Genomic DNA, 144,179 nt, shown 5'->3' with positions numbered 1-144,179 from the left:
AACTGATGAGACATTTGAACACTTTCTTTTAACATGTGAAAGTCATTCTACACATGGACAGATCTTAATGAAAGGAACAGAATACTCAACAATAAGGAGTTGAACTTATATCAAGATTTTAAACAAGGGAAAGAACTATGTTTATTTATAGGAGATAATACGAAACACTACAATGAGTCTATAAGTAAATAAATAGATAAACTTGTCAAACCAATAACAGAAAAGATTTTGTTAAAACTAATATAGAATAGTTTAGCCGTTAGATTTTCTGACAACTAAAATTTGAAGCATACATTTTTATTTTTATTTTATCAATATTCTTACCCCACTTTGGTTTATTTTGTTGTTTGTTCCTGTAAATGTTTTTACTCCTCTTTTTAGTAGTATGTGTATTTTAATTTTTTTTCTTAGTGCTGCTCTTAACAATCTTAGTGAGTCCCTGATACAAAAGGGATGCAATAAATAGATAAATAAATAGATAATTAAATAAATAAATAAACCACGACAGAAATGTTTTTTCCATGAGTGTTTCAAGGCTACTTCTTATTTTTTTGTTTATTAGTAATACTCATTTTAAGTTCGAATAGACACTTTAGTGAGTGACAAAGTCTTATTATGACAACTAATCGTAGTATTGCTATGTATTATAACAATACGTGATGATATTTTTGACTGAGTGAAAAACATGTTTATTTATACAAACTTCACAGATTAACAATGTTTAAGTTTGTTTATTTATTTATTTATTTATTTATTTATTTATTTATTTATTTATTTATTTATTTATTTGTTTGTTTGTTTGTTTGTTTGTTTGTTTGTTTGTTTGTTTGTTTATTTGTTTATTTATTTATTTATTTATTTATGTGTGTTTGTTTGTTTGTTTGTTTGTTTTTGTTCTTCTCAGAGCTAACTAACTAATTAGCCTGAATGCCCTGTGGTATAATGAAAATTACTAAGTACCAATATGCTAACAATCGACTTCAAGTTTGGAGGGGGGGGGGAGCTCCGGAGATAAAATACCGTAGCTATTTTGAACGTTTTAGTTATAAATAATGGTAAAGAATTAGATGACTATTCTATACATGCTGTTAAGTCGTAATTACACTTCACTGTTACTTCATTCATAGATTATACTGGGTTGCCACGTGGCAATTAATTCATTTACATGAATTATGATGAAGTGGTCAATAAAACACACACATATAGCACTGGGATATCGATACATGAGTTCCTAAAAAGTTTAATTAATATACCGTTTTGAACAAATAAGCAAATCTCTTCAGAATTGTTGAGAATGCCATCGATTTTAGCCGTCGCCGTGAAACTAGGAAATGGCAATTTGTCAAATCTTGTAACTGATGATACTGTGGCTTTAAACTGCGTTGTGTTGCTTCCGAATAGCACTCCTAGTGACCAAACTGTAGATTCTTTTGTTTTTTAATAGCTCGAAAAATATTGATATCGTGATTCCAGAGGTGATTAAAAGAATGTCATTTACATTTTTACCGAACCCTCCCCCTCCCCCCTATTTTAGACCCAAAATATCAGAGAAAGTTCCACACCCCTTATATATGTCTCTATCTCGGCAGGAAATAAAAACTGTTGGTTCAATTGTGACCCAATTTTTATGATTAGATTCATAATCTCAAAATACCTCTATTTTAGATGGGTTTATGAGAGACAGAGAAAATGACGTTAAAGACATTAATGGTGGTGGTGGTGGTGGTGGTGGTGGTGGTGGTGATGGTGGTGGTGGTGGTGGTGGCGGCGGCGGCTGCAGTGGTGGTGGTGGTGGTGGTGGTGGTGGTGGTGGTGGTGGTGGTGGTGGTGGTGGTGGTGGTGATGGTGGTGGTGGTGGTGGTGGTGATGGTGGTGGTGGTGGTGGTGGCGGCGGCGGCTGCAGTGGTGGTGGTGGTGGTGGTGGTGGTGGTGGTGGTGGTGGTGGTGGCGGCGGCGGCTGCAGTGGTGGTGGTGGTGGTGGTGGTGGTGGTGGTGGTGGTGGTGGCGGCGGCGGCGGCTGCAGTGGTGGTGGTGGTGGTGGTGGTGGTGGTGGTGGTGGTGGTGATGGTGGTGGTGGTGGTGGTGGTGGTGGTGGTGGTGGTGGTGGTGGTGGTGATGGTGGTGGTGGTGGTGGTGGTGGTGGTGGTGGTGGTGGTGGTGGTGGTGGTGGTGGTGGTGGTGGTGGTGGTGATGATGGTGGTGGTGGTGGTGGTGGTGGCGGCGGCGGCTGCAGTGGTGGTGGTGGTGGTGGTGGTGGTGATGGTGGTGGTGGTGGTGATAAGAGTATTTCATGGATGTGGGAGAGGGGTAAGCCTTCGGTCCAGCAATAATGTGTACACAACAGTCACGTTTGAAATTAACTCTTTCTTTCTCCCCAAAAGACTGTTCTGTTTTTATTAGATAGCCATGTTTATGAAACATTTACACATACTTATGGCACTGACAACTTTTATAACATAAAATCAGTGTGTATCAACAGGAAAGACTATACAGGACATATTATACATTACATCTAACCTAAAGTGTACAATTTCGTATAAACCTTATTTTTTTAACTGTTATTACTTACGAAAGCCAGTAAGGGACATTTTGTAAAACAAAAAATAAAAAATTCAAGATAGTAAGTCGTGCGCACAAGATATTATGTCGTGCCCACGAGATTATTTTTTATTTTTTATTTTACAAAATGCCCCTTACTGGCTTTCATAATTACTCTAGTTTATATATTTACTAGTTTATATTATTAGCACCAAGCAGCAAAAGATTATATTGCATTCATTATAGCGCCCTCTGTGGTATGACACGTGACCAGGGGTTTCCCCTGACTGTCCCCGTACTATACTCATTGCAGCGGCTGTGTATTTCCTTGTACAGTACTGGCTGTCGATCTCCCGGAAACTAATCGAAACAACCAGGTAACTTTTTTTTCTAACCAACTTGAAAGTCACCACATGTTTGCTTTCAACAAATGCCAAAGGTACAGCCCAATTCTACATCGTTGATTCATTGTTAGCCGAGAATCACTGATGGACATGTGTGCACTGTTGCCGACTGAGCATGCACCGAACGTGTTTTCAGAGGTTCGCTAGTTCCAAGAAACTTATTCCATATTTCGGCATTGTACTGTCGTTTTTGGTATAACTAACCATAATTTTAGCAGTAATAATGTCGGTTCAATACATGGTAGCCATATTGCAAGAGAATGTAATTGTGCCTTGAAATATCGTGTATGACTAAGCAGGAAGTAACATAAAATATATACCTTGACTTTGAGTCGATCAGTCACAACGTATCAGTAGCCAAGAGGTCAAAGGTTATAGAGTCGCCCTTGTAATGTAATGGGCACATAAACAACAACGAAGAAAAGTTGTGGTTGAGTTATCATAAAATGTTAAATGAGAGAGAGGAGCCAGTTTTAATACTTTACCCATTACTTTCAATACTATTTATGGCTGTGAAAACACAGTTTTCGTTGCTGAAGAATTGCACATCAAACTGTCACTGTTACAAAGTACACCATTGACCAAGTCTGTGTGCCTACAGGCCCGGCTATAGGTACATATAGCCTCAGTTGTGTAGTAGGTTCACTTATTCCATCTGTTTACATTTTTACATCAGATAAAGCAAGGAGTTGATATTTCTTCAACCCATTTCTTTATTAGCACTTGTAGATGTAAAGTCATCTGAGGGGTTGGAGGGCTGGAATTTGTTTGTGAATGTAAACTATAATGTAAAGTGGCCACAAAACTGTTCTTATACAGTGGTGGAGTGTAGTACAAGTCTCTGCTGTTCCAACATGCTATGCCAAGTGTTATTAATCCAATACATTTGTTTATTTTCCCTGTTTGTAACAGGTTCTGTTCGTCCATGGTCTGATGTAGTAGTTAATGTATAAATATAATTCAACGATGTAATCTTTTTGGACTATAAGTAAATTCAAATGCACAATACAGTCTAAGTTGTTGAAGAGCTAAAAGTTAAAGCCCCTGTAATTATAGACTGTAAGATACGTCGTGACGTTCCACCCTCACCACCCTCCGCTCTTGGAGGGGTTGGCCGATGTGTGAGGGTGCCCTGTCATGGCATACCTTACAGACTACTATACTTACTGTTTACAAGTTGTAGTATGTGTTATTACTCTGGTACTTGAGCCATCATTTACTGTTAAGATAGACACAAACTAAAATGCTAAAAGTAAAACTAGTGTCCCGCTAATGTGAAACATTAAATCTTACCTATGAATCTGTATATTCAGATGACTTTTTAACATAGTTATTAACAGTAAGGTACTGGTCCAATAGACCAGACAAGGTAAAATTTGTGTGGTCCGCCCAAAAAAATTGCTAGTCCCAGACCCAGGACCAGTGGATTTGTTTACCCCTACAGCAGTGTGCAGTAGAGTGTTGACTGGTATCTGTGGTGAAGCTGAATCTGTTGTACACAAATATAATCTTAACCAATATGCTTGACAGTATATCAGTTAGTTCAGTTGCAGACAGGAAGATTTCAAACTTTGGAAATGCTGAAAATAAGATTATTAAATTTTGTTCATTTATATTTGCAGGAGTGGATGTGTATGATGTAGACATAGCTAACAGTTTATTGTAAGTATATCTCAACTTTGGTACACTTCAACCAGATCAGAGCGTTCTTGGCATTTTACCTCAACTAGCAGTGAGCCAAGAGAGGCTATAGGGATATCTTTAATGTGTCCATCCATGTGTCTTCTTTCTCTGTCCATGCCAATATTTCTTTCTCTGTCCATGCCAATATATCTTTCTCTGTCCATGCCAATATATCTTCTCTGTCCATGCCAATATATCTATCTCTGACCATGCCAATATATCTATCTCTGTCCATGCCAATATATCTATCTCTGTCCATGCCAATATATCTTTCTCTACCATGCCAATATATCTTCTCTGTCCATGCCAATATGTCTATCTCTGTCCATGCCAATATATCTTTCTCTACCATGCCAATATATCTATCTCTGTCCATGCCAATATGTCTATCTCTGTCCATGCCAATATACCTTTCTCTACCATGCCAATATATCTTCTCTGTCCATGCCAATATGTCTATCTCTGTCCATGCCAATATATCTTCTCTGTCCATGCCAATATGTCTATCTCTGTCCATGCCAATATATCTTTCTCTACTATGCCAATATATCTTCTCTGTCCATGCCAATATGTCTATCTCTGTCCATGCCAATATATCTTCTCTGTCCATGCCAATATATCTATCTCTGACCATGCCAATATATCTTCTCTGTCCATGCCAATATGTCTTTCTCTACCATGCCAATATATCTTCTCTGTCCATGCCAACATGTTTATCTCTGTCCATGGTTCTTCCTTTGTCCATGCCAATATATCTTCTCTGTCCATGCCAATAATATCTTCTCTGTCCATGCCAATATAGCTTTCTTTAATTGTCAATGCTAATATATCTTTCTTTGTCAATGCCAATATATCTTTCTTTGTCAATGCCAATATTTCTTTCGGGGAGTAAGTCTTTTACAGAGACATGTACATTATTTTTAGATTTGCATACCTTTGTCAATGCTGTTCTTCACTTTGTATATTCGATATCAATACTTTTATTTCAAATGTTTTCTGTCTGTTTTCTTCCAGGTTATTAGTTTTTCTTATTCAAGGTAAACAATGTGTGACAGACTAGATTCTGGAATGCCAACAGGGCCTGGACCGCCTGTTACTATGGAAGCACAGTTCCGATCTCAGCTGTCTCTAGAGGAACCCATTCAGGGATATGATATAGAATTTCTTCCCTCTCTGGAAGCCAAGTATGAGTGTCCAATATGTTTGATGGCATTACGTGATCCAACACAAACTGAATGTGGTCATCGTTTTTGCCGGGCGTGTATTCGTAGATCAATAAGGTATTTACTATAAAAAATAATAATCTTGTGTATGTAGCATTCTTCTAGTTAAGGGCCTCAATGGAAAGAAGTGTTTCATTTACTTTAGTACTGTAATACTTATTTGAACTCCTGAATAGATATATTTTATCTCAATTGGCTGCCATTTTGTAATTGGCAGCCATTTTGCAAGATTCGCTTCATTTAAAGGATCCCAGATTAGGAGAAAAAATGATGGCGTAAATGTTAGTTTTTGCAGCAACAAAATGGAGAAAATGCAAAACTATTTGAGCTGGCTTATAGCCATATAGATATTTGTTTGAATACACTAGGAAAACACACTAGGAAAACACAGTTTTCATTATATGCTCCTGTACGTAAGTGTTCTGGCATACATGACTTCCAAATAGAGCTGAGCTCCTCGTGACCAAACAATACACATGTACAAGCTTTTGTCTTTTTGATCATTTGTTTATCGTAAATTACACATTTGTTTTCAGAAAAGTAATAATTACAGGAACTCATTCATGAATTCTACTAGATTTCCTCCAATCTGTTACCACATACATTAACCTTAACATTAAGACAAAATAAACAACAACAAGAACACAAGATAAACAACAACAAAAACAAGATATACAAGATCACAAAATAAACAACAACAACACAAATAAACAACAATAAGAAACTGTTATTACAGTATAATTTATCAAGTTTTTCCTTCTCTCTTACCAGATTCTTTATTCTGAGCGAAATAGTGAATATATAGGAATCTAAAAACAGTAACTTGATACTAAATAATAACAGTATCAGTACACTGGGTGACCTTTATCTTTTGTGTCTTTATTTCCACAGAGATGCTGGTCCTAAATGTCCTGTAGATAATGTACCACTTACAGAAGACAAAGTCTTTCCAGATAATTTTGCCAAGCGTGAAATACTAAGTTTAATTGTACTGTGTCCTAACCATGGTTGTCAGCAAACGTTTGAACTCAGAATGCTAGAGGTATGGAACACTTATTCTACATATGTAAAGTCTGAAAGAACATACACTTCAATCCTGCCAGCATTGATGTAAATCAAACATTTATATAGCTGCAGTGTGTATTTGTTTTCATTCATTTGGTTACTATAGTAACATATTTAGTGTTCTCTCACTTTGTACTAAAAGTGTAAATAAGTATAACTACTTTCTGGCATGGACCTATAATGGCACAGTGACCCTTCATAGTTCCTGAAACTCCCAGTGGAGCATAGAAATCCTTACTGTATCTGCAATCATACAGCATTCAAATAGCAATCACTATCCTACCAGGTCCCTAATTATACAGCTTGGTTGACTTGGGTACACATAGGAGAAGGTCCTTCACATTATAACCCCTATCCTACCAGGTCCCTAATTATACAGCTGGGTTACAGTCATTCTAATAAGTTAACAATGATAAATTGTTTATGACAGAGTCATCAGCAGGACTGTCCATATCTATGCCAGCCATGTCCCAATAACTGTGGCCAACACGTTAAGAGGAATTCCATAGAAATCCATTTACAGAAGGAATGTATAAGGAGATACGTACCTTGTCCATACTGCTTTCAACAATACCGATATCATGAATTTCATGTAAGTAGAATCTGTTCATATCGTCTACATACTGCTTTCAACATACAATACCACAATACCGATATCATAAATTACTAGCATTAGTGATTTTATACTGGCAAAATTTGCAAACTTTGACCCCGTGGATTAGACACAAACATTGGAGCTAATGTGTTATTGTCAATTTGGTACTGGGCGGTAACATTGCACTTCCAGAAAAAAATCTACTGTATAGACAGTTTTAAGCTTGTGGGTTGAAAAGGAAATGTTACTCATCATGCATGGTATCTTTTTGTGGCCAGTATATATGTTTCTGAAATAGTACAAGACTTTTACTGAGAAGTACCCGAGAAACCACTTTTTGATGTAAACTAAATATGCATTTTGAAATTCCTATATTTCTGTTATCTAGATTCATGACAAAGATTGTCCTGAGTATCCAGTAAAGTGTCAATATTGTGAAATTGGACTAAAAAGACGACAGTTACCTCATCATCTGGAGAACGAATGTCTGCGTGCTTTAGTAGAATGTCCTTACCAAGTTGTTGGATGCCAACAGAAGGTAAGAGCCATGTACCACATACTAGAATGTCTGTACCAAGTTGTTGGATGCCAACAGAAGGTAAGAGCCATGTACCACATACTAGAATGTCCTTATCAAGTTATCAGGTGCCAACAGAAGGTAAGGGCCATGTATCACATACTAGAATGACCTTATCAAGTTATCAGGTGCCAACAGAAGGTAAGAGCCATGTATCACATACTAGAATGACCTTATCAAGTTATCAGGTGCCATAAGAAGGTAAGAGCCATGTATCACATACTAGAATGTCCTTATCAAGTTATCAGGTGCCAACAGAAGGTAAGGGCCATGTATCACATACTAGAATGACCTTATCAAGTTATCAGGTGCCAACAGAAGGTAAGAGCCATGTATCACATACTAGAATGACCTTATCAAGTTATCAGGTGCCATAAGAAGGTAAGAGCCATGTATCACATTACTAGAATGACCTTATCAAGTTATCAGGTGCCAACAGAAGGTAAGAGCCATGTATCACATACTAGAATGACCTTATCAAGTTATCAGGTGCCATAAGAAGGTAAGAGCCATGTATCACATTACTAGAATGACCTTATCAAGTTATCAGGTGCCATAAGAAGGTAAGAGCCATGTATCACATACTAGAATGTCCTTATCAAGTTATCAGGTGCCATAAGAAGGTAAGGGCCATGTATCACATACTAGAATGACCTTATCAAGTTATCAGGTGCCAACAGAAGGTAAGAGCCATGTACCACATTACTAGAATGTCTGTACCAAGTTGTTGGATGCCAACAGAAGGTAAGAGCCATGTATCACATACTAGAATGACCTTATCAAGTTATCAGGTGCCATAAGAAGGTAAGAGCCATGTATCACATACTAGAATGTCCTTATCAAGTTATCAGGTGCCATAAGAAGGTAAGAGCCATGTATCACATACTAGAATGACCTTATCAAGTTATCAGGTGCCATAAGAAGGTAAGAGCCATGTATCACATACTAGAATGACCTTATCAAGTTATCAGGTGCCATAAGAAGGTAAGAGCCATGTATCACATTACTAGAATGACCTTATGAAGTTATCAGGTGCCAACAGAAGGTAAGACCCATGTATCACATACTAGAATGACCTTATCAAGTTATCAGGTGCCATAAGAAGGTAAGAGCCATATATCACATACTAGAATGACCTTATCAAGTTATCAGGTGCCAACAGAAGGTAAGAGCCATGTACCACATTACTAGAATGTCCTTATCAAGTTATCAGGTGCCATAAGAAGGTAAGAGCCATATATCACATACTAGAATGACCTTATCAAGTTATCAGGTGCCATAAGAAGGTAAGAGCCATATATCGCATACTAGAATGACCTTATCAAGTTATCAGGTGCCATAAGAAGGTAAGAGCCATATGTCACATTAGTAGAATGACCTTATCAAGTTATCAGGTGCCATAAGAAGGTAAGGGCCATATGTCACATTAGTAGAATGACCTTATCAAGTTATCAGGTGCCATAAGAAGGTAAGGGCCATGTATCACATACTAGAATGACCTTATCAAGTTATCAGGTGCCATAAGAAGGTAAGAGCCATGTATCACATACTAGAATGACCTTATCAAGTTATCAGGTGCCATAAGAAGGTAAGAGCCATATGTCACATTACTAGAATGACCTTATCAAGTTATCAGGTGCCATAAGAAGGTAAGGGCCATGTATCACATTACTAGAATGACCTTATCAAGTTATCAGGTGCCATAAGAAGGTAAGAGCCATGTATCACATACTAGAATGACCTTATCAAGTTATCAGGTGCCATAAGAAGGTAAGAGCCATATATCACATACTAGAATGACCTTATCAAGTTATCAGGTGCCAACAGAAGGTAAGGGCCATATGTCACATTAGTAGAATGTTCTTACCAAGTTGCTGGATGCCAGAATTTGCAAGTCCAGCATGCTAAGCTGGAACTGCATATTCTAAAAGAGGTCTAATATTATGTAGTATTATGTCGTGGTATGGGAGTTTTATCCTAAACTAGTACAATGGTGACTTAGTGTAGGAGTTTTATCCAAACCTAGCACAAAGGTGACTTAGTGTAGGAGTTTTATCCTAACCTAGCACAATGGTTACATAGTGTAGGAGTTTTATCCTAACCTAGCACAAAGGTGGCATAGTGTAGGAGTTTTATCCTAACCTAGCACAAAGGTGATATAGTGTAGGAGTTTTATCCTAACCTAACACAAAGGTGACATAGTGTAGGAGTTTTATCCTAACCTAGCACAAAGGTGACATAGTGTAGGAGTTTTATCCTAACCTAGCACAAAGGTGACATAGTGTAGGAGTTTTATCCAAACCTAGCACAAAGGTGACATAGTGTAGGAGTTTTATCCTAACCTAGCACAAAGGTGACATAGTGTAGGAGTTTTATCCTAACCTAGCACAAAGGTGATATAGTGTAGGAGTTTTATCCTAACCTAGCACAAAGGTGACATAGTGTAGGAGTTTTATCCTAACCTAGCAGAAAGGTGACATAGTGTAGGAGTTTTATCCTAACCTAGCACAAAGGTGACATAGTGTAGGAGTTTTATCCTAACCTAACACAAAGGTGACATAGTGTAGGAGTTTTATCCAAACCTAACACAAAGGTGACATAGTGTAGGAGTTTTATCCTAACCTAGCACAAAGGTGACATAGTGTAGGAGTTTTATCCTAACCTAGCACAAAGGTGATATAGTGTAGGAGTTTTATCCTAACCTAACACAAAGGTGACATAGTGTAGGAGTTTTATCCTAACCTAGCACAAAGGTGACATAGTGTAGGAGTTTTATCCAAACCTAGCACAAAGGTGACATAGTGTAGGAGTTTTATCCTAACCTAGCACAAAGGTGATATAGTGTAGGAGTTTTATCACAGAAAGGTGATATAGTGTAGGAGTTTTATCCTAATCTAGCACATAGGTTACATAGTGTTGGATCATATGTACATCATTAGCATTTTTTTTTTTGGCTTGATTCATCAATGTTTATATCACAGATGAGATTCTCTTAGACTTATATGTTTATTTTTACAGATGGAACGTAGGGATTTGATGGTTCACCAACATGAAAACATAGAGCGTCACCTAAAACTTGTGATGGATGTTGTTAGAGATCTGAGAGGTGGCATGGGTGGCGATCCCAACCTTCCACCACAGTCATGGCAGTATTCATCGTGGCCTGCCAGTTCCAAAAAACAAGTATTACACAAACCACCTGGCACCTATGTACCTCCTCCATCTGCTTATTCTACATTTAGTTCAGGAAACACTGGTGCATATGCTATGGATGTTCCAAGAAGTGATGGTCAAAGGTCAAATGAATTCATGGAAAGTCCACCATCTACCATGGCATCCTATTCAGCTGAGTCAGCAGCTCTCAGTCTAGAAATACAAACATTACGTGAAAAATTACGCAACCAGAACGGGGAAAGTGTAATCCAGGAACAGAAAATACGTGAACTCCAAGGAAAGGTGGCAAATAAAGATCGGGATATTCGGGAATTGAATAATAGGATTCAAAGACTAGAAAGTGTAATGAGTCAAGGTGTATATTACTGGAAATTAGACAATTACTCGGATATGCAACGTAAAGCCAAATGTGGGGAAACAAATGTTATACACAGTCCTGGTTTTTATACAGGTTACTATGGATACAAACTATGTTTGCGTATCAATTTAAACGGAATGGGATCACCTCATGGGCCGTATGTTTCACTGTTTGTGCACTTTATGCAGGGTGAATGGGATGACCTATTAGAATGGCCATTTTCTGGCAAAATAACGCTCTCTATTCTTGACCAGAGTGATAACCCAGACACCAGACTTCATATGAGTGAAACGCTGGTTGCTAAGCCATCCCTGGCAGCATTTCATCGACCAACGTCAAACAGAAACCATAAAGGATTTGGGTATATGGAATTTGCTCCATTGGTCAAACTGGAAAGCAGAACATACCTCAAGAACAACAGTCTTATTATCAAAACCACTGTCTATCCAACATCATCCAGTGATGGTCAACAGTAGTCACAGGTTCACTGATCCACAAATGAAAGACAAGGCCCAGCTGGCTCAGGACATACAATGTATTTCATTTTGCTCCCTTCGAGACTTCTTCTTCCAACTCACATCAAGTACTATGTAGATTTGAAAGCAGCATATTGTCTGTGATAAGATCAAAGTCACATCAAGTACAAAGTTCTAATGTAGATCTGACAGCAACCTATCAATGGTGATGAAGATCAACATATTTTGAAAATTGTCAGGTAATTTTTTGGCATATTGCCAAAGAAATGTTGGCATGTTGCCAAATAAAGTATTTGTTGGCAAACCGCCAACTGCTATTTGCATGTATTTATTTCAAGTCATGCACAAGTATCTCTCTTTACTTTACCCTTGTAATTTCTCTAACAATAACTAAGGGTGTTCTAAATTCATTCTTTGTCATGGTTACCACAATTTGGTCACAAGTTGGACATTGACACACTCCTTTATTCCTTATTTGGATAAAAAAGAACCAAGTTATTGAGCAGGTTAGGAACACTTTCTTGTAGCATAGTGTAACATGGTGTAGTAATATTTGTAGTTAGTATAACAAAAGGTAATGAGTACTATTGACAAGTAGTCAGACATTAAAATAAGTAACCTGAAAAAGTCAAGTTGTTTTGACATACACTATACGAAAAGTCATATTTGACCATGTCTTTCCACCAGGGTAAACCTTTTCTGTTAGGTATGTCGTGACGGGGTGCCCTCACACATTGGCCAACCCCTAGAGGTGAGGGTGAAATGTCACGACATATCTTACAGTCCAGGGTAAGCCTTGAGCAGAGAATGTGTAAGTATGGCGAGTATGAGATGAAGTTCCACTTTTGACTTAATTTACCCACGGTGATCTCTCCCCTGGAGGGCTGTAGACAGTCAAAAGTGGTACTGCATCTCGTACTACCCCTGGACAGAGATGGTGGTTAGGTTGGTCACAGATTGGATAAATTAGACTTTTCGTGTAGTCATACACACTTCTAAAAACTACAATTTCTTGTGAAGTGATTTTATGAAACATTAATTTCAGTTACCTAATCTTCACTGACTGTGCTGAAAGTGTTCAAAGTATAACTTACTATTAATGAAATATTGAAGACTTTTTGCTGTTATACAACTCTGTTTTTTTCTCATTTTGTAAATCATATTGACTGTAGAGTTAGCAAGGAAAGTAGAGTTCAGTACAAACACTATACAAATATGAATTAGTGTGTCAAATAATAACTGACTTGATGTTTCTACTTAATGGCAATGACACCGGTGCTATATTGATGGTGCAGTGTCTGTGTGTGTTGGTGGAATGTGTGTGTGTGTGTGTGTGTGTGCGTGCGTGTGTGCGTGCGTGCATGCGTACGTGTACATATGTGCGTGTTTGTGTGTGTGTGGCATTGTGGTTTTTAATGTATATGTGAGTTTGTATGTAGGGGTTTAAATGTATGAGTATGTGTGTGGGTGGGTGGGTGGGTGGGTGGGGAGGGGGGTAAATGTATAAGTGTGTGTGGGGGAGGGGGTTAAATGTATGAGTGTGTGGGGGAAGGGATTAAATGTATATGTGCAATCATCTTTTATATGAGTGTACTTTTGGGCTGTTTTTGATCTAAGAAGAAAATTTGGCAGATTTATCACTTTGTGTTGCATAGTAAATTGTACAGTCAGTCTTGTTCACTCATGATAGAGGGCGCTGTTTACGATCATGTCACAATTTAAGGTGATGTAATCACGGGGAATATGCTCCCGTAGATCTTAGGGAGGGAGTACCGTGGTAACTATCAAGTCACGTCATGTCACACCAAACTTTAGATGGTCCAATAGAAAGGACCATGTGTTGTAAACATGACAACTGTCAATTTGGACAAATTGTGTACGGAATAATACAAGAAATTGAAAAATTAATTGTATTATATCAAGAACATAACACCAGCCCACAAAGTACACCATTAGTGAAATAAGACTTTCCTGTGAAACATTGCACCAAAGTACACCATATTTTACTTTTTCTATGTACATTTTAGTCAACATTCAGGTTTTTTTGTTTATAATTTGCTTTTAACATAAATAATGGGAAAAGTATAGAAATAAATGTCTACAGACAAATATTAACATTAAGACATAGTATGGCGGTTATAAGTCAAAATGTAATTATACAAGATATTGTAGTTGTTATTGCAATGCATTATGGGGGATATTGTAGATGTTATTGCAATGTATTATGGGGGATATTGTAGATGTTATTGCAGTGCATTATGGGGGATATTGTAGATGTTATTGCAATGTATTATGGGGGATATTGTAGATGTTATTGCAATGCATTATTGGGGATATTGTAGATGTAATTGCAATGCATTATGGGGGATATTGTATGTTTCTAATAAATAGTCTGTTTTGCATATGTTGTGAATTAGTCAAACTTCCCTCCATTAGCTTGTACCTAAATCTTGTTCAGGTCAAATTAATGTAAACGATAATAACGATGACAGGAGTAGGTTGTAAATCCTGCCACCACTATTATATTTTACATTAACTTTTAATGTTGACCCTAAGTCTACTGCTATTTTACACTGGTATGACATTATAGGAAATAATCATTCTTAAAAGTACTCCCACAGCAGCTCAACATTATGTTTTTCAAGAAATGTGAAGCTGCTAACTCTTTATATTTCCCATAATGCCTCTCCCCAGAGTATAGCAGGCATGCTCTTAGCTGAATTTGCTCAGAGATGTGAAGCTGCTAACTCTTTTCATTTCCCATAATGCCTCTCCCTAGTTTATAGCAGGCATCTTCTTAGCTGAATTTGTAATCTTTAAAACCCTTATTGTAAAGAGGTTGCACGATGCAGGATTGGTGAAACTGCAGTTAACAGCCTCTGAATACCTTGAATTGTTACCTTTAAATGTTTCCTTTTGTTAAATTGATGATGCCAAGACAAAAATATAAGTTATCTTTGCCCGTTAAAAATGTCACGTGGTAACTTGCGTAAATGTTACATCCTATTTTACCCATTCTATGCCAGGTGTTCCTGGTTTATAACTCTGTACTAAGGCTTGGATGGCACTAACTAATATAGGGTGGTTCTCACCACCACCACCATCATCATCACCACCACCACCACTACCACCACCACCACCACCACCATCATCATCACCACCACCACCACCACCACCACCACCACCACCACCACCATCATCATCACCACCACCACCACCACCACCACCACCACCAGATGTCTTAAATTTGATTTGTTTCATGTTTCCTGTTTTCATATCAAATTTAAGATTCTTAAAGTGGCCATATGGATGAAGATTGGGTATTTTTTTTTGGATTTTTAATTTGTTAAACAATTTTATCATGGCCTCCTACTTGAAAAGTCAACATGAAGCAACATTGACAAAGTCAATATTTGTAACTCAATACATTGCAAAATGCTTAAAAAAATCTGTAAAAAGTTAACATGTAAAACGTACAAAATGCTTTAGTATATAATATATTCACTTTGCATGGAGGAGTGTTATGCTATACTATTCCTTGCATCAAACAGCAATGGCATGCCACTATTCCTTGCATGGATACCAAACAGCAATGGCATGCCACTAGTCCTTGACACCACAAGAGTAGTACGCTCCTTCCATGACCCTTGACCCTTGACCCTAGAATAATTACAATATTGAAAACAGAATGTGTTGACTTGTGTGAATTCAGCCAGATTTAAATGTGTGTTACTTTCATTGATGTATTAGTCAAAATAACGATATAAAGCTTGGAATTACTATTCAAATGATGACATTATCATTATTCTGTTTTATCCAGCAACGATATTATTCAATTATATTAAAGATCACATAATGCATGCGTTTGGTATATATATACATATACTCTAAAAACATAAATATAATAAAAAATAAATATTTTTTCAATGGAAATATTGTAACTACTTTTAGTAGTAACACAGTAAGGGGATATGTAGTTAAGTAACCCTCATATATAGCTGCATGCTATCCCTCATACAAATGACTCATTTAGTCAATTTTGTTTTACCAAGTACGGTGACTAAGTTTTTAAGTGCAACAGATGTTTTTGAGACATGTCTAGCCTGCTTTATCTTTGTAATGTGACACTTTTTAAACCTCTGACTGATTTGCATATTAACATCACTTATACAGATGTTTTCAAGCCTCTCTGACTGATTTGTATATACACATTATTGAAACAGATGTTATCTGTCCTTTTTATAGTGTTCTTTCTGTAGGGTTTGATAGGTCAATCTTGCTGTATTTACATATTAACTTGTACTAGGCGTTTTCAGGTAGTTTGTGGAACAAAAGTCTTTATGAGTTTTGTACCTTATGTTCTCACCTAAAATAAGTTTTCAGATTTTGCATGTTAACTTGTGGCTTTGTACAGTATACTAATGCTAACTATCAGCTGTCCATTACTGGACGACAACCAAATGTCTGTTTCCTTTCTTGCAATACTTACACTAGCTGTTAGAGACATCATTACTGGACCACCTCAGTTCAGTGACCTATGACCTCTGTCATACTTACACTCGTTGTTAGAGACAACATTACTGGACCACATCAGTTCAGTGACCTATGACCTCTGTCATACTTACATTAGCAGTTAGAGACAACATTACTGGACCATGTCAGTTCAATGACCTATGACCTGTGTCATACTTACACTAGTCGTTAGAGACAACATGACTGGACCAGGTCAGTTCAGTGACCTATGACCTCTGTCATACTTACACAAGCTGTTAGAGACAACATTACTGGACCATGTCAGTTCAGTGACCTATGACCTCTGTCATACTTACACTAGTTGTTAGAGACAATATTACTGGACCATGTCAGTTCAGTGACCTATGACCTCTGTCATACTTACACTGTCAGTGATATCAAATCTAACTATATAACTGCCACACCCATATATATCAACATAACCATGTATACTTTTTAAATTTACTTTTGTTTTGTGTTATTTTGTTTTCTAATAGTTGGGTAGACCAAGTAATAGACTGTGTACTGTAGGAATAGTGTAACATAGCTCTATCAAGCTTAATATAATTATCATAGTAGATTTATGGTATAATTTACATACTGGTACTTTCTTGAAACCAAGGGGTTGTACTAGTGGTTTACTGTTACATAAATATTTTGTATTAATATAGTTTTAAAGCATTCATACTCATTTAGGCATTGCCATACACACATACATACACACATACATACATACATACATACGTACGTACACACACACACACACACACACACACACACACACACACACACACACATACATACATACATACATACATACATACAAAACTTATAACCAAGGCCATTTATCCCAATACTAGTAAGTATAAAAAAACTTAAAACTTACTGTTAATGCCGACATTCTATGGAGCCTGATCTTTGTATGATTGTATATTGATATAACGTTATTAATCACACAAGGTCTAGTTCCCTATGTGGGGGGGTGGGGGTATTTAGAGTTTCTACAAACCAAGGACTTTATAGGGTTAAATGCAATAAATAAATAAATAACAACAATTTCTTCTGATGAATTGAGGAATCAAATAATGTTTCTCGATAATCTTGAGATGCTACAAGAGATATTATGTATGGTGGGTGATACTGTGAGATGCTACAAGAGATATTATGTATGGTGGGTGATACTGTGAGATGCTACAAGAGATATTATGTATGGTGGGTGATACTGTGAGATGCTACAAGAGATATTATGTATGGTGGGTGATACTGTGAGATGCTACAAGAGATATTATGTATGGTGGGTGATACTGTGAGATGCTACAAGAGATATTATGTATGGTGGGTGATACTGTGAGATGCTACAAGAGATATTATGTATGGTGGGTGATACTGTGAGATGCTACAAGAGATATTATGTATGATGGGTGATACTGTGAGATACTACAAGAGATATTGTGTATGGTGGGTGATACTGTGAGATGCTACAAGAGATATTATGTATGATGGGTGATACTGTGAGATGCTACAAGAGATATTGTGTATGGTGGGTGATACTGTGAGATGCTACAAGAGATATTGTGTATGGTGGGTGATACTGTGAGATGCTACAAGAGATATTGTGTATGGTGGGTGATACTGTGAGATGCTACAAGAGATATCATGTATGGTGGGTGATACTGTGAGATACTACAAGAGATATTATGTATGGTGGGTGATACTGTGAGATACTACAAGAGATATTATGTATGGTGGGTGATACTGTGAGATACTACAAGAGATATCATGTATGGTGGGTGATACTGTGAGATACTACAAGAGATATTATGTATGGTGGGCGATACTGTGAGATACTACAAGAGATATCATGTATGGGTGATACTGTGAGATGCTACAAGAGATATTATGTATGGTGGGTGATACTGTGAGGTACTACAAGAGATATTGTGTATGGTGGGTGATACTGTGAGATACTACAAGAGATATCATGTATGGGTGATACTGTGAGATGCTACAAGAGATATCATGTATGGTGGGTGATATTGTGAGATGCTACAAGAGATATCATGTATGGTGGGTGATATTGTGAGATGCTACAAGCGATATCATGTATGGTGGGTGATACTGTGAGATGCTACAAGAGATATCATGTATGGGTGATACTGTGAGATGCTACAAGATATATTGTGTATGGTTGGTGATACTGTGAGATGCTATAATAGATATTATGTATGGTGGGTGATACTGTGAGATACTACAAGAGATATTATGTATGGTGGGTGATACTGTGAGATACTACAAGAGATATCATGTATGGTGGGTGATATTGTGAGATGCTACAAGGATATCATGTATGGTGGGTGATACTGTGAGATGCTACAAGAGATATCATGTATGGGTGATACTGTGAGATGCTACAAGAGATATTGTGTATGGTGGGTAATACTGTGAGATGCTACAAGCGATATCATGTATGGTGGGTGATACTGTGAGATGCTACAAGAGATATCATGTATGGTGGGTGATACTGTGAGATGCTACAAGAAATATTGTGTATGGTGGGTAATATTGTGAGATGCTACAAGATATATCATGTATGGTGGGTAATACTGTGAGATGCTACAAGATATATCATGTATGGTGGGTGATACTGTGAGATGCTACGAGAGATATCATGTATGGTGGGTGATACTGTGAGATGCTACAAGAGATATGTATGGTGGGTGATACTGTGAGATGCTACAAGAGATATCATGTATGGTGGGTGATACTGTGAGATACTACAAGAGATATTATGTATGGTGGGCGATACTGTGAGATACTACAAGAGATATCATGTATGGGTGATACTGTGAGATGCTACAAGAGATATTATGTATGGTGGGTGATACTGTGAGATACTACAAGAGATATTATGTATGGTGGGTGATATTGTGAGATGCTACAAGAGATATCATGTATGGTGGGTGATATTGTGAGATGCTACAAGCGATATCATGTATGGTGGGTGATACTGTGAGATGCTACAAGAGATATCATGTATGGGTGATACTGTGAGATGCTACAAGAGATATTGTGTATGGTGGGTGATACTGTGAGATGCTATAATAGATATTATGTATGGTGGGTGATACTGTGAGATACTACAAGAGATATTATGTATGGTGGGTGATACTGTGAGATACTACAAGAGATATCATGTATGGTGGGTGATATTGTGAGATGCTACAAGGATATCATGTATGGTGGGTGATACTGTGAGATGCTACAAGAGATATCATGTATGGGTGATACTGTGAGATGCTACAAGAGATATTGTGTATGGTGGGTAATACTGTGAGATGCTACAAGCGACATCATGTATGGTGGGTGATACTGTGAGATGCTACAAGAGATATCATGTATGGTGGGTGATACTGTGAGATGCTACAAGAAATATTGTGTATGGTGGGTAATACTGTGAGATGCTACAAGATATATCATGTATGGTGGGTAATACTGTGAGATGCTACAAGATATATCATGTATGGTGGGTAATACTGTGAGATGCTACAAGAGATATGTATGATGGGTGATACTGTGAGATGCTCCTTGTTCAGCCAAGAAAAATATGAGTGACCTAAAATGTCTTTGTCCCTACAAGTCACTAGATGAGTAGTGACAACCCTTAGGTCACAAGTATTTTCCGGCTGAATGACAAAAATCATTGGGGAAATAATATACTTATACCATTGCCATTAAAGATTTTTTAAGCATTTTGACTCATATTTTGAACACAACAGAACCAGTGATGTAGACACATGTTGTCATGACATAGACACGTGTTGTTGTGACATAGACACGTGTTGTTGTGACATAGACGCGTGTTGTCATGACATAGAACAACCAAAGCATATATTCCAATAGATCATATTTTTTGTTCAGCTTGGCTTGTGCATGGTATAATCGTAATTCTGTGCTGTGTAGACTATAATATTACAGCATGTCACTCTCTCCTAATCACACTGTACTACTCTACAAATCTGCATTGTAAAGATGAAAACATTTAGGTCCTGTTGTGAATTAGTGATATATTACAAGTTCAAATAGAGGTCATTATGTAGATTAGAAATCACTCTTAGACTAATAAATAGGTAATTGCTCCTTATGGGTGATGAGAATGTTTGTTGTCATGGTGATAATGTCAACTACTTTTACTTGAAGACTTTGGCAAGAACTTGTTATATATTTATGATGTAATGATAAGGTGGATAGCCAATGGGATTGGTACAAATCACCATTTAAAGGGTGGCATCATGGTCATTTTACTATATTTTATCACATACATGTAACTATATTTGATTGCAGTGTGATTGAAATTACCGCAACACATAACATCTTAAGACTATTTTGAACGTTGTTTTTATTAGTGACTAGAGTATGGAGAAAATAGATTGGACTCTTGTAATTGTAGTAGTTAATGTAGATTATTTATAAATGTAATCAATGTCATACAATACTGAAATAAAATGGTTGCTATAGTGATTGAATAATTATGATGTGTCTGTGATCATTGCTAACACCATTCTTTTAACTTAAGGTAAAGTGACACACAGTATAACGGTCTGAGATTTGTTAGTCTCTGACAAAGTGACACACAGTATAACGATCTATAAGACTTGTTAATAGTCACTGAAGGTGAGACTACTACAATGGGCTATGTCCGTCCGTTCATCTATCTATCTATCTATCTGTCTGTCTGTCTGTCTGTCCGTAATACATCATATCTCAGACATGCAATATCTGATTTTTCCACAAAGCCGAGTCATTTCATATTTATAGCATATGTTTATTTATCACCTTCGTTATTTATTTGAATACACACAAACATATTACTTTGATTTTGTTTATTCTTTCACAGTGTTTACAATTGTACAATGCCACTGCTCCGCATTAACTCTAAACAGATACAGTTCTACAAAATATCCACCAATCACATGCACATTGCCACACCAAAGTTTTACTCAAATACCGTCAATCCACTGTGAAAATAAAAAGTTATAGAATGACTAAATACAATTCATTAAATGTAAAATATTATGAAAAGAAGTTCATATCTGAAATGCAAGATCTATTGGTAAAGTTCACATAATACTAGTAATATAACTGTGTAGACTAACTTTTGCTATGGTTGTGACGCTGATTACAGTAGCATTGTGAGACTCGTAAGTGGTGAAATGTGCATTATTTGAAATATACTGTACAGTATACAGAACAAGGAGCATTCATTCATAGGAAATACTACATTCCAGAGTGTAATTGCTTTTGTTTCAGTCCCTGCATATTATGCTATTTGTTTAATTGGAAATAAAGTCTAAATTGTTGATGAGCACATCTGACACAGAGACATGGTTTGGTGTTACTATTCGTGGTAATAAAGCAACAGATACCACATTGTGATCCTGTACTGCAAACAGGAAATTGAGAATACAGCACCGTCACTCAAATTGGGGGTATCATCACCTCATAGTATCAATTCTTAAGAGCTTTGTTCCTTGTATTCTGTAGAAGTGTAAATCAGGGATGTATTTTTCTTATTGTTCACACAAGGAAAGCAGCAGCAGCAGTGCTCTATGATTAACCGAGTAACCTATACCATGTATAACCCAAGGTACACACAGACAGAAAGTAGAGCACCACCATGGCAAATTGTGGAAAGGCCTATTGTATATAACTAATTGTGTTAACAATGCAAGGAGTAAAACAAAAAGTAAGATCTAGCACTGCTTCCTAAATATTAGTCCCTAGCCAAGTACCTGTTATAGTCACAAACCTACATCCCTCAAATGGTTTATAGTACAGCAAATTATAGAAATAACTGTCAGGATAAGGAAGGACTTCACATTAGCGTACTTCCAATTAAATCAAAAGACTTGTAAGGGGTATAAGAGTTTTGAAAGAATACAATCAAAGTACTGACACAACACATGTCTTCACAGTTCTTGACTACAACTAAAGTACCACTAAGTCTATGACAGAATGAGACTGAAGAAGAGGTGCAAGAAAACCCACTTCACCCAGATACTCCTATAATACCTTACTAATCATGCAATATACAGCTTATAATAGTAGACAGGATATCCTTAAAAAAACATTCATTAATTTTTTGGTTAATAATAATACATAAGATTTTGGTAATAGAGTTTGCTGTATGAGAGCATATTACTTACATTAGACCTGTGTTGATATTGTGTTGGTGTGTGTGTTGTTGTTTTTTTACATGATCTATGAGTCCACTGTAACAGTCACATCTCCAAGTATAGCAAAACAAAAGAAAACCAGTCTTCTTTCCTGGCATTTATATAATCTAAAATCTACCCAATCTCAAATCTTTGCTGGACTTACTCCAATCTTTTGTAATGTTGTATAATATAAACTTTATACATCAACTACACATTAATTCAGATTTATATTGCTCAGCTTCTTTTGGTCACTTGTTATGATTAACATTCACATTTCCATCTGTATTTACTTTGTTCAAAGGGTCGTCATAGTTTGGGAATCTATAATATCCAAAACCCAAGCTTAATTTCTACTACTAGGCTCTCTCTCTACTAATTCTACAAACAGACTTTGTACACTTAACATCACCATACGTACAGCATTTAACTTACATTTGCCAAGTATTAAAATTGACCAAGTATGCAATAAGTCATTGTGTATGCACATGCATTCTCATTTTATGACTGTGTGAATTAGATACCCAGTGTGAATTTCACTATACACCATATGGATGTCATTTTAAAGCAATCTGGCTATTGCTTCACCCTCATAAAACTGTTTGATTTCATTGTGAACTTATGTGGAAATCATAGTGTACTATGTGGATGTCACTGCATACCCATGTGGACATTGCTATGTACCATGTGAATGTCACAACATATGGTAATACCCATGTGAACTTCACAATGTACCATGTGGATGCCACCATATACCCATGTGAACTTCACAATGTACCATGTGGATACCACCATATACCCATGTGAATTTCATAATATACCACATGGATATCACTATATACCCATGTGAATTTCACAATGCACCATGTGGATACCACACTATTACATATTTCTACAAAAATAGTCTTTTTACTTAGATTCATTCATTTCAAAGTGAATGGTAGTGTATTGCCATGGATTGGGTAGACTTGAATTAAGGAGGTCTTTCAAATAAAACACAGCTATTGGGTAAGGTATACTACCCACATATTACTGCGATAATCTCTACATAAATCTCAATGTCTACATAATAAAATAAAATAAAATTGTTTTCTGATTTTGTTTTGAGAGAACTTACACTTTTCTTATATTTTTCTATCAAGAAACTGAAACAAAACTTGAAATGAAATGGAATGAGAGGTTAGAGGAGGGAGGAGAGGAGAAAGGGAGAATGGGAAGGGGAGGAAGGAGAGGGTTAATGAGTTGGTGAGTGATCCATGTTGATACACTGGGTAGATTATTTGGTACGGGTAAAGAAGACAATGTCAAGCAGAGCTGAATACAAGCAAGTATTACATTGCAACAATGTAAATAACTAATAATCCACAAGTCTACAAAATCTAATTTTGATCAGAGATACTCAGATTTTCCTAATCATGGCTTAATCTACAATAGTAATTCATACAATCTAGGATGAAATGAGAGGGTACTTGACAATGTGATGCTAAATTCTTGGACTTGATGACATTAAAAAGACTTAAAATTGAGTAGACATAAGTTCACAAAGTTTGTTGGACACTGCCTCTCTGCTTGTCCTCAATGTAAGTCGGTACATCTGTATAATGAAAAAGAAATGAGGATTCCAGTCAATAACTATGCTAACACTTACAATGTGCTCACCCTGGCTGCAATGACCCAACAAAATTTCAGTCATTTTTAACCAAGAATCATATTTTTTGACAAAAATCATTGATCACCTGTGCTGCGATCCTTTTCATTTCAACTTTTAGTAAAATCCCCATCAAGAAAAAAAGACCACATTTTATTAGTCTTATTTTTAGCACTAATTGCATTAATAGGTTGTGTAAATGAACATTGCCCCATAATTATATAACATTATAACACATCCTACACGCACAAATTTGAAGGAAGAACACTTTCTTGGACATAACTTCATTTGAATAATTTTTTATCTACACACCCTAAATGAAGTCCCACCAGATACCAAGAAAATCAATCTGATGACATCCACATCCACACGCACGCACGCACGCACGCACGCACGCACGCACGCGCGCGCGTGCGCGCACACACACACACACACACACACACACACACACACACACACACACACACACACACACACACACACACACACACACACACACACACACACACACACACACACACACACACACACACACACACACACACACTTCTCCATACCTATAGCATTACTGAACTTTCTTAGTTCAGCTGTGCTAAAAGTAAAAAGTGTCATTTGTATTTGGGTAAAACACTTGACCAGACAAGAAAGTTTGTATCCGGATAAATGACAAGCATAAGTATTTCCACATATTTACAAAGACTGAAGTCTTTTTTACCCTGTGAGATGCTTTGATTGAGGTTTAAACTAGTCCTGACCAATATTACAGCTACATTAGCAATATCTCTGAATTGATATTTAAGTTATATGGAAGACTCACCTGTGCTTGGAGGTTTGGTTCAAGGCGCATAAGACACCCTATCTGTCCAGATTTTGCGTGAATAATTCCAGCACCTACATAGTTATCAGGATTAGGATCAACTCCTTCTAATAAACTCAGCCCAAAGCCAGTTATCTAAAAGACAGAGAGACAAGTGAAAAACAGATAATGCTAAGGGGTATTAACCTAAGGCTATTGCTATCCCTCACATAAACACAATTGTAACTCCCTAGCTTGAATACACAAGTGTATGTCTCCTCGTAACTCCCTAGCTTGACTACAAATGTATATGTATGTGTACATGTAACTTTACTACAATTTCTATTGCAGTCAGTCCACTCTTCTGCTTTGTTCCCTTTCATACCCTAGTAGGTATACATGCTAGGGAGTCTCATTTGAGTTTCACAAACCCACTACAAATTTCATAGTACATAATATTATACATGTGACTATAAAACATTACTATTATACTATTTCTATCCTCACTCCTTGGGTTGAAAAGAACTATGTATGACCTAATACTCAACACCTGTATATCCACCTAATACCCAAGACTTGTAGATACATGTAACACTCAGGATTTGTACATACATGTAACACTCAAGACTTGTAAATACACGTAACACTCAAGACTTGTAGATACATGTAACACTCACGATTTGTAGATACACGTAACACCCAAGACTTGTACATACATGTAACACTCAGGATTTGTACATACATGTAACACTCACGATTTGTACATACACGTAACACTCACGATTTGTACATACACGTAACACTCACGATTTGTACATACACGTAACACTCACGATTTGTACATACATGTAACACTCACGATTTGTACATACACGTAACACTCATGATTTGTACATACATGTAACACTCACGATTTGTACATACATGTAACACTCACGATTTGTACATACACGTAACACTCAAGACAGATGCCGATATATTTACCTTGGGTTTATTAATTTCTCTATCAATGCCAAGCTGGGCTTTAAAGATCTTCTGAGATTCCTGACTGGGGCTGAGTGGATGATGAAGACAAAGACACATTATTTTTAAATCTTTTACAATATGACACATATCAAAAGTTCTAAATATTAACTTCTCCAGATTTTCATAATTCTAGCATTTATTGTATAACCCCATAGGTCCAGTAACCCTTAGAATACCATGTACTGATCATTTTATTACATACTGTTTTCATACAGCCTTCAGTGATTGGCTTAGATTACATCACATGGTATGGACTAGTGACCTTATGACCTCAGTAGTACGTTGTGCTGAATAAAAGACTTGTGAGGCCGTATGTCATTTACCATCATAAAAGAGCATAGCATACTAAGGGTTATCACTTCATTAATAACGTTGTTTCTACTATACAACCACTTGTTTTTTTCTGATATATATTTAGAGTAGATCCAATTCTACTTACTTGCTGAGTTGCTTCCATCTTGAAAAGAAATCTTGTGCATTCATTTCTGTCGGCGCAAAGAATTTGTTGACTATGATTGGCAGCTTCAACTGGATGCTTTGTGGTATGCTACAATACCTACAAATATAATAGAAACCAAAATTTATTTATTTAAGTTGATGCTTTGGAACACTTGGGTACTAGAACACTTTGGTACTGCACAGTAGTGAATATATTGTCAGCACTAGAACACTTGAGTTATGATTCATCATACAAACAAACAATTCCACGGACAGTTTCTTGAGTGCAAATAACTTGAACAAGTTGTTTAACTCAAAGTAAAAAGTCAGTATGAGAAGGAAGTACTTACGTAAAATTCAAGGCGAGAATGGGTGTCTCTTCAAATGTATCAATACATTCTACATTGATAACTTGTTGTACTTGGGCACCAGCCTCTACTACATTAGTTACTGGTTGACTTTGAAGCATAAGTCGTACTTGGTGGTTAAGGAGAATATATCTAGTGTTTTCAACAAGGTTTTGGAGCCCAAGCAAGAGAGGAGGGAAGATTTGCATAGGTGGGGGAAATCTGGTAAAACAAATGGAAAACTCACACCTACTTACTGCTATTGTAAAAGACCCTGAGAATGTGAAAGGGTGATAGTAATAATAGTATGCTACAAATTGATGATTTATCATTGATATGGTACAGTTGGTATGCTGCAATTGTACCAGCAATTCAACTTTATGAGTAGTTGGTATTTACTGCAACGCTACCAGCATTTAGTACACTGCAACTTAACAGCAGTTGAACACTGCAACTCTACCAGCAGCAGAACAAGTCAATAGACAGTTTAGTATTAAAAGATCTATGTCAGGTTACTAAACAGTAGTGTAAAATATAGCTGTCTGCCATGGCATACAGCTATAGGAAAAGTTTTTAAAAATTAGTGTAAAATATAGCTGTCTGCCAAAGATATAGAAAACGTTTGTTCTCATATGGCTACACTTTTAAGATACACTTATGTGAGAACCTGGGATTGAAACATGGGCCTTTAAATCATGATCATCAGAGGTGGTGAGTTGTTACTGACTGGTGATGTTACAGTAATATATGGTCTTGCTATCAAAACTGAAAACTAAACTACAAACTATATCACTGTTTATACTCAATGAAAACTATAAAAAGGATATCAGTGCCTTCTGACGTGACTGATGGTACAAAATTCATAAACTGATAACTTGTTTTATTGCCATAAAATAAAGCAACTCTTCCCAAACTCATTCGGAATTCTGATTTGACACCGATTTGGAGCAGCTCATTCTCAAACAATACTCCATTGTTCTTTGTAATAAACCTGTCACAAAGATGATGGAAGATGTTAGCAAAGTATCTCAGTAATTATTATCATATAAAACATGCACACTTGGACTTGTAATAAAACAAATGTACATGTCAGTTCATTGGTTGAGGGCAAAACTACACGTCAGTTCATTGGTTGAGGGCAAAAGTACATGTCAGCCCATTGGTTGAGATCAAAAGTACATGTCAGCCCATTGGTTGAGGGCAAAAGTACATGTCAGTTCATTGGTTGAGGGCAAAAGTACATGTCAGTTCATTGGTTGAGGGCAAAAGTACATGCCAGCTCATTGGTTGAGGACATGTCTGCTCATTGGTTGAGAAGAGAAGTACATGTCAGCTGAGCTCATGGGTTGATGAGGGCAAAAGTATACAATGTCTGTCAGCTCATTGGTTGAGGGCAAAAGTGCTTGTTAGTTCATTGGTTGAGGCTGAAGTTCTCATTGTAGTTTCTACTATAATGTTGGTAATTTCATTTTTGTTATGCTAAACAACGCAGGTTGATAGGTTTAGACAGTAGTTTCTACTATAATGTTAGTACCTCACCTATTATAGTTGTCTTCATTACTAGGCAAATCACCACTCGGCTCTGTCTGATTAGACACAGCAGATACATTACCAGTTTCAAACACATCAACCAAGAAACTGCCTGCACTTGCTGGTGCTGGTGCAGTAGCTGGTGATGGTCCTGTATCAATTCCCAATAAGTCAGCTGATACTGGCGCTTGTACTGATGCTATAGCATTCTGGGAAAGCAATTCGTGAAAGAATCTTATAAGTTTATGAACATTGGCAATAGTACGGTGTGCATTCGTAACAAGTTCTGGATTTTTATGGATGTTACAACAAGGTGAAGAATAGTTTTTTAGTTACTTATTTATTAATCTTTCATATACAGACACCATTTCAGTGCATTAACACTGTTCTCCCAATGGAACATGTTGGAATAGTAACATCAAGTGTCAAAAGAAATTGTCATGTATCAGTGACATGTTAAACTAATTTACAACAGAATAGGTTTACTAGATCTATCAGTGTTCTCCCTAAGATAGATTACAAGGATTGCAGCTAATTTGCATATTAATTTACATATAAATAACATGGTAATTTGCATATTGGCATGCAAAGTGATCAGCATATGATATGCATTTCTTAAACACTGGAACAAACTCAGACATGTTTATTTTAACACACACACAAATGTACATTGAGGATCATCCATTTCTCTTCATGTGAAAGTATTATTATGATTTTGTCATTCAAAGATTACTACAGCTCAAGGATGGTAGAACACCTTTGAAGCAGGGTAAAAACCTGCCAAGCATGGCAGCTTAAGGATTGTGTTTGCACCATGTTTTCTCTATAGTAGGGAGAACACTGTCTGTAAATCACATTTAAAATAAAACAAAACTCACTGGTTCTGCAGCCATCAGATTTGTTGGAACATCTGAACTAGTTTCTCCAACTGTATTCATTATTGTAAGTTTAGTTGGTTTAGATTCTTTTTCTTCACCCTCAGCTCCAGCAATCGTGCCCTTTTTCTTTTTTAATTTAGCTAGGATTGATGATTCCCTTTCAGGAAATGGTGGCATTTCTTCCAAAACAGTGGCCTAGAAAAGGAATTAAACATACAATTGGGTTATCCAAATTTGAAGTTATGATATTATAAGTGTCAATGTGGTTGCTGGGTAACGGAGTTAGCAGTCTCTTCTCTGAGTGCAAGATGTATTATATAATATACATCTGGTATGGTACATAGATTTGTAAGGTCTCTGGAAACAATGTATAAATATGGCTGAAGGAGGAAGATATCACTTGCCAACTCAGATGTTAGTGACTTTTTTGGCATTATGTGTTACAAAGATTACTGCAAGTATAATATGGACACTTGTAACGAGAGCAATATTTATTCTGCAAAGTTACAGTATAATAGTAATGTACATATGCAGAGATATAACAAATAACCCAGCACACACACACATACACACATGCACATACAGACACATGCACACACTCAGACACAATACAGAGACAGACAGACAGACAGACAGACAGACAGACAGACAGACACACACACACACACACACACACACACACACACACACACACACACACACACACACACACACACAGACAGACAAGATAAACAGAGTCTTACCAGAACATCAGGAGATGCAAGAGAACTCAACTGGAGATATTCTACAGCTCTTTGCTGCAATTCAGCATCGGCATTTCGTAGCTGGTTGTCATTTTTGAGAACCTAGATTTAAGGAGAAATGGAGACATTGAGAGACAAGATTAAAAAATTATCCTGTATTGAAAAGACAAGCTCTACTAAACCTAAGAAGTTCAAACTCTACTGAATCTAAGAAGTTCAGTTGTGCTACAAGATGTTATCAAATTGAGAAATGGAACAATTTCAATATAGTAAATGCATGTGACCTAGCAACTAAAAGAATTTTTTTTTTCACCCTATATTGAACTATTTATCATGCCCCTAACACCACTATGTTAACAAAAATTGGTGTTATTGTATTTAACTTACTTCTTGTATGACTGCCTTCATTTCTGGAAACAAGTTGATAAATTTGATGTATGATGACAGCAAGAGTCCCCGTGTTGTTACACTGCACAGATGAAACTTGGAATGTAGCAGATCAAACTGTATGTGAGGACTGCAAAATAACAATACAGTACTGTATTGACATTTGATGAGAACACATTATCTATTTAATCTAATCCAAAATAATTGGTAGTGCATTGACTCCAGAACCACAGAAATGTTTATAGCACCAATGCAAGACTTCAGGTCCATAGTATTGTTTACAGAGTCACTAATAAATAATTAATAAATAATAAAAAAATATAATAATAAATAACATAATAATATAATACTAATAATATAATAATATAATAATAAATAATATAATAAATAGTCATTCTATTTTCCTATCACGTGACTGATTCTAGCGAATCATGGCACAGCATTATCACTAGGTATATTATAATATTGTTTATAGCACCAATGCCAGACTCCAGAACTATAGTACTGTTTATAGCACTAATGCAGGACTCCAGACCTACATGTATATGGCACTAATAGTAATAAACCTTGGGGGAATCAATACTGAATCCTTGTTTGAACATATGAAAGTAATCAGATTAATGACACTTGTATGTAAGTTTATATATTCAGAGACAAATGCATATGCACATATATATACATACACACACACTAGTCATTCCTATCTTCAAGACACTGACACACACACACACATCATTTAAGACACTAACAAATAGATACAGAAAAATATGCACACAAATATACACATCCACACCTACAACATTCATATACATTTGTTAAGAAAAACATGCATGTACACAGGTAGCTAGACAGACAGAGATAGATAGATAGATAGATAGATAGATAGATAGATAGATAGATAGATAGATAGATAGATAGATAGATAGATAGATAGATAGATAGATAGATAGATAGACATTCATACTCATGGGGTATATAGACAGTGACAGACACAGACAGACAGACAGACAGACAGACAGACAGACAGACAGACAGACAGACAGACACATGGATATAGACACTGAGACAGACAGACAGACAGACAGACAGACAGACAGACAGACAGACCACCCACCTTGATCTTGGATCACCAGCTATCAGATTACCAAACTCTCCCATAATATAACCACCAACTTTTACCATGTTTTCATGACAAGCTGGAGCTTGTAAAGCCTACAAGGAGAAAACAAATATATGGTGTTTACAGAACAGAAAAAAAAACTTTAAACATCTTCAAATAGACATTGTATGTTCAAAATGAATACTATATCTAGATGCATAACTATGTTATCTAAATGACAGAGTATGCAAATAACAAGTACAGTTTAAATCCATACATTGGTGCTAAAATCAATAATTTACTTGTTTTAGTATACATACAGTATTCTGTTTACAGTCCCTTGCCAAGTACTAAGACAGTACCAGTTAGTTGGATAGCTTAAATTAAGTCATCCCGTGCCCTGAACTTAGTCAGAACCAGTTTGTTGGTTATCTCAAAGTATTACGCTTTTCTTTTCACAATGTTATTGCTTGGCATTCATATTGCTTTGCGGATTTCAAATACCAAGGAGGTACATGATGAAAGCTCATCTGTACAAAAGTTTAGTCTAAGTTAATGGGTTTAACTTCGTATTGCACCAATTGTTTGAAGTCACGCATGCGTCATGACGAAGCCGTGACGGATACATGGCGAAAGCTTTGGTAAACTAATTAAATTTTGGTGCAAAACAAAGTTAAACTGATTAACTTAAGGTGGTACATGTATGGGGATAACATAAAACAGAAAAACTTTTCATTGAAGTGACTAGTAAACTAGTATTGACAGGGTTGTGGACATAATGCTGTGTTTGAAAGACAAGTTTTGATAAAGACTTAAGATGAGGTAAAGGCTAACTTACCTCAAATACTGTCTTTGCAGCATAACCTTGTACATCATCCCTATTGATGACAATTTGAATTACACGGTACCATACCTACAAAATATAAATAACAATATTTAGAAATAGAATTTGTTTTAAATTAAAGTATTAAATAATACCTCATAAATACAAGGTACATAAAAAAGGTGAATATTTTTACTTTATTTAAACATTTGACTTCAGTTATTGAGGCATATAAAAATGTTTGGTTCTGGTTACCAGATCCCACCTAGTTTTTCACGCTGAGCTGAACTTTTTTATGTATTGTGAAGTCTTGTGAGAAATAGTGGATGTGGAAACTGACACAACTTAAAAAGACAATATAAAACTATTTTTCCAATCTGCAAAGGCTATACATCTGATGAGAAGAAACCATTAACACATTTGAACATATTTTCAGCAAATTTACACATATATACCCATATGTTTCATAGTTGAGAATGGGTAAAATGAATAAAAAATATAACTATTCAAATAGTAATCCAAATATAACATACCTCTTCACTGACATAGTCTCCAGCAATGCGGATTAAATTTAGTATCGTATCAACATACCATGTATAATCAGATGCAAATTTTTCAGCTAATATTGCAACCTTTAAAACCTACACAAGACAGAAAGAAAACAAAACGGTTCTAGCAGCTGTTACCACAAGAGGGCGCTATTTCAATGGATGCAAAAGTGTCTGAAGGTGGCCAATCAATGCATGGATACTTGAAAATAGAAAATGCTAAAAGATGAGCCGTGGTAACAGTGAATCACGAATGTATTTTTCAGGAAGATTTTATGACATTACACATACAGATTGAACATTACTAGCAAATTTGACACAGGATTTCTACTGTAACACTTATCAAATAATTACAACACCAAACTGATTACTTTTTTGCACATTTTCGTTAATTTGATGGTGATTTTCTGAGAAAACACTAGACCGAATATCAAAATTATACCACTAATTAATCAGGCATGGTGAAATTAAAATTTTCCTAAGTGAATTAATAACTGGACATAAATATTAATATTGTACATGTCTATATTATCTCAATTGCTCCAATAAAAATAGGTTAAAACAGCTAAACAAATTTTTTTTACAAATATTCTAATCAAAAGTAAATACAACAAGTAAAACTCAAGTAGAGCACTTTCTCTATCAAGTTTATGTGATGCACTCATTTATAGAATTCATATAAAATGTAAAAGTATACTGTTTCAATTGGTTTATTTACAAGCCTAGCATGTGACCTTTCTAATGTGGTCAATTAGCAAATGAAACAGTGTACTTTTACACTTGATATGGATGTTATAAATGATTGTGGTAGGTACATACAGAAAATGCTTTACTTTGGTGTTATGGGTTGTACTTGATATGGATGCTATAAATGATTGTGGTACATACAGAAAATGCTTTACTTCGGTGTTATGGGTTGTAAAACTTACCATTTCTTCTCTGATGGAATAATCCGCCGTCTCCAGGTAAGATAACATTTCTGACACGATTTCTTCCACGTTACCTCTATCACACATTGCGTACAATAAATCCACAGCTCGCTGACGTACACTTACATCACGTTCAGTCTGTAAGAGTGACAATGAATACAATACAGTCAACATATCTGATACCGTCATACAAATAGTTACAAACTTTGTCTGTAAGAGCAACAAAGAATACAATAGTCAACATATCTGATACCGTCATAAACTTTGTCTGTAAGAGCAACAAAGAATACAATAGTCAACATATCTGATACCGTTATACAAATAGTTACAGACTTTGTCTAGGTGCTTAGTTTCATACTTATTAATCAGGATGATGTTATCCATCCTCACTCACATCATAAATTCTATTCTCAGGTCTTAATGCTAACATTGAACATTTGTAAAACACTTATTGACTTGCCTTATTTGGGCACTAGTCGACGTCATATTGGCCACTGTGCTGTTATGCAGTAACTACATGTATTTCCTTCATTATAACAGCCCTTGAGGTCATATATACCTACTAGTGCACTCATAGCCAGGCAATAAGTGTATAATTAGACGTTATTCACCAGTAGTTTTCTTCATTAAGCCAAAGAAAATACAAATAACTTAAGGAGCACTTGTCATTATGAGTTTGCTAGATGAGTATTAACAACCCTTAGGTCACGAGTATTTTCCAGCTGAATGAAGAAACTTATTCCAAATTAACATAATTATACCAGTACCAGTAATATCAAAGAAAAATTGGGGAAAGTAATGACAATTTTGAATGTTTTGACTCGTATATCAAACACAGCAAAACCTATGACGTAGACATGTACTGTCGTGACGTAGAACGACCAGAGTATATATTCCATATTTTTTGTTCTAAATGGCTGGTGCATGGTACTATACTATTAATACTCTACTTAACATTTACATATGTAATAAGTATCTGTACCTTCAAAGCAGTAATCACAGTTTCTTGGTGTTTCTTGACGGCTTCTCGTGAAAATTCTGATGATGCTAACAGACACATACTTTCTAATGCCAAATACCTGTGAAATGAAGACACAGAAATTAATTGCGATTAAATCATTGTTATTTCTTGCACCAAAAAGATCTACAATTTTAATCCAGATTTCTAATACACACAAAGTCAGACCTATGTAAAGATCAGGACAACTGTAGTATATATATGAACAGATTTTAGTCTATAGGAATTCCCTAAAAACCATCCCTCTACAGGCCATGGGTGTGGATATGATACATTGCCATGCCTTGCTGACTATGGGATAGAATATGAACTGAGTCTTGAAAAGTCTTGAAAGTTCCATAGCAACATGATAGCAACATAGCCCTGGGATAGAATATGAACTGACTTGAAAAGTCTTGAAAGTTCCATAGCAACATGATAGCAACATAGCCCTGGGATAGAATATGAACTGACTTGAAAAGTCTTGAAAGTTCCATAGCAACATGATAGCAACATAGCCCTGGGATAGAATATGAACTGACTTGAAAAGTCTTGAAAATTCCATAGCAACATGATAGCAACATAGCCCTGGGATAGAATATGAACTGACTTGAAAAGTCTTGAAAGTTCCATAGCAACATGATAGCAACATAGCCCTGGGATAGAATATGAACTGACTTGAAAAGTCTTGAAAGTTCCATAGCAACATGATAGCAACATAGCCCTGGGATAGAATATGAACTGACTTGAAAAGTCTTGAAAGTTCCATAGCAACATAATAGAAACATAGCCCTGTCATAGTCCAAAACCTAAATGGATATTTGTAGAATCCCTTGGTGTAGTAATTGGATTGTATATGCCTGCATCAAAATTATCTAAAAAACAAGTACTATGTGAAACTCACCTTAGGTTGGTCTCTCTGTGTTGTAAAAACTGTCCAAGTTGATTACAGGCTCTCACCAATAAATTGGGTTCACTGCAATACAAAGTAATAACATATTTACTTGCATTAGTGCCCTCACACGGGCAAAGGCCAAGTGCTTTTGTTCATACAATGTCTATTTTTAGAATAGTTGCAGTTCACCGCCCATCCCCACCCTCCCAACCATGTATTTGTTTAGTTGTTCATTAAGGAAGACTGGCAAGCCCACAATAAGGGATAAATTGTTCACAATCTAAGTACCCCTTACCCATTAAATAAAATTGGATGAGATAATGGTGAATATGTGAGTAAATAAAAGAAGGACGTAAATGCTATCATGGTGAATTGACAGTAAATATTAGACATGGTTTTGGCCTCAACAAAAATAGGGTACGCAGGTTACAACCCATCCCCAGTTTATGGTTTGGATGAGTTACATCCGCCCAGGACGCTAAAACGAGTAAGTACAGTAGTATTTAGCACTAGTACTTGTAGTTTACATCACTCCAATATGTGCAAAAAATAGGGTCTTTCAGCTAATCTCAAATCAGTACCATGCAATTTTCATATTTTGACTTTTTGCATATAAACCTGAAAGACTGTTCATTCAAAGGTAACAATGATGCTCTTTAAAAAACTGTGTAAATATCTAATAAAACTATGGCATTCATAATCAAAATAAATTTCATATGTAGAGGGGTCGTACCTGTCATGATGAATAATTAGGTTGATGGCTTCAAATAAGACAGAGTTTTTAGCATTGGAATGCTGAACTTTCTTAGATTTAGGAGGTTCCTATAGAGAGAGACAGAGAGATACAAAGTTTACAATAGCTATAATACTACCTAGACAACTACAATCTACACACACTGAATCAAATGTAAATAGAACCACTGCAAAGTGTTGACACATGGTATCCACTACAGACAGAAAAGCTACAAATTACACAAAATGTTGCATACATGACATTTTATCAAAACTACTACTGTAATCAAGCACCCCAATACAATAGCTACTAACTACACACACCAGACAGAATAGCTACATACACTGTATCAAAACCAGACAGAATAGCTACTAACTACATACACTGTATCAAAACCACACAGAATAGCTATTAACTACACACACTGTATCAAAACCAGACAGAACAGCTACTAACTACACACACTGTATCAAAACCACACAGAATAGCTACTAACTACACACTGTATCAAAACCAGACAGAATAGCTACTAACTATACACACTGTATCAAAACCACACAGAATAGCTACTAACTACACACAGTGTATCAAAACCACACAGAACAGCCAGTAATTACACACAAATCAATAAAACCAGACAGAAACATACTAATTACATACACTTTACCAAAAGTATATGAAATAAGAAACTTTAAATAAATATGGTGTACGTTACCTGGGCTTTATTCAGTATGGTTTCCAGACATTCATTCAGTCTTCCTCTGACTGCTGCATCTTCTGGCGGTGGATAGCATTGTAACAATCGAAGTAATTTTACAGATAACCATGGTGCTGGTACAAAGTAATATGTATAGTCCTGTAGATCAGTGTAGGACGATGTCACAATCTGTAAATAAGAGACAATATGATTGGTCAGTTCTGGATGATGACATATGTACATGTACCTGATAATATGAGGTAGACACTTGAATGAAGTCTCTATGTTTTAAAGTTCTTGAGTTATGCAGTAAAAATTGATTTTTTAACTACAAATATGGCCGCCATTCAGTGAAATCTGCATACATGTATGTTGCAAAACAAAGTAAAATGCATGTGTCCCATATACAATGTTACCTTTGTGCCAGGTTTGCATGAAATTGAATACTGATGTCTAAAATATGCATACAGGATATCCAATAGGTCAATTTACAGTAATGTCACCTGAATCTAAATGGTCAGTACAACAGACAGATACTAGAAAACAGATATGTATAATGAAATGTTGAAGCTTTTCCTAGACACACCAAGGGACACACAACCCTTACACTCACCAACACTTCTTCACTTACCCTACTCAGTCTAGATACGGCATGAGATACACAGCCCTTACACTCATCAACACTTCTTCACTTACCCTACTCAACCTAGATACGGCATGAGATACACAGCCCTTACACTCATCAACACTTCTTCACTTACCCTACTCAACCTAGATACGGCATGAGATACACAGCCCTTAAACTCATCAACACTTCTTCACTTACCCTACTCAGCCTAGACACGGCATGAGATACACAACCCTTACACTCATCAACACTTCTTCACTTACCCTACTCAGCCTAGACACAGCATGAGATACACAGCCCTTACACTCATCAACACTTCTTCACTTACCCTACTCAGCCTAGACACGGCATGAGATACACAGCCCTTACACTCATCAACACTTCTTCACTTACCCTACTCAGCCTAGACACGGCATGAGATACACAGGCCTTACACTCATCAACACTTCTTCACTTACCCTACTCAGCCTAGATACGGCATGAGATACACAGCCCTTACACTCATCAACACTTCTTCACTTACCCTACTCAGCCTAGACACACCAAGGGACACACAGCCCTTACACTCATCAACACTTCTTCACTTACCCTACTCAGCCTAGACACGGCATGAGATACACAACCCTTACACTCATCAACACTTCTTCACTTACCCTACTCAGCCTAGATACGGCATGAGATACACAGCCCTTACACTTATCAACACTTCTTCACTTACCCTACTCAGCCTAGATACGGCATGAGATACACAGCCCTTACACTCATCAACACTTCTTCACTTACCCTACTCAGCCTAGACACGGCATGAGATACACAGCCCTTACACTCATCAATACTTCTTCACTTACCCTACTCAGCCTAGATACGGCATGAGATACACAGCCCTTACACTCATCGGCATTTCTTCCAGCTAATTCATGAATCAAACTTGTAGCTGCCGTCACCACTCCCTGGAATATACAAATATTCTATGGTTGAAAAGTAATCTTTATAGACTATACAAATCATGGAATGAACCAGTAAACTATAATTTGCCAAGGCTAAGAACAAATCCTTGGTTTTGTCAAAAAAGAAAAATATGAAATAAGATGATCTGTACATGTATATATCTAACACACATATATAGGTATAATAGAAACACATGTCAATTTGCTTAATAAACTTTCAATTAATATTATTTACACTAATAATAATACACTGTATCAATAATTGTCAGAACAGCAACAAATAATACACACTGTATCAATAACTGTCAGAACAGCAACAAATAATACACACTGTATCAATAACTGTCAGAACAGCAACAAATAATACACACTGTATCAATAACTGTCAGAACAGCAACAAATAATACACACTGTATCAATAACTGTCAGAACAGCAACAAATAATACACACTGTATCAATAACTGTCAGAACAGCAACAAATAATACACACCGTATCAATAACTGTCAGAACAGCAACAAATAATACACACTGTATCAATAACTGGCAGAACAGCAACAAATAATACACACTGTATCAATAACTGTCAGAACAGCAACAAATAATACACACTGTATCAATACTTCAGAACAGCTAAAAATAAAACATTATATGAAGTGTAGACAGACTGCTACTGTTTATTACTAATTGCTTTGAAGAGATATACCTCAAGGTACAACTGGTTGTAGGTGGAGACATCCACTGTTTTTCACTCACCATATGTTGATCATTTAATAAATGAACAGCTCTGTTTATCCACTCGCCAGGTTCTATAGAATCTGGTGATGTTCTGAGCAGTCGAAGTAAACACAAAGATGCACTCTGTTTTACAGTGTCCAGGGTATCACTGGAAACAAAAAATACAACAGAATTGTGAGCATTCTCATATTTTTCTTTATTTTAACCTTTAGAATGCCTTATCAGGGCATTACAAGGGCCATATGATTCCAGTGATCATACCTGTCTTTTCACTATCACAATACACAACATGAGCATAAACTTTTTGAGTCCAGTACCCCTATTTTTGTTTCTGTTTCAAGATGTAATGGAAGACATACAGCATCAGTTGTATTGAACATCACATGTGATCCAGTAAACAAACCACTGAATTAAAACACTGTATTTTCTCTTTGTTTACATGATTATTTTACAGAAAACACAGAGTGTTGAGGGGCTATCATTAAGCCGAGACAGTAGATTGCTATTTTTTGTGGGAAATCAACAATTTGGCCACACTATATTTCTCATTTGTTTACATTCACATGAAGCAAACAACTAACAGCATAACAAACACTACAGTCTACTTGAGATGTATTAAAAAGTTTACATGACTTACGCAGATACTAGTAGTTTTGGTATTTCATTACCCAGCGCTTCAGACATCTCTTTGCTTCCAATATTAGCGATACAATGAAGTGCTAAACAGATGTGGACTGAGTTACGACTCATCAAATCATTCTTAATATGTTGCACAATCAACTTCATCAATTCACTGTTTTCACTGACTAGAACAGAGATGAACAGATAACCCTGAAAAAAAAAACAGACAAAGAAACTGATAACTGATAGTACTGTAAAACCACACACAAAGAAATTATGACAGAAACCATGACTTATGAGGGAAAGTGTGGTGTACTCTGGGTATTTGTGTGAGTGCTTGCAGTGTTCTCTGTAGCAGTACTTTCATTAGCATAGCGAGTGAAAGTGTGGTGTACTTGGGGTATTTGAGTGAGTGCTTGCAGCAGAAAACATTGCAAGCACAAGTGCAAATGTGTGTGTGTGTGTGTGTGTGTGTGTGTGTGTGTGTGTGTGTATTTGTATGTGTATGTTTGTTTGTGTGTGTGTGTTTGTTTGTGTGTGTATGTCCATGTATATTTGTGTGAATGTGTATTGTGTGTGTGTGCATGTATGTGTGTATGTCTGTGTGTGTATGTGTGTTTGTATGTATATGTTTGTTTGTGTGTGCATGTCCATGAATGTATGTTTGTGTGTGAATGTATGTCTGTGTGTGCATGTGTGTATGTCTGTGTATGTGTAAGTGTGTGTGCATGTGTGTGTGTGTGTGAGTGTGTGTGTGTGTGTGAGTGTGTGTGTGTGTGTGTGTGTGTGTGTGTGTGTGTGTGTGTGTGTGTGTGTGTGATATTATCAAAACAACAGTAAATGTGTGTTTGAGTGAGGTACTTACAATTTGTTTCTCTGTGTATTTATTGGAGCTGAGTAGATTGACAGCTTCCATGTGACCAAAATCAATGTCATGTCCAAGTAGGAAAATGAATAATAACTTGCAAACATATTTCTTCTTTTGGTAACCGTCCAATGTCTTGTCACCTACGGAACATTAGAACACATCAAAACATGTCATACAATGAAAGATATCAAAACCAATGAATAAACCACAGCAATATCCTAATAGCAAACACTGCTCAAAATTTGGCTATCATTAGAGGGCACACTGGTTGTCAATGAAAGGAAAGCTAAGACAGTTTTGTGTACATAACATTCTACTATGGTACTAATGGATTCTGGAAGCAATGCAAGCTCATACACAGAATTGCCTTTAAAAAGTCTGCATTCAGTAGATGCCATATTACTGTATTTGTCAAAAGACCATAGCATTCAAATACAATTGATATGAACTGTAATGTACATACATGTACATGTACATGATTCACTTTTGAATACAGTAACCTTTTCTGTTTGGTGAAATTTTTATATCAATTGAACAAATTTTGGCAAGGTTCAATGTATATACAGGAAATATTGGAAATAATGTATGTACAGGAATGTTGGTCAGCTGGTTTACATACAAGTACTCTATTTGTATATACACATGTATCTATATATATCTATATATATATCTATATATATATATATATATATATATATATATATATATATATATATATATATATATATATATATATATATATATATATATATATATATATATATATATATATATATATATATATCTTTTAGAATTAAGCCTATGTTTACTCTTAAGTTGACAACAATTCAAAAGTTGTGTATCATAATATGCACTTCATAAGAGTGGCAAGCATGTAATATAAATTCTGTGATAAGTCAAGAGTGGCTGCCATTGAAGGCAGTGATGTATATAGTATCAATGTGTAAGAGCTTGGCAGAGATGCTGTCACATATTGTATTGACAAGATTAATTTGACTGAGGTCAAAATGATTGACTCACCTTTAAACTTTGACCTGATATTGGCAAGTTCTTTGTTAATCCTTTTGATTTCTGCTTCCTTACTTTTACCTGAAAATGTAGCAACAGATACATGTACATGTAATAAACTGACTGACTGACATTGTTTTTGGAGTTGTGTCTGGTAAAATGTATCATGTGTCATGCGCTTTAAGTAACTACATGTGTAGTTAAATTGAAATTGGCCATTTTTTAGTAATAAATTGTACGTTTGCACAGACATAAAATGACATGTGAAGATGACATGTACTCACAATCACTATACCACTCTCAAATGTGTGCTTTCAGTCCTCTATTCCTCCCAACACCTGGTACATGTGTATCTGTACCCAACACCTGGTATCCCTCCCCAACACCTGGTACATGTGTATCTGTACCCAACACCTGGTATCCCTCCCTAACACCTGGTACATGTGTATCTGTACCCAACACCTGGTATCCTTCCCCAACATCTGGTATCTATTCTAAACATCTGGCATCTATCCCAAACATTTGGTATCCCTCCCCAATACCAAGGATCCCTCCCCATCCCACTGATCACCGTGTCATACACAATCACTGTGTATGTCTGTGTCCGTCATATGTACATTGTATCGTCTGCATTGTCAATGTATACAAAAATGTATGATACAATGTACAAATGTACACATATAAAGCTACTTACAATTTCTGATGTCTGAGATAAAGACAGCAAGTCCTCTCATTCCCTCTCCCTTGACAGCCGGCATGGTTCACCTCTCAACTCTGAAATCAGAAGGAAGCAATAATGACATCTTGTTTTGTTTCTAGTCTATTTGTGAGCGATGTTACACTTTCCTTTTATAATTGAGACAGACAGACAGTTAGACAGACAGTTAGACAGACAGACAGACAGACAGAGACAGACAGTAAGACAGACAGACAGACAGACAGACAGACAGACAGAGTTAGACAGTTAGACAGACAGGCAGACAGGCAGGCAGACAGACAGACAGACAGACAGACAGACAGACCGACAGACCGACAGACAGATATACATGTATATATGTACACTATACAGAAATCTGAAAAATGTGTTCCAAATAACCTTACATGTACATGTACATGTACATTGTACATACAATATGTACTATTGAATTAATTATGAATAAGTCACCTGATTATGATTAATTGCTTACTATACAAATTATAATATTTTCAATGTCAGCCATAGAGTACAGTGAGGTGAATACCAACTACATGTAGTAAATATTAAAACTAGTAAATATCAAAGTATAATATTTTCAATGTCAGCCATAGAGTACAGTGAGGTGAATACCAACATTATGTAGTAAATATTAAAACTAGTAAATATCAAAGTATCACAATACATCAATCCTATTGCAATTCATTAACTGTGATAAGTTGACATGTACATGTATGTGTACATTTGTATGTTTGGATAATCACAGAGGGGATGGAGCCTGACTTTACATGTACATGTATCTGTCATTTCACCTCTAGGAAACTACAAATGTACACTGTATATTCATTTCCATGCGATCGTACTCGATGTGGTACATGTCGTTTCATTATTAATACTAATCATGTTTTTGGCCCTAAGAACAGTGTGGCTGTTACGAGTAGATTTACTTGTATTAGTACTAATGTAGTGTATTGCGTTACATGCCAGAAATGTGGCTTTCTATATACATGTATACAAAATGTACATGTTCGACTGTACGTCATCTTGGTGATCATTTTGTGGAACATCTCTGTCTTACCAGACACAAGAATTGTAACTATCCCGTATCTGTGCATTTTATCACCAATGATCATAAATGTAGTGTATCAGATATGTCTATTTCAGGAATTTGTAATGTTTCTGGCGATGAGTCGATTGAGGTTGAAGGAGGGGGGAAATCATTTTCCGTCTCGTAATGCTGGAACCCCGTGGAATTAATAGATTATTTATATCATTCCCTAATATCTAACTCCACTTATTCTATATTTCAGTTGTGTTCTTTAGGGTTCCCTTTGGTGCGTGTGAATTTTAGATCTTTTTTACGCATATAACAGTCAATCTTGCACGGTTGTCGTTCTATTCCATAACATTTAGATATACTCATGTAGTCAGGTGTTAACCTACTTGTCGTGCCTTGAACTCCTTGATGAAGAATTTTTATTCAAAATGTTGGATTGCATCTATTTTTATTCGGACTGACTGTCTTACTCATTCCTTATGCATTCGTTTACACTACATGTACATTGTACACGTAGCATAGTCACTTGTGAGCTAATATTCTATTCCAGGATGACCATGATACAAAATAGTAATGTTATTAGGTACATGTATTTACGAATATTCAGTGACTGCATTGGAAAATACTTAACTGATAGATCACTGAACTACATGTATAATATGTAAATTAGTCAGGAAGTTATAAATTCATGAACACATTAATTTCCAATTGAAATCACCACAGCTATGCAAATAAGTAGTTACAGGTACATATAATTTCACTGACACAAAATTTATGTACATAAAATTCATATAAATTTCCTGGTTTGTTTACAAGCTAAAAAAATTCTTAATTTGAATATTTGAATTTCTTCCATTACATTTTGTACATGATGATTGATACGACGTGTATTAATATTGTTATTAAGATGATAATTTACATACAATATTTCATTATGCCCATAGGCAATTATAACTGATTAATGGTAATGGTCAAAACATAAATTAGAAATATATTTAGTAGTCTAGACAGTTGTTTGTGTTATAAAATTTCTCCTTAAGTAGCTGTATATGTAGTACAATCTATGAGATATGTTGTAGAGTGCATTCACTTGTTCACTGGAGATAAAAGATTCCTGTGATGACTTGAGAGGAAGAGTAGTCAGTTTGTACAGTATGTCAATAAATCACATTAATGGTACATACAACTGATGCATGCCATTCATTCAAAGAATACTACATCAGTAGAACTGATACAATACTGTCAATAGTACATGTACTGTTTGTACACACATAAGATTGCTCTACAAGCATACATACAGTCCACAGTACAATAAGATGTTATTCCCCCAATAGATTTCTTCATTCAGCCAAGGAAAATACGAGAGACCTAAGTGACCTTTGTCACTACAAGTGCTAGACTCGTAGTGACAACCATTAGGTCACAAGTATTTTCTGGCTGAATAAAGAAAAATATTGGAGAATAACATAATTATACCAGCACCAGTAATATCAAAGAAAAATCAGGGAAAGTATTGGTAATTTTTTCAATGTTTCAACTCATTTTTCAAACACAACAGAACAAGCGACATAGATACACATTGTTGTAACATAGACGTGCACTGTTTGTGACATACATATAGAATGACCAGAGTATATATTCCATATTTTTTGTTCAACTTACAATGTAGCTTGTGCTTGGTATAATGTGCATTGTTCACTCAGACAGGGTCAACCTTTCAATACAATTGTAGTTCTTCTCAAATACAAATTGGATTTCAATATTCCTATTGATTCCTAGATTGTATAGAAATTTGGTTTATCTGTCTAGTTGAAAGAAATTTAATTTATTCATTATGTTAAAGTTTAACTCATTTACGAACTTGTATTTTCCTGAAAATTCACATCACAAGAATTTTTGAATATTAATTATTACAACAAAATTTGATTTATCATGTTGAATTGGAGATCAGAGGAATTGGATTATTTTTTCAATTCTGGATCTTAGATTATTAATTTACCATATTTTTATTAATATTATAATATGTCATAATGTTTATCATGCTATTAAATTTTCTAGGTATTTCTAAATTATACAAAATGAAGAAATACCGCCATGATAGGCTAACATCTACATGTCAATCATGTATATGTAGAACATGCCCATGTACATGTTGGCTAAGTCAGCTTAGAGAATATTCACAAATGAAGAAATACAGCTGTGATAGGTTAACATCTAGAAACGTCTCTGTAGGAAAGTCAGCTTAGAGAATATTCACAAAATGAAGAAACACATCATTCTGTAGTACATTGTATGCTAACATCTAGAAAATGTCTGTGTAGGAAAGTCAGCTTAGAGAATATCCACAAAATGAAGAAACACATCTGTGGTACATGTACAATGTATGCTAACATCTAGAAGATGTACATGTACATGGATGTCAAATCCGCTTAGAATTCACATGGGAATAAGTTTATTTCTATGTAATCTAAGATTAGGTACAACTGTCAGTCATTTCATGTCCTAAATGTATTAAATCTTACAAACTTCTGAATAATTAATATGGATGTCTTTTTGTGGATGTAGTAACTGAATACATAAATAGCTTCTATTTCTAAATAATTTTGATATTTTGTGGATATAGTACACGTATCTGAATACACAAACAGATTCAATTTCTAAATAATTTTGATCTTTGTAGACATACATGTAGAAACTGAATACATGCACAAGTGGATTCTATTTCCAAATAATTTTGATATTTTATTGATGTGGTAACTGAATACACAAATATATTCTAATTCTAAATGATAATATAATGTACATGTATACATTGAATGTACCAGATACTTGCACTGGTACATGTACATGTATACAAATGTATGTGCATACCAGAGGTATTTTCACTACAGCGCAATACTGAAAACATTATTGCATACCTGTACATTATTGTATGCAAATGAGGACACGATCATTTACTACACATGAAATCTTATAATTGCGCTGTATGATTTTTGCCATTTCAGATCAACAGATGTAATAATAACAGAACCCGATGCCATGCGAGTTCAAGTGTACAATGTACAATGTACATGTAGGTACATTGTACTCAGGGGTACTTATCGGTATGTACATGTATTTGCACTTGTGCTTGCAGTGTTTTCTGCTGCACTTTCACTCGCTACGCTTGCGAAGTATGGGTACAGCATGTACAGAGAACACTGCAAATACCCCAAGTACACCACACTTACATTCACACGTCATGAGGTTCTGTGATAGCATTATGAGGATATTTCAAGATAAAATAAATACAATGTAGAACCATCAGAACCCATTAAGTTACAGACTACATCCCTTTACATGTAAGCACAATTTAATTAATCCTTTTGGGACATGAGACATATTTTACTAAACCTTTTTCACTTGCTTCTAGTACTGGTTCATTAAATTACAACCAATTGCAGTAAATCTAACTGTACAATATACATGTAGAGCAGGAGAAAGCATTCAATGTAGTTATACAGTACATGTATTTATACAGTACTTGTATTTCATATCACGACTTGGCTATGAGTACAAAATTTACAACAATGTTAATTTCAATATAATAATTCTGTTTTGCCCAACTAGTAATTACTTGCATACAAATATTCCCTTGGGAGAAAGAGGATCACCTAGCACATGAGGTCTCTTAACAATCACAAATTCAAAATATCTAAATTATTGATTTTTGGAGTTCTATGTGAGTCATTAAACTTGAAGACTGGGCATCTCATAACCTGAAAAGTGTCAATTTCAAAGTGTAATTACTTAAACCAAATTGTTAGCATTTAGAAAATTTCACTACCTTGAAAAAACAGTGATTTTGCTATCAGAATGAAGTCATAAAGTTGTTGAAGTTCAGAAATTTTTACAGATGGAATTATGACTGAACACTGTACATGAGTTAAGGAATTGAGTAAGTTATTCATATTCAGTTTTATATGCATTAGCCAAGTTGAACAAAAAATATGGAATATATACTCTGGTCGTTCTATGTCACAATAACACATGTCTATGTCACTGGTTCTGCTGTGTCCGAAATATGAGTCAAAATGCTCAAAATTGCCATTACTTTCCCTGACTTTTCTTTGATATTACTGGCATTGGTACAATTATGATATTCTCCAATATTTTTTCTTGATTCAGCCGAAAAATACTTGTGACCAAAGGGTTGTCACTACTCGTCTAGCAACTTGTTGTGACAAAGACCCCTTTGGGCACTCATATTTTCCTCGGCTGAATGAAGAAAAGTCTCAGGGAATAACATCTAAATGGTATAGCATTATATAATTTAGTATATGACGTCCAAATTAGCTCTTTGTATATTTGACTTCCCCTAGACTACATCCAAGCAAGAAATACCTTCACTACCCCACACATTAACCGTACCTTCAATTTACCCACACCACACTTATTATCCACAGATCACTTCTGATAACTATAATAACAAAAATAACAAATACCATGGGATTCATTTACTCTAGAGGTCATACGAGGTCATATTCTTTCTTTACCTGCCTGTTTCATTTTTAAAGATTCTAAAAAGTCTGCCTAGAATACTTAACATGCACAATTTATACATTGACAGTGTTAGGATGCATGATGAATTATACACTTATCAGATCCACCATAGAGGTGGGTTGTTGTCATGACAACACAGTTCAAATGGTGTACAATGTACATTATTAGAAGTTTGTATAATCTATCATTAGAAAATTTCAGTTATACTGATATATACAACGGCAGATGTACATGTAAATTATCACAAATGCAATTAAATAATTATACTAGGAAATAGGTTTCAAGACACAATATATGGATATTTATGGTTCAATGGCTTTTTTTTCTATAAATATAATTGTCACTTAATTTGATATACATGATGGTGTATGTATGTACATGTGTGTATGATGGTGTATGTATGTACATGTGTGTATGATGGTGTATGTATGTACATGTGTACATGATGGTGTATGTATGTACATGTGTGTATGATGGTGTATGTATGTACATGTGTACATGATGGTGTATGTATGTACATGTGTGTATGATGGTGTATGTATGTACATGTATGTATGATGGTGTATGTATGTACATGTGTACATGATGGTGTATGTATGTACATGTGTGTATGATGGTGTATGTATGTACATGTGTGTATGATGGTGTATGTATGTACATGTGTACATGATGGTGTATGTATGTACATGTGTGTATGATGGTGTATGTATGTACATGTGTGTATGATGGTGTATGTATGTACATGTGTGTATGATGGTGTATGTATGTACATGTGTGTATGATGGTGTATGTATGTACATGTGTGTATGATGGTGTATGTATGTACATGTGTGTATGATGGTGTATGTATGTACATGTGTGTATGATGGTGTATGTATGTACATGTGTGTATGATGGTGTATGTATGTACATGTGTGTATGATGGTGTATGTATGTACATGTGTGTATGATGATGTATGTATGTACATGTGTGTATGATGGTGTATGTATGTACATGTGTGTATGATGGTGTATGTATGTACATGTGTGTATGATGGTGTATGTATGTACATGTGTGTATGATGGTGTATGTATGTACATGTGTGTATGATGGTGTATGTATGTACATGTGTGTATGATGGTGTATGTATGTACATGTGTGTATGATGGTGTATGTATGTACATGTGTGTATGATGGTGTATGTATGTACATGTGTGTATGATGGTGTATGTATGTACATGTGTGTATGATGGTGTATGTATGTACATGTGTGTATGATGGTGTATGTATGTACATGTGTGTATGATGGTGTATGTATGTACATGTGTGTATGATGGTGTATGTATGTACATGTGTGTATGATGGTGTGCAGTGTGTCCTCTAAGCCAACTTGACATACAATGTACAACTGACGCACACAATTTCTAGTGATACACCAACATTTGATGTTCCCCTATCTCTTACTACATGTGGTGACTCACAAGAAATCCCAGTTTTTTAAATTTTGACTCACAACAAAATTTGGCTATGATTAGAGAGCACACTGACATTGGTGTTTCATGTACTGTATGTCTTCTGTCATTGTATTGATGATTATATTAAGTGTTGTCAGACTGAGCCTAAAACAACAAAGGTATGATTATTACAAGATGATGGGTTAAAAATAAGTATAAAACACAATGTCAAGTGAGAAGGTAACCTTCTTTTAGGTTGATTAAAATGATCACAAATTAGTATTTCTCAGATTAGTACTATTTACAGAGAATTCATCCCCTAGGACGTCACTACAAATAAAATATACAAACTGAACTTACCACATAACCCTGGGCTTTTTAATCTATATAATGGGTGTAAGCCTAAATAGTGTATGATTTCTTAAATAATGGGTGTAAGCCTAAATAGTGTATGATTTCTTAAATAATGGGTCTAAGCCTAAATAGTGTATGATTTCTTATATAATATTATAGCCAGAACTGTGTATAATTTCTTGGATATATCAGACTTGCACAGTAGAAAATAACTAACAAACCCATGCATTCTTTCATATTTGTAAATTTCCTGATTTGTCTATTGGGGACAGCACTTCACATTTTACCAAGATATTATTTTTGTTATGGTCTAAGCCAACAGAAGGACTTACATAGAAATCTTACATGTACTTTGCAATACATCATACAAATATTCACTCTCAACTATTTCTACACTTAAATTAATATAGCACTTAAATGAATACACATACATGTAGTATAAATTCTTATCTATCAATTTATATTTCATTAACATAATTAACAGTTCAATAGATATGTATATGCATCAGGCTTGATACATGTACAAATGTAGTTCAAATATACATGTATGGGTATCCTTGCTGTGTATAATAAGGCCTAATAAAAAACACTGTTTGATTCTGGTTACCCGACTCCACCTATTTTTTCACGCTGACCCGAAACTTTTTTTTACGTATTTGAGAAAAAATTATAAAAATCACGAAAACTGTGAAGTCTTGCAAGCTAATAGTAGATGCAGAAACTGACATCAACTTAAAGAGACAATATAAAACTGTTCTTCCAATCTGTAATGGCTGTACATCTGATGAAAAGAAACCAATGACATAGAGAACATATGGAAAACAATGGACAACATAACTACCTGAACAAGACACTCATCTACATGTATGAACATTTTTTTTATAAAAAAAAAAAAATAACTACCCCGGCTATTCTAAAATTGAGTATTATTGGTACCATACAATTTTTTTTACATCTAACTTAAATGCAAATGTAAGCTTAGTTCACCTTACTATTAACAGCTAAAATACAATGTATGTTACTTTGTATTCTGCTTCCTGTCTGATATCATATGACCTACGACCTTTGACCTTCAATCACAATCTGTCCTGATTTTTGCAAGGCAACCCTTTGACAGCTGATAACTGATTCTCATTCTGATTTTGTATCAATATAATTTGATATGATTGGAAACATAAAAAGGATTAGTACCTTTACATATAATTTTAATTTTGGTTATAAAATATATATACTGTCACTGTATTTGTGCCATATGGATTAGGACAGGCTACTCCACATGGTGTTTCTACATAAACACAAGACAGTATGGCTATATGTGTAAAATAGGACAGCATGGATTGCCAGGTTATATTGATAGCTGTAAAATAGGACAGCATGGATTGCCAGGTTATATTCATGGCTGTAAAATAGGACAGCATGGATTGCTATGTTATATTCATGGCTGTAAAATAGGACAGCATGGATTGCCAGGTTATATTCAAGGCTGTAAAATAGGACAGCATAGATTGCCCGGTTATATTCATAGCTGTAAATTAGGACAGCATGGATTGCCAGGTTATATTGATGGCTGTAAAATAGGACAGCATGGATTGCCAGGTTATATTCATAGCTGTAAATTAGGACAGCATGGATTGCCAGGTTATATTGATAGCTGTAAAATAGGACAGCATGGATTGCTATGTTATATTCATGGCTGTAAAATAGGACAGCATGGATTGCCAGGTTATATTCATGGCTGTAAAATAGGACAGCATGGATTGCCAAATTGTATTCATACATGATGTAGCTGGAAAATGGATGGCATGGATTGCTAGGTTATATTCATGGTAAATTAACAGTGTACACATGAGTGATTACTGCATACATACATATACATTTGTGAATTAATAGAAACATGTACATGTACATGTAGAGTCAAGAGTGTAGCCATCATTCTCAACCATGAAATGTACTACAGTCATGAATCATTCATAAATTTGGTGATTTTAACAGAATATTTGAAGTCAGAATCAATAACTGAATACTATGTGTTTATTCAAATGATCTAATTTTACTGGAAATAAATCTGAATGACTTAATCATTGTATCTTTTAATTGTTATCATTGATTTCAGGCTAAGGTAAGATTGGGGGGGGGGGGGGATTTGGGATGAAAAAGAGTTGGCTAACAGACAGGTACATGTACAAATGTACAGATACTGTGAAGTTGTTGGTGATTCCTTACCAGAAGAATGCTGCCATTTTATCCCTTTATCCATTGATACAATAATCACAGTAAAAACTATTTAATCAAGACAAAACCATAATAGACAAAACATTTCACGCAAGTTCTGTGAAACAGACAAAAATTACATCACCAAAATATGCTCTTTTTTGCCTGGGTATTTGTTTGTTGCTTCTTTCTTGTACTTAAAACAAGTTCTTATTCATACAGATATAGTTCATTTAGCTGTAATCTGATGGAGATCAGTCCATATAATATATGTTTCCCAAGAGCCAAACTTGTACCACAGGGAGTCATGTAAACTCTGTAAACCTGTACCACTGGGAGTCATGTAAACTCTATAAACTTGTACCACAGGGAGTCATGTAAACTCTGTAAACTTATACCACAGGGAGTCATGTAAACTGCTGTAAACTTGTACCACAGGGAGTCATGTAAACTCTGTAAACTTGTACCACAGGGAATCATGTAAACTGCTGTAACTTGTACCACAGGGAATCATGTACTGTATATTTTGTACATTATACCTGAGGGTCTTGTATTCATGTACACAAATGTAGATGTACCACAGGGTCACATACATGTACATGTACAGTTTGTAAACTTATATCGCAGAGTCATGTACAATGTTACGTAGTACATTTTTGTACATGTGTATATATTTTGTACACTTATAATAGGGTAACATACATGTACATTTGGTAAACTTGTACCACAGGGTCACACAGATTTTGTAAACCTGTACCATTACCACAGGGTCACATACATTCTGTACACTTGTACCACAGGGTCTTGCATATCTTGTACACATACATGAGGCAGAGAGTGATACAACAAAGCTACACTTCACAACACTTGACAATTCTTATCATTTCAATTATATGTACATGTACATCACATAGATACTAGTAACTACATAACTACTTATATATGTGTAAAGGTTTAATTTTGTAGATGTCAAAACCTACTTGGAATGGTGCAACTTTCTTTAGCCAGTACACTTTTGATAAAATATGATGTATGACATGTCAGTAGACAAGTACATTTGACATACAAAGTAAATGTAATCATGTTTAATGAATTTATCTTCGGAAAAGTTGTGGGTTTCTTTCTGAATATATTCATCCCTCACAAAGTCACTACCATTGATAATTTGGAGAACAGTTTTGAAAGCTCATTTAATGTATTTTGTCAAAATTTATATGGAATAAACATCTCCCCCCCCCCCCCTTCCTTTGGGTTTAGACAGTGTGTAAACATATGATGCACATAGAAGAAAAAATACATACTAGTATAACACATCATGTTATTATTTGTAATTTGTACACTGTATCTTGTAGTATGGGTATTATGGTATAAATGGATATTTATAATTATAATAATTATAAACATTGACATATTTCATATTATATTATAGCATTACCAATTCCAGTGAATTTTGTGACGTCATCGCTGTACATGTACATTATTACTGATAATGTACTCCGTTATTGGGCATCGCGGCCCCGGAACGAGCATAACAATACAAGCTTATTTGTTCTGTTTCTTCAAACGACTAGGTATTTTTTCGAAATGTATGTTGTTACTTATGATTGTCATTTCTACTGTTTAAAAATACAACGCATTCATGAAACAAATTTGTGTTCACAGCAGTTCATTGAAGTGTATATGTGTGTGTATGTGTACGTACGTGTGTCGCTATGATTAGTATTCAGCTTCCGGGCCGAACATGGCAGACGATGTTCAGCGCTGTGTATATTATACATTGTTTTGCATTTCTCGGTCTACAAATTCACTGGAATTGGCAAAACTATAAAATAATAACAATAATGTACGCCCTCCCAGTCCATAATGGACTCAAACAAACTTTGCACTCCATAATGGGCTCGGCATGTCGTTCAAAGTTTGCTTTCGTCCATTATGGGCTGGGAGCGTGTACATTATTGTTTAATAATGGTTTGTTACTTGCATGTACCTGTAAGATCTTAAAATAAATATATACAGGTAAAACTACTGTAGTGCAGTGTCCAGGTTTACAAATGACCTACTTTCATTATAGGAACAAGGGTGTGAAACCAGTAATAAGTAATATTGTGTCACATTGTCAATGTTACATACAAATATTTGATGTAGTCTTCTCTTATCAAAATAGTGCTAAAAGTGTCAACATTATAAACAAATTACTCATGTCACTTGTACACATGAAATAAATAAATGTATAGCATCACAGTGGAAATTACAATGTATTTCAATTGTTGTAAATGATTCATAAAGCACTGAGTTCAAGTTAGCTTTTTTTGTCACACTTTCATTTGCCAGTGAGTAAGCAATAATATGGTAATTGGTATTTTGATTTTTACTGCTTCACAACTCCCACGACAACTTGAACTTAAATTTCTAGACCTAGATCCAGCCAATAGCAATCATTTGATATCACTACTGGAAATAATGGGTGTGTGGCCCAAAAGGAGGTGGAGATGTCTCTCTTGGTGTAACTGTAAATATTCTGTACTTCTCGAAGGTCGGTGGCCAATCTCACTTGTGATTTATAGTAACTTTGCCATGTTCATTTGCATGTACATCTTATTATGCTGTCGACATGTCAGCAAATTGCAACTTGAGTGAACATGGTATGCACATTAATGTGACGAGTAACGCTTCAATTAACTTTAATTGATTACATTAGCCTTCAACTAAATTAAGAAAATGGTAGAATTCAGAGATAGTGCGAAAAATACAGATTTTTCTATTTGCCCAAGTGGGAGTAAACTCGCAGGTCGTCACCAGGTCATTGATTGGTACACGAGCAGGGGTGACATGACATTGACGCTTTCACCTCTAACTATTGAAATAATTATGCTCTCGACAGAAAAATAAAATCAAACATCTGGCGCTTTCGTCTCACTTTAAACTACATAAAATTTAATATACGTCCAAAATATATAATATACATGAAATATTTGAATGAAGTGGACGTCCGGGCAAGTCAGTAGGCGTACATACACGGTGTGACCGGTGAAACAGGAAGCGGTATCTGCCCATGCTTTACAATCGAAGTCGCCTGTAAAATTGTTTTCAGCACAATATTATAAAGTAACGAGCTATACTTACGGAAAACCTGTATCAAACGTGAAGTGGTGTCGAGTTTGGATTCACCCTGTATAAATTGTAAAGAGAAAATGAAACGATCAGATTCTCCTTATCCGAGTAAAACGTCTGCCATTACGGACACGATGGCGAGGCTCCACCTTGTCACGTGACAGGGCTAGTTGTTAAAAGAGGGCGCCCTTACTATCGATTTCTTGCATAGAGTTCAGAAAGCGGGACCGGGAACACTCATATTCAATAATTGTTTGGTTCCGGTTACCCGACCCTACCTAGCTTTTCACTGCCGATCCTAAACTTTTTTTACGCATTCGAGAAAAAAATAACAACATAGCAAAAATTGGGAAGTCTCAAAAGAAACAGTGGATGCGGAAAATGACATCAACGAGAGAGACAATATAAAACTGTTTTTTCCAATCTGTAATTGCTACATACATCTGATCGGAAGAAATAAAGAGCGCAAAGACCATTTGGGAAACAATGGAAAATCTGAACTTGACACTCATACATTAAAAAAATATAATAACATAAAATAAAAAATCTACCTACCCCACCTGTTGTGAAATTGAGTGTAATTGGAACCACACATTTAAAAAAAAAAAATAGGCCTAACTATGTATGTGTATGGGGAGAGGGGGGGGGGGTATTTTTTCCAAGAATTAACGTTCATTACAAGGAAAATAACCTTACATGGGGTCTACAGGGAGTATTGTTATGCTTTGAACATTTTAGCGTTTTTGTATGTATTAATTATTAAATTGGATTGCCATTGCATCATTTTATCTATGTACAATTTATTTTTTCAATCATAGTCCACAGGGGCGTGTAATTTTTCATAGATTGTTGTTTTCCAGGTCTACAGACTAAATATAACAACCTTTTGACTAATATATATTCCTACATGTAAGGGGAAGAGACAAGGGGGACATCGATTCACAACCCTGTATAACTTTACTTGGCACCTATTCTTCATGCAGGTATATATGTTTCTGTTGCAAATGTGCATGTTTTGTTCAAATTTGAAAGGTTAACGAAAAAAGATGACCACCCTTTAATATTTCTTCGTAGTATAGAGATTGAAACATTTGTAGCAGCAAGATTCGTACGATATTTTTCTAAGAAAACATTCTAAGCAATAAGAAAACAACAATCTATGATCACATTACACACCCCTGTGTCATAGTCATCGAGGCATTGGCCCAGGGTGTTGTATGGTCTATTGATAACAATAGTAATCTCATTAAAAGCCAATATACAATGTATTACAGAATGTCAGGAAAAACTCTAGGTAACAGTTCCATTGAATAAACCTACAGTACCGTACCATATGCTAATCGCCTAGCATTCTCGCAAACTAGCTGCAATAATTGTAGCGTCTTGTTGCGGTTTTGTGGGGGTTTTCATCTGTTTTGGTGACTTTTTAAGTTTTAGTGTTATTTTAGCTGTTATTTCGTGAATGAGTCCACTCCACCATCCTGACTCCACAGGAGCTGTTAATGCTGGTACATTCACCACTAGAGGGCGACCCAAGGGTCGCTTAGCGAGTTATCCAGCCTCTTGACTCCAGCTGGGGGCATGGGTAAACAAGACTATTTAAATGAGTGCGAAGCATGAGTTAAAGGAAGGACACAGAATTTATATATATTAATGATTAGCAATTTGAATACGGGATATAATGAACGACAAGCTGTTACTGGAATTACTTTACCACTAGACACTAACTATGGATTATCGTAATAAGATTCATCTGTCTCCTCACCTGATAAATGGATACAGTAAACCGCTTTCCCGATGATCCATCTAAAGTTGTAAACATTCAATGATTGATGGTGTATTTATCTTGTCATGAATCCGTTTAAGATTTCCCATGATGCCTAAACAACATAGTTTTATTTAATGAAACTAAGAGCTATTGTGTTGAATGCATTGTGATAACTTCCTGCCACCTTGTGTTACAACTATGTTACATATGAACTCTATAATACACCCTATGTTTTTATTAGATTCATCTAAAATTATTCATAAATCTCCACAAAATCTCCAATTTTCTTACGAAAAAAGGTTATGCTAGACGAGATTATTTACTAAACCTACCACTGAAAGCTGTGTATTCCTGCATTCAGTCAGCAAACGCCCTCAACTCTTGGAAGGGGGGAAAAGAAGGTGGCGTTGCCGGTCGCTACATGGACGTTGGCTGTGTTTTATGTAACATGTACGTTGGATGCGTGTTTCTATGTAACAAAAATCATTTAGATTTGAATTTTTGTCTACAATGTTATATAATACCCATGCATGGTTGATATGGATTTGGTCACCATTACTAGGGAGGGTTATCTTAATACTGAATATGATAAATAACAAAACATAGTGACAAGCCATATACTAATTTGAACCTTTCGGACATGAAACACTGTAATAGAGTGAACACAGACCTTACCTATCTTAATACCTATGCGCATAATTACAGGACTGATGGAAAGTTGAAGGTGTGTGTGCACTTTGGTAAGAAAGTGTTTGCTGACGGTTGATTGTTCATTATACGTCGACATGGGGTAAACCGTGGTTTAATACTAGGATACCATGTTGTACAGTATATGGGTGGGTGTTATTGAGTCACTTATGGCTCAACTGTCGTTGTCATATTGCCTAGTAGCAACGGTTGTAAAGTCTAGACTCGTGTATTTATCGATGTTGGTGGCGCTGTAGCTTACAATTCGTTTTACAGGTGTTATAATTAATTGAGTTATTTGACTATTGGTCTTAAATCTTGATAACAATATCTGTCAGAAGGCACTGTGCCTTGTACAACTTTCAATTAAAAAGTATCAACATTGGTTTTTCCAAACATTTCTTGTTTCAATCTTTCATTGCCAAAAACCTTCAATTTCATAAAATTTCTCAAAAAGAATATAAATTAGAATCAAGGACTGACAAACAGTTCATCGATTTCAATAACCGTTCGTTACTTATCTTGAATATGCAACATGGTTCATTAGTCCCTTCAAGTCATAAATCAACTCGAAATATGTTTCTGATGACCACACATTGTGTAATCGGTGCATATTAATTTGTAAGTTATTTTTCATTCGTTTGGTACATACTATACAATCCGATCAGCGGTTAAAGTTCTAGTATTGGTTAAACTTAATGATACAATTAGGTTATCTTTACAATGGTTGCCAGGGACTACAGCGTCCATCAATGGAAATTTAGCAAACACGTTGACAGTGAGTGAGTGATCTGTGATGAAAGATGTCATGAAAGGTCATAAAGTCTGTCATATAGTTGGAAGATTAATTGTACCAACCTACGATGGACTGAGTTGATATCAGTTTGTACGTGTAGAATCAGTGTTATCAATAGCATACCTTTGTACAGTCAACTTTAACAGACTAGAAGACAAATAAAAAAACCACGTCATGTCACAATTATGAAATATCGTTAATATCTGTTCTATATTGTCGTAAATCAATGTCTATTTACGGCATCGATGAGTACAGCCTGTGACAACGATGAAAGTTTGATCTCTGTAAACAACTCTCCCTTTTTACGGCGTCAACGAGTGTAACCTGTAACAACTATGAAAATATCATTGATATATTCCATCGTCGTAAACTACTGTTCTCTTGACGGTATCGATGAGTACAATCTGTAACAACGATAAAATGCCGATATATGTTCTCCATCGTCGTAAACTACTGTCCTCTTTACGGCACCAATAAGTACATGTAATAATGATGAAATCTATCTATCCATCTATGTAATACCAGCTAATCTCCTTATGCATATCACAGCTGGGGGGGGGGGGTGTTCTCCGTCGTCGTCGTCGTCGTCGTCGTCGTAAATTATACTGTCCTCTTTACGGCATTGATGAGTACGTACAAGCATTGCACCTGAATAGGTTTTCATAGCACAAATGCTGAGATTAACAGTAAATTGATGTGTTGTACATTATATTATGTATGGTAAATTTTTACTAATTGTATCAATTAAATCGGGATTCAACTTGTTGACAAACACAAGTGATAATATATGCATTATACCACACTCAAGCCAAGTTATTACCTTTGAACAGAAAGTATGGATTATATTACCCTGGTCGTTCTATGTCTATTATTTTTCCCGGTTTTGCATAAATTATGTTTCAGGGGGTATAATTATATTATTCCCAAATATTCTACTTCATTCAGCCAGAAAATACTGGTGAACTAAGGGGTTACCACAATTCGTCTAGCGACACGTAGTGACAAGACCCCCTTAGGGGAGGCCACTCGTATTTTCTTCAGGTGAACGAAGAAAAATAGTGGGGAATAATATCTAATTACTCTGTAGGTCAGACATCTCAACATCAACTACATACCATATTTGGATTTAACTAGAATAGTAATGTCATGTGACCAGCTATGACCTCGTGACCTATACTAAATTTAAGTTTAATGTGTCATTGTCCTTGTTGGTTGAGAAAATGCCGCCAATTCGACCCACTTTGTTGTTATCTAGTGACATAGGTCGTACACATTGTTATCAACTGGTGTCTGGTGACTATATTGATTGTTAGTCTTATCGCCGTAGCACTTTGTGTGGTTCCCATTCAAACACCCAATTATTGACCAGTGATATTTGGATTGAGGCCAACTTTGCTCAATAATTTACAACAATGAACACAAATATTTTTTTCTTTTAATTAATTTTTGCTCCTGCCCAAAGGACATTCTTTTAAATAGTTTTCGTTCTGTCAGTTTTGAATCTATTCGGGTCTATTTTATTTCAAGTAAATGTCTTAATATATGATCTGAGAATATGTAATTCACGTTCTGTCAAAAGTTTCAATTTTGTGTCTATTAAAACACTACATAGAATACCATTCAAACATTTGTATACATTGCCATCACTGACAGTGGCAATAAAGACGTGTATGTGAGTAAAATAACCTCAGTCCACCACTAACATCAGTTTGAAAAACATATGACATTTGTATGATCGATTCGAGATCTCTGCGTTGCTTGGTAACACTCTGCGTCAACTGACGATAACCTTAATGTCAATCTCTGTGGTTTTGTTTAGTTAAATTTTAACTATCAAATTATATATAAACGTATGTACGGTCCTATTGGTTGTTCAGTCTTATTTAGTCACTCATACGCTGACATACAACCATTGAAAGTGCGTCCCTAGGTCTTTACTGAGTGCGTCTCTTGTCGCTGAATTGCTATACGGAGTGCGTTCCTTGATCTGTACGTACAGAGTGCTTCCCTTGGTTTGTACGGAGTGCTTCTCTTGTTACTTGAATTGGTCTGTACCTAGTGCGTCCCTTCGTCTGTACAGTTTATGAGAACTACAGCCAATAGTCACCATCAATCACTACGTAAATATTCTACAACAACTCAACACAGAACAATCACTACCGCTTTCGTAACCAAGGAGCACATTGTGAACAAGACGTCTTGGAGACAGCCGTTTGAACCCAAGATTATTCAAGTGAAAACAACTACAGGTAAGTAATGTTGGATTGTTGTTTTTATTACTTGTCTTAACGATATGATGTCATTGCAGTCAATTATTATTAGACATTGCACAAGGTAAGTAAGGTAAAAATACCAATTACATGTACGGTTGACCAAGTCAATACTAGTCTCATCTCGAGATTGGTAAATCGTAAATTAGTGACATTTTATATACAGATTGTTACTAATATCTTGTCTACTTCACAATAATAATTTAGCATTTAGCGTTGAATAATTGATACTAGATTTGTCTAAATTGGTCTTGCTTAAAAAAACTGGTAACTCCATTTCAATATAAATGACACAACGAGGAGATAAATATGGCCATAAAAGTAACGTTCTCAGAACCCGTCAGTTGTTTTTCCACTCGTCTATTTAAAAATTAGTTAGATTGACAAGGGGTAGTAACAGTATAGAACACGGTGTAATATATGTTTCTCAGTTCTTTAAATGTTGCCATAAATTTCAAGTCAGTTCTGAATAAAATATTCTTGCTGACATGGTTTTCTACTATTTCTACAACCTGAATATTTTGAAAGTTCAGTATGTTCACGATAAACTTCAGTTGGTGTTTTTTGTGTGGTTTTTAAGATCTACCTTATACCTTTTAAGATCTACCTTATAGTAAAGTCTAAGATGTTGTTTAGTTCCGGTTACCCCGGCAACCCCACCTAGCTTTTCACGCCAACCCTAAACCTTTTTTACGTATTCGAGAAAGAAATAATAAAATTGCGAACATTATGAAGTCTCGCAATAAATTGTGGATGCGAAAACTGACACCAATTTGGAAAGACAATATAAAACTGTCTTCCAATCTGTAATGGCTGTACGTCTGATGAGAAGAAACCAATAACACAGAAACCATATTGAAAAAAACCGGAAAACATAACAACCTGAACGAGACACTCACAAATGAAAAACAATTGATAAAAATATATAATAAAAAATCTACCTACCCCACCTATCCCAAACTTGAGCGTAATAGAAGCCACACAATTTTTTGTCACGCCTAAAGTGCTCTTTTGTTGCTCAAATTCATATCCACATATCGAAATCCGAGGTTATCAGATCGGATAATAAGCTGTGGTCTAATAACAGGGTTCTAAGCTCATTGCCCCCTCCCTCCACCGGCCATTTTCTCGATACAAATACAGTTACTGACATTGTATTATTATTTTAACAAACTGTTTTGAGGGTTGTTTCCCCTCCCCCACTAATCATCGAAATACCACCGTCGTAAACCACAGCCTCTTTTACGGCACCGTCCAAAACGCACCGCTCAAGTTATTTCGCAGTGTGGTGAAAGAAATAACATTTCTGGTTTGCGAGAATGCGAAATACATGTGCCGCAAAGTAAATTATACTATTTGAGGTCGTTAATTCGACTAATCACGCAAGGAGAAGTGCATGGTCACAAAATTAACCCAGTCTGTAAGAATCTTGGTCCTTGTCCCATTTCAGATTGTCAATTGATAGCCCGAGAGTATATCGTAAACAGTAAAATACATCTTTCTCAGTTAAAGGAATTAAGATATTGTCCCTGATAGTTTAAACGTGTTATAACGGTAGATCAAGGTCATAACCATATACATGGACAGATAGACAATGTTACTTTATACCGCCTACTATATAAAATATACATGGACATATAGACACTGTGCTACTCTATACAGCCTACTATATAAAATGTATAGTATACACATGGAAGTTATTCCTTGTATAACAGATCAATTGGTGTATAGACAGGCAGATCTTACGCTAGTCCTGCTTGCATGCGGAGTAATCCGGGACTCGATTCTGACAACTGTCCCTCCTACCTCCTTAGAGTCAAGTCAGTAATATAGACTCGTGCACCGTCTGTAAGCAGGACTAGAGTCAAGTCAGTAATATAGACTCGTGCACCGTCTGTAAGCAGGACTAGAGTCAAGTCAGTAATATAGACTCGTGCACCGTCTGTAAGCAGGACTAATCTTACGCCAGTCTTAGTGTCCCCCTCACCGAGTCAATCGATTGTTGCAATACATATATGTACTGGGGTAGATTTAGCTCATTCTCACTGCAATGTGTATGCATGTCTGATGTCATTCCATACAATATCTTATTCCTAATATATATCTTACATTTCCAAGTTTTCATGATTCCTGGCACAATTTAATCAGTCACGTTGACGTTTCGTCAATTCACGAAATATTTTACATGAGAGTCGATTTAACCACGGTATATAAACATTCTACTTGCAAAGAATTTCTACTTTGTTTGCCATAATACGTTACATACTACTGATTATGCTGCTGGTTTGTTGGTTATTTGCCGGTAAGATTTAAGTGTGAACTTGGTATGTCAGATGTGTACGTGGTTCCTTTAAAACTAAGCTGTCTTGTGACGATACATTTGAACCATATATATCTATACACAGCCTACTTCAATATAGAATGTTTTTGCGGGGAAGGCGTTGTCTTTGCGATTTTATTAATGGTTTTATCTAATGACTGTTATGCTTAAACAAATAATTGTTTGGTGCTAGGTTTGTAATGACCTGAATATGGTGTTGAAGTCAGTGATATACATACATACATACATACATACATACATACATACATACATACATACATACTATATTCAGTCATGAGTAAGGTTTCTATGGAGAATGGCGTCTCTTTTTCGGACATCGCAACAATACGTCTCGTAATGTCATATAGGGTGAGTGACCTGAGATTAACGATTGCATTAAAGGTTATACAATCTGTCAGGATTTGTAGACATGAATTGATATAAACTGATGCTGAATCGATTGTATCTGTTCGTACCTGGAGAGTCAGTCAAACTAGTTACACACCTCTCAACTATTACCTTTAACACAGTGGTTGACGTGTTCCATAGATAAGAACCACCTGAGTGTGTAAATTATAAGGTAATGGGGTCAGTTTCTCCGGCCGGGGGGGGGGGTTCAGTGGATTTTTCCATCAGGCGAATGAAAAGTCACTGAACCCCCCTAATTCTAAAACATTATGACCCCCCCCCCCCATATATATAGTACCATACTTAATTAGCAACTACATAGGGTAAATACATTCAACAAAGCATGAGTACATGTATGTACACCTTTCATGGGAGGTGGGGGGTCCTGGCACTAGATTTGTTTTGGATAATAAATAAATGTTTTCGTTATTGCACAGTAGTGCAAATACCGGTATGTACGGTGTGCGCACTGGTGCACATAAATGTCATTGTGGTGGGATCTCACTCCAGAAAAATTCCCTGTCTCTGGGATTCATTGAAATATTTAAACAGGCAGAGGGTCATATCATTCCTGCTGAAGACATGACAGTTTTAGAGAGATGACCTGATATGACCTGGTTATACACCTTGCCTTATGTTCGGTCAAGCAAACAAATAACGCTGTATCGACCTGATCAGATTATCTATGGAGTATTAGTAAAACAGATAACATCAGAAAGACAATCCATGTCTGGTGATTCCACTGTCTGTCTCCTTAACGCTATCACCGTGCCATACACTGAGGTTCTCTTCTATAAAAAAAAACCCGCCCATTTATCATTAATGTAATACTATACTTGGATCAAATACAGTTCTTAGTACAACTGTCAGCCCCATACAGAGTTGTAGAGGTCTTTAGAAGAAAATTGTATTTCAAAACCATATATCAAAACAAAAACAAAACATTAAGAATAGAGCTTCACTTTGTTTTCGATTTTCTGCCACTTTGCATGAAATCTTTTTGTAATTATTATTAGATTTTTCTATTCTATATTTAACATCGTGTGTGCATATGATTTAAATTCAAGTCAAACAATATTTAAAAAAGATTATAATTAACATCCTACGTCAGAATCTACATCTAATATTATTTGTGTCAACTTAGTAACTCAGTAAGACTTTGAACTCTTCAACAGTGCCCTTAATAGTGGCCATGGGTTTCAACAACTTGTATAATTCATTTGCATCATACCATCATGTCGATTTATATTTAATGCCGTTGTGGGCATGGATTGGGTTTGGGAAGAATTTGGCACCATTATTCAGACAGTAAACTTTACCAAATCCCGTTACCACAAATATGCTCCTAAACACACACTATACCCAGTACTCCCCTGGGAATTCTGGTAGATTTGAACTACAAACATCCTCCCCACCCCCTCCCAAAGTCCCCTTTACCCAATTCCATAAAAATGGCTATTTTTGTACAAATATGGCAATATTTAGAAGAGTACAGAAGACAATAATCATTAATCAAGTTTAGGGGAGTCTCCATATTTAATTTTCAGAGTACGGTGTGATAGATGTTTTAGCGTAGAATACCGTAACGAGTAACCCTTCTAATTCCCGGTATTTTTTATGGCCACACACGCAAACACTCACAGACAGACACAGACACAGACACAGACACAGACACACGCAGACAGACAGACAGACAGACAGACAGACAGACAACCATACATACATGCATACACACACACACATACATACATACATACATACATACATACATACATACATACATACATACATACATACATACATGCATGCATGCATATATACATACATACATACATACATACACACATACACACATACACGCATACATACATACATACATACATACATACATACATACATACATACATACATACATACAGACAGACAGACAGACAAACAGACATACAGACAGACAGACAGACAGACAGACAGACATACCGAGAGGCAGGCAGGCAGACTGACAAACAAACAGACAGACAGACATACATACATACATACATACATACATACATACATACATACATACATACATACATACATACATTTGTACATACATACATACATACATACATACATACATACATACATACATACATACAAACATACATACATACAGACAGACAGACAGACAGACAGACAGACAGACAGACAGACAGACCGAGAGGCAGGCAGGCAGACTGACAAACAAGCAGACAGACAGACAGACAGACATACAAACAGACAGACAGCCAGACAGACAGACAGACAGACAGACAGACACACCTCAAAACAACGCCAAATTACGGTAACAATGTTTAATCGGCAATTGAAATAATTAATTTGATTATCAGAAGTCAAAACATATTTTAACAATAATAGATCAGTCGAACTACAATTACACCAATTAAACTTTGTTGTTGTTGTCGTCGTCGTTTAAATAGAACAACGCGACAGGCTCACTTTGATGAATAACAAATTCAACGTTTAGATTTTAAAAAGGAGACATTCATCAGGAATCTGAAATAAAATTACAGCATGACAATTGTAAATAAAACCAAATTAAAATCACAGTAGCTGGAGCTATGCTTATATGCTTACAAAAGTAAAATGAGGGGTTGGAATATGGATTATGACGACAGTAAAATAATTTAGATTTAATTATATGATGATGATATTGGCCTTCACAGCTCCTTGGCTTCACTAAAATTCAACACGTTTGCATTTGTTCTATAATCCAATTTCATCTTGACTTCTGTCATTGTAGACAATTTTAGGTAAAGTGGGAAAAATGGAGTTATCCAATTAATGTACGATATCATAGCTTGGCCTTCGCCACCGCAATTACAGTACGAGAATTTAGAGCAAACATGTTTATGCAATTAATAACCCGATAGTTTAAGTTGATGTCATGGAAAGTTTCGATACATTGTCTATTTTCTATATATGCTATTGTCTACAAGTCAAATTTTTCCTGAGGGTAAGAATTAACATCCCAGTAACCAACATATCTCTCGGATGGAATTGATAAAATATGATATATCATACCTTTCTTCAAACAGGTGTAAAATGACTACAAACTCATCCACAGACCCTCCAGCTGTTCTCATCGTAAGTGACAGGTTTGGATTACCTTTTCAAAGAGGCACTCCTACCGCAGTTCGACTACTAGCATCCATCTTTCAAGCAATAGGGTTTTCAGTTTATTGCACGGTTTTGAAGGTGACTGAACAGGAACGTAAAGAAGCAGAGCAGAGTCATGTTGAACTGATTTGTCCTAACCCAAGAGATGTACTAAAACGTAGGGAACCAAACCATGATTGGTTTTACTCATGTAACATTTATTTTCCGGACATTGAAAAACTGAAAAACGTGAAAATAATGACAGGGATTGCTATAGTAACATCTGATGCAACCTTGACAACGAAAGATCAGCTCCTGTCTATGGCAAAATATTACATCGCACACCTGTGGCCCTCAGATGTCTCCCCTCCCAGTATTGCAGGTTGGAATAAAGAGGAGTTCTTAGCACGTGCTGAAAGTTTGGAGAAAGAAAGTAAATCGGCCACTGCGATCATTTCTCTCGATGACCAGACCTTTAATGACATTCGACACAGGTTTCAGGAATTTGCAGACAAACATTTCCAAGTTTACCCAACTGCTAATAAAAAATATTTGAGTTTGAGTCAACCAGCAGAACCTCAAACGTCCCAAAGGCCTCGCATCCTGTCCTTCCTTGAGGAATGTGATCTAGTACATATGGACAGTCACAAACTTTTGGCACAGGCCATCAATAAAGTTGCCGAAAAGTATTGTAATGGAAGTGAGCAACCACCGAAGTGGAGAATCCTGGGTCTCCCAGAAGCTGACGAAAGCCGAATCCAGACGACGCTTCAACCACACACACTGCTAGATATCATTCCATCGTCGATGCCAACCTTGCAATACATGGAAAGAGAACTGTGTTACTCTCATGTCCTGCTGATCCCACCAATTCCGGGAATGAATTCCCATCAATTAATGTTATCAGCTATGTCACTTGGAATACCTTTGTTGGTATCTAAGTATTCCCCCTGTCATGATTTAATCAAGGAACATTTCCCACTACAAATTGACAACATGGTGGTTGACATGAAAAATGCTGAAAAGTTCGCAGATAAGATCGTTTCCATTCTTCGCGATCCTGCAGTTTATTGGAAGTCAGCTCGGCAAGTGAAAGAGAAGTTGAGGACTACTATAAATCCCGTCGTTGAACAGAGAAATCTTCCGTTTATTGCAAAGATTCAGGAAGACATGAAAACCTCTGAAGATTTGAGCTTAGATCCAGGTAAGAAATGCAGAAAACTTCTATAATAAAATTGCGTGATAAATTATTATTATTATTAAACTTTATTTCGGGAAAGAAAAAGAACGCAAACACGCTCAAAAACATCCCATAGATAAAAACTATACTTAAAAAAACCGGCAATTTAAAACAAGTAAGACTTTAAAAAGACAATCTGACAAATACACACATGGACAAATAAAAGCATTTAAAAATACAACAAATCTCTATACAGTTTATGAATCCCCGAATAGAGGATTGTATCGGAATTTAGCACTGCTGCAATTAAACTATTTTGACTGTTTTCGATACGTTTAAAAAAGTTGTACATCAATTTACGTCTTAGAGCCGCAAAAGTGGGGACTGTGTGCTGCACAAACATACAACTGGCACTGCAGTCACGTGAGTAACCCATCAGAATGCGAAACGCATTGTTATAACCAACTCTAAGGTTGTTAATGCATTTCTTGTTGTACAATGACCACAGCTGTGAGCAGTACATATTCGAACAAAAAGTTCTAAATAATGTAGCCTTAACCTCAATTGTACAGTGTGGAAATTTACGGAGTAACATGTTGGCTTGGCTGTAAAAACATTTCATTTGGCGCTTGATTGCACTATCATCATGCATAGAGTCTTTTAAAGTATAACCCAAGTAAGAATGTTCATGAACAATACTAAGTGGTTTATCTCCAACACGGACTGAAGGTAAACATTCAACTCTAATTAAACATTTACGAGGCATAAAATAAATACATTTCGACTTCTTTGGGTGGAAAATAATGTCATGGTCAACACCATACATTTCACAGATAGATACAAGAGAGCGTAGACCTGCAATTGATGGACATATAAGAGCTAAGTCATCAGCATACATAAGATGGTTTATCATTCGGCCACCAATATTGCAGCCCTTATAACATGACTTCAGCTGACTACTAAGATCATCCATATAAACGTTAAACAGGTAAGGGGAAAGAATGCTACCTTGCCGAACGCCATTCCCAACAGAAAACAGTGACGACCTAGCCCCACCCCATTGCGTGAAGAAACGTTGCGTGCGATACCAGACCAATAATATACGAACAACATATTTTGGAATGCCCCGGTGAATGAGTTTCTTAAAAAGTAACCAATGATTAACTCGGTCGAAAGCTTTCGTTGCATCTAAGAAGCAAACATAAACAGGACTATTGTAATTATGATAGTAATTAATCGTTTCCTTAAGCAAGTAAATGCAGAGATCAGTGGAATGACCTTGTTTGAAACCAAACTGATAATCTTCGGTCGTGAGATTTGCTTTACAACGATCAAGAATGATAGATTCCAGGATTTTTGAAGCGGCAGTAGAGATGGCGATAGGTCTATAGTTGTCTTTGCTAGTCAGATCACCCGTTTTGTCCTTAACAAGTGGTACGATTATGGTCGTCATGAAGCTATAGGCAGATATCCATGCGACAGCATAGAGGAAAGAACAAGAGCTAACATAATGTGAAGTCTGTGGCTAGCATATTTAAAATGTTCACAAGAGAGGTCGTCAGCACCAGCAGCTTTACCATTTGGAAGACTGTTAATCGAGTGAGAAACCTCAGCACTGCTGATAGAAAAATTAATATCTGAGTTGTCAGGTGAATGCACCCAAGATTTAACCGAGTCCTCGTGATCATTGCTGTTCACGGAAGAGAGTAACGATGCATAGTGGTCTTTCCACATATTAGCAATGTTTTCCTGTCCTGAACAACTTCCGACTGTTGATGCGAGGGGAGGAGTGCAGTTGACGGAGCGAACCTGAGTCCAGAAGCGGTTATAGTCATTTTTACTCAGGGACGTTGCAAGACTGTTTGCACGTGCCACTTTCTCATTACGTCTACATATACGAAATGCATGCTTAAAATTGGCACGAGCCTTGCTCATAATGCTATAAATTGGACCAGTTCTTGGTTTTCCATTACCCACCCATAACTTAAAGGCATTTCTTGAGTTGTCATGCGCTTCCTTCACGTAATCATTCCAGCCAGGAACCGATGGTACATAGTTGCCATTTCTATTGTTAAAACATGCCGTTGATGCATTTGATAAAGCTTGGGTAATGTCACGATAGAACAGATTGATACTATCCTTGTGATGACAAGAATCACAATGAGAATTACGGCACAACAAAGCATGAGATGGAATGGTAATCCGTGGAAGAAATTTGTCCGAAACAGAGTTAAACTTCCGTATATGATTGTCTTTGACTTTATTCCATTGTATTCGATTACCAGCCGGTTTATTATTGGTATTAATATTTGTGACCCCTATGTTACTATCTAGAGATGGGAGATTATCAATAGCAACAGTGACTGACAAAGGAAGATGATCTGAGGCAAGGTAATCCAAAAGAACTGCAATCGATTGTATGGAAGCATGAGCAGAAGTGGTTGACACACAGTGATCTAACCACGACGTTGAGTTATGAGCATCACTGACGTACGTAAATTGATTGTTCAGAATAGTACAGTCAGAGAGAATAAATTTATGGTCTGTGCAAAAGGAATTTAATTCTCTACCAAAAGGTTTGTTGGGATCTGCATTCCAATCTCCAATTACAAATACACTGACACTCACTAGACTCAATAATATTGTTGATCTTAGACAAGTAGTTTACATATGTATGGAAATTGTCTTCACAATCGGTGGGCATGTAAACGCAAAGTATGAGGCAGTTTTTATTATCGTAACGAAGTTGCAATCCTATCAATCTATCGTCGTCATAAAAACATAGTTTGGGATGAGCAATTTGCGCCAGAGATTTTCTCCACAGAATTCCCACTCCACCATACGGCCTACCAATTCTTATGCCAACATCGTCTTTTAAAGCCGTCGTACCAGAGGCATAAAATTGTTCATTGATCTTGGACAGTAGAGGGAGTTCACTCTTAGATAACCAGTGTTCTTGTACAAGGATAATATCATGATTATCACAGAGGCTATTCACTGCTGTAGCAGCCGACTTAATACCGCGACAATTATAAGAAGCAATGCGGACTGCCATCTAACTAGATTTTGTTTGATAATATTTTCTCACGAGAGCACCAGTAGGCCAAACAGAAGCATCTAATAGTTTAGTGAACTGATCATGTGGTACTTCTACAACAAAGGAGGCATAGGTATCATATTTAGTATTCAACCTTTCACATTTGGATTCAATATTAGTTTTATTTCTGACATACTTTGCAACAGCTTGATTAGACGTGGTAGGGAGCAGTCTGCTTACAAACAAGCGTGCAGGGGGGCGTGAATTTACAACCTTCAAGCAACCATTGGTAGTCGAATCAGTTCCAATCAAAGGCTTTGTTGATTGTTTGGTTCTACGATGTCGTTTGGTTACCGTTGTGAAGCTGCCGTCAATGCTGGTAGTTGAAGAAAGCGGTTGTCGAAACTGAATACCTTGTCCAATACCAACCACTGATTGGATATTTGCATCTGCAGCGACGATGTTAGCATATGATGGAACATTCTGTACAGGTGGATGTTGTTGACTTGCTTCCTTTGTCACTGCATCGTTTGCATGTGTAAAGAAAACAATCGAATTGTCTACTGACACCTTTTTAGTCGTTGTGTCACCTTGCATAGGTATGTCGCGAACCCCTGTTAATCGAACATTAGTAGAGCTCTTACTTGATACCTTAAGCTCATGCACCTCGGATCGCAGACTGTTAATTTCATCATATAGTTTCTCATTGTTATCAAGATACATCATTTCCTTCATTGACGTCATATCTTGACGCAGAGAACGAAGCTCCTTTAACATTGTAGAAATATCAACATGAGCCACATCTACAGGGGGGAGTTTTGAAAGGTTTTTAGCTACAAAACATGGCATATTGTCAGGATCAGTCTCGTGAATCAAGTTAATGATGTCTTGAATATTGTTAGTTTTCTTGTGTTGACCTTGACGTTTTTTGTAGCGCCCAGATTTCCCGTCATCTACAAAATCGAATAACATTTTCTTTGCTTTCTCAATTTCACCATCATTGTAATATTCGACACAAAGTTTTATAATAATATCATTTGGTAGAATGGCAAGCTTATCAGTGATATAACATAAAAGTTCGTTGATCACCACTCCACATTGAGTCTCAGGTGAAGATTCAGTGACACTACGAGCATGATCAATAGTGGTACTGGATGAAGAACTTACATGTGCTTGGCGTTTTCCAAATCGTTTTTTCTCACATGGAGGGCAGAGAACCAAGTCTCCCTGGCAAAGTTTCGCGAGGTTAGAGATTTCTTTGCAGTCGTTACAGCCCAGCATATCTCATCAATTATGCAGCCTGGTAACACCTGGCGAGTTTACTAGTGTAAGGTGTATTCACGTCCTTCGTGTTGGAGAGCATGGACAAATATACTCGAAAGTCGACTTTGCACCACAGCTATTCGAATTCTGGTCATTCACCCACCGTCTCTAGTCCTTTAGAAGAAAGTTCACCTCAAATAAATTCACTAAATGCAGCTTGGTAGGCTCAGAAACAATGAAAACCTTCAAGCATGACTACTTGATACCCAAATTAAACTAAAAAAAATTAACAAGATTTATGCATATAGCCATTTTAGGAATGGGGAATTCGTACGTACATTCATACATACATACATCCATCCCATAGAAACCAATCGAATCCTATAGGTGAGTTGGTCTATAGACATTCATGCCTGTAGAAACCTATAGAATCCTATATGCGAATTGGCCTATAAACATTCATGCCAATAGAAACCTATAGAATCCTATAGGCGAGTTGGCCTACAGACATTCATGCCAATAGAAACCTATATAATTTGTATTCTATAACAGATTTCGAAAGATGGTGCCAAAGCCATGGTCTGGAGAAAGACACAATGAAAAAGTTTCACAGAGAGCATATAACAAATACAGACATCCTTAAGGCATTGGATGAAGAGGACATAAATATGTTGGGGCTACCTATAGGACAACGTGGTTTATTACGACAGGTGTGGAGACAGCTATCAAAACCAGGCAAAGCAACTACTTCATCTGATGCAGAAAAGCTGAAAGCTGAAAAACATGAGCAAAAAACAGATACAGAGGTTAAATATGAAGGTACGCTTTACAGCGTTTGCTGATACTTTGCTTATACTAGGAATGTACCAGCCAAGTGACGTAATATACATACTGATAACTGGAAGTATTTTACATTTGTTTAATTCCATAAAAAATGCTGTTTGAGCTTCTATTTCAATATATAAACATTTCTTTCTAAAAGAACCTTTTACTTGAAGATCTGTGCATCAATAATTTGCATTTAAATCATTGAAATTTAAATATTCTGGTTTTGTAGACAAACTATCAGATGAAGATATTGGTCAAGATCAAAGTGTCCATCAAGGAAAAGATGATAAACTCGGTAAGGCTATTAAAGTAAAATTAATACAATTTTTAATAGGTTAATAAAAGGTTAATGTTGGTTTATTTATGAATATGAATTATGGCTATGATGTTGGTTTTGTTATTAAAAAGTTGATAATTTCAGCTGCACATGAAACAATGTAAAGGGTAGTGGATAGAATTATTTTTTCCCAAACAAAAAATTGAAAATTGTTGCCTGAAACTGTCAAACACACTCTTCAGTTTTTGTCAACAGAGAAACTACTACTGCAAACCTAGGTATTTTTGATAGAAAACTTTGGGTTTAGTTTTCCGCTATTTCTCAATAACTATTTTTTTACTGATTACCAGACTGGTACATTGTTTTTGTACAAGAAGGCATTTTAGTCACTACTTATTTTTGCGTTTTTGTTTTCTAGGGAATAAGTTAAAATGTCTTTATCCAAAATGTCCATGCTTACAGTAATAAGAACAGGCGACACGTGAGTCTAATAGGGGCTAGAGGTGGGCCATAGGTAGCTGGAAGCCATCTGTCTCTGTTCAATGATGATTTATCAAATGCCTGAATGTAAGCGGTTCCTGCACTCCCCGTTTAAATTTTAAAGGATAGAAAAGGTAGATTCTAATATGCCAAAATTGTATCAACATATGTCACACAGTTCAATATACAAAGTGTGATCACAGTGTTTCGAATATCATTTTGTTTTTGCAAATGACTCTAATTTGTTGCTTTTCTTTTTATTTCTAGTGCAAGAAGAAGACAGCAAAACTCATCCCATAACTGATGATGAAAGTGTCCTTGGAACTGGACAAAGTAAATATGACACATCTCATTATTGAAGTATCATTACATTTGAGACATTTATATTAATAATTTCATAATTAGAAACTGCTTCTAGAAAAATGTTTCTTTTTAACAAACAGTTGCTGATTCTCCAGAAGCCAGTGAAAGAATTGACAGTGACAACCCCATCAGATCTAGAGATGATGATAGCAGATGTGGTGAACAAGGTAATTCCAGAAATACAATACTTCTGAATTTAGTATTTATTCTATTGTTAATAATACCGTGTTTGAAGATGTTGCAGATTGTTCACTGTTTAATTGATATGAAACGAATGTTTCATTAGTGTATCTACCAAATATGGATCACACATAGTAATCCTACATATGTCTGATACATGTAATACGTTTTCCATTATTTCCCCACATGTACGAAGTAGACAACACGCAGCTACGTATGGGGAGTGAAGATAGCGATAACCTGAGTAGTCACCATGCAGAAAGTCGAAAACCAGGTATAAATGAGATAATTTAATAGTACTTATACTACTTCCTTGACAGTCTCTCTCTCTCTCTCTCTCTCTCTCTCTCTCTCTCTCTCTCTCTCTCTCTCTCTCTCTCTCTCTCTCTCTCTCTCTCTCTCTCTAGCAGTGCATCATCTCTAGTCAGGCAAATGTTTGTGGTATACCCATGAAAATTACATCTTAAGACAATTTTTTACAATATCGATTTACAAATTTATATTTTAGAGTAACAAAAGATATGATCAAAATAACTTCATACTCCAAAGGAAAAGTTCAGCTAGACTTATTTCTACCTTTAGTTCAGTTGTATTGATTATTGGTCTCAGTTTATAAGTAACCACAATCTCTGTATTTTGAAAGATCATGTCATTTCACCCTTGCCGTAAATTCTCAAAATAACAACACTAAGTGTAGTAGGTCAGTATGATTTCAAATTTGAATATGTTATATACGTTACTAAGTGCTATTTTATCACCCCAAATCATACTGAATGACAGTAATGAGTAAGCCTAATCATTACAAGACTTAGTGTACGATGCAGAAATAAATCTGTCTGGACATATCTTCTAAAATTATCACTATCACTAAAATTAAATCATCTTTCTTTTATGTACATAGGACATATGAGCCTACATCTAAACACCGTAGGTGGTATTCCTATGGCAGGTGTACCAATTGGAGATGTTGAACGAGACTACTATCACCTACCAGAAGTTCTGGAGGAGACACCCAAGAATATCAACAACATGCATTCTGGTCTCCACGTAGAAGCTGCTGAAGGTAACAGTGTCAGGTACACAATAGCATGTGAGACGATAGATGCCTTGGAATATCTATGGAAGGAATATGAAGCCCTGAATGTCAACAAACTGGTAACATCTACAACCATCACAGATAAAACACTGAAAGAGATTGGTGCCTTGTACTTATCCATACAGACTACATTGGACATAGAGGAATATGAACAGTGCAGGAGAGAACTACATGGAAAGGGTAAATAACGTTGTTTTAATATTGAATTCGAAATGATTAACTGCTATATCACTGTTGTCACAAAAAGGTTATTGGCATTGTCATCATGGATTAGATTAATAATAATAATAATAATGATATGTATTTCTTATAGAGCACATTACATTAAAACAATCTCAATGCGCTGAACAAAAGTATACAATTATTTTAAAAAGTACATATACACAAGTATAAACATGATATGAAACAGGATAAAAATACAAAGACACCGGAATGACAATTAAAAGACTGAAATGTAAAAAAGTTAAAAGTTAATAATAATGAGATCTAAAAAGATGACATTTCAAGGCAGATTTAAAACTGTTCAAAGTATGAGAAGAACGAAGACATGATGGCAGGGCATTCCAAAGGCGTGGGCCGCAAATAGAGAAGGCCCGATCACCATAGTATGCAGTGTTCCCTATTTGTTGAAGTGGGAGACCATATAATAAACTGTTGCAATAATCTAAACGTGATGTAATAAAATCATGAACTAGTTTAGATAGATTAGATTAGATTATACTTTATTAATCCCCTTTGGTAGAAACATTGACCCATAGTGATCTTAATTTGCATACACTGGCCAATATTCGTTTTCTATTTTACTGATAACACTTAGGTTTTAACATGAGTTCTAAGGTCATCTTCCCCTGAAGAATACCTGAGGAGTTGGGTTGAAATCTAGGATTTTATTTTTCAAGTATTTGGAGCAGTACTAAGTCTTAATTTATTGTAACACTAAATATGATTTTTGTTTTGTAGATGACATGACAGTATCAAGTCAACAAGAAGCGGCTGATGGTGACGGTGAAAGAGAAACCAAACTAAAAAGTCAAAACAGAGAGCTAAGAACAGAGACATATGAACTTAAAACCACCATTACAAGTTTACAGGGACAGATAAAAGAATGCAATGATAGAATCCAAGTTCTAAATAAAACTGTCAAAGAAAACGAAAAAATGAAAGTAGATGTTGCTGTGCTGCAAGCAACTGTTAAAGAGAGAGATATCCAAATAGAAATACTTAAAGAGAATTTAGGTGAAAGTGAAAAAGAGAAGGCAGTTCTTTTAGACAAAATAATTCACTTAAGTAAGGAAAATAATGAGTTGAGGGAATCTACAGGGAAGGAAAGGGAAACATCTCTTTCAGAGGAAAACCGACAACTAAAAGAAGAAGTCACCAATCTGAAGAAAGAAGTTGAGGATCTGCAAAAGAAGAATATTGCTAAACTGAAGGAGATTAGTAGACTTGAATTTGAGATATTGAAGATAAAAGGCGAAGTTAAAGGTTAGTAGTAAGCATAGATTATTAGATTTAAACTTGGATTTGTCACTGTCACTGTCACTGTTTGTACTAGAAGTGTATTCAACAGCTGTGTTTGTACTAGATGTGTACACAACAGATGTGTGTTTGTACTAAATATGTACACAACAGTTGTGTGTTTGTACTAGATGTGTACACAACAGATGTGTGTGTTTGTACTAGATGTGTACACAACAGTTGTGTGTGTGTTTGTACTAAATATGTACACAACAGTTGTGTGTTTGTACTAGATGTGTACACAACAGATGTGTGTGTTTGTACTAGATGTGTACACAACAGGTGTGTGTGTTTGTACTAAATATGTACACAACAGTTGTGTGTTTGTACTAGATGTATACACAACAGTTGTGTGTTTGTACGAAATATGTACACAACAGTTGTGTGTTTGTACTAGATGTGTACACAATAGTTGTGTGTTTGTACTAGATGTGTACACAATAGTTGTGTGTTTGTACTAGATGTGTACACAACAGTTGTGTGTTTGTACTAGATGTGTACACAACAGTTGTGTGTTTGTACTAAATGTGTACACAACAGTTGTGTGTTTGTACTAGATGTGTACACAACAGTTGTGTGTTTGTACTAGTTGTATACACAACAGTTGTGTGTTTGTACTAGATGTGTACACAACAGTTGTGTGTTTGTACTAGATGTGTACACAACAGTTGTGTACACAAACAAGTATCGAAATCCTAAGAACATATTAAACACTCTAACCATGGATTTTTTTTTTGCCATTTGAGACTGGCAAACTGAGACTAGTCTCAGATGGCTATTTTTTTGCAACTGAGACTCTCAGTTCATGGTCTCAGTTTAACATTTTAAGTACCTTTACATACCTCGACTAAAACATGTTACAAGTAGTAAATTTTGTAACTGTGGGGACAAAATGGTAAAATTGTTTAAAGGAAACCAATATATTGACCAAATACATTCATTTAGGAAAAATATATTGGGCAGTTTATTTGAGAGCTGAAAATATATTGGCCAATATATTGGCAAACTCACAAAATATTGGCCAATATTTTGGGAAGTCTCAAAATATTGGCCAATATTTTGGGAAGTCTCAAAATATTGGCCAATATTTTGGCAAATACCAAGAAATTGGGCAATTTTTTGGCCAAATGGCAACTTTTTACATGGGTTAATTTTGAAAATGAAAGTGTCAAATGCAAGTTTATGTCATGATTTGATATGTCTACAGTGAGCAGCATATCTATTAACCCTTTATCAATCAAAAAAAGATACCTTTCCAAAGTGGAACAGAATTTCCGAAAGTTTTCCGGAAGCTATGTATTTACGCTATCCTTGTTTGTTGTAAAATGAACATAGTTTTTCTCATGCACAGTTGAACCACGTTGTGTTAGTTGATTTTGACAATGGGTACACCTGTAGATATATGATGTATACAATGTGTACACTTGTAGATATATGATGTATACAATGTGTACACTTTTAGATATATGGTGTATACAATGTGTACACTTGTAGATATATGCTGTATACAATGTGTACACTTGTAGATATATAATGTATACAATGTGTACACTTGTAGATATATGATGTATACAATGTGTACACTTGTAGATATATGATGTATACAATGTGTACACTTGTAGATATATGATGTATACAATGTGTACACTTGTAGATGTATGATGTATACAATGTGTGCACTTGTAGATATATGCTGTATACAATGTGTACACTTGTAGATATATGATGTATACAATGTGTACACTTATAGATATATGATGTATACAATGTGTACACTTGTAGATATATGATGTATACAATGTGTACACTTATAGATATATGTATACAATTAGTACATTTGTAGATATATAATGTATACAATGTGTATACTTGTAGATGTATACAATGTGTACACTTGTAGATATATGATGCATACAATGTGTACACTTGTAGATATATGATGTATACAATGTGTACACTTGTAGATATATAATGTATACAATGTGTACACTTGTAGATATATGATGTATACAATGTGTACACTTGTAGATATATAATGCATACAATGTGTACACTTGTAGATATATGATGTATACAATGTGTACACTTGTAGATATATGCTGTATACAATGTGTACACTTGTAGATATATGGTGTATACAATGTGTACACTTGTAGATACCGTATATGATGTATACAATGTGTATACTTGTAGATATATGATGTACACAATGTGTACACTTGTAGAGATATGTGTGCACTTGTAGAGATATGATATATACAATGTGTATACTTGTAGATGTATACAATGTGTACACTTGTAGATATATGGTGTATACAATGTGTATACTTGTAGATGTATACAATGTTTGTAGATGTATACAATGTGTACACTTGTAGATATATGATGTATACAATGTGTACGTTTGTAGATATATGATGCATACAATGTGTACACTTGTAGATATATGATGCATACAATGTGTACACTTGTAGATATATGATGTATACAATGTGTACACTTGTAGATATATGATGTATACAATGTGTACACTTGTAGATATATGATGCATACAATGTGTACACTTGTAGATATATGTTGCATACAATGTGTACATTTGTAAATATATGATGTATACAAATTGTGTACACTTGTAGATATATGATGTATACAATGTGTACACTTGTAGATATATGATGTATACAATGTGTATAGTGGTAGATATATGATGCATACAATGTATACACTTGTAGATATATGATGTATACAATGTGTACACTTGTAGATATATGATGTATACAATGTGTACACTTGTTGATATATGATGTATACAATGTGTACGTTTGTAGATATATGATGCATACAATATGTATACTTGTAGATATATGATGTATACAATGTGTACACTTGTAGATATATGATGTATACAATGTGCACACTTGTAGATATATGATGTATACAATGTGTACACTTATAGATATATGGTGTATACAATGTTTACACTTGTAGATATATGATGTATACAATGTGTATAGTGGTAGATATATGATGTATACAATGTGTACACTGTGTATACTTGTAGATATACGATGTATACAATGTGTACACTTGTAGATATATGTTGTATACAATGTGTACACTTGTAGATATATGATGTATTTATTGTGTACACTTGAAGATATATGATGTATACAATGTGTACACTTGTAGATATATGATGTATACAATGTGTACACTTGTAGATATATGATGTATACAATGTGTATAGTGGTAGATATATGATGTATACAATGTGTATGTTTGTAGATATATGATGCATACAATGTGTATAGTGGTAGGTATATGATGTATACAATGTGTACACTTGTAGATATATGATGTATACAATGTGTATAGTGGTAGATATATGATGTATACAATGTGTATAGTGGTAGATATATGATGTATACAATGTGTACACTTGTAGATATATGATGTATACAATGTGTACGTTTGTAGATATATGATGCATACAATGTGTACACTTGTAGATATATGATGCATACAATGTGTACACTTGTAGATATATGATGTATACAATGTGTACACTTGTAGATATATGATGTATACAATGTGTACACTTGTAGATATATGATGCATACAATGTGTACACTTGTAGATATATGTTGCATACAATGTGTACATTTGTAAATATATGATGTATACAAATTGTGTACACTTGTAGATATATGATGTATACAATGTGTACACTTGTAGATATATGATGTATACAATGTGTATAGTGGTAGATATATGATGCATACAATGTATACACTTGTATATATATGATGTATACAATGTGTACACTTGTAGATATATGATGTATACAATGTGTACACTTGTTGATATATGATGTATACAATGTGTACGTTTGTAGATATATGATGCATACAATATGTATACTTGTAGATTTATGATGTATACAATGTGTACACTTGTAGATATATGGTGTATACAAATTGTGTACACTTGTAGATATATGATGTATACAATGTGTACACTTGTATATGATGTATACAATGTGTACACTTGTAGATATATGATGCATACAATGTGTACACTTGTAGATATATGATGTATACAATGTGTACACTTGTAGATGTATGATGTATACAATGTGTACACTTGTAGATATATGATGTATACAATGTGTATAGTGGTAGATATATGATGCATACAATGTATACACTTGTATATATATGATGTATACAATGTGTACACTTGTAGATATATGATGTATACAATGTGTACACTTGTAGATATATGGTGTATACAATATGTACACTTGTAGATATATGATGTATACAATGTGTACACTTGTAGATATATGATGCATACAATGTATACACTTGTATATATATGATGTATACAATGTGTACACTTGTAGATATATGATGTATACAATGTGTATAGTGGTAGATATATGATGTATACAATGTGTACACTTGTAGATATATGATGTATACAATGTGTATAGTGGTAGATATATGGTGTATACAATGTGTACACTTGTAGATATATGATGTATACAATGTGTACACTTGTAGATATATGGTGTATACAATGTGTATAGTGGTAGATATATGATGTATACAATGTGTACACTTGTAGATATATGATGTATACAATGTGTACACTTGTAGATATATGATGTATACAATATGTATAGTTGTAGATATGTGATGTATACAATGTACTGTACTGATAAAATGAAAATACTGATGGTAGATACACATTATTAGTTATGGACCATGACACCACAATGAAAAGTCTATCAATAAAAGTCATTTGTATTCTGAGGTTTGAAGGTAGAGCTACTTACCATAAGTGTATTGGAGTAACAAAGTGGATGAGCCAATAAACCTTTGAATTTTCTGAGTGATGACTACTGCAATAAAAAAAGTTGATAAGGTTGACACTAAAACAAAGCAGGACAAAAAAATGTCATGACACTTTTACTAAATCATACATCTATTCGATTCATCTCTCCATCCATCATTCCATCCAGCCATCCATACTTCTCACTCACTAATTAACTCACTCTCCCTATTACATATACATATTACATACACACAGATACACATATACATACATACATACATACATACATACATACATACATACATACATACATACATACATACATACATGCATACATACATACATACATACATACATACACACATACATACTAGACATACATACATACATACATACATACATACATATACATACATACATACATACATACATATACATACATACATACATACATACATACATACATGTACTCCGGCTGGGCGTTAAATTTTCGACTGACAGTTACAAATGAGGCTATATTGACCAATCAGGGAAAAGCGTGAAGACCGGTGTATCAGCAGAGTAGCAAATTTATCAAATGTCAGTGGCAGGAGTGTATTTGCTGTGTATGAGATCCAATTAATGGCATCCAGGGAAGAGTGATTAGACGCAGACAATCATAATAAAAACATGACCCCTGACTGTGACTGAACAGATAAGACTTCCGTTCAACTTACAAACAAACATACATACATACATACATACATACATACATACATACATACATACATATACAATATACACACATACAGACATCTCCCCCTCCCCCACTTCATCAATACATCTATACATGCATCCCTCCTACCGACAATATATTTATCCATCCATCCCTCAATATGTACATAAATTCATCCATCGACACACATTCATCTATCCATCCATACCATCATCACTATACATCCCTCTATCTATACAACTCTCCCTTCAACCTTCCATAAATATATTCATTAATTCATTCATTCACACACACACACACACACACACACACACACACACACACACACACACACACACATTCAAACATACATTGTGAAAATACACACACATACACATCCATGCCATAGCTATAAAGTTCAACCTTCCTTAAATCTCTTCCTCCCTTCATCATCCATCCATCCATTTATCCATCTACATTTTATTCATGTATTGTTGAAGAACTATTACCTCCTGCTTGGTATCTTTGTTGAATCTTTTTGCTAACTGTACAGATGAGGTTTTCAATGAATGGGTGGACAAATGTCTGTACAGCTCAATGCTCCACATCAAACATACCAGTAATTTATCTAGTATGCAGATAAAAATGATAGGTTATTAGAAAACATGCACAATAAGTTTAAATACATGTTTTATATAATGACTGATTTCTATGATAAGGAGGGTTAAATATTTACTTTGTCCATTTATTGTCCTTATATTTGGTGAATTCAATTAGCCATTCATTGGCAGTTAGCATCAATCCATGACAAAGTTTAATTTTGTTTTCCCCTATTTATTCTACTGTTTTTTCAGTTTTTACATGTGGCTTTCATTAGTCACAATGAGAAGAAATGAAAAAATTATGTGGAAAAAAACTTGCATAAAAAATCTGAAAACACAATACATGACTTTTGGTTTCACAGTATAATTCATTTTCAGTGTAGAATGTTGCACACTAAAAGTGATAGTATTATCTACCTGATTTGAATATACATATTTCCAACACATCAGGAACACTAAGTTTTCACACCCATGTAATATCCTTTACCTGGGACAGAAGTGATAGGAAAAACATGTTCAGTAATCTGAAATGTTTGCTTAAAGGGACCTGAACTGTATGTGAAACACAACAAATGATATTATATTTAGTATATATATGGTTATGCATCCCTTCTAATTCTGAGTCAAAATTATTTCACAGCAAAGATTATCATAACTTTGCAGGTGCCACCATTCAGAGAGTTTCAATGTAACAATCATTCAATCAATCAATAAGCTATGAGTTTTTGTAGCCTCTGGAATAGTTTATATTAAGTTAAAACGAAAACTAAATACTTACACCAGCTGTGGACCTGCTAATTCATGTCTTGGAATTTTACTGGAGATGCCCACTGAGAAGTTCATATCATACTTGAGAATTTCTCGGATTTGTTGGTACATGCCAAAAAATACATCATTTAATCATTAATATAATATATCTAAATATCAGGTTTGATTTCAGCCAACAGTAAGCAATGATTTAGCATGTTTCAGTGAGTTGAATAAAATAAATAACATCTCGTAGGCAACAAAAATTAACCCAAAAAACCTTCCAAACTCAGCTTGTGCCCCTTTAATGTCTACCATTTACAGGTATGTATAGAAAGTGTTTGTGTTTCAAGTTTGAATTTACAGGTATGTATAGAAAGTGTTAGTGTTTCAAGTTTGAATTTACAGGTATGTATAGAAAGTGTTAGTGTTTCAAGTTTGAATTTACAGGTATGTATAGAAAGTGTTAGTGTTTCAAGTTTGAATTTACAGATATGTACAGAAAGTGTTAGTGTTTCAAGTTTGAATTTACAGGTATGTATAGAAAGTGTTAGTGTTTCAAGTTTGAATTTACAGGTATGTATAGAAAGTGTTTGTGTTTCAAGTTTGAATTTACAGGTATGTATAGAAAGTGTTAGTGTTTCAAGTTTGAATTTACAGATATGTATAGAAAGTGTTAGTGTTTCAAGTTTGAATTTACAGGTATGTATAGAAAGTGTTAGTGTTTCAAGTTTGAATTTACAGGTATGTACAGAAAGTGTTAGTGTTTCAAGTTTGAATTTACAGGTATGTATAGAAAGTGTTAGTGTTTCAAGTTTGAATTTACAGGTATGTATAGAGTGTTAGTGTTTCAAGTTTGAATTTACAGGTACATATAGAAAGTGTTAGTGTTTCAAGTTTGAATTCCTTTGTTGCTCTTAAACGTTACAAGGGCCAAAGCCATTAGTATTATTTTAAGAAATTGTTTGAGAGATTTATTGATCCCCCAGTATGTATCAGTGTTTAGATCTATAAATAGAGAAAACATTGTCTACGTCTAAAATTTGTAGATATAATTACTGTATAATACTGTACAAGTGTATATATGGTCATTGATGATAGAGGAACTGTGATATGGTTTACATTATGGAGCATGCAATTAGAAAGTCCAGTGTTCTGATGTAAGTTTGTTGGTACAAATAGTTGAAATGGTAAATAAGTTTAGTCTATATTTTCTACTGTTATCTAAGTATACGTTTTAACAACATAGCTAGGGGATAATTGGTTTTCTGTTGTAATGCAACGTTTTACATTTTAAGAAGAGAAGAGGTAACAATGTGATCTAGTTTGTGCTCTTGTGTATTGCTATGGTAACGGTATCTCTTTTTGGAGGATGTATTGGCTCTGAAAAGAGCCGTTTGGTTTGTTTACCTTACGGTAAATTATTAGATGATCTCATACAGTTCATGGTATTGTCATCTTGACTCATCTTCAGTTCTTGTCTTTTATCCAATCTTTGTTGTCATCTTTGATGGATATGACATCATCATTGGTATGCACAGTAGTTGTAGAATGGGACTTGATTGAAGAATACCAAGGAATGACTTCTTTGTTTTTGACACTATACTAAATCATAACATACACATTGCTGGGATGAAGGAATTCTTCTTTTTTAATATCTCCTTAATATCTGTAAAAAGAATAAAATGAACACCAATATTAGATAAAATATAAATATATGATATATCATAATTTATTTTTAAAATCCTAAAGTCCTTCCAGTAGGATGAGGGGGAAAAATAAACATATCTCCTATCTTCACATGAACAAGTAGAGGTGACCTTTGACATTATATCTATGTGACCTTTGACACTGCATATACTGACATCACATTTCCAGTATTCAACCTGAACACAGTGATAAGGGATTTTTACTATAAATAACTTGTCTTCCACACCACTTTGATGTTAATTGTGTAAATGACTTGATATCCACACTAACCTGAACACAGTGGTGATAAGAGTTCCAGGCTTCTGTGAAGTTTCCAATTTTTTTTTACTATAAACAAAACTTGTCTTCCACACCACTTCAACTTTTAATAAAAACTATCAGTTTATCAGATCTAAGATTTCTCCTTTTCAGGGTCTAGAACTATTACCACAGACATTACCTGTCATTCACCTCACTTATGAAGACATTTTGGAGAACACTGATTTATGACAGTTCCTATAATCTATGTCAAAGCCAAATCATTTGATGTTAATTATGTAAATGAATTGATATCCACACTAACTTAGGTTACCATATTTATTTCATGCACATTGCATGATTATTTCATATATTTTCAAATTTATATTAAATATTTTTTTAAAAATTCTCCAGGTAATTAATGTCAGATATAATCAGTTTTTAGTGCATGTTTATTTTTATGTAATATATGTAACATTCAATCTATCTGCTAACAGGCAAAAAATTTGTAAAAAATGGATTTCTACTCAAATGGTTACCATAGAAACCACATAATTTTACCTAAATTTGCATTTAACAAACTCTCCATTTGTTACCATGACCAGAGAGTGATACTTTAAAAATGTTTCCCACACCATAATGTATGGGATGTCAAGATTGAAAGAAAGGCAGAATTAAAAAAAGGTTGCCATGGTAACCAATAAATCTTTTTGAACATAACATTTTCCAAAATTCTATGTAATCACTACTTGTTAAGAAAATTTAAGTTTGAACGTTCTATCTCACTTAGAACAAAAACTATAAAGAAAACATAATTTTTGAACAGAATTTGTAAATATTGTTGCTATGGTTACCCTACCTTCCTTATGTGAATTAAATTTTGAAGTTTTTGTTAATTAGTTGTATAAATGAACAAAACATCAATTAAATTAAAAAGTTGTCTATAATAGTTTTACAAATTTAATTTTTCATGAATATTAAATGTTTATTTTCCATGGATAGTTGCCATGGAAATTCAATATTTGACTTCAAAAAAACATGTCATACATCATATCATATCACAACTAAATTTTCCCCTCATAAAAAAAGTTATAAATGCAATTTATAGCAATTCTATCTAAGGAAGAATATTCTAATTTGCCAGTTGTATTGAATGTGTAGTCTGATGTTTGACCTTTGACCTTTGTTTACATTACAGGTCAGTGGAAAGTAACCAAGACACTGTATGGTCAAAGTGGTCCAGTAAAGTTCAAACAAGTGCAAGGAGTGACCACAACTCACCTTGGTCAAGTGGTCATGGCAGACGAAGACAACAATAGTGTACTCACCTTGAAATCAACTTATGAAGTTGACTCTGAAATTAGATTTGATGGTCACTTTCCTAATAAATTCAAACCTTATGATGTTGCCGTGACAACAAGCAATACATATTTCATGACAGATTCTGGTAATGACCAAGTCGTCATGTTTGACAAATCTTCTAAAACTACTCAAACATTTTGTCAAAATGATGACATTAAACCAAGAGCAATTACTTTACTGGATGAAGGATTTGTTGTCACCGATGACAAAGGTCACAGAGTGGTCAAGTATGACATGAATGGTGAAAGTGTAGCAGAGGTTGGAGGTCATGTCCAGCCAAGTCTACTCTATAACCCTCAGTGTGTTGTGGTCAATAGTGATAACAATGTAATTGTCTCTGACAGGGGCAGAAGTGGTGAGGATGGTAGCATCAAAGTGTTTGGTAAACAATTACAATATCTGTTCACAATGTGTAGTGATGTGAGGAGACCCTATGGGCTAAGTGTAGATTTATGGGACAATGTTTATAATATTCAGTACCCTAGGGAGTTAGGTAGGGGGATTGTGAAATATACAAAGAATGGAGAAGAAGTTGAAAGATTTGGAGATTATCTACACTGGGGTCGTTTCATTGCTGTTAGTAAGTATGGACAGCCTAAGATTATAGTTTCAGACCCAGACTTCAACCGTGTCAGAGTTTACACCAAATAAAGAAATCTACTTTACACTACGGTGTATATTTTACAATAAAAAAAATTATTTTATCATTTTTAGTGAAATTCTCAGAGAATTTTATTGAATATAGGATAATAAAGAGATGTGAGGTCAACAACACTTTAATCTTGTAAACAACATTGTCTGCACAAAAATATTCTCTAGTTTGCATATTTTGAGAATTTTTTTTGGATAAAAAACACTCTACATGTGTGTCGCTATTTTTTGTGATGTTTCTTATGATATTTGTAAACATTTTGGAGAATGTTTTGGTGCAGAACTAGAGGAATATTGGATTTTTCATATGTTGAAAGTTGTGACGTCACAATTTGTATTTACCGCGTCGTTACGATACGACAGCCATTACCATTAGACTGATCAAGTATTTATTTATTTTCACACTTTCTGATAAAAATTATGACTGGAAATGACACTATACAGGTGTCGCTACATTTACTGATGTACACTAAAACATTTTTGGATAAATCCAAGAATATTTTGTGACATAATTTGAGTATTTTTGAAGTAACACATGCAAACCGGTCATGACGTCCGGACTTCAACATATGCTATTTCCATCTGAGAATTTTATATTGGCCATAAAACTACTTGTGTGTGCAGAATAATTATAAAACTTTACCTGTACATTCTTTGATGTTAGTTGATTATGTTGTGTAAAGTTGGTTTCATTTGGATGTCACTCGACGGCTGTTATTTGATGATAAAACTAGGAAACACTGAGTGCGTTCATCACTCAACGGATTCCATATTGCAAATGAACGGCCGTCTGATGTAGTCACGAGAGGGCGCTATAACACTTTCAGTTACTAAGTATCAGGCGCTTGTCGCAATCGTGATTTGTACAGTAGAAGTACCGTGCAGCCTTTTATTACACTGATTATTGAAATGTGAATTTTGAATTCGTTACTGATTTAAAGTATACAGACATGGAATGTACACGTTTAAAATTCAGAAAAATCCCAAGTTTGTAAGTTTAATGTTCCGAAAGCTGTGTAAAATTATTTATCAAAATTATAAGCTTATGTATCTACTTACAATATCAAGAAGCAGTGTAACCGTCGAATTTTCTCAGAGCTCAAAAAGTCAGGGTGTTTTTTAAAAGAAGTTCAACATATTCCCACATTTTTATGTGCAGTTATTTGGGTTATTTGAAACTTTGAATTCCACTTTTTACAAGTAAAATATTTAAACCCTTGTAATAAAACTTGACGACTTTGCCTTGGTCTGACTAATGATTTAAAGTGGATTTTATTATCTTTGACATTTTTTATTACGTCATATCGTCATTGTATTTGAATTTCTTGTCAACCACAAAACGGTTGGTCATATTACATTTTTTTCATTTGCATTTCTGACACTAAACCAAATGAATTTTGTTTTACAATGTATTTATCGAGGTATTACATGGGTGTTTATTTTATTTTTTACTTTTTAAAGTTTGAGAGAGAGAGATAAGTAGAAGTGATCTCTTATCATAGCATATTGCCGACATTATTGTAGTCACCCTCTATATTATGCAACACGTTTAATATTTAACATTCAGTCCCATAGTCTACATCTTTTCACCGTGTTTTCGGGAGGACACTTCAGTACCCTGGCATAGAGGTGATGACTTTCATATACCTCGACAATTAAAACAAATGACCCAAGACGCAGCATAAATAATAAATAAAGAATTTTAAAAACGGTTTACTATTGTTGGGGGGGGGGGGGTACATGAAGAGTGCATTTTTAAATATCAGGGGACATCATGTCAAGTCCTACACTTACGTAAATCAATACACTTGTCTCGCTCCAATACATTATATAACATCCGATCCCCAGTGAAAAACATGATGACGTCATCGTGAAAAACATGATGGTTTACAATTCCTACTGTAAATCGCCCACTAGAAAATATTAATAATAAATGGGGAGAAAATGTAATATTAAAAATAAAAATGATAAAATAGGAAAATAATGTAGTATACATAACTTGGCAAAAATCGCTCTGATCTTGGAAATTTCAAAGACGAGACGGTTAGTAAATCAGATGATTGTTTGTTGGAATGTGACGAGTATGAATAATTAAAGTTAGGTTAAAGTACAAAAAGTAAATACAAGTTTAAACTCGTAGAGGGCGTATTTTACATGTCATAATAACGAATTTGTCCAGTTTAGGACCAGAACCGAGTGTTGTAATACAAAACATGTACAATTACACCTCTGATCTTGTAAACTTAATAGTCTGCAAGTAAGATACCATGTTAGGGCGCCCTCGTCGTTGAGGTGTTGTGATGTCCAAAATATGTATCATGATTTACTTTTAATACCCCTGGTCTTGTCCACGATATTATTGTTCAGGTGAGCAAGATCTATGAGATGGGTGATATCAATGTTGGAGAGGGCAGATTTGAAATTGTCTGTTGACTTGGATTGTTGAATGGACAGTGGTAAGAGATTCCATATCGGAATTGTTGAATGGACAGTGGTAAGAGATTCCATATCGGAATTGTTGAATGGACAGTGGTAAGAGATTCCATATCGGAATTGTTGAATGGACAGTGGTAAGAGATTCCATATCGGAATTGTTCGAAGAATAAGTGAATAATTAGAACAGTTTTTCTTGGTAATGATCGATATGTGTGAAATGTGTGAAATAACGTTGTTGTAAACGAGGCTGTTTTAAAGAATGTAATAAAATGTGTATTGTGTCTGATACAAATTTTCGATTTGAGTGCGTGACAATGACTAAGTATTAACTTTTATAGGAAGAAAACTGTATCAGTAACCTTTTTCAGAAATTTTCCAAATCGACAATTCCGATGTGTGGGCTGTGAGAATATATTGTTATACATGTATATCATATTACGATACGTGTAGTAAATCTTACATCGTTTACTAAATAACCAAATTTAACAAAAGTCAGAACTCTTGTCACTTTGAAAATTTGTTATCACATACAATCAATAAACGTACAAAATGTGTAACTCTTTGCCATCATAGAGGGCGCTAGTCTGGTGGATCTATTGATAAGTCGAGATGGTATCAGTGTTATGGCTGTAACGCAGTCACTTGTGAACCAATATTCCATTCCAGGATGGTAATATTCTAGTCTAGGATGATCATAATACAAAATTATGACGTTATTATAGGTATTTACAATATTAAAAAAATACCGTTACCGGTGACTTGTGAAATAGACGGTCACCGGTAACGGTATTTTGACTATCGTAGATACCTGTAATAACGTCATTATTTTGTATTATGATCATCCTAGACTAGAATATCACCATCTTGGAATGGAATTTTAGTTCGAATTCACAAGTGACTGTGTTGTAACGGTGTTTTGGACGGAATACTTTCAGTAACGTTCCTCGAAAATGGTAATGAATCACATCCCATGTGATCTGACGATTATCTCATCATTGTAGCTTCCACTATCCTGACTTTTAGACCTATAGAGACGTGTCGTGGTCAACAAACAAACATTGAGGTATCAACCCAGGGTATCAACACCTCATTTGACAGTACGTACAACCAACACAAACTAAGGGAGCCTTCAGTAATTACAAGGGGGGGGATTAGGATGGGACTGTCGTCTCCGTCATGCTAAAAGGTGACCCTGTCTCAACTTTCTTTCTCTAAAACATGACCCTCCCCTTATATCAATAAATATATGTGTTTGGATCTCATTGGTTGAGATGAAGGCCACAATTCAACTAGTACACCCAGTAATTAGATTGGTACACTCTTGACATCGTCAGGAGAGAGGTCAACATCTCCACATCATTATCCCTAGTATATCTTACCCAATTGCTCCCATTTTACACCTGTGAGACCCTCTCCTCTACTTACACCACAACTTACATGGTTGTTAGCAGCAATTTCATATTAGGTTCATCTTATGATACCTATAATCGGAACACCAACACTAACCCGTCGATTTGGAACGGGTGGCAGCGATGGGATGACAAAAATCCAAAAATAATAATACAATGTTAAGCAATACAATGAGTCAAATAAAATGTGATCCTCCTAATCCCATTTTCTATAGTATGGCCCTCCCCCGAGAGCCGCGGTTTGTAATAAGTGATCCCCCCTCCATTCCCGGCCCTCCCCTTGTAAACATTGAAGGCTCCCTAAATATTCAATCTCAGGAAGCTAAGTGTCATGTACGCTATTTCATGAAAATCAAAGATATTGTTAGCATCACTGATATCGGAGAGTGAATAATTCATTCTTTAATAGCAGATTCTTCTTTTTTGTTCATGATGTCTAAAATTAATACAGAGAGAATAAAAACGATTCTGTTCGACGTCATCACTTTCACTAGGCTGAGCACAAGATGACCCCAGGCTATCGTATTCGGGTTTTATCTATTTGGAGAAGTAATTTTTAATCTGCAGACAAACTTATCTGAACATTACAAGTACATGCACATAATATACACAATGAAAAGTATACATACGCGCAATGAAAACTAAGCTAACAACTATTCGGAGTTATGGGTTGCATATTTTCTATGATGAGTTAGCCTAACTCATTGACAAATCTCTACTTTTCACTCCTTATCTAATTGAACACAAGCAGTGTGTTCCTCTGTGTGAAACAGTGACCAGAATCAGTGATTGCAAACAGTTCAGTCGAGTGAATAAGCATAGAGAGATTATATATACTTGTAACTAGGCAACATGAGAAAAGAAGTTGAGGACATTTTCCTTTACAAAATTTGAACTGAGCAACAAAGTCAAACATTTGGACATGACAGAAAAATCCCAAGAGACTGGTGTCAGGCTAATGACTGAGGTACGCTTAATATATTCACCAAACTAAATATTTGTGGGTATTGTGGCCGCTGAAATGCAGAAATATGCTATGGTGCATAAAAGTTCTTTCTATCTGTGTTTTCTCTTCTCCACTGGATACACCGTGTACGTACGTGTTGGGATTAATACACTGATTACGACATACAACGTATATTTAACCATAAACAAAATCACGGTGTAATCTATCATACCATGGGTTGAAACTGAAAGTAGTCGTTCCAATGCTGATCATGTGTTCACTGACTCTGTAACAGATGGTGAATACTGATAACGTTATCGGTCACATACATATACCAAACAGTTTTATCACGATTTTTTTCTACGAAAACATCTTTTAAAAAGATATAGTATAAATGGTTCCAATTATCAGACGACCTATCGATACAGATAAAATATCGATAATATTGAAATATAAACTTGACAAGTATTATATGAAAGAGATAAACTAACACGGGTTTCTAACTATAAGATCGCGTATTCCACACACCGATAAATATAAACGAAATGATTTCGCGATGTGTCGACTTACGCTATCCTAGAACACAGGGGCGTGTAATATTTCATAGATTGTTGTTTTCTTATTGCTTAGAATGCCGTTTTCTTAGGAAAATATCGTACGAATCTTGCTGCTACAAATGTATCAATCTCTATACTACTAAGTCTCTTCCCTTTTAATGTAGGAATATATATTAATCAAAAGGTTGTTATATTTAGTCTGTAGACCTGGAAAACAACAATCTATGAAATATTACACGCCCCTGTGTCCTAGAAACCCCTTTCATATAATTATTATTTGCCACCCATCTCAATATTATCGATATTGTATTGTATTCTGAAACATATCTTGGGAAACAAGTGCCTGTGAACTGCGCATATCGAGGGTTTTACCCGTTTTTTTTGTAATGCGATATCGGATGTATGTTTGTCCCTGATAATTATATGATAATACATAACATAGATAGGTTTAGAAACAAAATGATAGTTAGGACTGGTATAAACTATTCGAGAAACACAGACAGTTATTGAAGACACGTCTATTTCACAAAGAAAAAGCCGTCACATTCATAGAAATACAACATTCGACGTGTCTGACATGTATTTTCATTTTACCTGATTTCTCTTTATTTAATCCTGAAAGGGTTCGAAACTAGTGACGTAACGTCACGCTGGCGAGGGATTTTCCCGGAAGCGCACCGAACGGCATGGAATGGAATGTGTGTGCTTGTCACATGGCAGAGTTTCATAGACTTGGGGGGTCTTTCCAATTCGCTGAATAAAGTGGAGGATGACTTAATGTTTATTTCATTGTAACCCCCTCTTTAAAAAGTGGAACGGAAAGCGATTTTACTTTTAATACCGTTCAGTTGATGACCAACACTGCAAGAACAGCGCCTACTACACTGAATCTCGGGAAACAAGTGTCTGTGAAATGCTCATGACCCCACCCCCCATCAACAATTTTCAAAATAGCGTGAACCCCCCCCCCCTGCCAATTTCAAAAACAGAGTGACCCCTTACAAATCCACCCCCACCCCCAGGCCGAAGAAACTGACCGGTCCCTAATCTCATAAAAGCCAATACTTTACAGAATGTCAGGAAAAACTCTAGGTAACAGTTCCATCAAGTAAAACCTACAGTACCGTACCATATGCTAATCGCCTAGCATTCTCGCAAACAAGAGTTGTTATTTCGTGAATGAATCCACTCCACAGGAGCTGTTGTAGTCTACGTCAAGACTGGCCGCATTACGTACTTAATGTACTCCATCACTATCCCCAAGTGACATTGAGTACGTTATACGGCCAGTCTGGACCTAGACTAGAGCTGTTTTGGCACTGTTGATACGGGCGATCCAAGGGTCTTGCCAGGCCTCTTGCCTCCAGCTGGGGGCATGGGTAAACGAGACTGAGTGCGAAGCACGAGTTTGAAAGTTTGAAATTTACAAAAAAATGAAAGTAAAAGATCAAATATATAATGTCTAGCCATAGTAAATACATTTGTACCTTCAATTGTCATCTGTAGTAGTAAACTGATCTGTCAAAGCCAAAGTGAAAGGATTCACGTTTTGGTAAGTTTTTGCTAATGAACCCAAGGCGAAACAATGCAAAGCGAGTCTTAAAGAATTTTTTCTATGTTTTTTTTTCTTTTTTCTTCTTCTATTTTGCTGCTGGAATTTAGATTGTAAATTAATCAGTAATTAATGCAATTACTTAGTTTTTTAATTTTCTTAAATAGATTTGTTCAGAGTATTATGGGGTTTCGTGTCTTACTCTCTTCTTTGATCTGTGAACCTTTTCTTTATATTATTCTTCGTCCTGTGTCTATAATGTCTTCTACTTTTGTGAAGTATTTTCTTTTGAAAATGTACAATAAACATCAAAATTATTTTAAAAAATAAAATAAAATAAACCATTCACGATCGCCAACTTTGTATCTTCGAGGGTAGTTCTTAACTTTCTGTTTTTTGCTACATGTGGAATCCAACATGGTTTTTGTTTGAATGGATGTACGCTTGTTTGTTAATGTCAAATGGTGATATAATCTCACTTTTCGAATGTTTGGCAAAAAAAATGTTTCTGGTCAACGCACATCACTTAAAAAACCCCGCCTCGGTCTTTTTCCCGTGTTTGTCCAGCCCATGCAGTCTGCAGATCTGTAGGGAAACACAAAAGTATCCCTCCCTACTTCAGTGAAGACAACTGCAGAGCCAATCATGAACAAGTAAATGACATCTGCCCCACATACACACTTGCTCTAAAGTACTAGATAAAAAGAACAGTAACTGCCATAAATAGTAGATAAATGTTGACAAAAAAACACGTCGTCACACCATTTTAGACAACCTGTCCTGACCAGAAACAATTCTATTTTTTCTTGGCCTTAGATTTGCGTGAATCGGTTCAACCTTCACTGTGTCGTTACACTGCAGAGTCCGGAATCAATAGAGTAACGTTTCTATGCACCTATAAATAGGGGAATATTTACAAATATTAATACGCGTAGTTGGAGCTCAGAACGAACACAGAATTGTAGTCGGCTCATTAAAATAAATTGAGAAAGAATATGAGTTGCTTTTATGCATCATTCAACAGCTTTTGAACTTTAATTACATAAAATCCTTACGTTGGTGTAAGTAAACACGAAATAATAGTAAATGATTTGAGTACTTTATAGACTAAAAACTGGTTTCCATTTCAAAATATAAACCAAACTAATTATGTAACTATAATTGGGTCAACCTGTTGGTTGATGAGTGAATAAATAAATAGACAAATAAATAAATAAATAAATAAATAAATAAATAAATAAATAAATAAACAAACAAATAAATAAATAAATAAACAAATAAATAAATAAATAAATAAATAAATAAATAACTATATTACATTTATATGCCCTCCTAAAATGTTACGATAATAACGAGAAATCGTGATAATACTGTGGTAAAAAAAAGTGTTGCATTGCTTACGAATACATTTTTATAAAAAAGATGTTTGTGCGCGACCAGATATACTTTCCTAAATTTAGTGTTTTTTATAATCACTACGTGTCACATCAAACTCTCTAAAGATTTAGTTTTTTCTACTTTCCTTTTTAATAAAAAAAAAACATTATTGTGGAAAAATTATATATATATGGTCAGTAATTGAATACGGGATATAAGATTATATTGAATGACAAGATGTTACAGTATTATTGAAATATCTTTAGGACTAGACACTAACTATGGGTTACCGTAATAGATTCATTTATCTCCTCACCTGATACAACTATGGATACAGTAAACCGCTTTCCCGATGGTCCATCTAAAGTTGTAAACATTTTTTTGTCTGCAATGTTATAGAAGACCCATGCATGATTGCTATTTGGTCACCGTTAGTAGGGAGGGTCACAGGGGCGTGTAGTATTTCATAGATTGTTGTTTTCCAGGTCTACATACTAAATATGACAACCTTTTGATTATATATTCCTACATGTAAGGGGAAGAGATTAATATTTCTTCGTAGTATAGAGATTGATACATTTGTAGCAGCAAGATTCGTACGATTTTTTCCTAAGAAAACGTCATTCTAAGCAATAAGAAAACAACAATCTATGAAATATTACACGCCCCTGTGGGGAGGGTTATCTTAATGCCGAATATGATAAATAACAAAAAATAGTGACAAGCCATATACTAAAAATACTTTGAACCTTTCGGACATGAAATACTGAACACAGACCTTACCTATCTTATATGCCCATAATTACAGGACTGATGGAACATTTAAGATGTGTGTGCACTTTGGTAAGTAAGTGTTTACTGACGGTTGATTGTTCATTATACGTCGATATGGGGTAAACCGTGGTTTAATACTAGGATACCATGTTGTACAGTACATATATATGGGTGTTATTGAGTCACTTATGACTCAGCTGTCGTTGTCATATTGCCTCGTAGCAACGGCTGTAAAGTCTAGACTCATGTATTTATCGACGTTGGTGGCGCTGTAGCTTACAATTCTTTATTACAGGTGTTATAATTAATTGAGTTATTTTACTATTGGTCTTAAAACTGGATAACAATATCTGTCAGAAGACACTGTGCCTTGTACAACTTTCAATTAAAAAGTATCAACATTGGTTTTTCTAAACATTTCTTGTTTCCAACTTTCCAAAAACCTTCTTTTTGAAAATGACATTTTGTTTGCTTAAAAAGAATATAAATTAGAATCAAGGACTGACAAACAGTTCATCGATTTCAATGACCGTTCGTTACTTATCTTTAATATGCAGCATGGTTAATTAGTCCCTTCAAGTCATAAATCAACTCGAAATATGTTTCTGATGACCACACATTGTGTAATCGGTGCTTATTAATTTGTAAGTTATTTTTCATTCGATTGGTACATACTACACATCCGATCAGCGATTAAAGTTCTAGTATTGGTTAAACTTAATGAAACAATTAGGTTATCTTTACAATGGTTGCCATGGACTACAGCGTCCATCAATGCAAATTTAACAAACACTGACAGTGAGTGAGTGATCTGTGATGAAAGATGTCATGATAGGTCATAAAGTCTGTCATATAGTTGGAAGATTAATTGTATCAACCTACGATGGACTGAGTTGATATCAGTTTGTACGTGTAGAATCGGTGTTATCAATAGTATACCTTTGTACAGTTAACTTTAACAGACTAGTAGACAAATACAATAAAAAACACGTCATGTCACATGAAATATCGTTAATATCTGTTCTATATTGTCGTAAATCAATGTCTATTTACGACATCGATGAGTACAGCCTGTGACAAAGATGAAAGTTTGATCTCTGTAAACAACTCTCCCTTTTTACGGCGTCAACGAGTGTAACCTGTAACAACTATGAAAATGTCATTGATATATTTGATCGTCGTAAACTACTGTCCTCTTGACGGCATCGATGAGTACAAGCTGTAGCAATTATAAAATGTCGATATATGTTACCCATCGTCGTAAACTACTGTCCTCTTTACGGCACCAATAAGTACAACATGTAATAATGATGAAATCTATCTATCTATGTAATACCAGCTAATCTCCTTATGCATATCACAGCTGGGGGGATGTTCTCCGTCGTCGTCGTCGTCGTCGTCGTCGTCGTCGTAAATTATACTGGGGTCCCCTTTACGGCATTGATGAGTACGTACAAGCATTGCACCTGAATAGGTTTTCATAGCACAATTGCTGAGATTAACAGTAAATTGATGTGTTGTACATTAGATTATGTGTGGTAATTATTTTTACTAATTGTATCAATTAAATCGGGATTCAACTTGTTGACAAACACAAGTGATAATATATGCATTATACCATACTCAAGCCAAGTTATTATCTTTGAACAGAAAGTATGGATTATATTACCCTGGTCGTTCTATGTCTGTTATTTTCCTGGTTTTGCATAAATTATGTTTTAGGAGGTATAATTATATTATTCCCAAACTACTTCATTCAGCCAGAAAATACTTATGTTTACCACAACTTATCTAGCGGCACGTAGTGACAAGGCCCCTTAGGCCACTCGTATTTTCTTATTCCCAAATATTCTACTTCATTCAGCTGGAAAATACTTATAAACTAAGAGTTTGCCACAACTTATCTAGCAACACGTAGTAATAAGGCCACTTAGGCCACTCGTATTTTCTTGAAGTGAACGAAGAAAAATAATGGGGAATACTATCTAATCACTTTGTAGGTCAGACATCTCAAGAACAACTGCATACCATATTTGGATATACCTAGAATTGTAAAGTCATGTGACCAGATATGACCTCGTGACCTATACTAAATTTGAGTTTAATGTGTCCTTGTCCTTGTTGGTTGAGAAAATGCAGCCAATTCGACCCACTTTGTTATTATCGAGTGACACAGGTAGTACACATGGTACCAACTGGTGTCTGGGGACTACATTGATTGTTAGTCTCATCGCCGGAACACTTTGTGTGGTTCCCATTCAAACGCCCCCTACTTGACCAGTGATATTTGGATTGAGGCCAGCTTTGCTCAATATTTTACAACAATCAACACAAATACTTAATCTTGTTCCCTTATGGTAGGAATACTGGTAAAATCTGGAAATATAATACTTAGAGTAATAACTTCTCATAGAGAAAGCAAATTACACTTCCACGAAGAAAGCTACCGTTTTTCTTGTCAACGTTTAACTATTGGTGATCCTAATTATGCTGTAAATGTGTGAGAAAAAACTGACCCTTTAAAGACATTTAATTGGTCACAATATTAATATTTCCTTTTTGTGCCTTTAATGTTCAGTTTTGAATTGTTATCTGTGCTTGTCTTATAATGTGATGTATTTTTTACTTATAATTAATGTACTCCTGCCCAAAAGACATTCTTTTTAAATAAAATGCCGCCAACTTGACCCACTTTGTTATTATCTAGTGACATAGGTAGTACACATTGTTATCAACTGGTGTCTGGTGACTACATTGATTGATTGTTAGTCTCATCGCCGTAACACTTTGTGTTGTTCCCATTCAAAGGCCCAATTATTGACCAGTGATATTTGGATTGAGGCCAACTTATACTCAATATTTTAGAACAATCAACACAAATATTTTAACTTTTAATCAATTTTTACTCCTGCCCAAAGGACATTCTTTTAAATAGTTTTCGTTCTGTCAGTTTTGAATCTATTCGGGTCTATTTTATTTCAAGTAAATGTCATAATATATGATATGAGAATATGTAATTCACGTTCTGTCAAATGTTTCAATTTTATGTCTATTAAAACACTACATAGATTACCATTCAAACATTTGTATACATTGCCATCACTGACAGTGGCAATAAAGACGTGTATGTGAGTAAAATAACCTCAGTCCACCACTAACATCAGTTTGAAAAACATATGACATTTGTGTGATCGATTCGAGATCTCTGCGTTGCTTGGCAACACTCTGCGTCAACTGATGATAACCTTAATGTCAATCTCCGTGGTTTTGTTTAGTTACATTTTAACTATCAAATTATATATAAACGTATGTACGGTCCTAGCGGTTCATCAGTTTTATTTAGTCACTTATACGCTGACATACAACCATTGTTGGAAGTGCGTCCGTTGGTCTGTACTGAGTGCGTCTCTCGTCCCTTGGCCTGTACTGAGTGCGTCCCTTGATCCGTACGACCGGAGTGCTTCGCTTGGTTTGTACTGAGTGCGTCTCTTGTCCCTTAAATATTGGTCTGTACAGAGTGCGTCCCTTCGTCTGTACAGTTTAGGAGAACTACAGCCAATAATCACCATCAACCACTTCGTAAATATTCTACAACAACTCAAAACAGAACTACTACCGCTTTCGTAACCAAGGAGCACATTGTGAACAAGACATCTTGGTGACAGCGGTTTGAGCCCAAGATTATTCAAGTGAAAACAACTACAGGTAAGTAATGTTGGATTGTTGTTTTTATTACTTGTCTTAACGATATGATGTTATTGCAGTCAAATATCATTAGACATTGCACAAGGTAAGTAAGGTAAAAATACCAATTACATGTACGGTTGACCAAGTCAATACTAGTCTCATCTCGAGATTGGTAAATTGTAAATTAGTGACATTCTATATACAGATTGTTACTAATATCTTGTCTACTTCACAATAATAATTTAGCATTTAGCGTTGTATAATTGATACTAAATTAGTCTAAATTACTCTTGTTTAAAAATAAATCATTATAAATTGGTGACTCCAACAATGAGACCAGGAGAGAAATGTGGCCATAAAAGTAACGCTCTCAAAACCGCAGTTGTCTTTTTCACGCGAATATTAAGGAAATATTAGTTAGACTGACTAGGAGTAGTAACAGTATAGAACAAGGTGTAATATATGTTTCTCACTTTTAATAATTTAAAATGTTGCCATGGTTTCAAGTCAGTTATCTTGCTGACTTGGTTTGCTACTATTTCTACAACCTGAATATTTTGAATGTTCAGTATGTTCACGATAAACTTCATGAATCAGTTGGTGTTTTTTTGTGTTTTTTAAAATCTAAAACACTTTTAGTTTAGTTGCGGTTACCAGACACCCACCTAGCTTTTCACGCCGACCCTAAACTTTTTTTTTTACATATTCGAGAAAGAATAAAATTACGAAAATTGTGAAGTCTCGCAATAAATGGTGGATACGGAAATTGACATCAATTTAAAAAGACAATATAAAACTGTTCTTCCATTCTGCAATGGCTGTACATCTGATGAGAAGAAACCAATAACACAGAGACCATATGGAAAACAACGGAAAATATAACTACCTGAACTAGACACTCACATATGAAAAAAATTGATAAAAATATATAATAAAAAATCTACCTACCCGACCTATTCCAAACTTGAGCGTAATTGAAACCACACAATTTTTTGCTAGGCCTAATGTGCTGTGGTTTAATAACAGGGTTCTAGACTCATTGCCCCCCCCCCCTCCACCCGCCTGTTGCCCTCCACCTGCCATTTTCTCAATTCAAATACAGTTATTGACATTGTATTATTATTTTAACAAACGGTTTTGAGGGTTGTCCCCCCCCCCCCCCCAACTAATCATCGAAATACCATCGTCGTAAACCACAGCCTCTTTTACGGCGCCGTCCAAGACGCACAGCCAAGATATTTCGCAGTGTCGCGAAAGAAATAACAATTCTGGTTTGCGAGAATGCGAAATACATTTGTCCCAAAGTAAATTATACCATTTGAGGTCGTTAACTCGACTAAATCACGCAAGGAGATGTACACGGTCACAAAATTAACTTAGTCTGTAAGAATCTTGGTCCTTGTCCCATTTCAGATTGTCAATTGGTTGTAACCCGAGAGTAGTAGCAGGATAAAAAAATATCGTAAACAGTAAAATACATCTTTCTCAGTTCAAGGAATTAAGATATTGTCACCGATAGTTAAAAGTGTTACAACGATAGATCAAGTCATAACCACATACATGGACATATAGACAATGTTACTATATACCGCATACTATATGAAATATATACTTAGTATAAAGTAACAAATATCAATATACGTATAGACAGGCAGATCTTACGCCAGTCTTAGTGTCCCCCTCACCTTTGATTGCTGCAATATATATATACTGTCTGGGATAGTCTCGCTGCCAGACTCGTAACTATCGTCACTTAGCTTTGTAAGTGAGCGATATTAAAGTCCCTCTTTGCCGCTTTACTTGGAGTGAGGGACTTCAGACTAAAGTCCCTCACTTCCCGCGGCTTTTCCGCTCGGGAGCCTTACAAAGCTAAGTGACGATAGTCACGAGTCTGGCAGCGGGACTAGTACTTGGGGGTAGATTTAGCTCATTCTCACTTTAATAATATGCATGTGTGAAGAGCGCTAGTTGAATTACAACAGTGCTGGTTGAATTAGAAGAGCGCTGACAGTCGAATTAGAAGAGCGCTGATCAAATAAGAAGAGCGCTGTTTCAATCCGAAGAGCGATTTGTCGTCTTCGGCCATGTGTATGTGTGTCTGGTGTCACTCCTTACAATATCTTATTCCGATATATCTTACATTTCCAAGTTTTCATGATTCCTGGCACACTTTAATCAGTGACGATGCCATTTCCTCAAATTACGATATATTTTACAATATATTTTACGAGAGTCGATTTAACCACGGTACATAAACATTCTACTTGCAAAGACTGTTTCTACTTTGTTTGCCATGATACGTTAAATTACACACTACTGATTATGCTTGCTGGTTTGTTGGTTATTCACCAGTAAGATTTAATTTATAAGTGTGAACTTGCCATTTCAGATGTGTGGTTCCTTCCACTAAGCTGTCTTGTGACGATACATTTGAGCCATAAGCTTATATATCTACACACAACCTGATTCAATATAGCAGCTTTTTGCGGGGAAGGAGTTTTCTTTATTAACGGTTTTATCTGATGTCTGTTAGGCCTAAAAATACTTGTTTGGTTTGTAATGACCTGAATATGGTGTTGAGGTCAGTCATATACATACATACTATATTCAGTAAGGTTTCTATGGAGAATGGCGTCTCAGTTTTGGACTTCACAACAGCACTTCTCATAAGGTCATATAGGGTGAGTGACCTGAGATTAACGATTGCATTAAAGGTTATACAATCTGTCAGGTTTTGTAGACATGAATTGATATAAATTGATACTGAATCGATTGTATCTGTTCGTACCTGGAAAGTCAGTCAAACTAGTTACACACCTCTCAACTATTAACTTTAACACAGTGCTTGACGTGTTCCATAGACAAGAACCACCTTAGTGTGACCGGGGGTCAGTGGATTTTTCCATCAGGCGAACGACGAAAAGTCACTGACCCCCCCCCCTCCCCCTATTCTAAAACATTATGACCCCCCCCCCCCATATATAGTACCATAATTAATTAGCGACTACACAGGGTAAATACATTCAACAAGGAGTTAGTATGTACACCTTTCATGGTGGGGGGGGGAGGGGAGGTCCTGGCCCCTGATTTTTGTTTTGTTTTTGTTTTTTGGGGGGAGGAGAATAAATAAATGTTTTCGTTATTGCACTGCAGTGCAAATACCGGTATGTACGGTTTGTGCGCATTGGTGCACGCAATCTCATTTACATAATAGTGGAAAACAAAGAAAATATCTTTAAAAACTATCACTGTGGTGAGATCTCACTCCACAAAAATTCCCTGTCTTTGGGATTCATTGAAATATTGAAACAGGTGGAAAAATGAACTTTAAGGGGGGTCACTTTTTAGCATAACGGAATAGGGGGAGGGTCACAATTTATGCGACTCTCCGGGTTTGATTTCTCCCGGCCCTTCCGAGCCCCTTGTAATTACTGAAGGCTCCCCAATAATTTGTTCCCGTGAATTAGCATTGCGTCAATGTAAAAAAACAACTATTTGTTTGCATCTATATTTCTATACCGTTATATTTCTAATGTCAGAATTCCTATATGAGTGTGTTGACTTTTACTCAGCAGAATTTCTAAATGTAGATAAAAGTGTGTGTAATATGGTAAATATTACAATATTTGTATTCCAGTTATTCCATTAACTTTTCATAAGCTTATATTCTGCTAAGAATTGACCCATTTCACATCCTTTACTGTCCAATGTCATCTCTATCTTTTAACAATCAATTTGACATCGTCTGAATATGTCACCTATGAAGCTACAAACATTTGTGGAATATTGAATTCAGTGTGTATTTGTTGGTGTGAATACATAACAATTACATGTATATTTATATATTGGCATCCATTATATATCTCTTTTAAATTCCTATCGAAGACATGTCACATGACAGTTTTAGAGAGATGACCTGATATGACCTGGTTATATACCTTGCGTTATGTTTAGTTAAACAAATAACGCTGTATCGACCTGATAAGTTTATCTATAGAGTATTAGTAAAACAGATAACACCAGAAAAACAATCCATGTCTGAAGATGCTACTATCTGTCTCGGTAACGCTATCACCGTGCCACTCTGTAAGGTTCTCTTCTATAAAAGAATGCCCATTCATTAATAATACCTGGATCAAATCCAGTTCTTAGTACACCTGTCAGCCCCATACAGAGTTGTACAGGTATTTAGAAGAAAATCGTATTTCAAAACCATATATCAATTCAAAAACAAAACATTAAGAATAGAGCTTCACTTTGTTTTCGATTTTCTGCCACTTTGCATGAAACCTTTTTGTAATTATTATTAGATTTTTCTATTCTATTTCCATGTATTTTTGAATGGACACACACACACACACACACACACACACACCCATACACACACACACACACACTCACACTTAGACAGATAGACAGACAGACAGACAGACAGACAGACAGACAGACAGACAGACAGACAAACACTTTGCCATGCCTATAACACTACTGAACCTTATCAGTTCAGTTTTGCTCAAAAAGAAAGAAGACGAAACATCGTAAAATGCTTTTAATAGTTTTATTAATCGGGGTATTTTAGTGAAAAGTTATTGGAACCGGCACTGTGAATGAAATAGATCTCGCTGTGTTATATTGCCGGAGTCCATTGTGTGAGAGGAGACCTCGAACTTCCGTTGGTGAAAGTGTTTATTGAAATCATTCTACGATTGGTTGGTTGGTTGGTTGGTTGGTTGGTTGGTTGGAAGAGTGAATATTACTAGTACGTACAGCCAAAAGTGGAAAGATATCAAGCCTAAACTTTGTCACTTTGTAATTTTACTTTGTCACAACAAGAGTGTTCTACAGACTTGATGGGTATTACTCGGCCGCGTCTCACTCACAAGGCGAGTGCGAAATTGGGGGGACTCTTGGAGTAATGACTCAAAAAGGTGGGGGACGATTGCTCACACGTACGGAGCCCACTATATATTGATAAAGGTGGGCCTTGGTGGCTCAGTTATAGCCTGTAGACCGACTGGAAAAGCCTTGACAGTTGTACACAAACATGATACATGCAACATAGCCAGGTCGCTTCGCTCCCTTATTGCAGTAGTTCCCACCTAACTGTATTGTTCTACCTCTGAATCTGGGCTGAACGCTAATAATTACGACCCTTTTTAGCACAGTATTCTCACTGGCACAGGATTTCGGAACTCTGAGACTGTGTTCATGGGGCCATGGCACCCTACTCAGTGCGTTGCCCGTATATCAGCATTAAATTTCCATTTTCATTGAATCTTTCCCCGTTCTTGCTTTATGCTCTTAAATAACTCCTTCAAATATTGGTTATCCTAGAGGTTTTGAATAAGACAAGGAACTTTTACACCCGGGTCTTTCGAATCACCCGTTCACGTACACATTCACCCAGTCACTGTGCATGTAAGAAGGACTGTTGACAATATGTCCGCCTGTTGAACTCATTGTATACAGTCAGAAAATACTGTTGCCTCAAGGGAATGGCCCTATAAACAGGCATATTTAGGCACATTTACATTCGTTCACAGTGACAAGTCAGGTATAAGTATATAAGTATAAATATTTGCCGATCAGCCTCAAATCATACACGCTTACAGTGAGAATTTTTGACTACAGAACTATGGATAGTCATGACGTCATTACTCATGGATATTTATTACTAAGCTAAAATAACGGTTTCATAGCCCAAGCAAACCAGATCTTTATTTCGTAGTGTCACGCAAGCAATGACAGCTCTAGTTTGCGAGAATGGTCGAGAATGGTCGGGAATGGTTGATAATGGGTGAACTGAATCATCAGTCTCATTAACTTTCTCATCACGCTACTCGTTTTTCTTATATAAAAATGCCAATCTGTGTGTAATTTGGTAACAGATTCCGTCATGGTTATTTATTTATTTATTTATTTGTTTGTTTGTTTGTTTGTTTGTTTGTTTGTTTGTTTGTTTGTTTATTTATTTATTTATCTATTTATCGATGCAAGATGTCTACAGGTTGCCTCAATTACAGACACTCAAAAACAAATAAAAGATATACAATACAGATGCAGTCGAAGACAAAAAATAGGAAATATGACAAATAACAATTTATAAGTCGGTTAATCCGTTTAAAACACTTGTTTTAAAGGTACTTAGACTTGAAAATATGTCAACATCTTGCAAGGAACCAATGTTATCCTTTCCTCTGAATATAAATAAACCGTGTTAGTTTAAACGTATCATTGGCACCAAGATCCCTAGACATTAAATGGAACGGTGGCAACAACATATATTGAGTTAAAAGTATCATTTAGGTATTTAATAAGACTGAATAAACAAGAGAATATGACATTTCTAATATGACATCTCTTGACACCCAGACACTTCACTGGTATTCTTGAAGTTTACAATTGCTTATTTGTGGCTAGAGCATCCCAGGTATTTTGTAAGGGGAACTTATGCATGCGATATTTATAATGAGCTTCTTATACATTCCTACTAACCCACTAAACTATCAAATCCTTCCTTTCAACAGGTGAAAGATGGCTGACAAATCAACCACAGGCCGTCCAGCTGTTCTGATCATTAGTGATAGGTGGGGTTCTCCTCTCCACAAAGGTACCCCAGCTGCCGTCAGACTTCTTGCCCGTCTCTTTAATGCAATAGGGGTCTCCGTTTATTGCACGGTTTTGAAAATGACAAACCAGGAATGCGCGGAAGCTAGAAGGCATAACGTTGAGCTTATTCCTCCTGACCCAAAGGGTATCCTTAAACTAAGAACACCACATTGCGATTGGCTTCATTCGTGTGATAGGTACTTTCCAGATGTAGCAAAACTCCAGAATGTGAAGATCGTAGTTGGGTTTGCTATGATGACCTCGGATTCATCCTTGCTTATTAGAGATGACATATTCTCTATGTCTAAATATTATCTGTCATTTCTTTGGCCCTCTGATGTATCCTCTCCAAACATTGTGGGTTGCTCCAAGGAAGAGCTTTTCGCACGCGTTGAAAATTTGGAAGACGAAGTTGTACGTACTACTGCAATGGTCTCAAATGATAAGCAAACCTTCCAACATTTTAAGCAGAGATTTCAGCAATTAAATGAAAACCACTTCCAAATTATATGCACACCTGACAACAAATACATGCAGTTGAATCAACCGAGCGTCCCTACAAGCGACAACCGGCCGCGGCCGTGTATCTTATCATTCCTCGAGGAGCATGATATGGAACACATGCACAGCCATCAAATGCTCGCGAAAGCCGTGAATCACGTGGCCATAAACTACCAAAATATGAAAGTGCAACCACCAAAGTGGAGAATCCTGGGCATCCCTGAAGCAAAAGAATCGGATATTCAGGCAAAACTTAATCCTCACCCACAGTTAGATATTGTTCCCTCTTCAATGCCAACTCTCAAATATATGGAGCGTGAAATCCTGAGTTCTCAACTTATTCTCATCCCGCCATCCCCTGGGATGAATGCATATCCTATAATGATGTCTGCTATGGCACTGGGTATACCTTTCCTAGTTAGTGAATATTCCCCCTGTCACGACTTGATCAGAACCTATTTCAAGGATGACCCAGATGCGAATGACATGGTAGTTGATATGAAAGATGTTGACAAGTTCCAAAAGAAAATCACTGAAATTCTTGTGAAACCAGTAGTTTTCTTCAAGAAGGCTGCAAAAATAAAAGAGATGCTGAGAACTAACGTAATTCCGGCTATGAATGATCTAAATGGCAAGTTCATGGACAAAGTGAGACGAGATCTTGAAACAGAAGATGCTTCAATAACAACGAATATGTCCGAAGGTAAAGGTTCAAAGATTAAACGTATATTGTAATTTTATACTTCTGATAATATAGGCTTTAATCTAGTCTGTAAGATAATCCAACAAGCAGGATAAACTCAAGGCAATGATTTCATGGTTTGGTGTAAACAATATGCTACGAGTTCCAGTTACACATAACTATGGAATCCTATAGGCGAGTTGGCCTAATGACATCCATGCCTATAGAAACCTATAGAATCCTATAGGCGAGTTGGTAATGACATCCATGCCTATAGAAACCTATAGAATCCTATAGGCGAGTTGGCCTATAGACATCCATGCCTATAGAAACCCATAGAATCCTATAGGCGAGTTCGCCTAATGACATCCATGCCTATAGAAACCTACAGAATCCTATAGGTGAGTTAGCCGATAGACATTCATGCCTATAGAATGATATTGGCGAGTTGGCCTAATGACATCCATGCCTATAGAAACCTATAGAATCCTATAGTCGAGTTGGCCTACAGACATCCATGCCTATAGAATCATATAGGCGAGTTGGCCTATAAACATCCATGCCTATAGAAGCTTATATAATTTGTATTCTATAACAGATTTCGAAAGATGGTGCCAAAGCCATGGTCTGCAGAAAGACACAATGAAAAAGTTTCACAGAGAGCATATAACAAATACAGACACCCTTAAGGCATTGGATGAAGAGGACATAAATATGTTGGGGCTACCTATAGGACAACGTGGTTTATTACGACAGTTGTGGAGACAGCTATCAAAACCAGGAAAAGCAAGTACTTCATCTGATGCAAAAAAGCTGAAAGCTGAAAAACATGAGCAAAAAACAGATATAGAGGTTAAATATGAAGGTATGCATTTTACAGTGTTTGCTGATACTTTGCTTATACTAGGTAAATATAGGAATGTACCAGTCAATTGACGTAATATACACTTACTGATAACTGGAAGTATTTTACATTACTTAATTCCATAAAACGTTGTTCTTTTCGCTTATATTTCAAAATATAAACATTTCTTTCTAAAGGAATCTTTTACTTGAAGATCTGTGCATCAATAATTTGCCTTTAAATCATTGAAATTAAATATTCTGGTTTTGTAGACAAACTATCAGATGAAGATATTGGTCAAGATCAAAGTGTCCATCAAAGAAAAGATCATAAACTCGGTAAGGCTATTAATGTAAAATTAATACAATTTTTAATAGGTTAATAAAAGGTTAATGCTGGTTTATTTATGAATACGAATTATGAACATATGGCTATGATGTTGATTTTGTTATTAAAAAGTTGATAATTTCAGATGCACATGAAAAAATGTAAAGGATAGTATCAAATTATTTGTTCCAAACACTCTTCAGTCTTTGTCAACAGAGAACCTACTACTGTAAAACTAGCATTTTTGATAGAAAAGTTTGGGTTTAGTTTTCCACTAGTTCTCAATGACTAATTTTTACTAATTACTAGACTGGTACATATTTTTTGTACAAGAAGGCATTGTAGTCACTACTTATTTTTGCGTTTTTGTTTTGTCGGGAAATAAGTTAAAGTAAGTCTTATCCAAAATTTCCATGCTTAGAGTAATAAGAACAATTTACAGGTGAGTCTAATAGGGGCTAAAGGTGAGCCATAGGTGGCTGGAGGCCATCTGTCTCTCTTCAATGATGGTTTATTAAATGCCCGGATGTACATGGTTCCTGCACTCCCCGTTTAAAGTGCAGGGGTATAAAGTGTACATTCTAATATTCCAAAATTGTATCAACATACATGTAAATCCTACAGACTACAGTACAATATGCAAAGTGTGATCATAGAGTTTCGAATATTAGGTTTTAGCGAATTACTCTAAGTTGTTGCTTTTCTTCTTCTTTGTAGTGCAAGAAGAAGAAGACAACATAACTCATCCCATAACTGATGATGAAAGTGGCATTGGAACTGGACAAAGTAAATATGACACATCTTCTTGTTCTCTCATTATTGAAGTATCATTGCATTTGAAATATTTATATTAATAATTTCATTATTAGAAACTGCTTCTAGAAAAACTGTTTCTTTTTAACAAACAGTTGCTGATTCTCCAGAAGCCAGTGAAAGAATTGACAGTGACAACCCCAACAGATCTAGAGACAATGACAGCAGATGTGATCAACAAGGTAATTCCAGAAATACGATACTTCTGAATTTAGTATTTATTCTATTGTTAACAACACAGTACTTGAAGATGTTGCAGATTGTTCACTGTTTAATTGATATGAAATGAATGTTTCAGTAGTGTATTTTTCAAATATTAATCACAATAGTAATACTCCATAGTTCTGAAACTCTTATTATGTAATAAGTTTTCCATTATTTCCTGACATGTACAAAGTAGAAAACACTCGGTTACTTATGGAGAGTGAAGATAGCGATAACCTCAGTAGTCATCATGCAGAAAGTTGAAAACCAGGTATAAAGAGATAATTTACTAGTTATACTGCTTTGATAGTCTCTCTCTCTCTCTCTCTCTCTCTCTCTCTCTCTCTCTCTCTCTCTCTCTCTCTCTCTCTCTCTCTCTCTCTCTCTCTCTCTATCCCCCCCCCAGAGGCTGTAGCAGACAATGCTGACATTCCAGCAACCAATAGTGAAGAACAAATTCGACGTCCAGGTGAGTCTACATGTGATATTTAAATGGTTACCACTTTTAGAACAGTGTACCCTCACAAATTGCATGTAAATTGTATGTCAGATTCATATTTTACAGTATTTAATACATATTATGATATTTACTGCACAGTTTTACTGTCATAAAACCAACAAACCTAACTGCATTCATGGCAGCACCATGCCAAGACGTCTGAAAATAATAACTGGTTCATGAAAATGAAATTCCAAATATTATGTTGTGTAATCAATATTTTGTAACAATGATCATATAATGTAATATTTGTTATGCAAAACCTAACAATTATGTTTTTTCTCTTGATGTATACACAGGCCACATAAATCTACATGTGAACAGTGCTGGTGGTATTCCTAAGGAAGATATATCCATTGGAGAGGTTGAACAGGCTTACTTCCGATGCCCTGAAGTGCTGAAAGACGTGCCACAACAGATCAACAAACTTCATTCTGATATGAGTGTAGATGCAGTTGATGGCCACAGTGTCAAGTATTCCATAGCATGTGAGTCTTTAGATGCCCTGGAATGTCTATGGAAGGAATATGAAGCCCTGAATCTCAATCGACTGGTAACATCTACAACCATCACACCAAAAACACTGAAAGATATTGGTGCCCTGTACTTCTCCATACAGACTACATTGGATATAGAGGAGTATGAACAGTGCAAGAAAGAACTGCTAGAGAAAGGTAAATACCGACTTTGTATGCATTTATTGCATGATATCCCTTGCAAGATAATGAGATATTGGGAATCACAACATGTAATAAAATCATGAACGGGTAACCTCAGAGTTCCTTGTAATTCACTCTTGATGACTCTGATTCACTTTCTCAAGTACTGTTGAAATTAATCTGCATTGAAAGAAAATAGTAATTATATTGTTTGATTCCTACACTGTAGTGTATCCTAGCTAAATATTGAGATTGTTTGACTGGATTGAGTATCATGAGTAAAGTCTATATTGTACATCAAGTAGATTAGGTTATAGTGTTTGTTTAAAGGAAGTGGGGAGGTTCAATCTACAGGAGTTTGCTACTACTCATCTACTTGGTTCCTCACCAATTAATATCAAGGTAACCGTAAATATTTCGAAAATAGTGCATACACGTTTACCAGAGTTGCTCATAAGTCAAGGTTTCCCATGCTCTTATAGCCTTAACATAAAGCCTACACTGTGTGTATATTTATCTACCCGAGTTCCCCAATCATTTTACCTTGTTTCCTTTAATACCAAAATTATGGTAAATGTTTGCCAGTTTACCAGAATTTACCATCTTTTACCAGGGTTCTTTAGACTTAATTAAAAACCTTAAAGTAATTATGCCTTTTCACTTTGTGTATATAGAAAACCTCATTGATACTGTTGGTTTCATTGTTTGAGAGATACATAAACAGACCACAGCTGCATCTCATCACCAGAATAACTGTCAAAGAAATTAAATTTACTGAAACAATATATCTGTGTTGCCATAACCTTTGCATATTTATGTTGTGTATTATGCTTTAATTCAGGTGACAACACAGTATCAACTCCTGTAGAAGTGAGCGATCCTGATGAGGGAAGTAACCAAAAGAAAGCTGAGCTTACTAAAGAAAACAAAGAGCTATTAGTAGAAACTTACAAACTTAAAACTACAATTACCACCTTACAGAAAAAGATAATAGAATGTGAAGCTAGAATTCTGTTTCTTAGTAAAGCTTTGAAAGAAAATTCAGAATTAAAGGTAAATGTTGCAATCCTGAAAGCAACCCTAAAAGAGAAAGATATAGAGATAGAAATACTGAAAAAGAATCTAGAGGAAAATGAAAAGAGGGAGAAAGTTCTGCTGGACAAAATCCTACAATTAAGCAAAGAAAATTCTGAAATAAAAGAATCAGTTAGGAAGGGTGGGGATAGAGCTCTTGCAGACGAAAACCAGCAACTCAAGAAAGAAGTCGCTGATCTAAAGACAGAAGTTGAGGATCTGGAAGAGAAGAATGTTGCTAAGCAGAAGGAAATCGGTAAACTTGAAATGGAGATGGACAAAGTGAAAGGTTAGTGGTAAGCATAGCTTATCATTCATATATACAGTGTGCTACTATAGGTCCAACTATACATCATTCCATATCAACATTGTGTGCTCTACATGATGTAGATACTGTTTATAAAAGGCCAGTGTAACAACCATACAATTTCGGGATGTCCAATGACTTATGTGTACATGATAGGATCTATTAGAGACAGTGTGTAAGAAATCATACAGGTTTAGGGTAGCATTGTTCTGTACATTACAATATAAACAGAGACAGTATCGAAGAAATAGAGACAGTGTGATAACCATACCAGTTTCATTGACTTGGTATACATAGAAAGTGTAGTGTTAATGTCTAAAGTTAGGTATACATGGAAAGTGTAGTGTCAATGTCTATAGTTGGGTATACATAGAAAGTGTTGTGTTAATGTCTAAAGTTAGGTATACATGGAAAGTGTAGTGTCAATGTCTATAGTTAGGTATACATGGAAAGTGTAGTGTCAATGTCTAAAGTTAGGTATACATGGAAAGTGTAGTGTCAATGTCTAAAGTTAGGTATACATGGAAAGTGTAGTATTAATGTCTAAAGTTAGTTATACATAGAAAGTGTAGCGTTAATGTCTAAAGTTAGTTATACATAGAAAGTGTAGCGTTAATGTCTAAAGTTAGTTATACATAGAAAGTGTAGCGTTAATGTCTAAAGTTAGTTATACATAGAAAGTGTAGCGTTAATGTCTAAAGTTAGGTATACATAGAAAGTGTAGCGTTAATGTCTAAAGTTAGGTATACATAGAAAGTGTAGTGTCAATGTCTAAAGTTAGGTATACATAGAAAGTGTAGTGTCAATGTCTAAAGTTAGGTATACATAGAAAGTGTAGTGTCAATGTCTAAAGTTAGGTATACATAGAAAGTGTAGTGTCAATGTCTAAAGTTAGGTATACATGGAAAGTGTAGTATTAATGTCTAAAGTTAGGTATACATAGAAAGTGTAGTGTTACTAAGTGTTAATGTCTAAATGTAGGTGTACAAGAAAGTGTACTGTCAATGTCTATAGTTAGGTATACATACAGAGGTCGCGTTAACACGTTATTTGTGCATATTTGACGCACTATTTGACACTTGGGACGCCTTTTTTTGGATGTATGCATCACTGCATGGGGACGCATCATAAACAGGGGACAAATTGGGCTTACTGTTGGCAAACGTACGGTTATCATCTTTGCTTCGAAGTTGTAGAAACAGACATCGTGGAATTAGTCAGTTCTGATTGTAACTACCGTCTAAATGTATATGTGCAGTGTGACCTGTGAAATTTGAATATGACCCATCGTATACAAAACGTTCCAACAGTACCGCCCATTAGCACTGGATTTAGACGCTATGGGGTTTCGACACGTCTTCTCCCACTCCGCTATATATTCATCCGTTCGTTCTCAGAGCACATATTTTTAGAGAGTGATTACCATAGAAAATCGAAAGTCTAGAAAGATAAGTTAAACCTCTGTATAGTGTATTCTTGCATATAAATGTTTTCTTTTTGGAAGTACAAACTATGTAGTTGTGTACGGTGTGCGGGAGAATGACACTGATGTGTTCATGTACAACAGTACATGTATTGACATTTGTAACGTATTTAGTGTACATCTGAAAGACATGTAGTGACTGTGTGCATGCAATTTTGGAAAAGACGCACCGTTATAGAATTTTGACGCTAATTTTTGGCAGGAACGCGTCCCAGGGACACATCAGAAAAAAAGCTACCGCGACCTCTGACATAGAAAGTGTAGTGTTAATGTCTAAAATTAGGAATACATAGAAAGGGGCGCAAGTAGACTGTCGACAGTCGCTCGCGCCTTTTTTTCGTACGTTTTATCTAAACTCCGATCCGGCGCAACACTGTCACTAGTATAATCGATATCGAGGGCCGAAGGCCCGAGTGGTTGAGGGCCGAAGGCCCGAGGTCGAGGGCCGAAGGCTCGAGCGGCTGGCTCGGGCCTTCGGCCCTCGATATCAGTTTGCGATTAGACTAGTGTTGCGCCGGATCGGAGTTTAGATAAAACATAGGAAAAAAAGGCGCGAGCGACTGTCGACAGTCTAGGGCGCAAGCTGAGTTTGGAAGGTTTTTCTAGTCGGGTGGGTTGGTAAAAATACTTGCATGAAACCATGGCTAAAGTGATAAAGTATGGTATTTAAAATGATTCATTCATTTGGTGGGATTAAAAAACATCTTCTGGCATTCTCAGTACAATTATTGGCATTGGTACCTGTCACAAGATTGCGTAAATTTGCCGATATTTAAAAATTCAACTGTAAACTACCATCGACAGTTCATGATGCACATAGCGGGAATTTGATGCTTACACACGAGTGCAATGTGTTCCTATAGCTAAATTCTGATATTCTATGATGGATTTCGAGTCAAATTCAGTCGAAATTATCCAAAGACAGCGCCATTGTATAGTGTTGTTGGTTATGTGACTAGTAGCACGCCCTCACACTGCAGTAGTAATCTACTTTTGTTTGTTCGCGCATGCTCTGTTCAGCGCTTCCTGTTATGCTGTCCGCTTGTTCTTATACATCAATCGACAAATTGTATTGATTAAACTGGTTTAACGTTTACTACTTCAAGTGTCTGGTTGTAGTCTCGACTTATTGGTAACTGGGCTAGTATCCCAACTGGCGTGGTGGCAGCGATTCCGGATCTACACGCCTCCTGAAGACAAGACTGTCATTGAAACTGGTCATCACTTGGTCGGACACACACAGCAGTGTACAACCAGTCAGTATATATATTTACTGGAAAACACAGACGTTGTCATTCGTAACCAGTGAACATCATGGCTCAAATGCAGCGAGCACCCAAGCAATGGTGTCTAAGTAAGTCAGAAACTATAAATTCCTTTGAGAATTGGCGTCAAAACCTAAGATACACATTGTCACTTGACGAAAATTTTGCACGTTTCCTCGCCGACCGTGCACAATGGGGAAAGAAAACAAAGTCTTCCCCCCTGAGAGGTTTCACGAATGATGGCGAAGATGTCAGTGCCAACAAACGGTTAACAGCCCAGCAGAAGGTAAATGCATTGGAGCTTATGTTGGGCCAGATAGCCAACTACTGTCCTGTCATTTCTCGCAGTACAATTGTTAAGAACTCGACATCCATAGACAGTATTTGGCAAGTCATTCGCCTCCATTTTGGTTTCCAGTCCACTGGCGCCCATTTCATTGATTTCTGCCATATCCACCTTGAACCTGACGAGCGCCCAGAAGATCTTTATCAGCGTCTCACTGCTTTTGTTGAAGACAACCTACTTCATAGAGACAGTGGTATAACACACCATGGGGATACAATTACAGAGGATGAAGAACTTTCTCCATCTTTGGAAAATTTTGTAGTCTTGACCTGGTTGCAGTTAATACACAAAGATCTCCCAAGGCTTGTCAAACAGCGATACGGCACTGAGCTACGAACCCGTACTTTAGCGTCCATTAAGCCTGAAATTTCACAGGCATTGTCATCTCTACTGGATGAGATCCATACGACTGAAGATGCCACCGTCATGCGGGCTGCTACATCAAACTATAACTCTACCGTTCAGAAGGCCAGCTTCTCCACTCGTCCTGCAGGTTTTCCCAAAGCAAGACAGAGAGAACGAAGACCATATCGTTCCTGTCCCCTGTGTAAGCAGGCCAGCAGACCAGCTCAGCATTTTTTGAGTGAGTGTAAGTTTTTGCCAGATCAGGACCGTAAGTTTATGACCAAGATACGACAAGTTGCTAACATACTTGACATTGATACCGAAGAGGATGAATTTCCTATCAACGATGAAACCATCGAACAAGACACAAGCATTTCCAACACTGCTCTCCGAATACAGGTTCGTCAATCACCATACCTTGATACTTTCTATGGTCACCAGACTGCCCGCCTTACCATTGACAGCGGTGCCACCGGAAATATGTTGCGTCTGTCTACAGCTAGAGGTCTGAATGTGCCAATTAAAGCTAGCTCCCAATCTGCACACCAGGCTGATGGTTCTTCCCCTCTGAAGGTTGTGGGTGAGACAAATTTTACATTGACCCGTGACAATAACACATTTATCTTTGAAGGCCTAGTTGTGGAAAATCTGGATGTTGACATATTGGCAGGGACACCTTTTATGGAGATAAATGACATCAGCGTTCGCCCAGCCAAGCGTCAAATAATGCTTGGTGATGGTACCACATACAAGTATGGTTCAGCATCTGTAAACAGCCATAATATCCGAAGGGCTCACGTACTACGAGCTCCTCCCACATCAACAACTGTGTGGCCAGGGGACTTCGTTGAAGTTGAGTTACCAGCAGAACTCCGCGATGCCGACCTGACGTATGCACTTGAACCAAGAACAGACACTCATCATATTGCAACCACTTCACATGACAAGATTTGGCCAGCACCAAACCTACTATCAAGTATATCTGGGAAAATACGTATCCCAAACCTATCTGACACTCCACAAACTCTAAAGCGTAATGAACACTTTTGTCAGATACACACAGTCTTCACTCCGCAGACCAGTCACAACAGTTCAGACACCATGACCCACTCCTCCAAACCCCCAGCGCCTCCTGTGGCCAGTTATTCTAAGTCAATCAGTCTAGATCCTGATAGTCTTCTTCCACAGCCTTACCATGCTGCTTTTTGCTCCTTACATGAAGAGTTTGATGATGTCTTCGATCCCAATGTGAAGGGTTACAATGGTGCTTCAGGCCCATTTCAAGCAGTTGTCAATATGGGTCCTGTCCAACCTCCACAACGCAAGGGACGTCTACCCCTGTATCCTCGTGACAAATTGGTGGAGCTACAAACTAAATTTGATGAACTGGAAAAAGTGGGAGTTTTTGCCAGACCAGAGGATTTAAAGGTTACAGTCGAGTATATTAATCCATCTTTCTTGGTTAAGAAAGCTAATGGTGGTTCTAGACTAGTCACTGCCTTCGCAGATGTTGGCCGTTATAGCAAGCCTCAACCCTCTCTTCTACCTGATGTCGACGGTACTCTCCGCCAAATTGCACAATGGAAGTACATCATCACCACCGACCTTACCAAGGCGTTCTACCAAATACCACTGTCACGCGAGTCCTTGAAGTATTGTGGTGTGGCTACCCCATTCAGAGGGGTACGAGTCTACACGCGATGTGCTATGGGCATGCCCGGCTCGGAAACTGCATTAGAAGAGCTAATGTGTCGTGTACTTGGCGATCTCCTTGCGGAAGGCGTCGTAGCCAAACTGGCTGATGACTTATATTGTGGTGCAAATACCCTTGATGAACTTCTGAACAATTGGAAGCGTCTATTACAAGCATTACATGCCAACGCTTTATGCCTCTCCGCCACCAAGACAATCATATGCCCTGCTACTGTTACTATCCTAGGATGGATTTGGAATCAGGGAACTATTAGAGCCAGCAAACATCGCATTGCAACATTGTCCTCCTGCTCCCTTCCAGAGAAGGTACGTGGTCTCCGTTCATTCATTGGGGCTTACAAGGTCTTAGCTAGGGTAATACCAAAGTGTGCAGTTCTCCTCACACAGTTGGAAGAGGCAACTGCTGGGAACCAGTCTAACGACCGTATCGATTGGACTGACAGTCTCCGCAAGGCTTTCCATACCGCTCAAACATCCTTGTCAACAAGTCGTTCAATCACCCTCCCACGACCATCTGACCAGCTATGGATTATCACAGATGCTGCTGTGAAGGGTCAAGGAATTGGTACCACTTTATATGTATCACGTAATGACAAACTTCACCTTGCAGGATTTTTCAGTGCAAAGCTCCGCGGACGACAAGTTACTTGGCTCCCCTGTGAGGTCGAGGCCCTGTCCATTGCTGTTGCCACTAGACATTTCAGTCCGTATATCATTCAATCTCATCACAAACCATGCATTCTCACAGACAGTAAGCCGTGTGTACAGGCATATGAGAAATTGTGTCGAGGTGAGTTCTCTGCCAGCCCTCGTGTGACAACGTTCCTCTCAACTGTGAGCCGTTACCAGGCCTCTGTCAGACACCTCGCTGGTAGTGAGAACATCCCATCAGACTTTGCCAGTCGTAATGCCCCGGACTGCAACACTCCCTCATGCCAAGTCTGCTCATTTGTTGAACGTACTGAAGAATCTGTCATCAGATCATTATCAGTTCAAGACATCGTCTCTGGTAATGCTCGTCTTCCATTTACCAACAGGGCAACCTGGCTCAGTATACAATCTGACTGCCCAGATTTGCGTCGTACTCATGCCCATCTTACTCAGGGAACCCGTCCTTCGAAGAAGCTCACCAACATCAAGGACGTCAAACGTTATCTGAACAACGTAACCATTGCCAAAGATGGATTGCTTGTTGTCACTCGCACTGATCCGTTTGTCCCACCTAGTGACCGTATTGTCGTACCGCGACAAGTTTTGGATGGCCTCTTAACTGCCATTCACATCCGTCTCAGTCATCCTTCATGTCATCAAATGAAACAAGTGATACACCGCTACTTCTTCGCCTTGGACCTGGACAAGTCTATTGAACATGTCTCTACCACATGTTGCCAGTGCGCTGCTCTCGCAAAGGCTCCACATACCATAGTTACACAGTCTACTACAGACCCTCCAGATGCCGTTGGTATTTCCTTTGCTGCAGACATTATCAAGCGTGAACGGCAGCTCATTCTTGTCCTTCGTGAATGTGTTACATCATTTACTACCGCATGCCTGGTCGAAAACGAACGCCGTGAAACTCTTCGTGTGGCCCTTGTACGTCTATGCATTGAACTAAGACCTTTAGATGGTCCCCACGCTGTTATACGTACTGATCCAGCTCCCGGCTTCGTCGCCCTCGTAAATGATGACCTTCTTCGTCACCACAGATTGAGTATTGAAATTGGTCGCACCAAAAATCGTAACAAAAACCCCATCGCAGACCGAGCAATTCAAGAGGTTGAGGATGAGCTCCTACGTCAGGACCCTTTGTGTTCTACCGTTACACCTCTCTCTCTCTCCATTGCACTGTCACAAGTCAACTCTCGAATCCGATCCAGAGGTTTATCCGCACGTGAGATGTGGACTCAGAGAGACCAATTTACCCATGAGCAGCTACCCATCAGTGACCAGAAGCTCATTCTGGAGCAGCATTCACAACGCCAGGCTAATCATCGCTATAGTGAAGTCTCCAAGGCCCCTAGAGGAAAAGTCACAACAGCTACATCGCTTGATGTTGGGGATCTTGTATACTTACACTCTGATCGCAACAAGTCAAGTTCCCGTGATCGTTACTTGGTAATCCAGAGTGATACACCATGGTGTAATATACGCAAATTCCGTGGAAACCAACTTCGTAAAACGTCATATCGTGTCAAGCAGTCTGAATGCTACCTTGTGCCATTCTCCACCACTCCACATTCAGTTCTTAGGAAAAACACTAATGACGATTATTCATCTGATGAGGACATATCTCCACGTCCACCCACTTCACCACCTGAACCACCATACATTCCTTCACAACTGACAATGAACAGTGATGTCAACCATATAGAAAGTGCTACTTCTGGAATATCTACAGAACACAATGCTTGTGATAGCAATCTGCCATTGGCCAGCGCCACGGAAACTACAGAGTTGTCACCTCCTGATAAAACTACCAAACAAGATAAACCATACCCATCCCGGGAGATTAGGCAATCTACTCGCAAACGTCGTCTTCCTGATCGCTTAAAGGACTATGAACTATACATTTAGTTGTGTTTTCCTATTTGGACAAGTACTCCCTTTGAGCTTTGCATTCTTGTACAGTGTGTAACTGTTATTTTCACCATCCCTTGCTTTTCATGAAGCTTATTCGCAGGACTTTGTGACATTTTTTTGTTGCATTTGCCTTAAGCTTGTATGTATATTTTTCAATAGTTTTTTTACAGTGTCTAGTACCTAAACAAAAGGGAAAAAAAGGTGGCTACGCCATTGTATAGTGTTGTTGGTTATGTGACTAGTAGCACGCCCTCACACTGCAGTAGTAATCTACTTTTGTTTGTTCGCGCATGCTCTGTTCAGCGCTTCCTGTTATGCTGTCCGCTTGTTCTTATACATCAATCGACAAATTGTATTGATTAAACTGGTTTAACGTTTACTACTTCAAGTGTCTGGTTGTAGTCTCGACTTATTGGTAACTGGGCTAGTATCCCAACTGGCGCAGTGACATAATTTATATCGTAGACCATGTAATGAGAGCTGTTAATTACATCTGCCATGTTTAAATTTGATTTTGTGGGCGAAAAACGTGTGTAAAATTACAATCGCTCGTCATTTGGATCGTAGCTCTAGATACCGTTCACTTTTAAACATTCAAAATTACAGGATAGATAAACAAGGCTAATACGCATGTGGGAACTAGTTATGGCAGGAAATTTTGCAGCAATAGCTGCCGTTGAATGGTTTTACGACAAGATAGGCGAATGAACTTTGGCATTCCGATATACTGGGTTCTGGTGGGTGCCTGAAAGTGTCCCGGTATACCAGGTTCTGGTGGGTGCCCTAGCACGTACGTCCCAGTATACTGGGTACTGGTGGTGAAAGGGTTAACCACACCCCTAAGAATGTTCCAACCAAATTTCAGACCAATGTGCCCAGTAGTTTTTGAGTTTAAGTTTTTTGACCAAAAATGGCATTTTTTTACTCAAATCACACACCTGTGATGCAATCAATTTGCTTTGAACAATCCCTCAACTAGACACAAAAAGTAATGTCCAAACCAAATACCAAGGCAATCGTCTGTAGGTCGTCCACACACTTAACACACACACACACACATACATACATACACACATACATATACATACATACATATACATACATACACACATACATACATATATACATACATACATACACACACACATAAATACATACATACATACATACATATTATATATACATACATACATACATACATACATACATACATACATACAAACAGACAGACAGACACTGCTCGATGGCTTTAGCACTAACCTTATCAGTTCAGTTGTGCTAAAAATGACCTGAGTATCAAGATGTGGAACAGTATTTGGCAAATAACATATTTATTAGCATATTCATGAAGTTAGACTGAATGTTTGTACAGATGAGCTTTTATCGTATTTATACAGCACCAGCAACTAAGAATTAAATTATTGAATGTCTAAAAAATACAGTAAATAACTGTTTCATTCCAAAATATAACCATTTCCCTGTTTACACTGCATCGAGCCCAGTATCACCCATCTCTCTGATGACTCAGTAGTGTTCACATCACAGCCTCAACTTTATCGTCCAGTCAGGATCTGTATTTGCTCTGTAGTCAGGATGTAAGTAATATAGATGTTATACCATCTAGATTTGGAAAACAACACACGGTCACTTTGTGTTTGTAGTTTTTTAATGTTATAACTTAAGTTTATCTGGATATATGTTGCTCTATCAGGGTAGATGTGGGGTGGAGCCAGTGGAGATGCTGACTGCAGATGTGTTTTGACATTCACTTAGGATCATTTACTCACCAACTCTTTTTTGTGTTGATGCATTTCCTCTCTATCTCAACTGAAAAATGTGGATTTTCTTGACTTACAACTGTAGACCCTACAGATATCCATATGGTATCTTCAATGCATAGAAAAGGCAAACAAAATAAAAAATAAATGAAGATAATTTTTTAAAGAACGTAGACATGTTCTCATTACACATATCAAAAATATTGAGTATAATCTTCACTTGAGCCTCTTAGAATAATAACAACCTGCATAATAAAGTTGTTATTTTGTAATCACCTGGCCTTCTGAACAAAGAAAACAATACAAGAATATACATGAAATGTTGTAGAACCTTACTCTGTGTGTGTGTGGGGGGGGGGAGGAGGTAATAATACGTCATGTTTTGCAATACATGAAATGTAACACTATTTCACCATTTTATGTTTGACAACTCTTGTTAGGAAATATACGTATATAAGCTATCCTTATTTGTTGTACAATGAACATCGGTTTTCTCATGCACATTTGAACCACATTGTGTTAGTTGATTTAGAGAATGAGTACACTTGTAGATATATGATGTATACAATGTGTACACTTGTAGATATATGATGTATACAATGTGTACACTTGTAGATATATGATGTATACAACGTGTACACTTGTAGATATATGATGTATACACTTTAGATACATGATGTATACAATGTGTACACTTGTAGATATATGATGTATACAATGTGTACACTTGTAGATATATGATGTATACAATGTGTACACTTGTAGATATATGATGTATACAATGTGTACACTTGTAGATATATGATGTATACAATGTGTACACTTGTAGATATATGATGTATACAATGTGTACACTTGTAGATATATGATGTAAACAATGTGTACTCTTGTACATATATAATGTATACAATGTGTACACTTGTAGATATATGATGTATACAATGTGTACACTTGTAGATATATGATGTATACAATGTGTACACTTGTAGATATATGATGTATACAATGTGTGTATTTGTAGATACATGATGTATACAATGTGTACACTTGTAGATATATGATGTATACAATGTGTACACTTGTAGATATATGGTGTATACACTTGTAGATATATGTTGTATACAATGTGTACACTTGTAAATATATGGTGTATACAATGTGTACACTTGTAGATACATGATGTATACAATGTGTACACTTGTAGATATATGATGTATACAATGTGTGTACTTATAGATACATGATGTATACAATGTGTACATTTGTAGATATATGATGTATACAATGTGTACACTTGTAGATATATGATGTATACAATGTGTACACTTATAGATATATGATGTATACAATGTGTACACTTGTAGATATATGATGTATACAATGTGTACACTTGTAGATACATGATGTATACAATGTATACACTTGTAGATATATGGTGTATACAATGTATACACTTGTAGATATATGATGTATACAATGTGTACACTTGTAGATATATGATGTATACAATGTGTACACTTGTAGATATATGATGTATACAATGTGTACACTTGTAGATATATGATGTATACAATGTGTACACTTGTAGATATATGATGTATACAATGTGTACACTTGTAGATATATGATGTAAACAATGTGTACTCTTGTACATATATAATGTATACAATGTGTACACTTGTAGATATATGGTGCATACAATGTGTACACTTGTAGATATGTGATGTATACAATGTGTACTCTTGTAGATATATGATGTATACAATGTGTGTACTTGTAGATACATGATGTACACAATGTGTACACTTGTAGATATATGATGTATACAATGTGTACACTTGTAGATATATGGTGTATACACTTGTAGATATATGATGTATACAATGTGTACACTTGTAGATATATGGTGTATACAATGTGTACACTTGTAGATATATGGTGTATACAATGTATACACTTGTAGATATATGTATACAATGTGTACACTTGTAGATATATGATGTGTACACTTGTAGATATATGATGTAAACAATGTGTACTCTTGTACATATAGAATGTATACAATGTGTACACTTGTAGATATATGGTGCATACAATGTGTACACTTGTAGATATGTGATGTATACAATGTGTACACTTGTAGATATATGCTGTATACAATGTGTATACACTTGTAGATATATGCTGTATACAATGTGTACACTTGTAGATACATGATTTATACGATGTGTACATTTATAGATATATGATGTACACAATGTGTACACTTGTAGATATATGATGTATACAATGTGTACACTTGTAGATATATGATGTATACAATGTGTGTACTTGTAGATACATGATGTATACAATGTGTACACTTGTAGATATATGATGTATACAATGTGTACACTTGTAGATATATGGTGTATACAATGTGTACACTTGTAGATATATGGTGTATACAATGTATACACTTGTAGATATATGTATACAATGTGTACACTTGTAGATATATGATGTGTACACTTGTAGATATATGATGTAAACAATGTGTACTCTTGTACATATAGAATGTATACAATGTGTACACTTGTAGATATATGGTGCATACAATGTGTACACTTGTAGATATGTGATGTATACAATGTGTACACTTGTAGATATATGCTGTATACAATGTGTATACACTTGTAGATATATGCTGTATACAATGTGTACACTTGTAGATACATGATTTATACGATGTGTACATTTATAGATATATGATGTACACAATGTGTACACTTGTAGATATATGATGTATACAATGTGTACACTTGTAGATATATGATGTATACAATGTGTGTACTTGTAGATACATGATGTATACAATGTGTACACTTGTAGATATATGATGTATACAATGTGTACACTTGTAGATATATGGTGTATACACTTGTAGATATATGATGTATACAATGTGTACACTTTTAGATATATGGTGTATACAATGTGTACACTTGTAGATATATGATGTATACAATGTGTACACTTGTAGATATATGATGTATACAATGTGTGTACTTATAGATACATGATGTATACAATGTGTACATTTGTAGATATATGATGTATACAATGTGTACACTTGTAGATATATGATGTATACAATGTGTACACTTATAGATATATGATGTATACAATGTGTACACTTGTAGATATATGATGTATACAATGTGTACACTTGTAGATACATGATGTATACAATGTGTACACTTGTAGATATATGGTGTATACAATGTATACACTTGTAGATATATGATGTGTACAATGTGTACACTTGTAGATATATGATGTAAACAATGTGTACTCTTGTACATATAGAATGTATACAATGTGTACACTTGTAGATATATGGTGCATACAATGTGTACACTTGTAGATATGTGATGTATACAATGTGTGTACTTGTAGATACATGATGTATACAATGTGTACACTTGTAGATATATGATGTATACAATGTGTACACTTGTAGATATATTGTGTATACACTTGTAGATATATGATGTATACAATGTGTACACTTTTAGATATATGGTGTATATATGTGTACACTTGTAGATATATGATGTATACAATGTGTACACTTGTAGATATATGATGTATACAATGTGTGTACTTATAGATACATGATGTATACAATGTGTACATTTGTAGATATATGATGTATACAATGTGTACACTTGTAGATATATGATGTAAACAATGTGTACTCTTGTACATATAGAATGTATACAATGTGTACACTTGTAGATATATGGTGCATACAATGTGTACACTTGTAGATATGTGATGTATACAATGTGTACACTTGTAGATATATGCTGTATACAATGTGTATACACTTGTAGATATATGCTGTATACAATGTGTACACTTGTAGATACATGATTTATACGATGTGTACATTTATAGATATATGATGTATACAATGTGTGTACTTGTAGATATGTGATGTATACAATGTGTACACTTGTAGATATATGATGTATACAATGTGTGTACTTGTAGATACATGATGTATACAATGTGTACACTTGTAGATATATGATGTATACAATGTGTACACTTGTAGATATATGGTGTATACACTTGTAGATATATGATGTATACAATGTGTACACTTTTAGATATATGGTGTATACAATGTGTACACTTGTAGATATATGATGTATACAATGTGTACACTTGTAGATATATGATGTATACAATGTGTGTACTTATAGATACATGATGTATACAATGTGTACATTTGTAGATATATGATGTATACAATGTGTACACTTGTAGATATATGATGTATACAATGTGTACACTTATAGATATATGATGTATACAATGTGTACACTTGTAGATATATGATGTATACAATGTGTACACTTGTAGATACATGATGTATACAATGTGTACACTTGTAGATATATGATGTATACAATGTGTGTACTTGTAGATACATGATGTACACAATGTGTACACTTGTAGATATATGATGTATACAATGTGTACACTTGTAGATATATGGTGTATACACTTGTAGATATATGATGTATACAATGTGTACACTTGTAGATATATGGTGTATACAATGTGTACACTTGTAGATATATGATGTATACAATGTGTACACTTGTAGATATATGATGTATACAATGTGTGTACTTGTAGATACATGATGTATACAATGTGTACACTTGTAGATATATGATGTATATAATGTGTACACTTGTAGATATATGATGTATACAATGTGTACACTTGTATAGATATATGATGTATACAATTTGTACACTTGTAGATACATGATGTATACAATGTGTACACTTGTAGATATATGGTGTATACAATGTATACACTTGTAGATATATGATGTATACAATGTGTACACTTGTAGATATATGATGCATACAATGTGTACACTTGTAGATATATGATGTATACAATGTGTACACTTGTAGATATATGATGTATACAATGTGTACACTTGTAGATATATGATGTATTCAATGTGTACACTTGTAGATATATGGTGTATACAATGTATACACTTGCAGATATATGATGTATACAATGTGTACACTTGTAGATATATGATGTATACAATGTGTACACTTGTAGATATGTGATGTATACAATGTGCTGTACTAATCAAATGAAATACTGATGGTACGTCATTATTGGTTATGGACCATGACACCACAATGAAAAGTCTATCAATAAAAGTCATTTGTATTCTGAGGTTTGAAGGTAGAGCTACTTACCATAAGTATATTGGATTAACAAACAGATGAGCCAAAAAAACTTTGAATTTTCTGAGTGATGACTACTGCAATAAAAAAAGTTGATAGGTTGACACTAAAACAAAGCATGACAAAAAAATTTCATGGCTCTAATTACTAAGTCATACATCTAATTACATTTTGTATCTCTCCATCCATCATTCCATCCACACATCCATACCTCTCACTTACTTACTCACTCACTCACTTACTCACTCACTCACTCACTCACTCACTCACTTTATACTCTCTCCCTATTACATATACATATTACATACACACAGATACATACATACATACATACATACATACATACATACATACATACATACATACATACATACATTATACACACATACACACATCTCCCCCACCCCCACTTCATCAATACATTTATACATGCATCCCTCCAACCTGCCAACAATATATTTATTCATCCATTCCTCAAAACATACATAAATTCATCCATCCACACACATTCATCTATCCATCCATCCATCCATCCATCCATACCGAATACCATCATCACTATATATCCCTCTATTTATGCAACTCTCCCTTCAACCATCCATAAATACTTTCATCCACACACAAATTCATACATACATTGTGAAAATACACACATATCCATGCCATGACTTCAACCTTCATTACATCCCTTCCGGTTCCCCACTTCATCATCCATCCATCCATCCATCCATCCATCCATCCATCCATCCATTCATTCATTCATTCATTCATTCATTCATTCATCCATCCATCCATTCATTTATTCAATCATTTATCCATCAACATTTTATTCATGTATTGTTGAAGAACTTACTTCCAGCTTGGTATCTTTGTTGAATCTTTTGCTAACTGTACAGATGAGGTTTCAATGAATGGGTGGACAAATGTATGTACAGCTCAATTAATGCCCCACATCAAACATAACATTAATTTATCTAGTATGCAGATAAAAATGATAGATTAGAAACAATGCCCAGTAAGTTTAAATACATGTTTTATATAATGACTGATTGCTATGATAAGGAGAATTAAATATTTACTTTGTCCATTTATTGTCCTTATATTTGGTGAATTCATTTAGCCATTCTGTGAAAGTATAATTTTGTTTTCCCCCTATTTATTCTTTATTTTTTTCAGTTTTTACATGTGGCTTTCATTAGTCACAATGAGAAGAAATGAAAAATTATATGTTAAAAAAACTTGCATCAAAAATTTTAAAACACAATACATGACTTTTTGTTTCACAGTATAATTCATTTTCAATGTAGAACGTTGTGCACTAAAGTGATAGTATTATCTACCTGATTAGAATAAATATGATATTTCTAACACATCAGGAACACTAAGTTTTTACACCTGTGTAATATCCTTTACCTGGGACAGAAGTGATACAAAAAACATACCAGAGACCAGAACTGTATGTGAAACACAACAAATGATATTATATTTAGTATATATGGTTATACATCCCTTCTGAGTCAAAATTATTTCACAGCAAAGATTACTATAACTTTATAGGTGCCACCATTCAGAGAGTTTCAATCAATAATCTATGTCTATGAGTTTTTAGTCCACATCAAGTTCAAAGTAAAACTAAAACTAAATACTTACACCAGCTGTTTACCTGCTAATTCATGCATGGAATTTTACAGGTATGTATAGAAAGTGTTAGTGTTTCAAGTTTCATAATTTACAGGTACACATGTATGTATATAGAAAATGTTAGTGTTTCACGTTTGAATTCCTTTGTTGCTCTTTAAATTTACAAGGCCCAAAGTCATTAGTATTATTTTAAGAAACTGTTGGAGAGATTTGTTGATACCCGGTATGTATCAGTGTTTAGATTTACAATAGAGAAACATTGTCTATCTCTAAAATTTGTAGATATAATTACTGTATACATGTAATACTGTATGTGTATATATAGTCACTGATGATAGAGGAACTGTGATATGGTTTACATTATGGAGCATACAATTAGAAAGTCCAGTGTCCTGATGTAAGTTTGGTGGTACAAATAGTAAAATGGTAAATAAGTTTAGTCTATATATTCTACTGTTACCTAAGTATACGTTTTAACAACATAGCTAGGGAATAATTGGTTTTCTGTTGTAATGCAATGTTTTACATTTTAAGAAGAGAAGAGGTAACAATGTGATCTAGTTTGTGCTGTTGTCTATTGCTATGGTAACGGTATCTCTTTTTGGAGGATGTATTGGCTCTGAAAAGAGCCATTTGGTTTGTTTACCTTACGGTAAATGATTAGATCATGATCTCATACAGTTCATGGTATTGTCATCTTGACTCATCTTCAGTTCTTGTCTTTTATCCAATCTTTGTTGTCATCTTTGATGGATATGACATCATCATTGGTATGCACAGTAGTTGTAGAATGGGACTTGATTGAAGAATACCAAGGAATGACTTCTTTGTTATTGACACTATACTAAATCATAACATACACATTGCTGGGATGAAGGAATTCTTCTTTTTTAATATCTCCTTAATATCTGTAAAAAGAATAAAATGAACACCAATGTTAGATAAAATAAAAATATATGATATATCATAATTTATTTTTATAATCCTAAAGTCCTTCTAGTAGGTTGAGGGGGAAAAATAAACATATCTCCTATCTTCACATGAACAAGTAGAGGTGACCTTTGACATTATATCTATATGACCTTTGACATTGCATATACTGACATCACATTCACAGTATTCAACCTGAACACAGTGGTGATAAGAGTTCCAGGCTTCTGTGAAGTTTCCATTTTTTTTTACTATAAACAAAACTTGTCTTCCACACCACTTCATCTTTTAATACAAACTATCAGTTTATCAGATCTAAGATTTCTCCTTTTCAGGGTCTAGAACTATTACCACAGACATTACCTGTCATTCACCTCACTTATGAAGACAATTTGGAGAACACTGATTTATATGACAGTTCCTACAATCTATGTCAAAGCCAAATCATTTGATGTTAATTATGTATATGAATTGATATCCAAACTAACTTAGGTTACCATATTTATTTCATACACATTGCATGATTATTTCATATATTTTCAAATTCATATTAATGTAATTAATGTCAGATATAATCAGTTTTTAGTGCATGTTTATTTTTTTATTTTTATGTAATATATGTAACATTCAATCTATCTGCTAACGGGCAAAAAAATTGTAAAAAATGGATTTCTACTCAAATGGTTACCATAGAAACCACATAATTTTACCTAAATTTGCATTTAACAAACTGCATTTGTTACCATGACCAGAGAGTAATACTTCAAAAATGTTTCCCACACCATAATGTATGGGATGTCAAGAATGAAAGGCAGAATTAAAAAAAGGTTGCCATGGTAACCAATAAATCTTTTTGAACATAACATTTTCCAAAATTCTATTTAATCACTACTTGTTAAGAAAATTTAAGTTTGAAAGTTCTATCACACTTAGAACAAAAACTATAAAGAAAACATAACTTTTGAACAGAAATTGTAAATATTGTTGCTATGGTTACGATACATTCATCATATGAATTAAATTTTGAAGTTTTGTTAATTATTTGTATAAATAAACAAAACATCCCATAAACTCAGAAAGTTGTCAATAATGGTATTAGAAATTTAATTTTTATGAATATTAAATGTTTATTTTGTGGATGGTTGCCATGGAAATTCAATATTTGACTTCAAAAAAACATGTCATACATCACATCATATCACAACTAAATTTTCCCCTCATAAAAAAATTTATAAATGCAATTTATAGTAATTCCAAGGAAGAATATTCTAATTTGCCAGTTGTATTGAATGTGTAGTGTGATGTTTGACCTTTGACCTTTGTTTACATTACAGGTCAGTGGAAAGTAACCATGGACCTTGATGGTAAAAATGGTCCAGTAAAGTTCAAAAAAGTGCGAGGAGTGACCACAACTCACCTTGGTCAAGTGGTCATGGCAGACGAAGGCAACAATAGTGTACTCACCTTGAAATCAACTTATAAACTTGACTCTGAGATTAGATTTGATGGTCACTTTCCTAATAAATTCAAACCTTATGATGTTGCCGTGACAACAAGCAATAATTATTTCATGACAGATTCTGGTAATGACCAAGTCGTCATGTTTGACAAATCTTCTAAAACTACTAAAACATTTTGTCAAAATGATGACATTGAACCAAGAGCAATTGCTTTACTGGATGAAGGATTTGTTGTCACCGATAAGAAAGGTCACAGAGTGGTCAAGTATGACATGAATGGTGAAAGTGTAGCAGAGGTTGGATGTCATGTCCAGCCAAGTCTACTCTATGACCCTAAGTTTGTTGTGGTCAATAGTGATAACAATGTTATTGTCTCTGACTATGGCAGAAGTTATGGGGATGGTAGCATCAAAGTGTTTGGTAAACAATTACAATATCTGTTCACAATGTGTAGTGATGTGAGGAGACCCTATGGGCTAAGTGTAGATTTATGGGACAATGTTTATAATATTCAGTACCCTAGGGGGTTAGATTGGGAGATTGTGAAATATACAAAGAATGGAGAAGAAGTTGAAAGATTTAGAGATTACCTACTAGACAGGGGTGATTTGATTGCTGTTAGTAAGTATGGACAGCCTAAGATTATAGTTTCATACCCAGACATCAACCGTGTCAAAGTTTACACCAAATAAAGAAATCTACTTTACACTACGGTGTATATTTTACAAGAAATAAAAATTATTTTATTATTTTTAGTGAAATTCTCAGAGAATTTTATTGAATATAGGATAATAAAGAGATGTGATGTCAACAACACTTTAATCTTGTAAACAATATTGTCTGCACAAAAATATTCTCTAGTTTGCATATTTTGAGAATTTTTTTTGGATAAAAAACACTCTACATGTGTGTCGCTATTTTTTGTGATGTTTCTTATGATATTTGTAAACATTTTGGAGAATGTTTTGGTGCAGAACTAGAGGAATATTGGATTTTTCATATGTTGAACGTTGTGACGTCACAATTTGTATTTACCGCGTAGTTACGATACGACAGCCATTACCATTAGACTGATCAAGTATTTATTTATTTTCACACTTTCTGATAAAAATTATGACTGGAAATGACACTACACAGGTGTCGCTACATTTACTGATGTACACTAAAACATTTTTGGATAAATCCAAGAATATTTTGTGACATAATTTGAGTATTTTTGAAGTAACACATGTAAACCGGTCATGACGTCCGGACTTCAACATATGCTATTTCCATCTGAGAATTTCATATTGGCCATAAAACTACTTGTGTATGCAGAATAATTATAAAACTTTACCTGTACATCCTTTGATGTTAGTTGATTATGATGTGTAAAGTTGGTTTCATTTGGATGTCACTCGACGGCTGTTATTTGATGATAAAACTAGGAAACACTGAGTGCGTTCATCACTCAACGGATTCCATATTGCAAATGAACGGCCGTCTGATGTAGTCACGAGAGGGCGCTATAACACTTTCAGTTACTAAATATCAGGCACTTGTCGCAATCGTGATTTGTACAGTAGAAGTACCGTGCAGCCTTTTATTACACTGATTATTGGAATGTGAATTTTGAATTCGTCACTGATTTAAAGTATACAGACATGGAATGTACATGTTTAAAATTTAGAAAAATCTCAACTTTGTAAGTTTAATGTTCCGAAAGCTGTATGTGTAAAATTATTTATCAAAATTATAAGCTTATGTATCTACTTACAATATCAAGAAGCAGTGTAACCGTCGAACTTTCTCAGAGCTCAAAAAGTCAGGGTTTTTTTTTTATAAGAAGTTCAACATATTCCCACATTTTTACAAGTAAAATATTTAAACCCTTGTAATAAAACTTGACGACTTTGCCTTGGTCTGACTAATGATTTAAAGTGGATGTTAATATCTTTGACATTTTTGATTACGTCATATCGTCATTGTATTTAAATTTCTTGTCAATCACAAAACGGGTGGTCACATTAAATTGTATTTCATTTGCATTTCTGACAATAAAGCAAATGAATTTTGTTTTACAATATATTTATCGAGGTATTACTTTTTAAAGTTTTAGTGTTGATAAGAATTATCAAAATCATAATATTAAAACAGTGTTATATAACATTTCAGATGTTGTCATGCATTTACTAATTCCCATTTGTGTTAGTTTGAATGAACGCACAGTGGTAGATTTAATATATTACGACGTAATAACAGAGAGAGAGAGAGAGAGAGAGAGAGAGAGAGAGAGAGAGAGAGAGAGAGAGAGAGAGAGAGAGAGAGAGAGAGAGAGAGAGAGAGAGAGAGAGAGAGGGAGGGAGGGAGGGGGAGGGAGGGAGGGAGGGAGGGAGGAGAGAGGGAGAGAGAGAGAGAGAGAGGGGGGGAGGGAGGGAGGGAGGGAGGGAGGGAGGGAGGGAGGGAGGGAGGGAGGGAGGGAGGGAGGGAAGAGAGAGAGAGAGAGAGAGAGAGAGAGAGAGAGAGAGAGAGAGAGAGAGAGAGAGAGAGTGTTAAGTAGAAGTGGTCTCTTATAATAGCATATCGCCGACATTATTGTAGTCACCCTCTATATTATGTAACACGTTTAAAATTTAACTTTCAGTCCCATAGTCTACATCTTTTCACTGTATTCTAGGGAGGACACTTCAGTACCCTGGCATAGAGGTGATGGCTTCCATATACCACGACAATTAAAACAAATCACCCAAGACGCAGCATAAATAATAAATAAAGAATTTTAAAAACGGTTTACTATTGTGAGGGGGGGGGGTGAAGAGTGAATGAAAAGTGTATTTTTAAATATCAGGGGACATCATGTCAAGTCCTACACTTACGTAAATCAATACACTTGTCTCGCTCCAATACATTATAATTATATAACATCCGATCCCCAGTGAAAAACATGATGACGTCACCGTGAAAAACATGATGACGTCACCGTGAAAAACATGATGGTTTATAATTGCTACTGTAAATCACCCGCAAGGAAATATTAATAATAAATGGGGAGAAAATGTAATATTAAAAATAAAAATGATAAAAAAGGAAAATAGTATAGTATATAAAACTTAATTGGCAAAAATCGCTCTGATCTTGGAAATTTCAAAGACGAGGCGGTTAGTAATTCAGATGATCGTTTGTTGGAATGTGACGAGTATGAATAATTAAAGTTAGGTTAAAGTACAAAAAGTAAATACAAGTTTAAACTCGTAGAGGGCGTATTTTACATGTCATGATAAGGAATTTGTCCAGTTTAGGACCAGAACCGAGTGTTATAATACAAAACATGTATAATTACACCCCTGATCTTGTAAACTTAATAGTCTGCAAGTAAGATACCATGTTAGGGCGCCCTCGTCGTTGAGGTGTTGTGATGTCCAAAATATGTATCATGATTTACTTTTAATACCCCTGGTCTTGTCCACGATATTATTGTTCAGGTGAGCAAGATCTATGAGATCTATGCCAGTATGGGTGATATCAATGCTGGAGAGGGCAGATTTGAAATTGTCTGTTGACTTGGATTGTTGAATGGACAGTGGTAAGAGATTCCATATCGGAATTGTTGAATGGACAGTGGTAAGAGATTCCATATCGGAATTGTTGAATGGACAGTGGTAAGAGATTCCATATCGGAATTGTTGAATGGACAGTGGTAAGAGATTCCATATCGGAATTGTTGAATGGACAGTGGTAAGAGATTCCATATCGGAATTGTTGAATGGACAGTGGTAAGAGATTCCATATCGGAATTGTTGAATGGACAGTGGTAAGAGATTCCATATCGGAATTGTTGAATGGACAGTGGTAAGAGATTCCATATCGGAATTGTTGAATGGACAGTGGTAAGAGATTCCATATCGGAATTGTTGAATGGACAGTGGTAAGAGATTCCATATCGGAATTGTTGAATGGACAGTGGTAAGAGATTCCATATCGGAATTGTTGAATGGACAGTGGTAAGAGATTCCATATCGGAATTGTTGAATGGACAGTGGTAAGAAATTCCATATCGGAATTGTTGAATGGACAGTGGTAAGAGATTCCATATCGGAATTGTTGAATGGACAGTGATAAGAGATTCCATATCGGAATTGTTGAATGGACAGTGGTAAGAGATTCCATATCGGAATTGTTGAATGGACAGTGATAAGAGATTCCATATCGGAATTGTTGAATGGACAGTGGTAAGAGATTCCATATCGGAATTGTTGAATGGACAGTGGTAAGAGATTCCATATCGGAATTGTTCGAAGAATAAGTAAATAATTAGAACAGTTTTTCTTGGTAATGATCGATATGTGTGAAATCACGGTGTGAAATAACGTTGTTGTAAACGAGGCTGTTTTAAAGAATGTAATAAAATGTGTATTGTGTCTGATACAAATTTTCGATTTGAGTGCGTGACAATGACTAAGTATTAACTTTTATAGGAAGAAAACTATATCAGTAACCTTTTTCAGAAATTTTCCAAATCGACAATTCCGATGTGTGGGCTGTGAGAATATATTGTTATACATGTATCTCATATTACGATATGTGTAGTAAATCTTACATCGTTTACTAAATAACATTTAACAAAACTCAGAACTCTTGTCACTTTGAAATGACGTTTGTTATCACATACAATCAATAAACGTACAAAATGTGTAACGCTTTGCCGTCATAGAGGGCGCTAGTCTGGTGGATCTATTGATAAGTCGAGATGGTATCAGTGTTATGGCTGTAACGCACATTCACTTGTGAACCACTATTCCATTCCAAGATGGTGATATTCTAGTCTAGGATGATCATAATACAAAATAACGACGTTATTATAGGTATTTACAATATTCAAAAAATACCATAACCGGCGACATGTGGAATAGACGGTCACCGGTAACGGTGTTTTTTAACTATGGTATAAAATACCTATTATAACGTCATTATTTTGTATTATTATCATCCTAGACTAGAATATTACCATCTTGGAATGGAATAGTAGTTCGAATTCACAAGTGACTGTGTTGTAACGGTCTTTTGGACGGAATACTTTCAGTAACGTTCCTCGAAAATGGTAATGAATCACATCCCATGTGTGATCTGACGATTATCTCATCATTGTAGCTTCCACTATCCTGACTTTTAGACCTGTAGAGACGTGTCGTGGTCAACAAACAAACATTGAGGTATCAACCCAGGGTATCAACACCTCATTTGACAGTACGTACAACCAACACAAACTAAGGGAGTCTTTAGTAATTACAAGGGGAGAGGGCCGGTGGAAAATTAGGATGGGACTGTCGACTCCGTCAAGCTAAAAAGTGACCCTGTCTCAACTTTCTTTCTCTAAAACATGACCCTCCCCTTATATCAATAAATATATGTGTTTGGATCTCATTGGCTGAGATGAAGGCCACAATTCAACGAGTACACCCAGTAATTAGATTGGTACACTCTTGACATCGTCAGGAGCGAGGTCAACATCTCCATAACATTATCCCTCGTATCTTACCCAACTACTCCCATTTTACACCTGTGAGACCCTCTCTTCTCCTTACACCACAACTTACATGGTTGTTAGCAGCAATTTCATATAAGTTGATCTTATGGTACCTATAATCCTAACTCTAACCCTAACCCGTCGATTTGGAACGGGTGGCAGCGATGGGATGACAAAAAGCCAAAAATAACGCAATGTTAAGCAATACAAGAGTCATACAAAATGTGATCCTCCAAATCCCATTTTCTAAAATATGTCCCTCCCCCGAGAGCCGCGGTTTGTAATAAGTGACCCCCCCCCTCCATTCCCGGCCCTCCCCCTTGTAAACATTGAAGGCTCCCTAAATGTTCAATCACAGGAAGCTAAGTGTCATGTGTACGCTATTTCATGAAAATCAAAGATATCGTTAGCATCATCACTGATATCTGAGAGTGAATAATTCATTCTTTAATAGCAGATTCTTATTTTTTGTTCATGATGTCCAAATACAGAGAGAATAAAAACAATTCTGTTCGACGTCATCACTTTCACTAGCACAAGATGACGTCAGACTATCGTATTCGGGTTTTATCCATTTGGAGATAGTAATTTTTAATCTGCAGACAAACTTATCTGAACATTACAAGTACATAATATACGTAATGAAAAGTAAGCTTATAACTATTCGGAGTTATGGGTTGCATATTTTCTATGATGAGTTAGCCTAACTCATTGACAAATCTCTACTTTGCACCCCTTATTTGAACACAAGCAGTGTGTTCCTCTGTGTGAAATAGTGACCAGAATCAGTGATTGCAAACAACTCAGTCGAGTGAATAAGCATAGGGAGATTATATATACTTGTAACTAGGCAACATGAGAAAAGAAGCTGAGGAGATTTTCCTTTACAAAATTTGAAATAAGCAACAAAGTCAAACATTTGAACATTACGAGACAAAACGACCCCAAGAGACTGATGTTAGTCTAATGACTGAGGTACGCTTAATATATTCACCAAACTAAATATTTGTGGGTATTGTGGCCGCTGAAATGCAGTTAAATGGCCAATGGTGCATAAAAGTTCTTTCTAGCTATGTTTTCTCTTCTCCACTGTATACATCATGTACGTACGTGTTGGGATTAATACACTGATTACGACATACAACGTATATTTAACCATAAACAAAATCACGGTGTAATCTATCATACCATGGGTTGAAACTGAAAGTAGTCGTTCCAATGCTGATTATGTGTTCACTGACTCTGTAACAGATGGTGAATACTGATAAACGTTATCTGTCCCATACATACCAAACAGTTTTATCACGATTTTTTCTACGAAAACATCTTTTAAAAAGATATAGTATAAATGGTTCCAATTATCAGACGACCTATCGCTCCGGGAACGCCGGCATGTATGTCTTCGTCTTGGCTTGCACCACCATTTTATTTAAGATAAATGTCGCATATTAGACATAAATTGATGGCTTCTACATTTTACTGTATGTATAAAACTGCTCCATAGTCACTTGTTTCCCGAGATATGTTCCTGAATACAGATAAAATATTGAGATATAAACTTAACAAGTGTTAATTATATGAAAAAGATAAATAATAGTTTCTAGTAAAAGGATCGCGTCCCCGGGGATCGCGTTAGTCCACACACCGCTAACGAAATATTTCGCGATGTGTCGACTTATACGCGATTCTAAAAAACCCTTTTCATATAATTATTATTTGCCATCTATCTCAATATTATCGATATTGTATTGTATTGTGAGACATATCTCGGTAAACAAGTGTCTGTTAACTGCATATCGAGGGTTTTACCCGGTTTTTTTTTGTAATGCGATATCGGATGTATGTTTGTCCCTGATACACAGTGTGATAATTATATAATAATACATAACATAGATAGGTTTAGAAACAAAAGGACTGGTATAAACTATTCGAGAAACACAGACTGTTATTAAACACACATCTATTTCACAAAGAAAAAGCCGTCACATTCATAGAAATACAACATTCGACGTGTCTGACATGTATTGTCATTTTACCAGATTTCTCTTTATTTAATCCTGAAAGGGTTCGAAACTAGTGACGTAACGTCACGCTGGCGAGGGATTTTCCCGGAAGCGCACCGAACGGCATGGAATGGAATGTGTGTGCTTGTCACATGGCAGAGGTTCACAGACTTGGGGGTCTTTCCAATTCGCTGAATAAAGTGGAGGATGACTTAATGTTTATTTCATTGTAACCCCCTCTTTAAAAAGCGGAACGGAAAGCGATTTTACTTTTAATACCGTTCATCAGTTGATGACCATCACTGTAACTTGACAACAGCGCCTAATACACTGACACAATATATCAACAAGTTCCGTTTTCCTGTGGCGTTCTTCAGGATAAGGCGAGTGTTTATTTTATTTCTGGTAACATAACTATTCGCATATTAATAACATGACGACATGATAACCTTTTATGATACGTTTAATGTAAATAGCTTGAAAATTTGGCGAGTGGAGCATAGTATAAAAGTTCTTGATAAAATGACGGAAATTTATTTTGCAACTAAACTTATTGTAAGGCGAATATGACGTCATAGAAATTATTGCCTTTCTAGATATAATTTATATTATAATAACTGACATTTTATGATGAGTTGTTTTGGAAAAATGCTTAGCTGTGTATTTATTATTGTGTCACACATACTGAAACATTTGATGACTGGTTAATACATAATTACTGACAAATTGACTAAAATTCAGAGTTACACATTAACCAAACTATGTAATATATACAGACTGACATCAAAAACCCCTGGCAGATTTTTTAGTGTGCTTGAGTTTGATAGTCATTTTTAGTTTTGTAAAGAAAGCATTCTCAACTTTTTTTCCAATTGCGAATAGACTCGGGACCTTACGTGTTCACCTGACTGTTTCGCAATAACCCAGTCGGTTTATTAGTTCACACAAAAGAACACACGGGGGGGGGGGGGGTGTTTAAAAGATATTTTATTCAGATAAAACGTAAAAAAAGTCGTGTTGTTCAATCCTGTCAGGAGTCACTGTGGTAGCGGATAGCGTGGCAGGAAGGTCTTATCTTACAGACTATGAGCAAAGCTATGCAAATACTTTAATATTTTTGTTTGTTATCATTCTCTACGTGGTCAAAGCTGTGATGTACCATACAACTAACAGCCCACCAACATACGAACAGTAATATTCCAATATACGTACGTTTCCACCATCACCATATATAGACAAAACAGACAATTTGTGTGGGTGGAGAGAGAAAGGTGTGGGGTTCATCACTGTCACAAATACTTAGTACAGTCTTTTACTAAAAAAAGACATGAAACGAAACTAGTTTTAACATCCAAGTTATGCGGGGGCGTAGCCATTCAAAGTTCTTCTCCAAACTTTGATTGATAGGCGGTAACCTCGTCTATCTGCTAGACCTCGGACGGTTCTTCCGATAAAATACGACACACGGCCGAACATCGTTATCGAGGATGTTCGGGCAAGCCCTCACTGCGGACTTCGTTCGCTTATAGTATCGAAAGAAATCCCGAATGTCTAACAACAAGACTAGCGGTAACCCAGCCAAGCAATGTAATGATGATACACGAAGACAGCGCGAATCATAGGGACGAGTAAGCTAGCTTGTATGGGTGGATACATAGAATATAACATTCATACTATACGAATATGAATGTTATTATTTTAACTCCATCTTGATGGTATGAATGGATGGATACAAAAAAATACCATTACCAAGTATCAAGGAAGCATGCATAATGTACAGAGAATACGCTTTGTAGCAACATTATTCGAGAGTTCGTATACGTGGATGATGTAAATCCTCAGGCAACAATACGCGTCCCTATGAGTAGAATGACGTAATCAGGTGTGGTGTTGTGTGGTTTGAATAAAGACGTAAACTTGTGACTGTGATATGTTGACGCATGATTGACGTCACCGTTTTGTTATATAACCGTATCAAGGTATATCCGACCAAGGAGGTCTAATTAACAGAATAATCCGACTGCCAATCGTCGTAAATTTCTACATAGACAGTCTGTTTAATACTCTTACCAGCATCACTCACTGTCAGAGCGCAAAGTTACAGATAATTCAGTCTAGTAATCCGTAAAATCATAGAATTTTGGAATACACATTCTGTAACAAGGTGTACACAACGCAACGATCACTTGTAAAAGTGACTTGTAAAATCGCTGAGTAGTCTGGGATATTCGGCCGTTGGCTTTTAAATCTGAAGATTTATCCCCCCCAAAAAAAAAATAAATAAAAAAATCTCCTAATTAAAAGAATCAGAAAAAAGGATCCTTAAAAGGTCTCTTTTATAATTAGTTTTATTAGAATTTCAGCTCCGTGTCATTAATGTCACTGTAGTAATCCTATATGGATGAGTGAAACACAATGGTAAATAGAATTAGCCTAGCATAAATCTACCGTTTGTTCTCGGACAGATAGACAACTTCTCATCGCTGTGCGTTATCCTGTGTCTGTCATTCAGTGTTTATGTACTGTGTGTGTACGGTAATTATCGTTTTCTTGCATCTAAACAACTATTAGTATCTCTAGGAAAATAAAAGTCGACGACCCCATCCAACAAGATAGAGAGAGAGAGAGAGAGAGAGAGAGAGAGAGAGAGAGAGAGAGAGAGAGAGAGAGTGTGTGTGTGTGTGTGTGTGTGTGTTTGTAATTTATGGGATTATTGGACCACTTTCTATTTCATCTTCTACTCAGACTGGGAATATGCAAATTGACTGTACAGTATTGAGTGTGCACTAAGACCATATATAGAAAATATATAGTGGTCTGAGGTGTGCAGTATCATTTGGCTATCAACCCCCCCCCCCCCATGCATGCTTCCAACCATGGCACGTAGAACGTTCCTCCATTTGAAACAAACTCATATATATGTGTGTGTGTGTGTGTGTGTGTGTGTGTGTGTGTGTGTGTGCGTGCGTACGTGCGTGCGTGCGTCTGTCTGTCTGTCTGTACATACGTACGTACGTATGTATGTGCGCGTTCGAAAGTAATTTACAGGCCCTGTTCCCTCTTTTGGAATCATGCTAACTTCGTTTATTTTGTGTGTGTAATTGTGTAAGTATGACCATAATGAGATAGCCGAGAATCCAGGCGATGGGAAATTTGAATTTTGTTTTCAAAATCCCCATCGTCTGGATTCTAGGCTATAGTCAGCCCCTTCTATATTTCTGGTAGTGACGTGTTTTCAAACTGAATAAAGTTTTACAAATCATGATGCATGGTTGCACTTATTCTGAATTACAAATAGTGTCGATCTGTAATGCGATTGGCGGAGTTTTTGATGACGTCACTTTCACTTTACCTCTACAATCAAGGTGCATTGATTGATGCATCGTCATCCTGATTGCACTATGTATATACACAAATAAAATTGAAAGTGGAGTTTCACTACGTAGTCGAACTAATATCAATCGGTTACTCACTCACAATCATAACATAGCAACCTAGTACACACACACACACACACACACACACACACACACACACACATGCACACACACGCACAAAAAAACCCGTACTGCATTGTACCTATACAATCTAATGACGAATAAATGAGGTGCGACACTGAGATGTCACGCAGTAAAATTGCGCACATTTTTTTCATTGTCGACGCCACACATATTGTAAAGAAATGGAGCTGACGTGTTCTTTTCTTTGTACGTCTGGCATGCGTAACACTTCAGACAACTACAATAGAGAATTCTCTGATAGTGGTCTGAGCTAACACTCAGCCTGGAATCCATGCCGGATGGTTAAATTTTGGCCACAAACTTTTGGAAAAATCAAAATTTAAAATCCACCATCCGCATGGAGTCCAGGCTAACTAACACACTATACTTTTTTCCTGCCATGCATGGATAAAAATTATTGAATACCCCTCAGTTTCCATCATAACAGTTTGATAGTCCATAATATTGTGAATCAAAACATGGAAAATGAAGAAAGACTATTTCTGTCAACATGTGTAATCTCTTGGGTTATTCAAAGTAGACAGGTATGGATGATGTCATTTTGGCCAGGAAAGTACCGTTATCACGTGATTAAAGTATCATCCACGTGACAGCATCGTGGTCGAACCAGTCTACGTAATTACTACTGCATGATTTACCTTTGTGTTAAATCAGGATGTTTTTTTTTTTACCTTGCATTGTCTATGAGTCACACCTCCATATATACATACATATAGACATTCATACACGCATATACACAAGTATACACTCACAAATATGTATACTTTTCCCAGGGATAGTACGTGCTAGTTTGTTGGTGCATTTTTATTTTTATTTTTTATTTTTTTTATTTTATATCCATCTTGTTTTATATCAGTTTATAGAACACGCTGCTAAATTGCATCGGTTAAGAAAATTACATTTCTTCATTGGATTTTCTGCAATAACTGTTTGGCGTTAAAAACAAACTAGTAAATATATGTTTATGTACTGTATGTCTAATTTTGATTAAAGTGTTTCTATTACCAATTGTGTAAATGGGGAAGTGTTTTCTAGTTTATCGTGAATTATTGCTGGTACTTTACATACGGCGTTAGTGTGTTAATAA

At 35.7% G+C, this 144,179-nt stretch overlaps 4 protein-coding genes and 2 long non-coding RNA genes across 7 annotated transcripts; 3 read left to right on the top strand and 3 right to left on the bottom strand.

The window, feature by feature from the left end:
- Window positions 1–2,820: 2,820 nt before the first annotated feature.
- Window positions 2,821–13,265, top strand: LOC144448393 (TNF receptor-associated factor 6-like). The gene is made up of 7 exons (XM_078138620.1): window positions 2,821–2,915; window positions 4,565–4,604; window positions 5,640–5,905; window positions 6,740–6,890; window positions 7,344–7,505; window positions 7,897–8,046; window positions 11,104–13,265. Exons 3-7 carry the CDS (start codon window positions 5,670–5,672, stop codon window positions 12,091–12,093), a joined length of 1,689 nt encoding a protein of 562 aa, XP_077994746.1. The 5' UTR covers window positions 2,821–2,915; window positions 4,565–4,604; window positions 5,640–5,669; the 3' UTR covers window positions 12,094–13,265.
- Window positions 13,266–21,423: 8,158 nt separating this feature from the next.
- LOC144448695 (AP-2 complex subunit alpha-2-like) lies at window positions 21,424–55,691 on the bottom strand. Its single transcript, XM_078138981.1, has 25 exons — window positions 55,556–55,691; window positions 42,835–42,914; window positions 42,153–42,221; window positions 41,130–41,272; window positions 40,281–40,474; window positions 39,662–39,791; window positions 38,808–38,909; window positions 37,350–37,520; window positions 36,635–36,723; window positions 35,911–35,982; window positions 34,992–35,088; window positions 34,010–34,147; window positions 33,066–33,173; window positions 32,548–32,622; window positions 31,725–31,822; window positions 30,611–30,740; window positions 30,224–30,325; window positions 29,481–29,675; window positions 28,612–28,811; window positions 27,900–28,063; window positions 27,076–27,199; window positions 26,727–26,843; window positions 26,246–26,315; window positions 25,283–25,417; window positions 21,424–24,411 (listed from the first exon to the last, which is right to left on the bottom strand). Exons 2-25 carry the CDS (start codon window positions 42,896–42,898, stop codon window positions 24,334–24,336), a joined length of 2,865 nt encoding a protein of 954 aa, XP_077995107.1. The 5' UTR covers window positions 42,899–42,914; window positions 55,556–55,691; the 3' UTR covers window positions 21,424–24,333.
- Window positions 55,692–66,876: 11,185 nt separating this feature from the next.
- On the top strand, window positions 66,877–77,124 carry LOC144448188 (uncharacterized). The gene is made up of 8 exons (XM_078138342.1): window positions 66,877–68,134; window positions 72,963–73,229; window positions 73,468–73,533; window positions 74,263–74,328; window positions 74,439–74,525; window positions 74,738–74,812; window positions 75,440–75,814; window positions 76,595–77,124. Exons 1-8 carry the CDS (start codon window positions 66,877–66,879, stop codon window positions 77,122–77,124), a joined length of 2,724 nt encoding a protein of 907 aa, XP_077994468.1.
- On the top strand, window positions 76,895–132,757 carry LOC144448598 (uncharacterized). The gene is made up of 2 exons (XM_078138873.1): window positions 76,895–77,119; window positions 131,940–132,757. Exon 2 carries the CDS (start codon window positions 131,957–131,959, stop codon window positions 132,755–132,757), a length of 801 nt encoding a protein of 266 aa, XP_077994999.1. The 5' UTR covers window positions 76,895–77,119; window positions 131,940–131,956.
- LOC144448436 (uncharacterized) lies at window positions 81,990–88,760 on the bottom strand. Of its 2 annotated transcripts, XR_013482099.1 has the most exons (5): window positions 88,638–88,760; window positions 85,445–85,703; window positions 83,705–83,774; window positions 83,195–83,313; window positions 81,990–82,058 (listed from the first exon to the last, which is right to left on the bottom strand). It is a non-coding gene; the product is annotated as an uncharacterized LOC144448436 (long non-coding RNA). The 2 variants fall into 2 exon arrangements; XR_013482098.1 differs by lacking the exons at window positions 85,445–85,703; window positions 88,638–88,760 and adding an exon at window positions 84,066–84,237.
- Window positions 122,390–133,528, bottom strand: LOC144448490 (uncharacterized). The gene is made up of 6 exons (XR_013482101.1): window positions 133,402–133,528; window positions 130,322–130,583; window positions 128,888–129,008; window positions 128,047–128,111; window positions 122,771–122,870; window positions 122,390–122,565 (listed from the first exon to the last, which is right to left on the bottom strand). It is a non-coding gene; the product is annotated as an uncharacterized LOC144448490 (long non-coding RNA).
- Between the last annotated feature and the right edge of the window lie 10,651 nt (window positions 133,529–144,179).

The sequence above is a fragment of the Glandiceps talaboti genome, chromosome 17 (assembly GCF_964340395.1).
Source record: "Glandiceps talaboti chromosome 17, keGlaTala1.1, whole genome shotgun sequence".
Lineage (NCBI taxonomy): Eukaryota > Metazoa > Hemichordata > Enteropneusta > Spengelidae > Glandiceps > Glandiceps talaboti.
This window is presented reverse-complemented; position numbering and strand designations above follow the sequence as displayed.

Coding starts and splice junctions, on each gene's coding strand:
- LOC144448393 (XM_078138620.1), top strand. CDS start 5,670: ATGTGTGACAGACTAGATTCTGGAATGCCAACAGGGCCTGGACCGCCT. Junction 5,906..6,739: donor TGTATTCGTAGATCAATAAG/GTATTTACTATA, acceptor TTATTTCCACAG/AGATGCTGGTCCTAAATGTC. Junction 6,891..7,343: donor TTGAACTCAGAATGCTAGAG/GTATGGAACACT, acceptor TGTTTATGACAG/AGTCATCAGCAGGACTGTCC.
- LOC144448695 (XM_078138981.1), bottom strand. CDS start 42,898: ATGCCGGCTGTCAAGGGAGAGGGAATGAGAGGACTTGCTGTCTTTATC. Junction 29,676..30,223: donor TTGCATCTCCTGATGTTCTG/GTAAGACTCTGT, acceptor TTCCTTTTCTAG/GCCACTGTTTTGGAAGAAAT. Junction 28,812..29,480: donor ATCTGATGGCTGCAGAACCA/GTGAGTTTTGTT, acceptor TTGCTTTCCCAG/AATGCTATAGCATCAGTACA.
- LOC144448188 (XM_078138342.1), top strand. CDS start 66,877: ATGACTACAAACTCATCCACAGACCCTCCAGCTGTTCTCATCGTAAGT. Junction 73,534..74,262: donor AGGAAAAGATGATAAACTCG/GTAAGGCTATTA, acceptor TTTTATTTCTAG/TGCAAGAAGAAGACAGCAAA. Junction 74,813..75,439: donor TGCAGAAAGTCGAAAACCAG/GTATAAATGAGA, acceptor TTATGTACATAG/GACATATGAGCCTACATCTA.
- LOC144448598 (XM_078138873.1), top strand. CDS start 131,957: ATGGACCTTGATGGTAAAAATGGTCCAGTAAAGTTCAAAAAAGTGCGA.